Genomic DNA, 144,179 nt, shown 5'->3' on the forward strand with positions numbered 1-144,179 from the left:
ATTCGTGGTAGCAACCTACGAAACCTAGCGACGTGCAGTTCCTTGTTCCAAGCTTCCCATCGTGAACCTTTATTCGTCGCCTAAGTCTGCCGATTATATCAAGTCGTACTATCTCTTATGTTGTTCGTAAGTATTGATTTTACAGACAGATTATTAGGCCTGCGTAAGTTTGCTGTCTCGCCAGAAGGCCATCGTGCCAGGTCTGTTTCTAACACCAAACACCTAGGCTAGTGCGTTAATAGCCGCACATACTCGCTTTGGTGGAGAAAACAAAACATTTGGCACTATGATTTTACACCATAGAAGCTATTTCACAATCTTAATTCAGTACGTGCTACTAATAGAGGAATATTTGAATTTTCCAAATGTCAGTAAGCAGAAACGCGTTTCGCCAAATTTCTGTCTTGGTTTATTTTCCATCGAAAAAAGCCAATGAAAACAACAAATAGTTACTCCATTAATTCTACTTACTGAATAAAGATTATAGAAACATTTCGGAAGGTTACAAAGCAAGACCATGCTGAAGGTGTTTGGGTTCCATTCCCGGAGCTATCTAAGAAATTTTTGAATTGTAATCTTTCTCGACTTCCAGCATAAAAGTATCATCGTGTTAAGGTGAAACTGTCTAGAATCCAAATAATGTTCACTTCGCATTTTCAGAGGAGCCGCAGTTTTGTGGTGTTCTTCTGTCTCTGCTCAACATGGAATAGACTGTGAACAAACTGTAATGACAAATAAAAACTATTTTGTCCGAGAGAGCGGGAAAAGAGCATACTAATCAACAGATGGGAAGGGTGGGAGGGGGGTGTTGTAGGGAGACATGTTTTTGTTTTAGGAATTTATATATCAGGGAGATGCGATCTAAGTTAAGCTTACGCAGCACATCTATAATGTCTTACTTTTCTGGGTTCCCTTGGTCCCGGAGGGATGCACATAAATTGGACCTAGCAATTTCGTGATCAGAACAGTCCCAGACAACATGATTGATGTATTGGTAATCTTCACCGCAGCCGCATCGATTGCTGTCTGCGAGCCCTATTCGATAGGAATGCGCGTTTATCGTGAAATGGTTGGGCATTAGCCGACACATCACCTTAATAAAGTCGTGACTAAGGTCCAACCCCCTGAATCAGGGGTGCCTCGACACCTGTGGGAGTATTGAATGTAACCATCTACCCATATCTCCTTTATCCCATTTGACGAGCAATTGATGAAAGTTCGTTAAGGGCGTATCGCCTTCAATAGCGCCTACCTTGGCTAGTGAGTCCGCTTTGTCAGTACCCGGAATCGAACAATGTGAAGGGACCCATTCCAAGGTGATAGTGTAAAAGCGATTCGATAGATCACTCAATGTGGATTGTATTTCGCTCAGGAAATGCAGTAAGTACTGTACCGGCTTCAATGAACGAATAGCCTCAAATAAGCTTGGGCTATCCGTAAAAATGAAGTATTGGTTTAATGTGGTAGAGTCGACTGTAACGTTCATTCATAAATTATGAGTAACACGGCTACATAGTCTCATCTAATTGAAACAAGTTTTATTTATCGTCCGACGTTTCGACACGGGATTAGTGTCTTCTTCAGGGAAAGAAAAATTTGTTCTTTCTTTGTCAAATGTTTTGTCTAACTATAACTGTCTGGTTTAGCTGGTGTCGGTACATAGTTTCGGAATCACTTTCCATTTCACTTGTGAAGTAGAAATAGTTAAGTCAAATGGAGACCTCCTAACCTCTTGAAAGGAGACTTCCTAACTTCTTAAAAGCAGGCTTCTGAGCATCTGGCATGGACCCTTTTTAGCATCTTTAAAGGAAGCTTGCAAGCCACTTGAAAGAATTCGAAACCTCTTAAAAGGAGGCTTCTGAGCATCTAGAAAGAACCCTTTTTAGCATCTTGAAAGGAGGCTTCCAAGCTTCTTTGGAGAATTCCCGAGCCTTTTGAAGGAAGGCTTCCGAGCCTCTTGAAGGCTTACGAGTTGCTTCGGGAGGAGCCTCTTGAATGGAGGCTTCCAAGCTTCTTGCAACGAAGCTACTGGGCTTTTCGAATAAACAGGCCTTCATGTCTCTCAAATGGAGGCTTTTGAACCTTTAAATTCTAGATATTAGCCTTGAAGCATGTTATTAAACATTCTGTCTCGATCAGGTAAAATTTGTACATTTGACGTGATGTCCTTCCCAAGCAACACCTCTTGTTTCTCAGTGAGTAACAACAACTGTGGTGTGACTTACTGGTCTGACTTAAGCACAACGCGTCGTATTTGGAACTCCTTTGTGACACAAAAAGCGCAAGAGGTGGAGCCTATTTGCAACATATTGCGGCTACAATGAAAATAAAAACACAAAAACCAACCGGGAATCGAACCATGGACCTTGAGATTTGCAACCTTCTACTATAACCATCACACCAACAATTCTATTTGGAAATTCTGCTACAAGTGCACTACATAAACAACAAAGTCAGTTGTAACTTCATTGTACCTTATACGGAACATGCAGGGGACTGTCAAAAATAAAATACTGCTCAGCTGAGCTCAAAGTATTTTGCAACATATCAGAAACATTGTCGTAACAGCAATGAACCGAAGTGTTATTAATTCTGCAACTTATCTGTTTTGTTTCTGATATGACACACATCGAATTTTAAACCACCCAAGAAGTCAGATGGGTAGAATATTGCGACGCCACTTAAACGGAAATGAAACATTGTGATTTTCTGAAACTGGGAAGTGGCTTTAATGTGACTCGATGTATTGCTAGTGTCTTCAATGAAATTTATTAGGAAGAAACACCTATTTGAAAGATATTGCGCGTGCTGCTTGGGTTTTGATCTTTCGTTCCACAGCCCATCATACATTGACTGCTTGGGATGGACAGAATCCAAAAGTCTTTGATTTACTTATACAAAGTTTGAAAATTGAAAAAAATATCAAGACTTTACAATGATATGGAAATGCTAATATCATCTTCCAAACTTAGACGCACATGTTCATGATAGAATTAGAGGCGAAAGTATAGAATTGATAGTTCCGTTAGGATACGGCAGGCATGAAGAATGTTTTTATAGAAGTCGAATTGAAAGCGAGCGTAAACGTAGCAAAAGCTTCTACTCCCTACCGCTTTGAGTAGCCAATAAATTAACTTTGATAAAGTCACGTGGTGGGCCCTCCTTAGCCGTACGGTAAGACGCGCGGCTACAAAGCAAGACCATGCTGAGGGTGGCTGGGTTCGATTCCCGGTGCCGGTCTAGGCAATTTTCGGATTGGAAATTATCTCGACATCCCTGGGCATAAAAGTATCATCGTGTTAGCCTCATGATATACGAATGCGAAAATGGTAACCTGGCTTAGAAACCTCGCAGTTAATAACTGTGGAAGTGCTTAATGAACACTAAACTGCGAGGCGGCTCTGTCCCAGTGTGGGGATGTAATGCCAATAAGAAGAAGAAGAAAGTCACGCGGTGATCAAAAACGATCCTTAGTGGCAAAAGTTTGTTTTATCAGCGATTTGTTGCGGGATCATATAGATTCTTCATCTTTGCTCAGTGTGTTGAACATAAACGCTCGTTGTGCTCGTTGTCTCGGTGAGGTACGTGCCGTTTGTTTGATAAATATTATAATTGTTACAAATATGATCCCTACGTTATTTATGTTCGATTTTTATTTAATATAGTTTACAAGTCATTGGATGTAATTTTACTAGTAAGGTGGCATGTAATCAAGTCATCGCTAAAGCTGTGCGGAATAGTTATTAAATAATAATCTTTTTGTAATATTCATGATCAGCCTGTATAAAAAATGAAATTCAGGTAAAAATACGGTATTCAAATAATGTTCTTCTTTTTTAAATATTTTGCATGATGTGACATTTTTTTTCATTGAAAGTAAGAGAAGGGGTATTATATTTTCAAGAGACCACGTGGAAATGTCGCGAGCTACTTGCTCTTCGTTGCATGACAAGTGCAACGAAATAGTCTGAAATTCAAATAATTTCAATAAGGCCATTACAAATATTGAATTTTAATTTATGTCCTACTGATCTCCGAAAGGTCAAGGGGAGGGGGATGATAAAAGTAAATATTAAAATGAAAAAAAAAACTCCTCGGATATGTTAAAGAATGTTTAGAAAATCCACAAAATTATCCGATTTTTTTCTTGTTGCCCCTTCAAAATATTATTTTTGAGCAAAAAAAAATCCGAAGAGAGGGGAGGCGGTGCTAATCGTTTTTAAATATTTGTATCGGTGATGTTAAAAGAAATTAAAATTTACTTTGATCGCCTTTCGTATGTAATTGATGAAGCATTCGTATGTAATTAATATGTATGTGACATGTCACAAAGTATTGTTTCCTTATTATCTGTCAAAGTTTCTTAGTATATGTTATTTCACCCAAATGTGTGATGTTAAGTTTTGAAAAAATAGTAGAGAACTTAAATATCATTTTTTCACATTTTCAATACTAAAATCTTTTGGCACTCTGGCTTTATTCCTTTATTTATTTGGTAGGCACTATGTGTTTCTTAACCGCTACTGTGCCGAAATCTACTGTATTATCCTGCTGTACAGAATCCTCACAGAATCTATTTTTAGATTTCCATTACTCATTATTGTTGTTGTTAGCATTCCGCCTCATCGTGAGTCCATTGTGTCCGTTTGTCCATGTCCTGCACCCAATGATCGTTGCATTGTTCGGTTGCCATTTATCCGGGTAACGTTGGAGGAATGCCTCCTAAAAGAACAAGTTGTCAGTCATCATCAGGCAGCCGTGACGGCAAGGCGCGTACCCTAACGCCACCGTATGGGCTACGGATTCGGCAACTGACGAGGGTTTGGTGGAGGGGCTGGGAATCGAACCCATGACCATCCGCTTGTAAGGCGAACGTGTAGCCTACTACGCCACGGGACCACCCCCCCCCCCACCAATAAATGTGATTGTATGTATTAATTTAGCATATAGACAAAATAACAAATTTTTTTTTATATCTTTATTTCGGTGATTTTCTATACAGGGATGCAGTTCTTCGCTTGTCTATAGTGAATCCAAGGCCAGAAAAACGCTTGGAGAAAAGGAGGGGCTTGAAACCTAGGGACCTTCCAAATGCAAGGTTTATTGAAGACAGAATATACAAAACTAGCACATCGGATCAACTAGGTCCGAGCTCCAAAAAATACAAAAGAAAACATAACTAGCACATCAAAATCAAAATGTTAGGAGATATACTTGCTCGAATAAACACAAGACGCTAGATGAGATGAACAGCGTAGTCATCGTTCCGAAAATCAGTCCTCTTCTTCCAAATAAAATCCAGTAGGCTAGACTGGAGGTGCAAACATAGGATCTATCAGTAGATCCTGTACCCAGCTTGCGTATAATTCCGTATAAGAACCTTCCAAAATATGTGTAGAAGTTGGGCGGGCGAAAAGGCTAGATTCTATATACAGGTCGGACTTGATTATCCGACCGATTTTTTCACTCCGGATAATCGAATCCTCTGGATAATCAAATCACCGGACAAAAATAATCAAATCTTGTGTTTTATTTTATTTGCAGTGGTGTAGTATGAAATTATTTAGGAGAAACCCTGAATAATCTACCTAACGGTATTGGTGACCTTCTGGTGTATTATGGAAAAATAGTGTTTTTGCCATAATTTTTGAGTTCGTACTCTATAGTGTGATCCAATTTTCAATATGAAATGATAAGACAGGACTCGCATTTTAAAGCAACTTGTTGGTTGAGAATACAATCAAAAAAATGACTATTAACGCGCTTTTTGCACAAAAAATAGTAAAAATAGTCTGGTCATTATTTCTGAGCCCAATGTTCGATCTAGTCAATATATTACGATTGTTACGTTACGAAATTAATGGAATATATCTTAAAAGGGGATATTCTGCAAGATCAATTTCTTTAGCAAACCTTCAATTGTAAGGACATCGGTGCTGATGACGGATTTCGACTTGTTTTACACGTGGTCCTCAATGGCAACTGTATCAGAACGAAGCATTTTATCACAACATCGGTGAGGGGAATATTTCTCTGCTCTTTTTTCATATTTGTATCAGGTGACGAACATTTTTTTCATGTCTTGTTATGATCGAAAAAGCCTTATGCTTCTCGTCTATCGTCGTTAATTATCAATTGAGAGTGAAAATCCGCAACCCAATCATCTGTCGAATGGGCGACTGCTTTATCAGTTTTAGAACCACAATGGATTAAACCGTCTAAGACGAATTAAGTACTGTCCATTTAATTCCACCAGTTAATTTTCGTTATCTTTGCAGATACGTATTTCGACCACAACTGTGTGGTAGTCTTCAGTGTCTTGTACTTGACTCGACTTTTTCCTCACAATGGATTGATATAGATGGAAAATGTGAAGATTTTGTCTCAAATGCAACAGCCTCGTTGACAAACGGTCAAGGAATTGCATGGAAGAAAAGAGAGGAAACGGACTACCATGGGAAAGTTCTTGAAGCGAGAAGTTTGAAGACATGTTCTAGAAAAAATAGATTCGTGGAATTTAGATTAAATATATAGAACACCCCTACTTTAGTTCCTCCCATTCCAGCTACGTTCATGTTTCTTCAAATAATCATATTTTGTATGAATATACATAACAGTAAAATATTCATTTGAAATCATGAATTTGATATACAAGCCTAAATTTGAATTTCAAAATGCAAAATAACCCCTTTTCTAACCCCTCCCACACCCTAGATACATCCCATGTTTTTAAAATAATCGTATTGTATATTATAATTGAAATTTAAAAAAATAAAATTAAAAAAACCGAAGAAAAAATACTCCGGATAATCAAGTCTAAAATTCCGGATAATCAAACCCTGGATAATCGAGTCTCCGGAAAATCGAGTCCGACCTGTTTATATTGTATGATACCTTACAATTTGTTTGCTTTTCTCACATTACCTATAAAGGATCTTACATTTTTTGTATAAGGTTTTATAAATTTCAAATATGCTGATTTCTAATTTAAACTTATAATAAAATCTAACTTCTGCCATTGGGTGTGATTTTACTTCATTATTTTCGAAATAAGAATCTTATTCCTTATTATTATTATTTATTACTTTATTAATGTGATTTTTGACATGAAGTTCATCACTAAGTTAAAAAAAAACGTTAAATTGATTGCGTCTTAGTTTTACAACTTCGTGTACGTATACAGTTCATGTATTCAAACATGTGTATGGAAATATTCCACGATGTCACCGTTTATCAATCTAAAGTCATTAACTTGCCGTATTCCACGGCAACAATAAATCAATCGAAAGTTTTTCATCGACTTTACCGTTTGATTCCATCCTGTTTCGATCAAATTAAGTTGCACAAATCCACCCCAGCAGATCACCGCCAAGATCTGGATTCCGCCTCCGTTTCAACGACGTTGATAGTCGACCTGCACGCAACGACAAATGCGAGCGGGTGTTGTCACCAACAGCGACTATACCATTCACGGCAGCAGCATCAGCAGCAATAGAGTTGAACACGCGAGACTCCGCCCCCGGGGCCGGCCGGTGCCGTGCGTTCATTGGCTCGATCGTTTCCCCCTTCTATCGTTTGTATCCGTTCGTTCCGTATGAAGCGCGCGCGCGCGAGCTCGCCCGTGCCTTTTGCCTACCAGAGTCTACCTGTTGTTGCGATCGCGTCGTCGAGGGGGTTTTCTTTCGTTGAGGCTCGGTTGAGCAATACCCGCATGCCGTCTTCACCGTCTCCGCTTCGCACTGTGTTCTTCTGTGGTGACGAGCGAGGGCTACGCAGACCAGCGCAAGTGTGGTGGATTTCGGTCGCCTTGGACGGGGTGGCTTTTTCTCGTGTATGCAATGGGAGAAGAAACTCGAGAACCAATACCAGCGAGCGGGAAGGTGTCTTGGCTTTTGATTCTTCGTGTGCTCGCAAAGGGGCATTTTTTCTTCTGCTGGTGTGCCGAGGCGCTCGGCGGTGATTTTCGGTTTCAGTTACTGAATGTGCGCGCTCTCGATCACATGGTGTGTGGTGCGTTGTGGAACGGGATAAGGCTATTGTTTTGGACTCCTCTCAACCGGTTCAGCGCTGGTGTGTGCCTTATGCAGAGGTCGTAAGAAGACCCCGTCGAGTGGTTTATGTGCAGCAGCAGCAGTGACCAGCTGGTGCAGCGATAACGAGGTAACCACGCGCCTTCCTTACGCCTCGGAGTAGTGCTGGTGGTACGACGCGTAAGGCGCTCTGTTTCGTGGTGGTGGTAGTGGTCGAGGGTGCTTGCTGGTGACGATACCCCGGTGGGTTCTGGCGGGCCCTTCTGGTTTAGGCAATCAGTGATCCGGCAGCGTGCGGGGTTAACAGTTCCGAAACCCCGGTCCAGCGAAACAGTTTCCGCTTTTCTCAGTCTGAATTGTACTGCGAACGCATCGTGTTGTCGTGACGGTTGGATTGCGCATGCGCAATTGATAAGGGCGTGATATGTTCATTTTGGTTGCAAAATAAACACAAACAAATTCGTGCTCCTCAGTGATAAAAAATAAACGAAAAGTAGCATAGCTCAATGCAACGAGAAGAGATAATTGAACGCGTGCGTTTTGTGATAGCTCAGACCAAAGCTAATCGTTGGTAAACATAGTGAATGAATTGCAAATTAACGAGTGTCTTCAAATTGAAAGCAGAACAACCAGAACACATAATACAGCAACAATCTGAAAGGGCAGCATAACAAGTCGCCCGGGAGTGCTTATCAGATCAGTGTTAATTGTTGGCCACACGACCGATCACCTCGTCGGCGAGCAACGATTTCTTCCACCGTTTGGGGCGTGATATGGTTTCCTCCTGAAAATTGATAGTGAAAACAACTTGCCTTAGTTCGCTTTTTCACGGCTTTTTGGATGAACTGGATTCTTACCGTAGTGGAGCAGCATCATCCGTGGATGATCAATCGTTAGACCAATATCGATAATGTGGTGATAATACGGTTATAACGAGGAACACAAACACAACAGTGCGGCAGAGTGTGTGCAGTTGACTTTTTCCGGAGAAAAAAAATAGGGAGGCACGGTCCCATTTTCTGAAGTGCGAATGGTCGAGTTGGGTGCCGTGACGCCCGGGTGTACAATTGAGCCGTGATAACGAGATCGTTGAAAATCGATCCGGTGTTAATCGAATTTACTCTTTGGAAAAGTGTTAATCGCACGCCAAGTGTGCCAGCAGCTGGATGCCCAAGTGAGAATTGGAGTGATTTAGATAAAGAGACGCGAACCAATTGAGAATACACCTCTGGTGTTTACTTCGGACGTGACAGAGATACAGTTTGGACCGCGATAAGGAGATACAATCAAGGTAAGTCCAATGAATTGTGATCATAAATCAATTATTCAAATTTTTTAATTGACTGAATAGGAACATTCATCATACCAGATATTTTCGATAAATAAACTAACTCGGTATTAAGAAAATTCATCGAAATGCTTTTCGTGGCCACGAAATGTGCAATCAAATAAAAATCATTCAGAGCCGTCGGAATTATTCATATGAATATTACGCATCATAATTGTGTACGATTTGGAACAGAGTGATAATGAATAAGTGTAGAACTGATCAAACAAATGTATCAAAATTCATGTTGTTGAAGATAGAAAAGTTTTGAATATGCTAATTTTAACAAATTTTGATATACAATTTATAAACATCACACAAGATTTAAAAAATGAAGCGCCAAGGAAAATCATCAAAATTCCTTACCTTTTTTAGAATAAGTCTAACAAAGGTTTGATTGAATAAATCCGGATTAAATCGCTCTTTTGAAACGATTTTCGTGAAACAGCTAAACATGTTGATTTTCGCGTTAAACTGATTGAATCGATCGACATTTTTTTCAGTCGAACATACTTTGATGGTGTACCTTGGGGGATTGAAATTCGTCCAGCACCGAAACCCGTTCACCTCACGACTGATAACAAATTAAATGAGATTAAATGTTTAATTAAAAAATTAATTGTCTTATCATTTTCTTATCTTCTCTATATAATAAAAATGAGTTGAGATTTCCTTCCTGACGATTTAACCCGCGGACGGGTTGGCCGATTTTCAAGATTTTTTCCCTAATCGATTCGTTTTGAGATTCGCAAGGTTTGTATACACAAAAAGTTGGTGAATTTAACGGGGAAATGTAAAAAAATCATTAGAACACAATTTTGGGTAGGCTGTTGAGAAAACAAAAGCAAAAAAAATGATCTAGAGTGCGGTGCTGCAAATAGTTCAGTATGTGACATTTGCAACACCCGGGCAAAGCTGGGTTTCTTTCTCTAGTGTTCGATAAAAAAAATCGACCATTGGAATGAAAAGTAGGCCTTGAAACTAAAATGCCAAAATTTCAAAACAAATCGCTACCCACATTTCGGGTGTCATTTTTTACATTTTGATAATTATTCGTCAAGAAGTGTTTAATTTAGAAGTTTGATTTAAGTTTTACAGTGAAACAGGTTCAATCAACGGAATTTCAGCTACACAGACATCTAATTAAGGTATTTTTTATCCTACTTATAAAGCTATTTGAGCCAATAAATATGGACTAATTGATATATTGAGTTCTTGAATATCTGTACAGATAACGTTTCCCTGATACAAAAACCGTCCATAGTGGACGGATTTTGATTCAAGGGATGTTTATTTATTTCCATTATTTAATAAACTGTTTATATTTAATGTACAGTAACGTTTAATCTATTACAAGTGGCATCCCTTATGTACCCAATTGATTCTTGAACACGTTAGCTACTTTCTAATTGAATTTCCCAAAGGCTAATATAAATATCGAAGGGCTTGGGCACTTAAGCTTCGGTGGATTTCGGAGGATTTCGGTGCCCCACGGCAACTAAGAACGATTTTTATCGACAGAGCTTTGTGACTCTTTTTATTGATTGAAATGAAAATAAATTCATAAAAATGGACAATTAACCTATGAAAATATTTATTATCTCCATTATTCAATAGTTTTCGAATAGCCAATTTTGGTCTTTTTATTTCTGATGCTGTAGATAATCCAGCCAAATCAATTTGTATGAAATGGATATTTTGTGACCCTGGTGTGAGTCAACAACTGTCTAAATATTCTAAAAAATATTTTTTGTGGGCTTCGTAGTCTTGCGATTAACGGCGTCAATCATCTTTGCTGCGAAATTGGGGTCCAATTCCTACACATTTAGTTAAACTTTTGTGTATTTATGCTGCATTCTTTTTATTTGTTTCAGCTTTTTCTAGTGATTTTTAGTCTTTCTATTATTGTCAGGGTGGTTTTCTTTAACTAATTATGCTCAAATGTGGCCTAAGGAAAAAAATCTTATAAAATATTTTTACGTTTGAAACATATTAAAAATTTGTTTGTTATTTGACTTCAACTAATGTTTTATGTCGCAAAAAAGCGAAACACATAAAACCCAAAGCACAAAAACTGCATTTTATGTGCTAAAAAAGCAAATAAAATGTACGAAGAAAATTGTCATAAATAAATAAAATTTACTTCAAAATAATTTGTAGTTCACTTTTCCTTAAGTTTTCATGCTAAAACAGCCCATATTGTACCAACGGAGTTTGGAGAAAAGTCAGCTCACATTCTTGAGATATTAATTTCTGCAGAACTCTTATCTGAATAGAATCTAATGATCTGAAAAGAATCCAATGAAATTTTTTATTCAATTCCTTATTCCTTTTTGCCTTTCTTTCGATAGAAGGCTCGGAGACCTATGGTGTTGTATACCAATCGACTCAGCTCGACGAATTGAGGTGATGTCTGTTTGTGTGTATGTATGTATGTGTGTATGTGTACAAAATTTTGTAGACACACTTTTTGGAACTTGACATTGGCTGAATATCTCGCAACAAGTTCCATTCGACTGAAAATCCTGTCCCATTGTTTGCTATTGAAAATTGGCCAGATTGGACTATGGGATCAGAAGTTATGGCCAAAATACTATTTCCTATGCGTAAAACACGCCAAAAACACTCACTCATATTTTTTAGTATTATTTTTGCACGAGAAAGGCACCAACACCACTAGGTGGATTAATCACGATTTTTTTAAAATAAATTGCACAAATTGTATTTTGCTGCATTCAGTTTTCTCAAACAATTTTTGGGCTGCAATCTTGTGGATTTTTTTTCCCATATTCAATTTTCGTCGACACTTCGTTGCAGAAATTCGGCAGCTAATTTCCTGAAAATCAGCCAACAAACGACTTTGTTTTTCTACTCAGAGCTGTTTTTTTTTCCATTAGTAATGAAATAAGGATTGTGTTACTTAAGTGGTATCTAATCTATCTCAAATCAGACACATTAATCGAAACCCCATACCCATCTCGATTCGAAACCCGTCAACTTATCACCTTCGACCATCTTTCGCAATGGCCCCGATCTCACCCGGGTAACGCGCATCTTAACACCATCATCGTAAAACCACCACCGTGTGTGAGTTTTTGAGCAAATCGCTGTGAGTTGTGACACCCGACATCGTCGTCGATTGACGCGCCGCGGAATCGGTTAATTAATTTACCTCGGTTAAGCAAAAGAAGATCTCACCTGTGCGTGCAGCGTTAGGCCGCCATCATTGGTCATTGGTCATTGGTCTGAAAAAAAAAACGCGCGCCCAGCATCGGATCGGCTTATGTTAATTAGCACCCCACCGAGCTCGCGCGCACCACTTCGATTGATCGCCCCAACAGTGGACCACCACTGCCGAACCGTCCGAACAACGAAAAACAAAAAAACACACAAAACCTCGCGGTGTAATACGGAAAACCCCACCCCACGATTGCTGGCACGATTCCACCCAAACACTCGTGAGAATTTACGACCCCGATCAATTAACATTTATTAACTTTTATAGATTCGAAACGGTGATGGACGCAACAAAAACCGTTCGAAAGTGGAAAACATTTAAACCTCACTCAAAAATCGCGCACCGAATGGTTCACACTTGACGAATCACCGACACCGTCGTTTAAGAGCGAAAAGCTTCAAAGTTGAAAGATTTTTCGGGATTAACAACGGCGGCGGACTCGTCTTCGAGTGCATCGCGCCGGAACAAATCGAATCAACAACAAACGACTTGTACATGAGCAGAACAACCAACAAAAAAACTCGGCGACGAACCCAACCAAACATGACTCCTACATCGACTACTACAAGCTACTCGGCAGTTACAATTAAATTGCAAATCAACGACTCGAATCAGGATGGATGGGAAGGATGCCAAATTTGAAGATTTTTTAAAAATATTTTTCAGAATGCATGGTTTCCTTGGGTGCAAGTGCAAGTTCGCTTACACTGTGCTTTACGAGCGAGGTGTCCTCGCTTGTGTAACAAACTTGAGTGCTTAATAAGCGATGAAATTAAACAAAAAAATATGTTTCTAGGTTCCCATCGCACTATTCGATCAGCATTGTAAGGTGATAATCACACTTGAATCGACTACAAGTCAAGTCAAATATTAATTGAGAAGTAGCTGTCACTAATTTCCATTGCATTAGTTAGTCAATGGTTTTAAATAATTCAATCAAAAAATCCAAGACAAATGATTGGAGGATTACGGATTATTTAAACACCTAGAATTCTGATTAGCAACATTTAAAAATTATTATTTTCAAGAATTCTTAAAACTTAAAAAGCAAGACACTTGCTGCGTCACGTCTTCCCTTGCAACCCTGGGCGGGAACCGCGCACACAAAGCAATGCTAATCGTCTTGATGGTGGTCATTAAATGTGCACAAAATTACACTTTATAAAACATCCACCGATCGCCCACCATGAGGATCAACCTGCTCCGGAATAAAAAAAACACAACCAACGTGTTTTATAAATCGCATTTTAATTATTCCCAATAGACCGTATTAAATCACGAAAATTGCCACAAGACTGCCAGCGTCGCTGGCCGGTAGCAACGAGCTGTTTTTGGCGCGCGGCAGCATGACAATTGCTGCAACCGCAACCACCAAGTGGTTGACTGACTGGGCGACTGCAAGCAGAACAATAAGTTCGCTTGTGTTCTGCGAATCTGAATAGGTTCGCGATTCTTTAGACCTTTTTTTTCTCGCTTTCTGTGCGAACTCGCGCGCACACGCGAAATGCCTTTTTTTCCACCGTGCTTGCAGTGCACTTGCACGGGGTAAACCGCGCGTCGGCCGTCATTCTTCGGCAAGATACACGTGAATAACAATGAGCCATTTTTGTGGTGGTTCGGCTGCAGCAGCTGTATGGGCGACTTCGCCGTTCACGAAGGTGACCGTGGGTCAGCGACCAAATGGTTCTTAGCGTCGAAGGTAGCAAGTGCAAGTGGGATCCGGTAGGAAGCGACAAAAAAAAGTGTTGCAACCCCACCGGTAATTGTGGGCAATTTCTGCGGTTGATACACGGCTTCGGTAAGCTGATCTGGGACATGTGTCACGTCACGTTTGATACTGCCTGGTCATTGTTTGCTGAAATTAAGTGAGTCAAGAAGGTGGAACCACGTTGCAGTTTAGATGCGATCTCGGTGTCCTGAATTGGAGCTAATTGAATGGTCTGCTTATTAGCGTCCTACATCATGGGTTACTTTGTTCGATACGAAGTTTTTGGAAGGATTTTAGCTACGTTCGAGCTCAACTGCTCGATTTGTTGATGGCTCATTTCTCCTAGGGCTCGAATTCAATATAAATAGCTTTTTTAATTGTTTGGAAGTCAGAATCATTCCTCTTTGGAATGACCAACCTTTCTTCTCAAGAGCAAGAGGTGAATCAGTCAAGTCCTGAAAACCTCTATAATAAAGAATAAGAAAAACCTTTCCTAATAGTAAACTGAGCTTCACCAGTCTTAAACAAGTTTAATTCGCCTATGTCACAGCATTCCAACTCCAAAAACGTGCTAACACCGAGTGATTTTACTGAACTCGCAATCCAAATCCTCGTGATTACAATTGTTTTACCAAACGAAACTAATCCATCACCATTAATCACCAAAAAAAAGACATCCACCAGTTCAAGACACTTAAACCTGCTGCGCGAAGTCAACCGTAACGTAGCATTCATTACCACCAGAATGCACTTCGCCGAACAAACGATGACTTATGGGCGTTGGTGGATGGACCCGCTGGCGCTGCCGCTGAGAGGGCAATGCACCCTGCTGCTGCTGCGGTCGTCCGTCACCACCCGATGCAATAACAATAATAATAATCGACCAAGGAACCGTGAACAATCCCAATTACCCACCCCCACGACGACGCCACACCGTGCCCGGCCGTGGCACTGTCGCATCTGTTGGTGTTGCACCTCGCGAATTTCGTTCGTTCCATTCTGGAGACGTTTTTTTTCTGCTTCGTTCCTTAGCAAATTTTCATTGTTACAATCTCGCGCGACCATGATCATCCGGGCGCTTCGGACACAGACGACTCCGTGATATGATGGACGATCCGATTGGGGTCTGTACCCCGGTAGCTAATTATATTTTTTTTTTCTCCGATGCTTTAAGAGCGAATGCTGATGGCGTTGCAGCTAATGTGGTGCATTTTTGACGGGCGCGCGCACGCGCAACCGATCGCTGCTCATCAACCAGTTAGCCGGATGCAGAGGATTATAAATCATCGGACGTGGACAGGCGTAACGTTCGGGGAAGTTCTTTGTTCGAGCTGATCTCGATTTGTTTTTCCATGCGAATTAGAAATTATGATCCTTGCCGGTTCTCACGACCGTAACCGCTTTAATCTGATTTTAATTATCGTGGCACTTGTTGAACTTTTGTTCCAAGCCCGCGGAACGCCCTTCGCGCTCAATCGGCTACAAAGTTGCATCCTTTCCCCACCGTTGAATGGTCTTTGATTTACATCATCAATCAAACGCGGACTCCGGCCGCGCAGCAGCCAATACCAAATGCCAACGGTTAGGGGGCTGCCCGCCTTTCCGCGCAAGATAAACACCACATTTAAGGCATCACACTTCTCGATCTTGTTCGTCGTCCGTCTCCCGGGACGACACAAATGAATTGGGGCACCGCACATTTTGCGCCCCGACGAGATTATGTTGCGCAGATCGGGGTGCATCGATCGCTAACCGCTTGGCTTGGAGCTGGGGACGACAAGGGCGTGGACCGACGACGAGCTGACGACGGTACGGGCGTAAAAGCGAACGCGAGGGCGTTAAATAGGTTCATTTCCCACGGTTTGTTAATCGACAACACAGCACAAGCCAGTACGGTACCAAGAGCCAGCGGTGCAACAGGCTCCAACGATGATGACGACCGGGGGGAAATCGGCAAGCGAAAAAGTAGAACTAGTTACGTTACGACACGGGTGACTCGTGAGTTTCGAATTCCGAGCGGCGGCGGCAAGGCAGTTGGCTAAGTGAAAGATGATTGCAGGGATGAAGCTTCTGGGCTGATTTGAAATCACAGAAAGGCAAAGCTATGCGAATTTCAACTATTTGTAAAAATTACTTACAATTTGAAGAGTTTCCACAAATTCCAAAAGGTGTGGACTCTAAACGGATTTCTAAAATAACAACAGTTTTAAAATTTCGAAAATTTGAATATGTGATTTGTTGAACTTGTTGAAAAACAACCAAAATGCAAACAAACTCAACAAAGATTAGAAGAAGTAAATTGCGACCATATTTTAAAATTTGGAGTAGCCAGTTTTCTTAATTTCAATTCGTAATTAGTTGGAATATTTTAAAGGTTATTGAGGTTCCGAAAAATTTCGAAAAGAGTGGAGCTGACGCAAAGCAGTTTCTAAAATTTTATTTTTATTGCGTGGTTTGTTGGAATCATTTAAAAAAAACTCAACATTCTGAAGAAACCCTAAAATGTTTACTCGGAAAGGGGTCATTCAAAAATGATGTCACAAGTTTTAGGGGGGGAGGGGGTCTAAGATTTTGTGACAGTACATGTACTAGGCATACAAAAAAGCGTGACAGAGGGGGGGGAGGGGGTCTAGAAATCCAAAAAAGTAGTGGACTTCATATTTGAATCGCCCCAAACGGAATTAAAAATGATTTTAAAGGGTTTCTAAAACCATGGACCAGATTCTAAAACTTCAAAGTTCAAATAATTTTTTCCTGTCTTTGAAACTGTCTATCCGTAATTTTGTTATAAATACTTTAAAATATTTCAAAACTATAAAGAAATTCACAAATTTCACAAAACTTGTATTTCGATCAACGTTCGTGTTGATATGATAATTTTAATTCTGACTCGTTATTTGTTGGAGTTCTTGAAAAAAAAACACACACAATTGGAAATTCTATACATTTTACAAAGAAAGAAACGGGTTTCTGAAACCAAAGGACAGGAACACCGTCATTCGACCAGAGGTCGTACAGATTGAACATTTAACACCTAAGAAGGATGAGACAACGGACAGAGAGAATTTTTCGATTATAAAAAGTTACCTCCTTACCGGGGTGGGAATCGAACCCACACTCCATAGCACATGCGTCTAGACGATTGACGTCGTTAATCGCACGACCGCGAAGCTCACAAAGAAGAAATTTCTAAAACATCAAAATATTCAGAAAAGTTAAAAAAATAACGAATTGCTTGAGGATTTTTTGTCAGTCTCTGGAAATTTCGAACCGTCTTTTTTTTAATATTCAAAATAAATCGCAAAATCAAAAATAATATCAACAAATTTCACACAGCATAAATTTCTAACGCATCTTTAAAATCAAAAAAAGACCTATTTTCGATCCGCTTCGATTTAATTCGGAATGCTTGCAAAAAAATCTCACATTTTACAAAGAAAGAATTCCGCTTGAGTTTCTAATATCGAGAAGCTCAGTTTCTGAAGCTTCCCGTTTCAAGTCAATCACAAAGCAAAAATTTCATAAATAATCTCAAAATTCAAAATTATCGAGTCAGGTTGAAAGTAGATTTCGGAAAAAAAAATTCCATTTGTTTAATCGGGATTTTTCAATTATTCAATTTTTAAGCAACAGTTTCCGAACGGCTTACTGAAACCGCGAGGTAGTTTCTGATATGAATTTCAACGCGTGATTTGTTAAATTTCTTTAAAATTATAAAATTTGACAAAAATATCTACAAATTGCGAAATTTTTTTTTTAAGTTTTGTTTTCTTAAATTATTGAAATTCATGCAAAAAAAATGGCATCCCTGCCATTCACCAAAATATTAGAAGATTTTTTCTTCTCATGTTCAGATTTTTTTTAATTTCTTGTTTTATTCGCGATATGCTGTATATTATCAAATAATTTGTGAGAAATTTATTCAAATTTCGAAAGGATGATTAGAACATTATTTTGAGCTTTTAGTGGACTGTCTTCACTTGCCATGCAACAGGCTCGTTTAATTCTACGACTTTTTCGTACATTTAACAGATTCGTATTTCGACCTCAGCAGTAAGGCCGTCTCCAGTGTCTCGTACTTGACTCGAATCAAGTTCAAAAGGATGATTTTTCACTTAGAAAGTTATGTCATTCCTCAAGTTTATTCTTGGTAAAAAAATTTCAAGAAAAATGCAAGTAAAAATTAGCTTAATTAATCAATCATCAAAAAAAATACAAGAATATTTACAAAATGTAGAGAACTTTCGTTTGGAAAAACGTCATTCGGCTGAGAGCCGTTTTGCCGAATAACACGTTAGGTCAAAAGTCATCTAGCCGAATTGATCGTTTTGAAGAAACGGTTCTTACTTCAAAAACAGTTCGGTCGAAAATATCATTTAGCCGAAACCAACATTTGGTAGAAATGGTCGTTTGGCCCAAAAGGTCATTTGACCGAAAAAGTCGTTCAGCCGACTAGATGATTTTGCCAAAATGGTATTTTGACAGAAAGGGCAATTTGGTTGAAAATGTGATTGAGCTGAACGAGTCATACGGTCGAAAAAGTTGTTTGGGCGAATAGGTCATTTGGCCGAAACTGACGCTCGTCCAAATCTATTGTTTGGCTGAACAGGTCAAACACACTTAAAAGTCCAAATTGTACGATTGCCGAGAATTCAAAAGCCGGGATCCTGGCAACGATTCCAACGAATCTCGGTAAAAATTTCGGTAAAATATTAGAAATAAGAAATAACCGGAACATTATCCGAGATCTCGGCAAAATAATTCTAAGTTTGTACGGCCGAGAATGTCGTTTATCCGAACAGGTCAAATGGCCGAAAATATCGTTTTACCGAAAGGGTCGATTGACAGAATGGGCCATTAGGCTGAAAATGTCATATGGCCGAAAATGTCATTTGGCCAATTGGACCATACAACCTTGAATGTCATTAGCTCATCGGGTGAATAGCCAAAAATGTCCTTTGGCCGAACAATCGTGGATGCAAAATTTGTGAAGTGATAAATGAGATTTGAAAAGTGAGATCTACAAAATGAGAAATAAGAAGTGAGACGTTTATCTTCTCACTTCTATCTCTCATCTTTTAAAACTTCTCAATGGGAATCGTCTCGATTCTCACTCCCCATCTCGTCATTTCTCACTTTTCACCACGAAGATTGCGAAATGCGATGTGAGAGGTGAGAAATGGGAAGTGAGAAATAAGGAGTGAGCAGTGAGACGTTTTACTTTTCACTTTGGTTAGTGAGAAGTGAGAAATGAGGAATGCGAAGTGAGAATCGGAACGTCTATTTTCTCACTTTTCACCTCTCACTTCGTACTCCTCACTTTCCGCAGAAAGAAGTGAGAAATGAGGGGCGGGAAGTATGACGTCTCATTTTTTATTTCTCACTTCTCACTTCCTAATCATTAATCTATTCACATTCACTGTTGGATGACCAAATGGCTCTTTCTGCCAAATGACCCGTTTGGCTAAATGGCCCATTCTGCAAAAAAAAAAGATGTTTCGGCTAAGTGGCATTTTAAACCAAATAACTTATTTGGCCGAACGACGTTTTTGGTCATATGACCTGTTCAACAAACGACATTTTTGGTCACGTTCGACCAAATGACCCATTCTGTCAAACTGCTATTTCGACCAAATGGCATTTCCGGCCAAATGACCTATCAGGACGAAATACGAATATCCTTGTGGGCCGAACGACATTTACGGCCGCATAGCAACATTCGACATAATGACATTTTCGGCCAAATGACCTTCTGCTAAGATGGATTTTGGCCTAATGGTTTGTTCGGCCAAAACCCATAATCGGCCGAACATTTTTCGGCCTAGTCGCTCCCGACCAAATAGCTCCCGATCGACTGAATTTCGGCCAAACGGCTTTTCCCCACGAAGAATTTAATTCCATTTTCTAGACTTTTGTTTTCAATTGGTTGAATTTTAGAAAATCACAGAATTGAAAAAAAAATGCTCAAAAAGCTGTGTTTAAGTTTTTAAGAATTTCAATTTAACTACGTGATTTATTAGAAATAATATAAAATGATGGAATTCTAAATAGATGTATCCAAATGTGGAAAACGCTTCTGTTTCAATTTTCGAACTATTTAATGTTGGTAAAAAAAGTGTTCCTAAAAAATAAACAAATTGCAGAACTAATCCAGTTTCAGCTTCTGAGGTTTTATTTTTATTTTGTATTTTGTTAATGTTCATGAAAGCGATACACACTTAAAATAAATCGCAGATTTCTGTGAAATTTCACCGAAATCTCAACAGCAGAAGTGTTCGGTAAAAATTTTACAGATTTTTTGGTAGTTTTGACAGTTGATTGTTCAATAGGAACCACAAAATACCACAGAAAATCGGTGAAATAATTACCGAACAAATCTGCTGTTGAGATTTCGGTGAATTGAAGCAAAAATCACCGAAATCTGTGAAATGATTTAAGTGTGTACAAATGCACAGACTTTATTGTTTATTAAACTTCTAATTTGAATTCGGAGTTGTTAATGTTTGTAGGAAAAATCAAAAGAAATGTTGTTCCAGTTTTCTAATACTTTGACTCCAAGTCGAGATTTGTTGGAGGTTGTTAACAAAATCACAACATTTCAAGAATATTTATGACAATTTAAGAACGAGTTTTGTTTCAGTTTTTGCAATTTTAAGCCGGGATTTGTAAGATTTCTTGGAAAATCATGAAATTTAAGAAAAAATCAACAAATTGCGAAGCGTTCAGATTTTATTTAACATGTTTCCCAAATTGCGGGGCTGCATTCTTCATGATTTGTTAGATTTATTACGAAATATCTCAAAATTCGAAAAATTATGAAAAAAATTTAGTTTCAGTTTCCAATAATTTGAATTGCATTTCCGGAATCCCCTAGTTAGCAGTCGTTGAAACTTTTAGTTCCAATCCGTGTTTTGCTATAGGTTATGAAAAATAATGAAACGCATTTTGTTTCAATTTCTGAAGTTGAAATTTCTAAACCTGAAAAAGAAACTCAAAAGGTTTGTGACTCTTTGAGTTTCTTTTTCAGGTTTATAAAATCGCGAAACAGTTTCTAACATTTCAAATTTTAAGTCGTTGTTAACTTTCTAGCCTACTTGAGTGGGTTATAAAAAGAGAGAGCTGTAAGTGACATTTTGGTCTAATTTGAGTTTAATATAGAGAGAAAAATGCAATAGTTTTGGAGCTTCGCGGTAATATGTTTCGTTCGAATGATTTTCATAGTTAACGTAAAAAATCGCAGAGAAATGGAGCAAAAAAATAAATATTCAAAACTTTGCAACCCGTTTTCTCAAAAAGATTTTATTCTGAAATAAAAAAAGACACACATTGCAATTTTGTTTAGGTTGCGAAAAGCAACATTTCGAATCGAATTTTGTTTCAGTTTCTTGATTTATTATTTGATATTATTTTGATTTATCATTTGATATTATTATTAGAAAAAATATAAATTGGAAAACCACTAATAGCAAAAAGGATTTTTCTTTACTTATTTTTATCAATTATTTTCGAGATTGGTTGTAATTCATGGCAATATTTCAAAGAGATTTACGAACAATAAAAAAGAATGTTCAAACACATGGAAAACTAGTATTTTCAAAAATTCATAAACTTAAAAAAAAAAAGCTGTTTTAAAAGCTCTTCCCTGCATAATGCCAAAGTTTTATACAGTTTCTACATGGTTTTTATGCAGAACTGTATTAAAATATGCCATCCGCCCCGAACCAGTACCGAGAGAAACCGATTTCAACCCTTCGGCCGATTGTCGTAAAACGGTGCGAGCAATGAGCATCGCGATTCGATTTAATTAAGAACTGAAGAGCGTGTGCTACTAATGAGTGCTCCCATGCGAAACGCATTCCTTCTACATAGAAGTGTGTGTCTTCTTCTTCTTCTTATTGGCATTACATCCCCACACTGGGACAGAGCCGCCTCGCAGCTTAGTGTTCATTAAGCACTTCCACAGTTATTAACTGAGAGGTTTCTAAGCCAGGTTACCATTTTACATTCGTATATCATGAGGCTAACACGATGATACTTTTATGCCCAGGGAAGTCGAGACAATTTCCAATCCGAAAATTGCCTAGACCGGCACCGGGAATCGAACCCAGCCACCCTCAGCATGGTATTGCTTTGTAGCCGCGCGTCTTACCGCGCGGCTAAGGAGGGTCCCATGTGAAGTGTGTGTGTCGCTCCTTTTTTTCATGCTCATTTTCCAACCAGCGAAGATCGAACCCATCCCCCTCGCACGAACGAAATTGGTAAAATGCAATCGAACAAAAGCCTCCCGTTCCGCGAGCAAACGACTCCCCGGCTGCGATACGTTACGCTCTCTTTTATTCATTGATTGGCCGTATCGGATTGCGTTGCGTGCCGTTAATTGTTTTCAATTAATATTCTTGTTTATGTTGCAAACTAGTCACATGTTAATCGGTCTCTTAGTCACCCCTTCTTGTCTTCTTGTCTCGTACTCCTCCATCATGACTCCACAGAACCATGGCCAGACGACAGTGCGCGAATGGTCGGTGATTGATGGGGTCCGTCTGTGTCTTCGGGTAGGAATTTTTCACGCTGAGCCCCCCAGCCGTCGGAATCTGAGCGACCGGCCCCAAATTCCTGAGTCGGTGCGTATCACATTTCAACATTTTCGTAAAATTAATCAAATTTTTCTCAACGGTCAGCAGCTGTGGACGACGCGTCCGTGCGACTCCCACGCCACTCTCTCGCTTGCTCGCATTTCTCCTCTCCTCACGTCCACGCACACGGCGGCGGTACTCAATCCGATCAATAATTGTGTGAAAATACGAGCACCTCGCTACCGCTTCGGCCCCGGTTGTGTGGGAAGGGCGAACGGCAACGCTGGAAAGCAAATGAGGATCAACATCATTAATCAAAGCATTTGTTTTTATTGCGGGCAAAATCAAATGATTCCGCGCCGATACGCACTCTCGGGCAGGCTCTTTCCCGCGGCCACAGTACGGAAAAGCTTTGAGTGCCTTTCTACTCGACTACCGATCGGCCACCGACCAGCCAGCCGAGCCAGCCGTCTCTCGACTCTTGATTTGATTTCAATTGAAACAAATCACAACGCCGCCGATGCGGATTTCAGACTCAAGGGCCTTCTCACATGTTTCGCCGCCTTCCGAAACAAAAATAACAATAATTCGCGATGGGAGGGAAATTTGAACCCGTTGGGTCGAGACCAATTCTGGCACACATCTGGACCATTACTTCGAGCAATTTTCTGTCGATCGGTGGCATTGATGTTGCAGCATCTTCAAGTCTCATTTAGGCTCTCGGTGCGTCAGGTTACACATAACTTAATACTTCACAACATTCCTCAGTTTTTCACGATTCGAATTTTATTGCTATCTTAAAAGCTCTCCCCGGCTCAAGCGTTTGCCACCTCTTCAACTCCACTAACACGCGCACTCCACCGTGAGAGATCGAGAGACCCCTTCAGCCGCGAATAACAACACCTTCAAAACGAAAACAAAGACGTGTTAATTGAATAACTAACATCGACATCTTCAGGTCGTCGGAAAAACAGGACCCTCGAAGCCAAGGATCCATATGCAAGTCGCATCTCGACCAGAAGAGAAAAAAAAATCCGAATTGGGGGCTCCCCCTCGCGCAAATCCACACACATGAAAGAGCGCCGCCGCGTTGGAGGCCGACGAAAACACACGCGCTTATATTTGGAGCAATAAAAGCAATAAAAATATACAAGCCCGAGATCTCGGGTCGGTCCTTTGTCGGCATCGCTCATTTCTCCCAAATGAGCAGCAGCGAGGGCGCAATCGACACACAAAACTAAAATCCTCCGATGATGCTTGGGATCATCATTTTCACCTCACTATATTTATTTGTTAGAGAGCTTGGCACAACGTTTTGGATAGTCATAAAAATCGATTCAGATCGGTTCCCGGCGATCGGTCCGGTCGGTGTGCGGTGGCGGAAGCATCGGTTTGTAATGAAAATATTATTTAAAAGCAGTTGCGATACGAATCAGGGATCCCTCGCGGCTCCAAACGCCGTTGAATTTGGTTGCGCCGATGAATAATCAAATCTCAGATCGAGAAAAATGTCCGTGAGTGTGTGTGTTCGGGCTATCAACGCGAGACCAGCAATAGAATTGGATTATTAGCACCTTTTATGCTCGACTAATCTTGATACACTAATTACGGGCGGCACTGCCATCAGGCGCGCAGAGATTGCGCCCACAAAAAGCGGACCGTTTCGGATTTCGGATGGATGAGCAGAGTAGAGCATAGAATGCCGCGCGCCGAATGGCTACGTCGCACACAATCCGATCGCCGCTCACTCCGGGGTTCGGCTTCGAGTGTGCTGTTTGATTCGGGTATAGGTGAGATCGATCTTATCCGAAGGGGCAGACAGGTTGTGGCCGGGCCATAAAGGCCACAAATTATAGGAAAAATTGGATGGTCATGCCGGTATGGGAGTTGGATTTGTTTGATGGATAAAGATTAATTTGTTAAAAATTAGATTTGATTTGCCTATTTGATCGAAACGAATCAAAGGTGACTGGCAGGGGGCTTGTTGTCGACTGTAATATTTCTGTATAATAACAAACTAATGCTATTTGCTGTATCATCTCTTCCATGTATAAAAATCCTTCTATCAGAGTGTCAAATTTTCAATAATGTTTTCTAAATACAGTATACCACATTTTTCGGTGAGATTTTTCCCAGCTCTCTTGAGAATGATGTGAGTCGTGCAAGTCACATGATATTCGAATGCAATCATGATAACATAGCCTAAAATAATGCAGTTAATAATTGAGGAAGTGTCGAATGAATAATGATTTGCAACTCGACATTGTCCATTTGGAGGATGCAATTCCAACTTAAACGAAGAAGAATCTTCCTGACCTACGTGGAAATCAGATTCCCACACAAAACCTGTTCAATGATTCTCCCACGGAAATAAATCTAGTCCAAAATTTCATTGAATTTAATGATAATTACAGCCCATTGACCAATCGTTTCCTTATCTTCGCTCGAAAAAGTGAGAAGCAGAAAACAAAATTCCTCAATATCTATAACACTTTTTTCCATCCGAACCTGATCCGGGAGGAACTTTCTCAAGCCACACTCCTGGTCCGAATGACTGCCAGTCTGACAGGAAGTTCAAAAAAGAAGCGCACAACGCTGGGAAAACACCATTACATTAGTAGAGCGAAGGTAAACGGAGTTAAGCTCTCCTCCAGGTGATCACGCGTCATCGCACTGGATCCGTTCTCGTAGTCTAATTCGGTTGGGAACTCCTAGGCCGTAGCTGGCGCCGCCGTCTGTCTACCGCTCTTTTGCTACCGTAAACTAATTGTTCTACTCATATTTTTACACCATCAATGAACACGATGAGAAACAGACACCGGGGATTCGAGCGGTGCGGGCCCAACCGGCAATGTGTGACTAAATTCAGGGTTTTGGATCCCAGCAGTGGTAGCAGAATCCAGCGCAACATCCCGTCATCATTGGTCCGTGGCCGCTCGTAAGCAGACCTCCGATCGGAGGAAACGAAACGGTAGCGAAACGAAGAAAGCATAATAGACAAATTGATGATCCAAAATTATAAATTATTATTAAATTATTAGAGTTTTGTGTGTCTGCCCTCGGGCGCTCGCCGGGGAGCAGCGCGCTGGCTGGTCCGCCTTTGGGAGTGCGAAAATATTGGCCGCTCTCTAATGTTTCCGCGATTTGGCTCCAATTCGACGTGGCCTGCAGCTTCCTGTACTTAGCTGCACAGGAAGCCCAGCCGCGAAAGCCGTTTGTTTCTCTAATTCGGCCAACCTTCACCGAGGCTGATGGATGATGGACCCAACCCCAGTCTCTTAAATATCTCAAATTACGGTCCCTTGCGAACGGTTCGCAGGCAGCACCCGCGCTGCAATCTTGCGTCACGCCAGAGCTATTTTCCTACTCTCACACATCCTCGCGATATTCAAATGTAGCAAGATTATAAAAATTTAATTAGTCAAGCTTAACGTGACCAAGCTGCGACGTGTGAAGGTCCCGGTTCGATTTTGCTGCTCATCACGCTCGTTCGATCGCCCGTTCGAACCGATCGGGCCTGGTAGCGCATCTTCCCAGTCAGTGTCAGCCAGTGTATTTATTGCTATAGTTTGTGAATTAATTTATGGGGTTTCCAGTAGTGGCAAATATGGCGGAATGGTGCTGGCACTGAAGGCTTTGACGGATGGAGCTGATGCAGTTGCGGTATGGAGACACACGTACGAGAGTACGGCCCGTTGTGATGTACCTCGATCGACACGGTTTAGTGGGTTAATAGCAATTGTAGATAGTGTCTGATAATTATCGAGGCACATTTAGTAGGCAAGTACCTTTTCGGAAAGGGATGTTGTACACGGCGGGAGGAGCTAGGCCGAGTAGAACATTAGCGGTGCCTCGCCTTGGAGTCTGTGTGTTTGTCAGTCAACGAGAGATCGAGGACGGTATCGACGATGCAATCTTGTCAGTCACAGGGGTCACGTCGATGGTTGGGCCTGTTTACTGCTCGACGGCGACGATGAAGGAGCGGGCCGTGACCGAATCCGCGTGCAGTGCACAGATTGATGTCATTTTTCAAGGAAGCTTGTCGCTGAACTTTGACTTTATCGGATTGGAATGTGAGATCTGAAGAACATTAATTTGTTTTAAATAATTGATCTGTCACAAATTTTCTCATTTGAACAGCAATCAATTTTTTACATCCTTTTCGCCCAAACAATTCGATAATCTTAAACTCTTTATCAGCCTCTCTCTTGCAATCCGTCCGAATCTACCTGCCCTCACCTCAAACTACATTTCCCTACTACTGTTGGACGTGTGAAAAATGTGCAACAAGCGTGTTAACACAAGTACCTGCCCGGAGATCATTACAACCTCCCTTGCCATCGTTGCCACCTCCCGGGTTCCGTCTCAACCGCTTTCGAACAACTTCCACTAACGAGATTCAATTAGTTTACTGGATCACACATATATTGCATCGGATTGCATTGCTCGCGCTGGTCTGACTCAACAACAGCGACCGAGCGAGCGAGCCTGGTCCGAAAACAGGTGTCGCAACGATTGATCGCAAGCTCCGCACGGTTCTCACGCCACCTAGCCGCTGATTGAGTCATTTAAGCAGCATTGCTCCAGACAGACGACGACGACGGCTGTGGCTAGGATTGTTCTAATTAATTAAATCACTCTGTTTGCCCATGCCGCTCGCGATTAGCAGCTCTCGTTTTGCATTTCCGGAGCCACTCATCTGGTAGTTCCTGGGAACTAGCGGTGAGATGACGATGATGACGAATTTGCATCACAGCATCAGCGCTTATCTCGAGCAATCACCGCACGAACTCGGAATTCACACTGTTGACAGAGTTCGAGCAATCGATTCGATTCGTTCGAACTACTGAGATCATCATCACCTTTCGGAAATGGTTCATTAGCGAGGCATTCACACACTCGGGAAGAGTGGTTATCGGCGATGATTAATAAGATCCAGCCAGGTTCACGACACCCGATGGAAAAGCGGAGTCCCCAACCGAACTCCCAAAACCGGTGATAAATGATACAGATTTTGATCAATTTATCGCTTCTTTCAGAGACTCGGCGTTGCATCGCGAGACTCCAATTCTATTTTTAACAAAGAAGTACTGATCGAGATCCAGAGCGTGAAATGCTTCATCAATTGCCCCCCCGCAAGACCAATCATGCTGCCATCAACCCAATCAGATCGGTAATAATCGTCCAAAATTAATTCATCGTCATCATCACACTACAACACCCGGTGGGTTTCGAACCGGACTCGTAATGAATTGTATGACCGCGATGGTTGAGGTGGAAGGGTAGGCGATATTCGGTTTTGGTGGTTTCCTAAAAGCAGCAGAACCCAGTTTCGAATTTTCAAAATTGTTTCGAAAGTTTAAAAAGTACATTTGTTCAATATTTCAACAATTTATTAACGCATTTTTTCTCAAGAGGCTTCACTGCAAGTGACGGATGGGCGAATATTGCCGGACTGCAGAAAAATAATTGAAAACAAGTGCCATCTTTCTAATCTGAACCCAACCTAATTCCAATAAAAACTCAAAATCAAATTCAAAATTATTGTATTTGAATTTAATTGAAGATTAACTTGGATAGGATTGGAATTTTGAATCTGGATTTGATTTGAATTGGATTAGATTTGGAATGGATTTGAATTGGATTTTGATTGGATTTCGATTGAATTTGGATTTGGACTAGATTCGGATTGGATTTGGAAAGGGTTTTTGATTGGATTTGAATTAAGATTTGGATTGCTTTTGGATTGGATTTGGGTTGGATTTGGGTTGGATTTGGATTGGATTTGAATTAGATTTGAATTGGATTTGGATTGAATTTGGATAAGGTTTGTATTGGATTTGGATTGGATTTGGATTGGTTCAGTTGGTTGGTTGGATTTGGAAGAGATTTTGATTGATTCGATTGGTTTGGATTGGATTTGGATAGGGATTTAGATTGGATTTGAAATAGTTTGGATTGCTTTTGGATTGGATTTGGGTTTGATATGGATTTGGATTAGTTCGGATTAGATTTTGTTTGGATTTGAGTTGAATTTGGATTGGATTTGGAAATTGAATTTGGGAATGGATTCGATTAGATTTGGGTTGGATTTGAGTTAAATTTGGATTGGTTTGGATTCGATTTGCCAGATTTAGATCTCCAGATTGGGATCGGATTTAGATTGGATTTTTATTGAATTTGGATGATTTGGATTGGTTTGGTTTGGTTGAATTGGTTTGAGTTGCAATTTGGTTTGGGTTGGATTTGGAATTGGATTCGATTGGATCTGATTGGTTGGATGGGATTTTGAGTTGGTTTTGATTAGATTTGAATTGGTTTGGGTTTGATATGATTGGATTGAATCTGGAATGGATTCGAATTAGATTTGATCGATTGGTTTGGTTAAATTTGGATTTGGTTGGATTTGATTTGGATTGGTTGGATTGGATTTGGATTGGTTGGATTTGGTTTGATTTGGATTGGTTTGGTTTGGTTTGGTTGGTTTGGATTGGTTTGGTTGGTTTGGATTGGATTTGGATTGGTTTGGATTGGTTTGGTTGGATTTGGATTGGTTTGGATTTAGTCCTGGATTTGGATTGCAGATCGAAAAGGTCCAAGCTTAATCCAGGTTCGTTTGAATCAAATCAAATGCAATCGAAATGGAATCAGGTGGAGTTCGGTCAGTCCCGATCTCATCCGGCGATCCAATCCAAATCTCAGGTCAGAGTGGGTCAAGGTGAACCGGTCCAGTCAACTTGATCTGTTCCAAAGGTCCCGATCCGAGTCCAGATCGTCTCGGAATTCAATCCAAGATCTGGAACTCCGGTTGATCCTGAATCAGTCAGTCAAGTCAGGTCCGATCGATCAAATCCAGTCAGATCAAATCAGGTCAATCAAACCATCCAATCCAAATCAATCAAACCCAATCCAAATCAATCAATCCAATCCAACCAGATCCAATCCAATCCAATCCAAACCAATCCAAATCAGGTCAATCCAAATCAAATCAACCAATCCAAATCCAACCAAATCCAATCCAAATCAATCCAGATCCAATCCAAATCCAAACCAGTCTGATCAATCCAACCAACCAATCAAAACCAATCAAACCAATCACCTTATCGATCCAGTCCAAACCAACCAGTCCAACCAATCCAGTCAATCCAGTCCAAGTCAACCATCAACCAATCCAACCAACCCAAACCAATCCAAACCAGTCAAAATCCAATCCAAACCAATCCAAACCAGTCCCGATCAATCCAATCCAAACCAATCCAAATCCAATCCAAACCAACCAAACCAGTCCAATCCAAATCCAACCAAACCAATCCAAACCAATCCAAATCCAATCCAATCCAATCCCAAATGATCAAATCAATCCAAACCAATCCAAATCCAATCCAAATCCAATCCAAATCCAGTCGATCCAGTCAAATCGAATCCAAATCCAGTCCAAATCAATCCAAATCCAATCCAATCAGTCAATCAATCGATCCAGTCAATTCAAATCAATCCAATTCAGTCGATCCAATCCAAATCCAATCCAAAGATCAGTCCAATCAATCAAATCCAATCCAAATCAATCCAGATCAGTCCAGATCAATCAAATCCAATCCAAATCAATCCAAATCAATCAAATCAATCCAAGTCAATCAAATCCAAGATCAATCCAAATCCAATCCAAATCAACCAAATCTCAAGTCAATCCAAATCCAATCCAAACCAATCCAACCAATCCAAACCAATCCAAACCAATCCAAATCCAATCCCAATCCAAACCAATCCAATCCCAATCCAATCCAACCAAACCAATCCAAATCCAATCCAAACCAATCCAAATCAATCAAATCCAATCCAAAGTCAAACCAAACCAGTCCAAATCCAATCAATCCAATCCAAATCCAGTCAACCAATCCATTCCAAACCAAATCAATCCAAATCCAAACCAGTTCAAATCAATCCAAATCCAATCCAAATCCAATCCAAATCAGTCAACCAAATCCAATCCAACCAATCCAAATCCAATCCAAATCAATCAATCCATCAATCCAAATCCAGTCCAAATCCAATCCAAACCAATCCATATACAATCCCAACCAATCCAAACCAATCCAAACCAATCCAAATTCAACCAAATCTAATCAATTCATTATCAATCCATTCCAATCCAATCAACCAGATCCAATCCAGATCCAATCAAATCCAATCCAAATCCAACCAAATCAATCCAAATCAATCCAAATCCAGTCAATCCAAACCAAATCAATCCAATCAATCAAATCCAATCCAAATCAATCCAAATCCAATCCAAATCCAACCCAAATCAAATCCAATTCAAATCAAAACCAAATCAAATCCAATCCAAATTCAATCTAAATCTAAATCCAAATCCAATCCAAATCAAAATCCAATCCAAATCCAATCCAAATCCAATCCAAATCCAATCCAAATCCAATCCAAATCCAATCCAATCCAAATCCAATCAAAATCCAATCAAAATCCAATCCAAATCCAATCCAAATCCAATCCAAATCTCATCCAAATCCAATCCAAATCCAATCCATTCCAAATCCAAATCCAATTAAAATCCAATCCAAATCCAATCCAAATCCAAACTAAATCCAATCCAAATCCAAAGCCATTCCAAATCCAATCCAAATCAAATCCAAATTTTTTTTTGTTAAATATCTTGGCTGTGCATATGCACAGCATATGTTTCGAAATGGACAAATTGATATGAAATTTGCGAAAAAGAATCCACGTGTCTTGGAGGGACTCGAACCCTCAACCTCCTACTCTCTAGATAGGCGTGTTAAGGCGTTTGCGGAAAAGCCATCAGAATCCGAGTACCAACCTCCACCGCGGTTAGCTCTCTTTTTTGCAAATTGAATATCTTTCGGATGCTTGATTTGTCCAATCTCCACATGTGCTTTACTGTTGTATATCCACAGGAGGTTGGTACTCGGATTCTGATGGCTTTTCCGCAAACGTGACCTTTAAGTGGTCTTGTTGTGTAGGGGTTATCACGCCTATCTAGAGAGTAGGAGGTTGAGGGTTCGAGTCCCTCCAAGACACGTGGATTCTTTTTCGCAAATTTCATATCAATTTGTCCATTTCGAAACATATGCTGTGCATATGCACAGCCAAGATATTTAACAAAAAAATGGTTTTCGTACGGCCGAGTTGCCGAATAATATGCAATTAATTCAAATCCAAATCCAATCCAAATCCAATCCAAATCCAATTCAAATCCAATCCAAATCCAATCCAAATCCAATCCAAATCCATTCTAAATCCAATTCAAATCCAATCCAAATCCAATCCAAATCCAATCCAAATCCAATCCAAATCCAATCCAATCCAAATCCAAATCCAATCCAAATCCATTCCAAATCCAATCCAAATCCAATCCAAATCTAATCCAAATCCAATCTAAATCCAATCCAAATCCAATCCATTCCAAATCCAAATCCAATGCAAATCCAATCCAAATCCAATCCATATCCAATCCAAATCCAATCCAAATCCAATCCAAATCCAATCCAAATTCAATCCAAATCTAATCAAAATCTTATCAAAATCCAATCCAATCCAATCCAATTCCAATCCAGATCCAATCTAGATCCAATCCAAATCCAATCCAAATCCAATCCAATCCAAATCCAATCCAAATCCAATCCAATCCAAATCCAATCCAGATCCAATCCAAATCCAATCAATTCAAATCAATCCAAACCAATCCAAATTCAATCCAAACCAATGCAAATCCAATCCAAATAATCCAATCCAAATCCAAACCAAATCCAATCCAATCCAATCCAAATCCAATCCAAACCAACCAAACCAATCCATATCCCATCCAAATCCAATCCAAACCAATCCAAATCAATCCAAAGTCAACCAAACCAACTAAACCAATCCAAATCCAATCAAATCCAATCCAAACCAATCCAAATCCAATCCAAACCAATCAATCCAATCCAATCCAACCAATCAATCCAAATCCAATCCAAATCCAATCTAAATCCAATCCAAATCTCATCCAAATCCAATCCAAATCCAATCCATTCCAAATCCAAATCCAATCCAAATCCAAACCAAATCCAATCCAAATCCAAAGCCATTCCAAATCCAATCTAAATCCAATCCGAATCCAATTCAAATCCATTTAAATTCCAATAAAAATCCAATCCAATTCCGATCCAAATTCAATCCAAATCTATTCTAGAGTACAAAGTCCCATCCACATCCGATTCATATCCAATACAAATCCTGTTTAAATCAAATATAAATCCAATCTTAACTCAATTTAAATCTTATCTTATTTCAATCCACATCCAAGCTCCAAATCTTGTTCAATTTCTTCCTAAATTTTATCCAAATTTAATGCAATAAAAATTTCACTAAATTGAAAGTTTGTTCAATCCAAATTCAATTCAAAACCAATCAAATTCAATTTCAATTCGTTCAAAATCAAAAATAAAATCCAACACAGCAAATAATTTTGAAAATTCAACGACGTGTAAAACTGCAGGTTACCCCATCAATCGAATTAACATTCGATATTCAATTAAATTTGATTGAATTTTACAAGCAAGCATCGTTTAAATTTATTTCGATTTAAACGAATAGTGAGATCGATTGAATGTTACGTTTATTTGCATGCTCCAAATATGTGCATGAAAATACACTTAAAATCACAACATATTTTTATCTGTGAATATATTAAAAATTCAATTCAAATCCAGTACAAATCCAATACAAATCTCACCCAATCGAGTCCAAATCCAAATCTTATACAAAGTCTAGAACAATTACCAAATCTTTGCCTTGGAGTCCTACCCGCTCTGGAATAAATAGAAAAAATCACGGCGTTCTACTCGCTGCAATAAAACTATTCCGGATAGAGCATCGGATAACACAAACAGGGTTTGCTCGTTTGCGTATTTGATAGCATTTTTTTTACAGTTTGACAATTTTCCGTTCTGAATCCCAGAGGTTAGCTTGGGTTAGCGAAAGACACTCAAATCTCGCCGCAAGTTCTAAACAAACAAAAATCTAATATCGCATACCCGCATCGCAATGGTCATCGATCTGGTTTCATTTGCTTTGTGGGCTCGAAGTACTCGGCTTCCCTCGCTCGATGGGCGACGGTGGTTAGACGGATCGATGATGGTGAAATCATGAACCATGGTGAGAGCAATGAAATCGTAAATTGGATGATGCTACGCGTACCAAGGCAAGGGTGTAAGGCTTGGGAAAATCCGTGTTCGGAAATCAGAAGTTGACCGTGCGCGTGGGCTTTTTTTTGGAAATCGAAACGAAATTAAACAAAAATTATGACCTAATTGCGGCCTCGAAGTCGACGAGGAACCAGTTCCCATCGGATCACCGACAGCTCGAAGACTCATTCGTGCGCGTGTGGAATGTGTGAAGATCTAGTTTCGCACCCTTTTCATGCGCGTTGCTGCTGGGAGGGCGGTTTATGACCTCCCGCGAGTTATTTATGAAGTGAACCGGCGATTGAGCTACAAACCCGGTCGGGATGTGAGGGCCTTTGTGGAAAGTCATTGCGGCGTTATAATTCGATATAAATACGATATTAATTGCCGGGGCGCTTTCTTTGGGGCGGTACGCGCGATGATTGTGTCATTTCTTGACGCTTTTTGTCTGAGCCGCCGAAGGCAAACGACGGGGTAACGGCTTTCTTCTTAATCGAGCTTTGTGTGCCGATGCACCGGCTCAAATCGGACGGATGACTCAGCCATGTCTGGCAATTGTGGTCTTGGTGTTGGAATGTCAGATTATAATGCCCCCCAAAAATGTAAGTTTAGAATTTATCTAATCAATCATACGCCTCTAAAGAAAATCGTAGCGAATGACCTTTCCGATAGCAGCCTTGTTTATTAATCTGGAAGTCTTTTCCAACAAGTTCCATCAACATCGCCGAAGCTTCCTCATTGCGCATTCCGTTCGAGCTGATTTTCGTCATAACAACTAGCCGACTGCTGTGCCCGCAGCAGAACCCTCGCCAATCAAACCTCCAGCTTTGTACAATGAACTTATTGCGATCGACTGGCCTCGCCGCCCCGCAGTACCCATCAGAGCAGCAGAAAAATCCTCCGATCGGCGAGTGCGCGATCGCGATTCGACTTCAAGCCTTTTGTTATTTATTTTATCGGGGATCGATCCATTTCACAATCCTCCTCGCAGAAGACCGACATCGGCTGATCAACCGCCTCCTCGTAGAACACAACGTGAACAAATGCAAAAGGGTAACAATTCGCCCTGCCTTCCACAACCCGTTCATGACGCTCTTCAAACGGCGCTGCGGCGGCGGCAGGCTCGATGTGGCAGTAATTTATTGGTTATTATATTCGTTTCAATATATTCACAATGCGTAGCGAGTCTTCTGCTCCGGGACTGCCGCCGACTACCGATGTTTAGAGCTTCTAGATCACCTGGATTATGGTGTGCCACCCCGGTGGCCGGTCCCACAGTTCTTGGTGGCAGTTGTCATTTGTCCTGACTGATCGGAATTGGTGAGCAACTCGCTTCTCCGTCGTCATCGTCTGCAGTCAGTGGCGGCGACATCCATCGGCCGAGATCTATGCGGTAGCCGCTGAGATCGCGGAGGACAAACCGCTCTTCAAGTTGTCAGTTCGGCTGGAGAGTTCTGCCCATCGTAAATATCGCCGCTGTCTAGCGGAGGAACATTATGGTGACTGGTCAACGTTAACGTGGGTACCGCACACCACGATGTGCTCCAAATTTGGATGATTGAAAACAAAGAAGATGGGATTGATTGTTCCACTTCATCTTTTTGCTTTTGGAATAATAACACAAGTCGTCTCGGTCGAAACAATTCATCATTCCAATAACAAAATCCAGATATTAGTGGAATTTAGGTTGAATGCAGCTAAAATGTTTAAATAATATAATTTCTACGTTGGTTATCGAAAATTTCGATAATAGCAATATTGCTTTTCGTCCAACCTTTCCTAATTACCTTCTTCATTTCTTTTTTTCTAGGTAAGTCTCTACAAACCCATACGAATGATGGCAGGTCAAGTTTCGTCAAGAATTGGTATTTCTCACCTGAACCAAATACCACAAATTCGATAAAGCTGTAGCATCTATCTACAATCAAAGTGATCTCAATCTCCGAGCACCGACCAGCGCACCCTCTTCTGAACCAACCTGAAAAATCGTTTCCATCTCAAGAGGTATCAAAAGGTAATTTAAACTATTTCAGGATCGATTTTGGTCGATCACCGTGCCATCCATCGTTCATTCGACGAAACGAGGGGGCCGCGCGATATGATCGATCGGCTTTTGAAACGTCTTTGTCGTCGTCGTCGTCGTCGCTGAACGACGGAGATCATGCTGACGCTGATGATGATGGAAGAGAAACGATCCATCGAAAGATGCCAGAGGCCAATGTGTTGTTGTTTCTCCCCCAGCCCTCACCCAACGCTCTCGAGACTAACATTTATCGAACGCCCTCGCACATTTCAAATTATTTTATAGTTCATATCCATCCGCATGCAGTGCATCGATCGAAAGGGGGTACACCGAGCGCTGCTAACCGAGATGATAGCAGGTTTTCAAATCTGCTCCGCCTCCCCTGCGCATCTAACGTCGTCGTCCTCGTCGGGGTCTTCGGGCGAGATCATTCCTGTTTAAACGACCAAGTGAAGATGACAGTGAGGACGAGGTTGCGAGGACGACTTGCACACGAGACAGGGTGGAGAAGTTGAGCCTTTGGATATATATTTTTTTTCGTCGGATGATCCAGTTCCCACGACTCAATCGAACGAACGCCGGCCAGGAGTGGAGATATGCGGCAGCTGGGTATCCAGCCGGTTGCGCCGGGTGATCAGCGGCGGTCGCGTTTATTTTGCGATCAGCCGGTCGATAGTGGAGCGGGCGCGAGCGCGGGTGGCGTGCCGTGCGCGATCGTTTTGCTCCACTATCGTCCGAGTCAGTCGGAACGGCGCGGTGCGATGCACAGTGGTTTGGAAGCAGGCTAATCGTTTACTAAATTTTGTTCGTATTGCATCGAATGTAACACCCCGGTGAACAACCAAGAAGTGACGCACTAGCGAATCCTGCGAATGGGCAAGTAAATCAGCTTCCGTACTCTTCAATCCTTGCCTTTGAGCAATTAAAACTCTTCTACGCCTGATTCACAATTTGGGAAAAAAATGAAATCAGAAACGTAGAAAATAATTGATTAAACCAAATGAGTGACGCTTGGACCGCTGTTTTACAAACTTCGAAGATTTAACTCGTATTTGTTCGATCACCAACCACTGCGCCGCATTGCTTCGGTTGGAGAAACATTCCTCACGTAGAAAATAGTCACTGCAGTGCCGGGTGGCGCGCGCCTTTCGTGAGCCATTTACATTTCACCCCGGCGTGGCATGAGCGAGGCATCGGGGGAGTATGACTCGGTGTTTTTCGAGACCGAGCTCCGGGGCGTGCAACATCTCAGCATTCGATTTTAATGTTAAAACTTCATGTACATCTCGATGTACCTGCCCGGTACGGGTGCTACTTTACCGGAGCGAGCCTGGCTGGCTGGTAAGCCTGCTGCAGCATATGTGACGGGGGTGTTGCCTCGACCGTGGTCGACGACGACGAGGACGAGGACGTGATCTTCGCGACTCATGGGAAGAAGAAGCATTGACGGCGACAACGACCCGGCACTTCCTTACTTTGCCGTAGCTGCCCGCCGCCACCACGCTGACAGGTCGGCCAATCGGGAATGATGTTAGGAAGCTGGAATCATTTTGTATGGAACAGCTCGACCCGTCGTCGATGAATTGGATCGTAAAAATGGGTGCCTATCGGAATAAGCAATGAGAGCGATTGTTGGAGCAAACCGTCAGTGATCCGGAAGAGTGTGGGGAGCGATTCAACAAAGTTGGAAAGGTACATTCAGTAAGGGAGATTTGCTTGTAACGAAGGAGAAGCTTGTACACTGATCGTAATTGCTTAAGCAATCAAACTGGATTAATTGGATCTTTAAGGCAGTACCGTACTCCAAACATTACCGCATTTCTGTCGTGTTCACTTTCAAATGTTATCCACAACAGTAAAAATGGCATACATTCGCTTCCAAAATGAATCTTTTAAGCTGCCTCTCTTCATTATTTCTTATCAGGTTGTACAGTTAGAAAATGAATTTCTTCCAAAATTAAACCGATTCAAACCGATTTGAACCGATTTGAACCGATTGAACCGATTTGAATAGATTGAACTGATTGAACTGTCAAAATGGATGGAGCGTCGCCTGAAGCTGCGTAGAGTCCTACGAATTTTGGTTTACGAAGATCGCTTTGGCCAATCAGCTTGATTCAAAAGTACGGATCGGTTACGAAATAAAAAGTCCGTAACAAATATTCCACTCGCATTTGAAATCCAAACAAGGCCCCAACGCTCCGCTTGAATTTCAAATTGGATCTCCCGATCGTCTTGTGAGGTATTTCTGTTGTGCCTTCTTATCTTCAAAATAATAAAAAAGGGTGTATCATATTCACATCATAATCGCAACCCCACTCCCTCCTTCTCTTTCTCTTTCGCTCCGTTGATCTCTATCGTGTCGTGGTCGATCACTCGCCTCGAGCTGCCTTACACTCGCGAGCTGCCCCAGCTGGGAGGCCCACGAAACAAAAACCATGTAATAAAATTAAATGCTCAATAAAATTTTAATTAATTTTGTATTCCCTTTTCGCCGCTCGGTTCCCCCAGACTTTCGGTCCTTCACTTCACTCCAATTCACCATTGGATCGATCTCGTTCGCCAGCTTCGGCTGGTGTGGTGTGGTGTTGATGTTCGCTCTCTCGTTGTCCTCCTCCTTCTCGCACAATTCGCTTCTGCGATGTTGCGATGGGGGTATTGTTGGGGGGAAATGAGGATCTGCAAGAGGTAAATGCGGAACCAAAATCGAAAAGAAAATTATGACTTCACCCTCCCCCTACCCAGATCCGATGGAAAAGTCCGCTTGAGGAAGATGGCGCACGAGGGCGTGGGTGAAGACGAGGCTCTCATTCACTCATGCATTTTCGTTACTTACCTACAATGTTTTGATTATGTGATGAAAACGTTATTAGAGATATTGCGATCCCTAATTCGATTCCATTATACTCAAACATCTAAACCAAAAATAGAATATGAACTACTATGGGACGTTACATACTTTGCTTCTCTATGGGACTGTAATTCAAGAGTCCTCTCTCTACACCTCACAGTCCCCTTTCTTGCTCCTTTTTTTTCGAGTGTTTAAGCCCGGTGCCGTCAAATTGCGCACGAGGTCGCAACGAAAAATCGCAGCTACTCGTCTAAAACCTAAGCAAAGGTAACGTCGTTGTCGTCACCCATCGGTGATGGGACTTACTGGGAGCGAACCCACCGACCGAGGGGAGCAGCATTTTTCCATAAATTATTCTCATTCCAGCACGTTTATCATTATATTTTTAAACGATGTACTAAAAATGAATACATGCAGTTTCGGTTAAGGCGCGAGTAGCACCGGCAGAAATGTCGAAACAGTTTGCTCAGTTTGTTCGATTTGTGCCGCGACTAGGGCGACCAGCTACCAAACATTATCCGTTGATTAGAAAAATTGAACAAATCCATTCCAAGGACTACACATTTGCCGCTCTTGGATCAAAACTAACACCAGTTTCTTATAACTGTAGCAAAAAAAAGACACTGACGCGACCGAGTGAAGAATTGCGGAAATGGCAACGTGATAAACAAAAATAATACTGGCAACACTTGCAATTCTGGAGTCCTTCAAGTGCATGCAAAATCCGACAAGGATTGGAACTGCTTTTGACAGGCTCGATTGCAATCAAAATGGCTTCTCCACTTATCTCCTATTTTGCATTAATGCAAATTGGCGTGATAATTTTCACAAAACTCCTCAAGAAAAAATGTCACAAGACATCTGTACACATTTTTTATATGCTGGTTTGTGAAAGATGATTTTATTTTAAAACAAAATAAATATTGTAGACTGTATAAAAAATCCTCAAGACGGTCTATAGTCTCGCCTATGAGTGTTGAAAATAATTTTCGAATAACCCTGCTCACAAAGCAAGATTACTGTCGCCAGACATTGAAATTATGTGTGACAGTAGTTGTCTAATTGGTCTTTTTGAAGAGCTTTTCCGGGACATTTTTAATTTCTCCAATAACATTTTTTTTCAAGTTCAATTTGATTTTAAATCGGCATTTAGAACGAAGCCTTAAACCTCGATACTGTTTGCATGGTGGCAATGATTCCAGTCAGTGAATGTTCAATCAAATCTACCCCAGTTTGGTCACCCCACCCGCCCATGATACACATCGGGTAGGTCCTCGCCAATCTGCTCCAACCGAGAACCGAACTGTATCGAAATGGAAAACAAATTCAGATCACACAATCGACTGCCATACAGCCCACCACAACTTGGTACGGCAAGGAAGCCGGGAGGGAGCACCTCGTACGTAGCACGTTGTCGACTGGCGATGGTGATGATTTGTTTTGTTTTGTTTCGATTCACAATTCGATTTTGTCCAACAGACTCTGATGGACGACGGCAACGTGATCGAATCGGTTCGAATACCTACTGTGCCCTACACTGCCACTGTGAGGACTGACGACGGATGGACGGACGACTGACAGCACGTAGATTTATGAAACATTAAAGTCATTGTCAGCCGAGCAGTCGCGGGAGTCGTATTCAGAGCGGCACGTACCTTAGAACCGGTGTGTACAGGATGGGACTGTTGGCGGTATCAATCGCGAATACAGGCTGCCTACGAAGGAGATGCACCCTCTACGGATTGGTTCATGTAAACGAATTTGGTGCAGAATGTGACACTCGTAGTGGAACGATTCAGATATAAGAACTAAATATCAACTAACCGTAATAATTTTATTGGGATTTGAGCTCCGAGTTTCAAATACGAGTTCCTAACTTCTGCGCCGGAACGTTCATCGAAGGTCTAAAGAAACTCATAGGACTTGTTTTGACTTTTCAGGAAGGCGGAAAACAAAGACATTCTGTATCAAAAACATAAAACGTTTCCTCGAGAAATATTTTGGAATTTAAACAAGAAATTCTTTGAGATTTTCATGAAAAATCATTCGAAAGATTAAGATTTTTTAAGAATTGAGTTTGGATTGAATTTAAATTGGACTTGCATTGGACTTCGAATGGATTCGGATTGGACTTCGAATGGATTCGGAATGAACTATATTCGGATTGGATTGGGATTGGATTTGGATTGGATTTGGATTGGATTTGGATTGGATTTGGATTGGATTTGGATTGGATTTGGAGTGGATTGTGATTTGGATTGATTTGATTGATTTGATTGATTTGGATTGATTTGGATTGGATTTGGATTGATTTGGATTGACTGGATTGATTTGACTTGGGATTGATTTGGATTGATTTGACTGGATTTGGATTGGATTTGGATTGATTTGGATTGGATTTGATTGATTTTGATTGATTTTGATTGATTTTGATTGATTTGGATGGATTTGATTTGGATTGATTGACTGGATTGGATTTGATTGGATTTGATTGATTTGGATTGGATTTGATTGATTTTGATTGGATTTTGATTGGATTTGATTGATTCGATTGGATTGGATTGATTGACTGATTTGGATTGATTTGATTGGATTTGGATTGATTTGGATTGGATTTGGATTGATTTGGATTGGATTTGACTGATTTGGATTTGATTTGGATTGATTTGGATTGACTGACTGATTTGGATTGGATCTGACTGGATTGACTGGATTTGGATTGATTTGGATTGATTTGGATTGGATTTGATTGATTTGGATTGAATTTGATTGATTTGGATTGGATTGGATTGATTTGAACTGATTTGGATTAGATTTGGATTGAATTTGGATTGGATTTGGATTGAATTTGGATTGGATGGGTTTTGGATTGGATTTGGATTGGATTTGGATTGGATTTGGATTTGGATTGGATTTGGATTGGATTTGGATTGGATTTAGATTGGATTTAGATTGGATTTGGATTTGGATTGGATTTGATTTTGGATTGGATTTGGATTGGATTTGGATTGGATTTGGATTGGATTTGGATTGGATTTGGATTGGATTTGGATTGGATTTGGATTGGATTTGGATTGGATTTGGATTGGATTTGGAATGGATTTGGATTGGATTTGGATTGAATTTGGATTAGATTTGGATTGGATTTGGAATGGATTTGACTTGGATTTGGATGGGATTTGGATTGGATTTGAGTTGGATTTGGATTGGATTTGAGTTGGATTTAGATTGGATTTGAGTTGGATTTAGATTGGATTTGGATTGGTTTTGGATTGGATTTGGATTGGATTTGGATTGGATTTGGATTGGATTTGGACTTGGATTAGATGTGAATTGGATTTGGATAGGATTTGGATAGGATTTGGGTTTGATTTGGATTGGATTTGGATTGGACTTGGATTTGATTTGGATTGGATTTGGTTTGAATTTGGATTGGATTTGGATTGATTTGATTGATTTGGATTAGATTTGGATTGATTTGGATTGATTTGGATTGATTTGGATTGATTTGATTGATTTGGATTGGATTTGGACTTGGATTAGATGTGAATTGGATTGGATGTGGATTGGATTTGGATTGGATTTTGATTGGAATTGGATTGGATTTGGATTGTATTTGGAGTGGATTTGAATTAGATTTGGATTGGATTTGGATTGGATTTGAAATTGGTTTGGATTTGGATTAAATTTAAGTTGGATTTGGATTGAATCGGGATTGGATTTGTATGGGATTTGGATTGTATTTGAAATGGATTTGATTTGGATTTTATTTGGATTGGATTTGGATTATGTTTGAATGGGATTTGATTGGAGGTGGATTGGATTGGATTTGGATTGTAATTGATTTGGATTGGATTTTGATTTGATTTGTTTTAGATTTGGAATTGATTTGAATTAGTTTTGGTTTAGAATAGGATTGAATATGGTAGGTATTTGAATTTAATTTGGATTAGATTCGGATCGGATATGAATATGTTCTTCAGTACTTACACGGGAGCTGTTTTAGGATTTTTCATGTCCGTCTTGTTTTCAGGGGAGAAGTACCGGCATCAGCCATAAAAGTTCTCTATAGACATACAGTGTTCAAGTGTAGGGGCGGTAATGTTGTAACCTGCAGTCCTCACTGAACGTAGTTATTAAGATCGGAATAGAGCTGCTTCGGAAAGCCTTTCAAAGACGATCAACTTTCTCCTCCTCGTGCGTTGTGTAACGACTGCTTTTTGGTTTGATTTTGCGTAGGGCTACGATACAATTTTTGTTCTACATTCGCCTGAATTTTGTCCGACATCAGGTCGAAGGTTAAATAAGTCCTGAACTGCGACAATAAACTTAATATTATTATCATTATTAGCTTCTTTTTTTTAGATTTTCAACCTTTGGCTGGTTCATCTCGGGATAAACTAAATCAAATTTTTGATGGAAAAGATCAAATTGCCAACTTTACACAATTTTTGCCAATTTGATAATTGTCTTCTTTACAATAGCGGACTTGGCCAAAAAAAAAGTCTGACGATCTTGATCCCAGTGGATTCCACAACCGTAACCGAACCAAAGTCATTTCAATTTGTTGCCATTTAAACGGACAAATCTTTTCAAACAACCCCGTCATATTGCCCATTTCCAAAACAGATTTGACACATCAATTTGGACAGAAACAGAACCATTACGTGCCGCTAACTTTCCCACGCCAAATCTTCTCCGATCTCGCTGCGCTACGACGACACGTCAGGGGGGGTAGGTCGTTGACCACGCAACACCAGCTGGGCTCCTACCGTTACAGATCGCACGGACCATACCGGGACCTCCAAGCATTGAACAACCATCAATCTGCTGAACTACCTTCGGGGACTGCGCCGCCACTGATGTGCGACATCCATCTCTCGTTCGTCAAAAAAAACATCACAAAAATCACACATTTTCTCCGATTCTCCCAAAAGCGTCATCATCACGCGTCCGAAAACAAAGACCGTGGTCCGAAAAAAAAAACGAGCAAATTACATTTTAACCACCGGCTTCTTCCCGATTGTTGTTCGGTGATCGCCTCGGCCGACGCTGTTTTCGCTTTGTTTGCCCCAGCTTGTTGTTTGAGTAGGCGGACAGGCTGCGTCCACCCGCGTCGCCTCTTCCCGCGCGATGCGTCGGGGACAGTGACAGACATGCAGCAGTGCCTCGTCGTCGTCGTCGTCGTCGTTCGGAAACACACGAATACGATAATTACAACCAGAAACCTATTAAAGCCGTTGGCTCTAGCGGCGCGGCAACGCAGCCACACAGACATGCATCGGATTCGATCGCTTCATGGGAAGATGATTGTCGTCGGGACGGCAGTTGGGCGATCGTGCCAACGACGATAAACATTTTGACACCGTAATTTCACTCGACTGCCTTTTCGAGATCAAATCACACTGCGATCCGATCGACGATGCGTTGCGTTCACGCTAAAAATGAACTACTCAAAATTGAGTCGAATCCGACTCATTTTCATTAAAAACGGGACAACTCAAAATTTGAGTAAAAGATACTACTTCAATAAAATGATGATTTCGCGAAAGTTAAGCTTGGCCTTCCATCAATTTTTAATACGACAGATGCGAATCAAGTTTATCTATCTATCTAAGTGCATTTTACGACAAACAGACTCCTAGTTTAAGTGCAATCATCATTTTATTGAAGTAGTATCTTTTACTCAAATTTTGAGTTGTCCCGTTTTTAATGAAAATGAGTCGGATTCGACTCAATTTTGAGTAGTTCATTTTTAGCGTGTTGGTTGCTGTTAGGTCGGGTCCCGTCGCCTTTGTCAATGTGGTGACTAATTTCATAATTTGATCTTCTTCATAACGCTTGAGCGAGTTTCGCGTTGTTTATTTTCGTGAGGAATATAGCCGTCGGCGGTGCGATTTTACGACGAACCTACGCAACCTGGACGAAGGGTCCCACAACAATCACCGCACCTGATAAATGGTGCCATATTAAAACCAAATCCGCGGCGGCAGCAGCCATTGGGATTAGCCCGCGAAACGAAGCACAACGAGCTGGAGTCACGTGGCGGGGCGGGTGTTTTGCATCTTTCTTCCGCAGGGTGAAGCGCAACATAATGACAAGCACATAAATAAGATAAATTAATATATTCTCGAGTTCTCGAGCGCGCGAGTCTGAAAAGAGGAATACGCTCGAGAGGGCGGCGATGCCAAGTGCAGTGCGCAGTTACATGCACATAAATGGAACCCTTCGCGAGTGGTGTTATGCTGCTTGCCCTTCGCTCTGGATGCTTCGACTGCTCGACGACCACCGTCTCCCGTCAAACCATGGGGGTAGGGAGACCAAAGGGTGCCCAGTGTGGGCTGACAGTACTTATCCACTCAAAATCGTAATTGAGTTATCATCGCTCGCGCTTGAGGTTCCTCCAACTTCCCCCCATGCAGACGGAAAGGCTCGCGCATATTGAGGCACAGTTGTAGGCAGATAAGTCGCTCGCGAGCAATTAGCCTCCGAGGAACGAAAGTGAACGATGGGGGCGACGACGACAACAAACGACGTGTTTTGTAGCAGCTTGTCTCGTTAAGTAGGAGGAGTGGTCGCCTTTCGGTGAAAACAACACTGACTGAGATGGTAATCATGGTACAGATTTTCTCGAGAGGAGCGCAATCAGCTCACTTCCAGCGAAAAAAAAACGACTTCAACACACGCGCAAGCACTGAACCTCAATCGAACCGCGAGGCCGCGTTGAACTGTGAAAAGCCTCGATAGCAGTCAAGGTTGCGCGAACGGTGAAGAACCCTGGCAGTAGTCAGCGTGCAACAACAGATGCTGAACGCCGTAACTTCCCTCTTCAGCGGGGTTTCGGGCGTCTGGCACAAGTGGCCTCCGAAAACTTCTACGAGAGGCGTGATTTTTTGTATTTCGATTCTTCGTCGACTTCCCAGTCGAGTCAAGTGCGCTGTTTCCAGTTCTAACCGATTAATATTGCCTCTGATTCTGATTGCAGGTTGAGTCTCATATGATGCGTTTTTTCGTCTATGAGGTCCGAAATCGAAATTAAGGAAATGCCGAATTTATGTTCAGTTGTTTTTCGAAGAGATACTAATTTACATTTGGTTTGACTTCTTCGTAATAACTAGCAGATACGCAACATGATGTACGATCTTTGCAATCGTACGCAGATCGATCGATATGCGCAAAATATATCTCTTTTGGCATATGCGGCAATCAAACAAGAAAATTATGTTAGTCTTGCTGTCGTTGCGTGTTGCTCGTTTACAGTTGAAGCAAAATTGATGTCATTTCAATTACGTGCGTTGATCGCCGCGGGAGCACGACGGGTTGGGAAGATGAAGCCGTCTATCGAGGTCTTGTTCACTATATCGCTTGATACTGAATCGCCAATGTAGTGGCAACCGTGGCCCAGAGTTGCATAACGCGCGCGCGCACGCAACAAATCGAAATATAAATTTAATAAGTAATATGCATCGCCATTGGAACAAATTGGATCGCGGTCAAGTGGTCAGATTGGCAAAGGTCGGGCACGCTCATTGCTGCCACGTCGCAATACAATGGTCAATGCCGAGGGACAATCAAAGGCAAGGTAGCGCGCAAATCGACAAGCCGCAAGTAATTGTCCCGAAAAAAAATGATTTCAGATTGCAAATTTGATGCACTACGGGCTACGACAGCTCGTCAAAATCGTCGGGAACCTTTATGGGCAATAACCGACAGAGCACAGTTGATTCGCAATTCAACTCACTGTTCGGGTCCTCTTCATCGCATTAAAATTCTCTGATACGAATTACTACGCGTCGTCGCCGCTCCAACTTGATACTATTTTGGAGCACACGACGATCGCGGTACAAACCGGCAAGTAGTCGTCGATCGTTAACATAAATTATAGACCTCGCCGGTAGTGTGTGCGAAAAGTTTGCTCTGTAAGGCAGGGGAAGAGAAAGACGCCCACCAAGACGGGGCGAGGAACGGGAACTGAAAACGACGAAATCAAAACAGAGTGGAAGACTGCTTCCAACCACCGGCGAAGCCCTGGCAAAAAATCCCTATCTTTATTATGACCATCCACCGTTGGTAGATTTTAAGGGTTTGAGCTTCTGACCTCAACGTCAATCATTTCTCCAATGAATGGATGTTCAAAAAGTTGCAGCAGAAGCAGTTGAACCCTTCATAAGTCCCCCTTGTACCGCCACTGCTGCTCGCTTTTGCTCGCGATCCGTGCGATATAAAAAAACAGAATTACGGTAATAAGTTCAAGGCCAGCGACGTGAATCGGTTAGCTCGTAACGATTTTCGGCTTGCTGATCACACTTGCATTCGTCCCTTGGTCCAACACACCGCTTCCGTCGTCGTCGTCGCGTTGTCGGTCGTCTTCCGTCCATTGTCCAGCCGCGCTGCCGCCTGTTGCATTGATCTTGAAAACGCTGAATGCGCTCGCGTCGGACGGTGCTGATCGGATGTGAGGACAGGGCTGGCCCGGCTCCGGCTCATCATAAAGTAGGAAGTGTTACGACGGACGACGGCGGTACGGTGCCAGGCTGTTCGGTAATCAGTGTGAGTTATGGCAAAGGTCATGACGAATCGTGGCCGGGAGTTGGATGGGTTCGTCGAGTTCGAAGTCGTAAATTCTGATTTATGGATGCGAGCAAGAACTAATTCGTGGAGTGACTACAAATTGATCACAAAATGATCGAAAGATTCTTTGTCAGCAAACACCGAACAAAAGCACACTTACTCACTGTCTAGGAATCCCCATCCCGTGGAGCAAAAAGAAATAGTATTAATAAATCTCTAATGCCATAAACTCTGCCATCCTGATGCCGTTGATCACCGTTCTTTGTTTCAACCGTAAAAAGAGCGCAAATGTGAATCACTGCACTCGCAGTGCCCCTTTCCTTGCACTCACACACAGTGTCTTTTGATTAATAACATCGTCAAAACCGCATCAAATACCGGCGTCATCAGTCGTCAGCAGCAGAACAACCGGAGCACGGCCCATCCAGTCGGGAAAAATATATCAAACCGACCGTTGAAAAATAGAAAAGCCGCATCAACGCGGGATCGCGCGTCCACGCTAAAATGTAGCCACTTTGTCGTTCTGAAAGGAAAAATCAATCCTTCTTCGTCAGAGGAGTGCGCGCAGCAACCTTTAAGACAATTGCACCGGAGTAACTATGAAATATCTCTCAATTACTGGTCCGACGCCACTTGGGGCTGGCGCAGTTGCCCCGCATGGTCCGGTCATTTATCTTCTCGCGGGATCATCGCGCGTCACACACACAGTGACTGGCACTGGCTAGGTGGGGTCAGAAACAAACGCGGCGTTGAGCTTCGGTTACTGGTCGAACAAACTGCTCTTTGCTCTGAATCTGATTGATCTGTTCCAAGACATCTAGTCCACGAGGCGGATTGGCATTTGCGTACGGCTGAACCGGCAGTTCAATAGGGAATGAGATGAAAACTAATTACTTTTAAATTGAGTTGCATTAGCATGCAATTTTAAATGCAGAAATATGAGTACGGTAGTTGAATCTGCATGTAAATGAGTTTGGAAAGCCAAATATCTTTCTTGTCTGGTAGTAGAATACTTGTATTCAACCTTAATTGTTCTCAATTCAATATAAGGCATTGATACTAATGTTTAACATTTTCTTTATCTATTTTCAGGTAATCATCGAACATTAATTCTATTCGGGGGACTCAGATTATTCACTATTTCAAGACTAAAGAGAGTAAGTTTTTTTTTGACAATTATAATTGTATTTTTAATTCTAAAAACACATAAAAAATATTTAGAATTTTCAACAGAAATAGTTCGCAATTTCCAACGGAAATTCATTCGAATTTCCAACGGAAGTTCATTCAAATTTTCAACAGCAGTTCATCCCAACTTCCAAAGGAAATTCATTCGAATTTTTCAACGGAAATTCATTCGAATTTCCAACAGAAATTCATTCGAATTTCCAACGGAAATAAATTGGAATTTCGAACGGAAATTCATTCGAACTTGCAACAAAAATTCATTCGAATCTCCAATGAAAATTCATTCGAATTTCCAACATTAATTTATTCCAATTTCCAACGGAAATTCATTCGAATTTCCAACGGAAGTTCATTCAAATTTTCAACGGCAGTTTATCCCAACTTCCACCGAAATTCGTTCGAATTTTTCAACGGAAATTTATTCGAATTTCCAACAGAAATTCATTCGAATTTCAAACGGAAATAAATTCGAATTTCGAACGGAAATTCATTCGAATTTGCAACCGAAATTCATTCGAATCTCCAATGAAAATTCATTTCGATTTCCAACGGAAATTTATTCCATTTTCCGTCGGAAATTGATTCCGATTTCCATCGGAAATTCATTCTAATTTCCAATGAAAATTCATTTGAATTTCCAACCGAAATTAATCCGAATTAAAAACAGAAATTCATCCGATTTAAAAACAGAAATTCATCCGAATTTCCATCGGAAATTCATCCGAATTTCCATCGGAAATTCATCCGAATTTCCATCGGAAATTCATCCGAATTTCCATTGGAAATTCATCCGAATTTCCATCGTAAATTCATCCGAATTTCCATCGGAAATTCATCCGAATTTCCATCGGAAATTCATCCGAATTTCCATCGGAAATTCATCCGAATTTCCATCGGAAATTCATCCGAATTTCCATCGGAAATTCATCCGAATTTCCATCGGAAATTCATCCGAATTTCCATCGGAAATTCATCCGAATTTCCATCGGAAATTCATCCGAATTTCCATCGGAAATTCATCGGAAATTCATCCGAATTTCCATCGGAAATTCATCCGAATTTCCATCGGAAATTCATCCGAATTTCCATCGGAAATTCATCCGAATTTCCATCGGAAATTCATCCGAATTTCCATCGGAAATTCATCCGAATTTCCATCGGAAATTCATCCGAATTTCCATCGGTAATTCATCCGAATTTCCATCGGTAATGCATCCGAATTTCCCTCGGAAGTTCATTCGAATTTCCCTCGGAAGTTCATTCGAATTTCCACCGGAAATTCATCCGAACTTCAATCGGAGATTCATCCGAATTTTCATCGGAAATTCATCCGAATTTCCATCGGAAATTCATCCGAATTTCCATCGGAAATTCATCCGAATTTCCATCGGAAATTCATCCGAATTTCCATCGGAAATTCATCCGAATTTCCATCGGAAATTCATCCGAATTTCCATCGGAAATTCATCCGAATTTCCATCGGAAATTCATCCGAATTTCTATCGGAAATTCATCCGAATTTCTATCGGAAATTCATCCGAATTTCCATCGGAAATTCATCCGAATTTCCATCGGAAATTCATCCGAATTTCCATCGGAAATTCATCCGAATTTCCATCGGAAATTCATCCGAATTTCCATCGGAAATTCATCCGAATTTCCATCGGAAATTCATCCGAATTTCCATCGGAAATTCATCCGAATTTCCATCGGAAATTCATCCGAATTTCCATCGGAAATTCATCCGAATTTCCATCGGAAATTCATCCGAATTTCCATCGGAAATTCATCCGAATGTCCATCGGAAATTCATCCGAATTTCCATCGGAAATTCATCCGAATTTCCATCGGAAATTCATCCGAATTTCCATCGGAAATTCATCCGAATTTCCATCGGAAATTCATCCAAATTTCCATCGGAAATTCATCCGAATTTCCATCGGAAATTCATCCGAATTTCCATCGGAAATTCATCCGAATTTCCATCGGAAATTCATCCGAATTTCCATCGGAGATTCATCCGAATTTCCATCGGACATTCATCCGAATTCCCGTCGGAAATTCATCCGAATTTCCATCGGAAATTCATCCGAATTTCCATCGGAAATTCATCCGAATTTCCATCGGAAATTCATCCGAATTTCCATCGGAAATTCATCCGAATTTCCATCGGAAATTCATCCGAATTTCCATCGGAAATTCTTCCGAATTTCCATCGGAAATTCATCCGAATTTCCATCGGAAATTCATCCGAATTTCCATCGGAATTTCATCCGAATTTCCATCGGAAATTCATCCGAATTTCCATCGGAAATTCATCCGAATTTCCATCGGAAATTCATCCGAATTTCCATCGGAAATTCATCCGAATTTCCATCGGAAATTCATCCGAATTTCCATCGGAAATTCATCCGAATTTCCATCGGAAATTCATCCGAATTTCCATCGGAAATTCATCCGAATTTCCATCGGAAATTCATCCGAATTTCCATCGGTAATTCATCCGAATTTCCATCGGTAATTCATCCGAATTTCCATCGGTAATTCATCCGAATTTCCATCGGAAATTCATCCGAATTTCCATCGGAAATTCATCCGAATTTCCATCGGAAATTCATCCGAATTTCCATCGGAAATTCATCCGAATTTCCATCGGAAATTCATCCGAATTTCCATCGGAAATGCATCCGAATTTCCATCGGAAATTCATCCGAATTTCCAACGGAAATTCATCCAAATTTCCATTGGAAATTCATCCAAATTTCCATCGGAAATTCATCCGAATTTCCATCGGAAATTCATCCGAATTTCCATCGGAAATTCATCCGAATTTCCATCGGAAATTCATCCGAATTTCCATCGGAAATTCATCCGAATTTCCATCGGAAATTCATCCGAATTTCCATCGGAAATTCATCCAAATTTCCATCGGAAATTCATCCGAATTTCCATCGGAAATTCATCCGAATTTCCATCGGAAATTCATCCGAATTTCCATCGGAAATTCATCCGAATTTTCATCGGAAATTCATCCGAATTTTCATCGGAAATTCTTCCGAAATTCCATCGGAAATTCATGCGAATTTCCATCGGAAATTCATGCGAATTTCCATCGGAAATTCATCCGAATTTCCATCGGAAATTCATTCGAATTTTCATCGGAAATTCATTCGAATTTCCATCGGAAATTCATCCGAATTTCCTTTGAAAATTAATCTGAATTTCCATTAAAAAATCATCCGAATTTCCATCGGAAATTCATCCGAATTTCCATCGGAAATTCATCCGAATTTCCATCGGAAATTCATCCGAATTTCCATCGGAAATTCATCCGAATTTCCATCGGAAATTCATCCGAATTTCCATCGGAAATTCATCCGAATTTCCATCGGAAATTCATCCCAATTTCCATCGGAAATTCATACGAATTTCCATCGGAAATTCATCCGAATTTCCATCGGAAATTCATCCGAATTTTGATCAAATATTCATACGAATTTCGATCGAAAATTCATTCGAATTTTCATCGGAAATTCATCCAAATTTTCATCGGAAATTTATCCGAATTTTCATCGGAAATTCTTCCGAATTTCCATCCAATTCATTTGAATTTCCAAAGGAAATTCATCCCAACTTCCAATGGAAATTCATTCAAACTTCCAACGAAAATTCGTCCCAACTTCCAATGGAAATTCATCCGAATTTCCAATGGAAATTCATTAAAATTTCCAACAGAAATTCATTTGAATTTCTAACGGAAATTCATTTGAATTTCTAACGGTAATTCATTTGAATTTCTAACGGAAATTTATTTGAATTTCTAACGGAAATTCATTTGAATTTATAACGGAAATTCATTTGTATTTCCAAAGGAAATTCATTTGTATTTCCGATGGAAATTCAGTTCAATTCCCAACGGAAATTCATTCAAATTTCCAACGGAAATTCATTCAAATTTCCAACGGAAATTCATTTGATTTTTCATCGGAAATTTCTCGCTTAACTTTTCAAAAGGACCTAAGTAACATTTTTATCATGAATTAATTTGAATATCGCAATCAATAGCTTTCATGTTGTTCTATTGATTGCGCTATTCAAATTAATTCATGAAAAAAATGTTACTTAGGTCCTTTTGAAAAGTTAAGCGAGATTTATCCGAATTTTCATCGGAAATTCATCCGATATTTCATAGGAACTTCATTCGAATTTTCATCGGAAATTTATCCAAATTTTCATCGGAAATTCATCCGAATTTCCATCGGAAATTCATCCGAATTTCCAACGGGAGTTCATCCGACTTTCCAATGAGAATTCACTCAAATTTCCAACGGAGATTCATCTGAATGTCCAATGGTAATTCTTCCGAACTTCCAATGGAAATTTATTCCATTTTCCAATGAAAATTCTTATCTATTTCAAATGAAAATTCATCCCTATTTCCAATGGAAAGTCATCCTAATTTCCAAAAAAAATCATTAGAATTTAGCCGCAAATACCAGATTTAGGCCAATCAATTCACTTTACCATAAACGACTTGATCTGTAAAAACATGTCTCAAAAAAAAACAATAAAAACAAACTCACACGACCCGCATTGCTCCTGACCTAGCCAAACAGTCTACTTTGATCGCAATCTCATGCCGGTACCTCAAGTGACTGCGCGATGACGACGACCACCCGCACTGATGCATTTCCTTTCCACTGCCGTCTTCCGTCCAATGCCGTTGACACTGACGCGGGGCAGCGTTGTGCGGCGCAAAAACACCAACCCGCGGCAGCAGCGATCTAAACTGTATCAAGGTTGCCGGCAGCAGCTGAGCTGAGGCTACGAAATCATTATGCGCTGGCTCCCGCGCAAACGAGCAAAGAAAACCCGCCAACAATACCAGCGCGGTGACGCGACGCAGCACGGGCCAAACAATGGTCACCAGCAGCAGCAGCAGCCAGCGAGCAACCAAACGACGACCGTCTTGGCTTATGGTAGCCACAGCGTCGTCGTCATCGTCGTCGGGATTTGTGTGTGAGCACAAGCGACAAAATGCGAGCACCAAGTTAGTTGCCGCGCGCGGTCCGCAGCACACAACATTGTTTCCATACTAATTGACAAATTGATGCCATTCTGCTGCACCGGCGCGCGCTGCTTTCATTCCGCGCCGGTTGTTCTTCATCATGTCGAATTATTAGCAGTCAATATTTTAATCATCCAACATCAACCACGGTGGCAGTGCACTAATTGTCGTCCAGTTGTGATTGAATTGAATTCGATTGTCGGCGACTGCGATGAAAGATTCGATGCGCCATTGAACTACTTTTGAACACAGAAGTAGCAGAGGTTAGAAAACGGGTGACAGTTGTGGAGTTGCGCTAACGTCGGTAGTCGAGGAATGCTTTTCATATTGGATCGATCCGACAACGAGAGACAATGGACCAAGGAGTTTGTCAGCTCGGAATGCGTCGAAATCATTAATCTTCCGACGGCGGTGTCAGCGTTCGTCGCTTATCCAAGCGCTGAAGTCTTCGTGATGGAATTACATTTCTGATGCATGTTTTGAAAGGTTCGGATGCAGATATTGTGTCATAATCCATAAGCCGGTGGGGCTGACATCACCTCTGGACTAGGTCGGTGCATTGTCCACTGGGGCAGTCAATGTCGTGACGAGTTTCCACTTAACAAGCACCCGGAACTGGCGGCCGTTTGCCCCACTTCTGGCACGATCGCGAATTGAAGAGACGGTGGCGATCATCATCATCTCGCCCGCGAGAATGAGGTGTTGAGTTGGAAATAGAACTTTCCGTCGGGTGGTGGTGATTAATCCCTTCACCGATTCCCACAGCGATGACGCAACGGTGAGTTGGGAGCTCTATAGTCCGGTGTCAAGGCAGTGACTGTTTCGGGGAGTAAATCAATCTAATGAGACATCAAATGATCCGCGCCGGGCGGCTCATCTTCGTGTCTTTCGTTTACGACCCGAGCGAGTTCTTCGGAAACAAATTAATTTTTAATGCCATTCCGGCCGGCAGATCCCAATCGCCAGAACTAGACCGCTTTTGTTTCGTAAAGAGCGGCCCCGGTATCGGGTTCATAAAATTCTAATAAAAGCCTCTTCGCTTGGTTTTTTTTACGATCAGCTGTTGGATGGAAGCGCGCGTGAAGAAGATTCCGGTAATCTGGTTGCATGGTTTCGAACCGGGCGTTGAAATGCGGTGGCAACTTGAAGCGTTTTGTTTTAATTAATTCAAAGCTGCAGCTCTCAATATTGTGACTACACTTTCCAATAAGTCTGCCCGGTCGGATCGGCGGGAATCCGAACGAGATATAAATTTATTAGCCGAGCTAAGGTGGCATGATGGGGAGCAGCCGTTACAAGGCTATAAAACTTTGAGCGGCAAATCTTCGAACTGGTGACGCTCCAGTCACTGCAAATCCCGTAACAGCAGCACGCCAGTAAAGCACCACTTGGTCCGCCGTCGTCGTCGTCGTCGTAGACTGGATCTAGTCTCCGGACCGAATCGACGACAAGGCGTACACACATTTTCCTTGTCACTTGATTCGGCTTATCTGAGAGTTTATATCTCCTCCCGAGCCGGGTGGTGGGGGCGGGGGTCAGGGCAACCGTTGAAGCCATTTGAAAGGCAGCTAAATGTGTTCAATTGAACTGCTCTTCATGGTCTTAAAGTGCTTCGTCCTAACCCGCACGGCATTCCTTCCTCTTGGGAGCGGTCAGTTGGCTCCTCATTAGTGCGTGAAATCCGTTCCCGTTGGGCAGGGTCGTGTGATGGCATGCGCAGGGGCTAGTTTTGCGGGTGATAAAATCATAGTTAATTGGTTAGGCTCTCGATGATGACGACGGCCAAAGGGCGCCTCCTGAGGGAGTTGGATGCTGTGTCGCACCGGTCGGTGCCAACCGAAGTGACTCCAACCGACGCGCCCGTTGACAGGCTGTGATTTGTGCGAATGGTGCCTTTCAAATTGATGGTTAGATTAGTCGAGCTTGCAGCGCGCAGGGAGTTAGCGATTAAAATGCTTTTACATGAGTGCTGATGAGTTCTGGAAGTCCGTGTTGGTCTCTATTTAAATCTTGTAAACACATTTGATAAAGATAGCTAATAAATTAATACTTTATACGACTTTGGGTTTGCTCAGTTAATGACTAAATATAAATAATTGAGGCTGTAGTAATTCTATGATTCTTATATTCTGGAATCAAGTACAAATCTAGATCCCATGATAGTTTACCATTTTACGGTTTACTTCAAAGAACTGAAACAAATCTTCAGATGTTCAACAATTGCTTTTTGATACCTTGAATTATGGAGCTTCTTTAATCCAATTGATCAACTTTTTTTTAGAAAACGATGAATAAAGAAGAAGCACAAGACCTTCCAATAATCGTGGAAAATTAAACGATCGCAGCGCATACTTCAATGTCATGTCAAGAGGAAATGAAGCAAGTAGCAAATAGAGCAACTAGATCGACCGTCGCGACAGTCAGCTGTGGTAAATAGAGCATGCTTAAAGTGCAACCCAATGTGCGTTCCGTCTGCGAGCAATTGTTGCGTGATCAAGCTTGCGAATAATTGCAACTCGATTGAATCGGTTGCAATCCTCTGTCGGTGTTGTTGTTGTTGCGAAGATGTCCAAAGAACGGCGACTCTATCTTGAGAAACGATCTGGATTCGATTGCGCGAAAAGTTCTCCCCATCGAAGTTGAGGTCCGAATCGACTAAGTAAAATATAAATGGCGGTCGATTATCACCCTGCGGTGCACGCAGATCAGCAGCCTGACTCATTTTTTCGCAACCTTAGTTTGTTGCCGGAGCCGTGGTCGTTGCTGTAAATGTCTCAATGGTTGGTACCTTCGAGTGGGTGGCGCAAAACGCGCGTGACACAAACAGAAACACTGGAAATTAGTGCAATTCGTCATGCCTGATTTGCATCGAAAGTAAGACCAACGACGACTCGAGGGCTGCGGCAACGCGGCAGCTCGCGAGTGGGTCTCAAAGGGTGCGTGCTGCAGCAGCAGCAGCAGTAGCAGGTGTGTCACTGCGCTAGAAAAGCGATGCAAATGTTCAACGCGCTCGCTCGCGCGCACCCGGTTTGGTTTCTAAGGTTCGCTGCAAGCGAGGCGCCACCTCATCACCAGATTCGTGCCGCTTCGCTGGGAACCGGAGTGACTTCGATTGATGATCGAATGTTGCCGTTTTTGTCTTCTTTGCAAAACGGTCGAGACTTCGATTGCTGCCGGCTGCTGTCGAAGCACTTCAGAGGCACCTCCACCCGGAGCGGGAAGACCCCATTGATGGTGGCGGCTACGCTCGCGCTAATCTGTGTAGACATTAGGGCATTAATTATGCAATTAACCTGCTATTGTTGAATGTAAATCAAAGCGACAAAACGAAAGTGAAACGAACACGAACAGCTCGGCTGGGGCACTCCTCCAAGGAGGAGCGAGATGTGACCCGGTAGCAGCCCGATTGTCGAGCAGAAGAATGTGCTGCTTAATTAAATAATTGCGCCAATTTGAGCACGATCGTCACGCTTCGGCACTCTCACATGGGGAGTACCTGTAGGGCTGATCTAATTTAGCATCGATTGTCTAGCGGGGTGGCAGCCATCCGGCCCTATTCGAGCGGCATTCGCCGTTCGTGGAGGTCTAATAAATCGTTCGCTGCTCACCACACTCGCCGTCAATAAACTCCATAAAATATTGATCCAAACCGAACTCGTCACTTGAATGGGAAAGTTAATCTAGTTCCGAGCACACAATAGCGGAACGACCGAAGCGCGGACTGATTTACTGGAAGAGCATTAGACTGGCCCAGGAAACAAAAAGTTGTCTAATTCCACGGGGCACCCCCCAGAATTGTGTCTTTGGGTGAGAAAATCAATCTCTGAAAATTTCAGCTCAATCGCTTGATGCATAAGCTGGCGCATTTGATTTGAAATTTGTATGGAGATTTCAGCCAAAATGTATAGGAAAATACACCTCCGTCACTCATTCGATCTGGAAATTGGTTCTGATTGCTCGATTGACCTCAGAATTGCAAAAACGGCAGTTGGTATGCTACAGAACAATTTCACAGAACATTGTATGATGATTAAATAAACTTTTATATGGGTTTCGGCTGATGCGATTCGATAAAAAAAAACCCAAAAATACACAAATCAGCTCCTAATAATTCAGCCGAAAATTATATAAAAGTTCATTTAATCATCATGCAATGTTCTGTAAAATTGTTCTGTAGCATACCAACTGCCGTTTTTGCAATTCTGAGGTCAATCGAGCAATCAGAACCAATTTCCAGATCGAATGAGTGACGGAGGTGTATTTTCCTATACATTTTGGCTGAAATCCCCATACAAATTTCAAATCAAATGCGCCAGCTTATGCATCAAGCGATTGAGCTGAAATTTTCAGAGATTGATTTTCTCACCCAAAGACACAATTCTGGGGGGTGCCCCGTGGAATTCGACAACATTTTTTTCTCCCCATAGTAATCTGGGCCAGTCTAAAGAGCATTCATCATTCGGCTCCAACGGAGGCTGTCGGTCGTGGTCGTCGTCGTCGTTGTCGTCCCCGCTGTCTCTGGTGCTGGTCGAGCTGGGACACTTAAATGCCTTCATCTTCTCAAATCCAGATTGAAGATATCCACCGTGGCAGGGCCATGCTGGAGCCCCATACAATTCCGCTGGTATTGTTCACCGTGGTGGCTACTGACTGACAAGACGACCCCGACCCTTCGCGAAAGCTCTCGGCAGGGTTGCCAATTGATTGACTTTTGATATTGCAATCGATCCACTGTAAAAACGTTCAATCTGGTCGTGATTTTTAAATTTGAATCTCTTAAATATTTGTGGAATTTGTAGTAGGGAGTTTCAAATAATTTTCAAAAATGCGACCCCAAAAGATTTATTTCGCGTGGACTCGATAGCCGGTGCAGATTTCATAACACGGCGAATTACATTTAAGTAATAAAATAAGACGAGAACAAGAGGAAAAATCAAATAAGCTATTTATAAAAACTCATCTTACACCCCTTTTTCCGGAACAGGACTGACGCAAATAAATCTTTTTACATCATTTAAGTTCGATCTCGAAGGTAATTGCGCACTCGTCGTCGTCGTCATCATCGTCATCGCTTTTTTTGTCCCGTTTCGGCTAACCGCACGCTTAGCGCTTTGTTCCGATTCGGAGTTCAATATTTCTCGGTCTCTCGGGTTTGAAGTGGAAGACCCTCCGATCGCCGGTGCTAATCACGGCATATCACGTGCTAAAGGCTATTGATTAGAGAGCGAGTGCCACTCGAATGGAAGCAATTAACTCCCCTGAAAGCTTCCTTCTCCATCGGCTGGGCGCATTCTGCCACGACTTCGCTAACCTCAACGACACTCGAATGCCATTAGGAGGATGCATCTGGGCGACCCCATACAGCGCTCGGAGCGGGCAAACCATATTTACCCTTCCATTCTTTCAATAACCGTTCTAATCTAAATAAATTCAAGAGTAATGGATTTCAAACAAAGAGCAAAGTGCATTAAGACAAACATTAGAATACGACACCGCTGCACTCTCGATTTGTTTGCTCGTTCGTGGCCTAGAAGCTGACAGAGTAGGCACTAATGCACACATCCCTCGGACCATGCCGCTCGATGGGAGCTTTGAAGCTGACCCACCGCCGACCGTCGCCACCTTAGAACAAAACCTTACAAATGTGTTAACGCGGCGAACATTTCCTGGCTCCCCAGATCCGATGCGATCGATAGTGCCACCAGGCGATGGGGGGTGCGATCGTGATGTCCACCCGAGAAGGTGCTAATTAATCAATCGTTTTGTAACGCCCTCCGAAGGTTCGCGTTCCGCAAATCCAAACAATTAGAATACGGTAGCCCGGTAGCAGCTACCCGTTACGAAGATCATTACCTTAAGGAAGCGACCCTATCCGGAGCACCCGCTGAAGCGTTCGATTGGTCGCGTTCGCGAACCATCCAGCCGACAATATGGCGCAAATTGATTAATCGATTAAAGGCAGATTATGCAGCACTTTAATTAATTACCATCATCGGGTCGGTGCTAATGAAAGTTTAATTCTCCTTCCGCTGCGATGCTGCTGCTGCTGCTGCTGCTTATGATGATGATGATGATGATGCGACGACGGTGATGCACCGTCGAGCCGCGCACTGCACAGTAGCTCCGAGCTATTGGGCTCGGAACGAGCGGAGATCCTCCGCTGGCGGCCATAATTTATAATCTGCTCGACTTAGAGTCAAGCTACGACGACGAATCGGAAGGAGAGAAGGAAGCGGAGCATCGTTTAACCTTTTGCGGTGCTCGAGCGCGCGGAGAAGGTACTTCACATAATTATGATCTTTTTATGCGCCCTGGTCCTGGCGATGTTGGCTGCCGATCGGTTGGCTCGGTTCTCACGTCGTCGAGCGCGAGCGGGTGGATCGAGAGCCACAGCATAGGCAAGTGCATGTAAATCATTATTTAGATTAAAATAAATAAACATAAATAAAGCGACGGAGGATTTTTTTTCGTGTGCTTCGGAGGGCAACCAACGATAATGGTTATAAAATGGTTTAGAGTGCGCTTCCAGCCAGCTTGGTAAGGGATCAGACGGGGGCACTTCGGGGGCCCTTTATGGGTGCACGATGTAGAGGCTGGCGGACGGTCGAAAGAAAGTAAAACAAACACGAACAGGTTATTCGTGAGTTACCTGGTTTAATTTTGCTGCTGCTGTTTCTGGTACCGTGTTTGGGCGGACAGATGGGTGGCTTCGGGTGCGGGTGGACGTTGCACTTGATGGCGAGGGAAGCCTTGTTGATGGTGCAATGATCCGTCAAAGTGCGCTTGAATTGGTAAGAAGTTTCTTCATGTGGAAGCATTTTTGGAATTTTCTCAAGCATCGTGATCACATTTGATGGTGAACACAACGAAATCGATTTGAAATATTTTATCTAAGCATTGTAACAATCTTTTGCAACTCAGATAAAAATTGCCCAGAAACATTTTTGCTCAGCTGAATAATTCTGAAAAAGTTTTAGAAGTGCTTCAGAATCTTTCTTTCGATCTTCGATTTTTAAAGCTATTCAACTGCGGAAGATTCCAATTGAATTTCCATCTTGAGGATCTTTATTGAAATACCACAGCAAACCTTCAATTTGGCCTCATATTTCCAATCATTACGGATGTACCCTCAATTAAACACAGTACGTCACCGATTCGATTGTTGCATCCCGGTGCATCAAGCCCGGGCCGTCACCAGTCCATTAGATCACCCAATATAATGCAGGCGCACCATTGCACTATTGCAAAACATTCAGCCGACGGTGGGTCCTTCCCCCCAATCAACCCCCAGCTGAGTCCTCGCCACACCGCATGAAGACACCGAGGAGGAGCGTCGTCGTGGCGTAGCAAATCAATTTATTGATACTTGTTTCTTCGCCCATCAACACACGCCTTGATTCCGGACCCATGTACGGTACGGCACAGCACCTCGGGACGAGAACTCGTCTTATTAATTATCGTCACCAGAGAGGACGCACTCGCTGCGCGGCGGTGGTTCGAGGCGGGCCTCATCTAGTTAGTTGCAACCAACCGCACAGATCAACAAAGTTGTGGTGGAATCTAGTTTTATTAGCAGAATTTCTGAGAATAAATACGACCATGTAATTAAGGAGCCTGCTCGCGCGCAAGCTGCTCCGGTAAACGATATTGCACAAAGCGTTACACCCACTTGGCGTGGATGAACGGGCAGAGGTCACTCGGCTGACCATAAAGTAGTCGTCGGTCGCATCCCAGCAGCAACTAATCGCTTTGCATGTTGACATTTTAATGAGTACCATTTAGGCGTAGTCCTCTTCGTGTGAGCCGTGTCTTTCTCGCAATCGATTTCACCATCGCACAGATCCGGTCACCTGCACGCCTTCGATCTCAGCGCGATTCACGAACATTTGCGGTAGGTACTTACAATGGAATAATCCCATTGTCATCCGACGACAACCAGCGTGGCCGTCCGGCCACGACGCCAGGCCGCGAAAAGTTTCATGACTTTCAGACAAAAAGATCCAACCCCGCTAATGAAACATCTTTTATTGCACTTTTGGCACATTATCATAATGCATTTAAATTTTATTCCAACCGGCTGCTGCTGCTGCTGATCCTGCCATTGCAGGTAGTAGTGACTGACTGCGCGCTGCTATTTATCATACGCGAAACACCTTTCGCTCACCCCCCGTCCCAGAACAGTTCGGGGAAGGAAGAACCCAGATTCAGGTTGGCAACGGTTGACTGCAGCGTGATAAACGATTTATGGGAAAAGTCATAAACCGTGCTAAATAATTCATTTTCGTGTGCGCATGAGAGACGATCCACCCCGCAATCGTCCACGACGTCGCACCGTCCAGCAGCAGCAGCAGCAAAGGGGGATTTATTCCGCGAATTTGGCTCACCGCCGTGATTCTAATGTTCCACGGTTGGACGACTAGGCATATAATATTCGGCGGTTGCAGCGAAATAAGTTCGAGTGCAGTGCAGTGATAGTGCATCCAGGGTCGGACGACAGCCAAGTTCAATATTCTCGGACGCGGTTGATGGATGTGCCCCCGGGACGAACGGACGGGCGGACGCTAAAGTGTTGTTAAAACGCATTTTAATTGCCATTTTTATTGGTTTTATCAGATAGGGAAGGTGACTGCCGACAGGTGGCGGCGGCAGTCGCTGCCTAATGTGAATCGAAGAGGTGTTTGTTTTCGGATAATTTGCGGGTTGGATTTTTTCGGGTATTGCTGCGCACCGGATTTGCATACAAAACAGATTAATGAGGCGCTGGTTGGTTGGCTGCTCGCCGGAGGAATGTTCTGTTTGCGTCAGCCGAAAGTACAATCTAATCCGGAAGTCTGATTCGCTGGCGGACAAGTGTTGAGTATCCTGCATGGTTAATTAAGGAATTTGCGAGTTAAATTATGGTTGCATTCCTAAATTGGATTAAATTTTTGTTAGTTGCGTTGGCCATTTGTGACCATTTTTTTTTCAAATCTGTTCCGATCATAAAAAATCCGCTGCTTGTAAGTGTCGTTTTGTGTGCAAAAGTACACAAGCGCCATCATGTTATCAAGATAAGATTTTAAGATGCAATGTCGATGGTGAAGGCGTTGATTTCGGTTTGATTGCTTGCTTAAATACACATGTTTTGAGGGTAACTTTGTTTGAGCCTGAATGTCTGTTCTCTGTGGTTCAGTGCAGATCAAACTAGATCATTTAGATGGGGCACGGTTTGGTGGTCGTGTTTAAGAGATTTTAAAATCCACACTGGATTTTAAAACCCTACCCGCACCGCACCGTCTTCAAATCTTCGAAGAACAACGTCATATCGTGTCTTATTTATGCTTTTTCAAGAATAAAGATGGAAATTCTTATACCCGAACGATCACTTCATCTTGCAACAACGCTTTTGCTGACAAAACATTGGCAATTAGTCTATATTCTATTTGTTTTGTTTTTGTTTCTGAACCACAAATTAATGTAATTTTGAGTTCATTTCACTTAATACCGCCATTTTGTGGAAGAGGCCAAAGTGCGTATTCACGTAAAGGTGGGTACTTTACCTTTACTTCTATCTTGTATTTTAACCCATCAAAATTGAGTTGACCATACGCGAACACGAGACTACCCAAATTTCACTTCTTTCGTGGAACGGATTATGCCCTTTGTGATCAAAAGGTCGTTTGGTCGAAGGCCATTTGACCAAATAACGTGTTAGGCCGCAAACCATGTAGCCAAATTCCATTTAGCCGAAACAGTTACTCGGTAGAAAATTTCATTTGGCCGAAATGGTCGTTTGGTAGAAGAGCCATTTGACCGAAAATGCCGTTTGGACCAGATGGTCAATTAGTTGAAAAAGCTGAAGATTTCATTTTTGTCAAAGGACCCACACGGTCGAAAATGTCGTTTGTTCGAACTGGTTTTATGGCAAAAAATGGCATGTAAAAAGTGTGAAGCGATTAATGAAAATTAAAAGTGAGAAGCACCAAAAAAGAGAAGTGGGGAATTAAGAGGGAGAAGTGAGAAGTAAGACGTTCCAATTCTCATTTCTTACATCACATCGCTCAATTCTTACTTCTCACATGCTACTTCTCAGTTCTAATTTTTGCTACATATTATTATCCCACTGTTAGGAGCAAGAAATAAGAAATACGCAACAAGTGAAAAGCTAAAAACAGAGCAATGTGACTTCTTGTTTATCACTTTTCACTAGTTGCTTATCACTTCTCACTTCCCATTTATTTCTCCTTACTGTGTGAAGTGCGACAGGAGTGAGGAGTGAGGGAAATTAGAGGAGTTAGAAGCAAGGCATCTCACTTCTCACTCCTCATTTCTCATTTTTCATTCCTAATTTCACAATTCAAATTTCTCACTTTTCCCAGTAAAAGTGAGAAGTGAGTTGTCTCACTTCTCACTTCTCAATTCTCACTCCTCATTTCTCACTCCTCATGTTGCTTTTCCCACTTTTCACAGTGAGTAGTGATACGTTTTACTTCTCATTTCTTATTTCTCAAGACTCACGCCCATTTCCCCTTTCACATTTCTTGCTTCTCTCTACTCAATTATCATAAATCAATTCGCACTTTTCGCTTCTGCCAAATGATATTTTAGGCCATGACCCGTTCAGAATACGAGTGTTCAAAATACGTATGATCCATTTGACTTTATAACATTTTTGGCCTTGGCCACAATTGCAGTGCGTGTAGTGATTCACTCGCGATGAATTTGATTTCACTGTCCGTGATATGATCACGGCGAAATTCTTCGAGGGAAAAAACAGTCCATAAATCACTGGCAAGCAAATGCGCAAATAGCCACTGGTATAGAACTACGACGACGGGGATATTCTTTCACCTTTGAACGGGATTGTTCGGATTGACCGACCGACGGAATAAATAGCAAAAGCGTGCGTTTGGTTCGAGTGCTGTATTCAACTAACTGCTGTGACGATTATACAGGGTGTGTGCATATAATTATAAATATAATTTATGAAGTAGTTCAAGCCTAGTTCAAACTAAGTAAAGAGTGTTCTAAACATCCCGGCCGCAGTTGAAGCCGTCCGCTTCAACCATTTTCTGCAATCGTCGGAACTCGGCCAGCCACGATCTAGCAACCACGCTGTCGGCCTTGTTGTCATCTTCGGTGGATTCTGCAGGCAGGACAGCGATCTCAGTGACCGCACGCTTGTATTGTCCAGAGACAGTCTTGACAATGACTACCCGAACTCTTCCATCCTTGCCTGCTATAGTGTCGACAATCCTCCCCAATGGCCATTGGAGCGGGGGTACATTCGCTTGCTTGACAAGCACTAGCTGACCAGCGCGGACATCAGACTGTGGCTGTTTCCACTTTGCTCGCTACTGAAGTTGACTGACTGAGTCAGCAATGCCAAAGGTCTTGAACCGAATTTTGCATCTCCTGTAGACGAGACAAACGATTCGGATTGATGTCGATCAGGTCGGGCTCCGGGATGGCAACGAGGGGTTCGCCAACCAGAAAGTGGCCAGGAGTTAAAGCGGAACAATCGTCTGGAGAATCTGTAAGCGGAGAAAGAGGACGGGAATTGAGTACCGATTCGATCTGGGCAACGACGGTTTGGAGCTGGTCCACGGAGAATGAGCGGTTGCCCATGATGCGCCGAAAGTGGTACTTAAAGGATTTTATTCCGGCTTCCCAGATACCACCAAAGTGTGGCGAACGAGCCGGGATAAAGCGAAATTGGATTCCACTTTCCAAGCAGAAGTTTTCCCAGTCCGTGGACCGAAATTGACGACGAAACTCGTCTCGCATTGTGCGAAGTTCTCGGTCTGCTCCGACGAAAGCAGTCGCGTTGTCGCAATGTAGTTCGAGCCAACGACCGCGACGAGCCACGAAACGTTTGACGGCGTTTATGCAGGCAACGGAGGACAAATCTGCGACGACTTCAAGGTGCACAGCTTTAACCACGAGGCACACGAATAGTCCGACGTCACCTGTTCAGCAAAATGACATTTTCGGGCGTATGACCCTGTCGGCCAAATTGAGCTTTTTGCGAAACCACTATTTCAACCAAACGGTAATTGCGGCCACAGAACATATTCGACTGAACGATTGTTTCAGCCAAACGACATGTCCGGTCAAAATAAGTTTTCGGTCTTGTTTTTAAATATTTGTGTCGTCCTTATCTACTTTTGAAAACAAAGATTCAAACGTCAATTTGACGAGTCTGATAGCACTCCCACCCCCCGCAAACCAACGCCATCAATGCATAGGTCAAGACCAAGATAAATACACTACTAGGTGCTCCAACCTGCTAAGTTTATGGGAGAGAAGAAGGCGGGGGTGAGAAATTCATTATTAGTGCAAAACAACAACAAACCGGCTGGCTCTCCCATACTAAAATCCAAGATGGCTGAATCGTGAATTTGGAAGATTGGAACACCTAGTGGTGTATTCATCTTGGTTAAGACTTCCGCTACCTGTTGATAACATTGGTTAGCTGTCAGATTCGTCATATCGACGTTTAAATATTTGTTCACAAAAGCAGATAAGCAGTTTTGAAAATTTGGTATACAAAATGGTTTTCGGTCGAATGTCTTTTGGCCAAACGGCCCCTATTTAGGAACTTCGATTATAATGTTTGTTTTGGCTCGAATCTTTAGTCAGAGTAAACTATTGCAAAGATGCCAGATCCGTTCATATAGCCTCTATTTATCTATACTTGAATCCTAAAGTCCACTTTCGTTCGGTTTTATTTGTCTGTACGACCATTGTCGTTTGCTCTAGTTGGAGCGCCTCTTAAAAAAACAGTCAAATATTAATTTCTGTCTTTTGCCGATTTTGGCATTTGATTTTTTGTTTATTCCCACTTTTAACATCTCTCATATCGATTATTTTATAATTTTTAATTCTCTTTCCTTATATCTTATTTTTTGTTCCTCATCATTCCCAATTTTTTACTTGCCATTTATATTTTCCCATTACCCACTCTTCTCTTCCTAATTCTCTATCCTCACTTCTCTTTAAACTCTTTTAATTTCTTATTTCTTTTTGCTTACCGCATCTCACATGCCACTGCTAAACTCTCCATCTTCATTGCTGACTGCTAACTCTTACTTCTCATTTCTCATATTTTACTTGTCATCCGGGAACATAATGCTCCCTCATTCTCACGAGCAGAGGATGCTCGCTCACGCAGATTTTCGCCGAGAAAGCATTTTGCGGGAAAGGAAAATAGGTCTGAAGAGAGATAACTATTTCTCCCTCACTGTCAGTGCCACGAAAAGTTGATTTGCTCGTTTTTCCACTTCTTTCATCCTTCTCGTGCCTTCACCAATGCAAACAAGAGTAGCTTTCATAGAACAAACAACCTATCCCAAAATAAGCAGTCGATGTGGTGGTGTGGCTAGAGTGAGCGCAACCCAGTGCCATTTTTGTTAGTGTTCTGGGTTCGAATTCCGTTGCGGTCATATTTTTTTTATAAATGCAAACTGAAATTTTTCGCGAAAAATGAGTGAGTCGTAAGAATGAGGGAACGAATTTCATCAAGTAAACACGATTTTTGTTCATCTTTCAGGTTTATTCTAGAGAAAAAAAGTAGAGAGTGAAAGATGTTTCTCCCCACAAACTTAGAAAAAAGATTCTCCTTCGGCTCGGAAATCGCTTGTTTTCGTCTCACTGAAACGAAAAGTACGAGCCCTGCTTGTCAGTTCTCAGTTCTACAAGTTACAACTTCACAACTGCCGCTTATCACTTTTACCTTCTCATACATATGTCAACTCTTTTATTTCTATTATGTAAGGAAATTATTTAGAGAATGTTTGTGGAATATCTTCATTTGTCATGAATAAGACGAATACTATCCCATTTAATTCTTCCATTTTTTTTAAATTTTTTCATTTTTTTTTTCTTTTTTCTTTTTCTTTTCTTTTTTTTCATTTTTTTCTCACTTCCCATTTCATATTTCCTATTCCTTACTTCTCATCTCTCAGTACTCTCTTCTCACTGATAAATTCTTATAACTTTTTACTTCTCATTTCTCACTCATTAGTTCTTAGTTTTACTTATCCAAAGTCGTTTATATCGTCTAACTTCTCATTTTCCACTTCATCATTTTTTCTCACTCGGGGGTGACAGTCGGTCTGCGGAGTGAGAATGGGTGAGAATTTTACCTTCCAATTCTCACTTCTTATTTTGCTTTTCTCACTTTTCACAATGAGACGTGATATGTCTTACTACATATTTCTCATTTCTCACTATCCACTGTTCATTTGTCCCACTTCTCATTTTCCACTTCATCATTTTTTCTCACTCGGGGGTGACAGTCGGTCTGCGGAGTGAGAATGGGTGAGAATTTTACCTTCCAATTCTCACTTCTTATTTTGCTTTTCTCACTTTTCACAATGAGACGTGATATGTCTTACTACATATTTCTCATTTCTCACTATCCACTGTTCATTTGTCCCTTCAAATTTCTTGTTTCTCACTACTCAATAATCATAAATCAATTCACAATATTCACTTCAGACAAATGACACTTTTGGGCATGATCTGTTCAGCAAACGACATTGACGGTCGTATGACCCATTTGACTTAATAACATTTTCAGCCAAATGACCTGTTCGGCCAAACGGCATTTCGGCCAAATGACAATTTCTGAGGAATCTCTATTTCGACCAAACGGTATCTGCGGCCACAGAACCTATTCGGCGAAACGACTTTTTCAGCCAAACGACATTTTCGGCCAAACTGAGTATTCGGTCTTATGACCAGTGCGGCCGAACGACTTCTACGGCCGTATGTCCATTTCGGTCAAATGGCATTTTTTGGCCAAATGTTTCAGTAAGTGAAAGCTTAAATTTTATCACAAAGAGGAGAAACACAATTTTAAAGATCTACCAAACGAGCGCATTCAAAACCGATTCCTCCTGTTTCGCATAATCGTTTCATTTATAGGATTAAAGACCCTTCGAAAGCATTCGGCAGTTATCCCAACAATATTTTGATTCGGCCATTAACATCCTCTAATGGAATTACAGAGCTTCTGTATCCCAAATTTTGTTATAACTTTTATGAACTTCCCTAACAGCAGCTTTTCCTGAAATCCACAACTAAACATCTGAGAAGTGCAGAATGTAATTCGGGATTGATTCCAAACTTTTTTTTTCCTGAAAAGAGTAGAACTAAGCAAGGCTTCTATTTAAAGTTCCTTCCGAAGTTTCATTGGAATTCCTCCAATTTTTGTTTCAGGAGTTCATTTTCATCCCGTGAAGTAAGTTGTTTTGAATCTTGAGACAATAATTAACTGTGGGATTTGCGGTAATCATCATATTATTAATTCGGGAAAGGGTTGTTTGGCCGAAACCCATTCGGCCAAAAGCCATTTGGCCGAATGCCACTAAACCGTAAGTTGTTTGGCCAAATATACTATTTGGCCGAACAGACCATTTGGTCGAATGGGCCATTTAGCTGAAAGGGTCATTTGGCCGAAAGGATCATGTGGCCGAAAGGGTTATTTGGCCGAAAGGGTCATTTGGCCGATAGGGTCGTTTGGTCGAAAGGGTCATTTGGCCGAAAGGGTCATTTGGCCGAAGGGTCATTTGGCCGAAAGGGTCGTTTGGTCTAAAGGGACGTTTGGTCGAAAGGGTCGTTTGACCGAAAGGGTCCCCTAATAATTCATCTCACCCTTTTCAAATACTTGCTCGACAGTAAAATTTTTGTTCGTTGGAATGGAAAGTAGGCGTTGAAATTGAAACAACAAAAAAACAAAACAAATCGTTGGCCAGCTAACGCGGAGTTTCAGTGCTACTTGTTTGCGTGTTGGCTGTAATTGTACCAAAAGTGATTGCATTTAATATGCAAATCGCAATGAATATTCTTAAGGTGTATTCAATTATTTGAAATGGTAGTCTAGTCAATCGATCTGATTTAATTTCAATATTTAGTCAAATATTAGCTGTACGGATGTCGATTCTCTGATTCTTAAATTAACCCCTGAATTTGCTTCAAAAGTATTTAAAAGAGGTTTTATTTCTCTCAAGCATCAGCGATGAGCACTTCCATATTTCAAATCAATATTTATTTTTACTAAACTCCGTTCTTTTTTTGTGACGACCGTAAGAACGTGGCCGATAATAATATTAATTTTAAATGCACTTCAACGTGCCTAAGTGTTTTTGTGGCTCAAAACTACAATAGACAACGAAATCTAACAAATTGCATAAATTCAACCAAAAACCTCAAAATTAATTGATCACACTTAATTCGAATATTAACGTCCCGTAATAGCGCACAATATCCATCAAGAAGATTCCGTTTCCCAGCCCAATCGATCCAAAGCTCAGTTTTTGTTCACTTTTATAGCCAACCGTTCCCAATTGGCCCGAACTAAAAAGGTCATCCAATGAAAACGCCGTCTGCAGCCGATCATCGCCTCCAATGAGCGCCATTATTCTTTATGGAGATTATCGCATCATCGCGCGCGCTTGCATCTTCCAATCAACCAGTAGTAGTAGTAGGACTTCCACATTTATCATCCATTTAGATGACCGACCTGCTGCAGCAGACTAATAATTGCCCGTTTTTATTGGGCAATAATTTCGCATATTCACCTAATAAAATCGGTCGAAATTTGCAACAAGGTCGGCTTGTGCAGATGGACGGCGGTCGTCTGTCGGTCACTTCTCCGCGCGGCGCGGCGGCGTATCGAATGGGATCAGTCACCTCCCGTTCGCCCGCTACAAAGCTTTGATTTATTTCCTCGTCTGCAATGGGAACTCAACATCCAACTCATCCTCAACAAGATCATAAGAAAATGGCAGCATGTGAGTGTGTGTGTATTTATGGGAATATGTACTTCAAAATGCAAAGTAACATCCGCGGCAATTACGGCCACGCGAGAATAAGCGAGCAAAACTTCTCACTCCAATCATATGCAGCTTCAGCTGTGTGAGGTGGAATGCAAAGCAATGGAGCATCTCCAGCCGAACGAGGATCGCGCGAATGCCCGCCTCAGGAACCAACCGAATGAGATCTAATCGCTCACTCCAGTTCCTATTTCGTGAGAAACTATCGTAATAAAATCGTGTTTATTTCTTCATTACCCCGGCCATTATGGTTGTTGTTGCTGTTGCTGTTAAGAGTGTTGCTGTGTGTGAATCGCCGTGAGGCTGAGACTACGGATCGGGAACCGACTCGCCACGCAAACCGCAGCACAGAATGATCTGATCGTGGCACGTCCAGAGAATAGTGCCCGGTCGCACAACCGTAATAGTCCGTAATAGTTTAATTTTCCATATCGCTCGTAGCTCGTCGTCGTCTTACGTCGAGATGGGGGGTGACGAGACGGGCGGCGTATCCGCAAATGAATTGTGCACTCATCTCGTTATTTTTGTCTCGCGGGTTTGATCTCGCGCGCAATTGTTGTCAACGGGAGACGAGACAGCTGGTGGCATGCAGCGCCAGTGCGAGCGAGATCGAGCTCCACCGTCAACCTACCGGATGTGATAAGTGCATCTTCTTTCAGTTCGTACGGCACTGAACCAGGTTGCATCCAGATCTAGAAACGACCGACGGACGACAACAACGACGACGACTACGACGTGCTGCACCGATCTAGTCGATCTTGATACGCTAAGCGATTGTTATGAAATGGTCGCTCGGAACGATCTACGCGTGTCCTTCACCGGTTCGTACTCGCCCCTCGTCGAATCTCATCGGGAAACAATGGCGAATGTCAACGTTTCACCTTTTAATGAGGCTGCAGCTGCTTCCGCACATCCGCACCTACCCCAGGGCCGGGGGTCGATGTTTCGCACTTGTACTGACAGCTGTTACTGACACTTTGGCCACCCTCTTTCCAACATCAGGCCAAGATTGACAGAATCGCAACCGTCGATAAGATGGCTATCAATTTTCTTTCACATGCCAACTTGCCCAGTGCCATCACAGTCAGTCAGTGTGGCTGAAACGCGCGGTCATGTCCCATCGCGATCCATTCTGACAAAGCGCCCTAATATCTCACGCTCCCAAAAAGTGGCAATCAATGCTCGCCAAATGTTCCAGGTGATGGGCGATCACGATGCCGATGATGATCAATCCGCAAGTCAGTCGAGCTACGCATCTGTTTCCGCTGTCGCTCTTGTTGCCTGCCCGGGGAAGGGGGCTAAGCAAACACGGCTCGTTCGGGTGATGATGACTCATCAAGTCCAATTCAGGCGCGAGAAATCAGATTAAACGGCCAACAGCACATCAAATTCCCGCTTGACAAATTGTCGGTGTAATCTTTTATTCGGTGAAATCCGATTTGGATCATCAGCACCACCAGCAGCGGGCAATAAGCAGCACCATCATTCGACGACGACGATGGGTTGTGGGTCCCAAAGGAACCGGACAATCATTTTCCCATCCATATTTTTCGGTTGGGATTTTAAGCGACGACGAGCTGCGTAGGAAATGCTCAGCATCATCGCCGTGTGCAAACCGTGGCAAATTGGATGAGGGTTGGCTGGTTGTGGGACAACCAGCTTAGAAGGTGAATTGACTAGTCATCGTGCGTGCGCTCGTTTATGATTGATCTGGTTCAGGGATCGGCCCAGCAGCAGTGGTACCAACCGGTTGATAATTGGCAGATTACAGGGCTGGCTGTTTAGGGGGAGAACACTATTGGAAATCAATGAAGCTTGAAATATTAATCATTTGTCTGTTGTGTGAAAAAGAATATTTTATGATTGACAGTACCGAACGTTCCACAATAGAGGATGTATTTATGTGAGGTTGATTCCACTGATGTAGCAACACATATGTTTATGCCAAATTTGCCAAGGAGCATTTCATTTTTTTTGTAAAATTTTATGATGAAAAATCCAAAAAATTTACGTGGAAGCCAAAGTCATGCTTCCGAAGAATTCCTAGCAAAATTTTAGGTCTATCGATGATTCTGTCTTATTGTTGCACAAAATTTATCAATTACCAAATGCTAGTTGGGCAAATTCAATCTCGCAAACATTTGTAGCGAGTTTATTAAAATGTAAACACCCTTCTTTGCCTTCTATCTTCCACTTCAATTCTACTCATTACTTCATACATCTGTTCCAGCTCTCAAAGACGATCATCTGCATTTCGTTGCATCTGACCACCATCGTTCGCTGTCAAGAGCCGTTTTCATCTTCGTCTTCATATCGGTGAAATCCAACGCGAATCTGTACAACAGCATCCGTTTGCGGTGGTTAGGTCAGCGTCAGAGTTGAAAGTAATAAAAATGCAAGTATTGAACACCTTCCACCACCCTTCCCCACCAACGCACATTCCCAAATCGGAAACTTCAACGCGACATCGATGCTGCCGAAGACGGCCATAAAAATCACTGGGTGACGCGCACGCTTCAATGGTACTTGCCACGCACACCCCCGTAGGCTGCCCTCCGTCACGTAGTGGTTGGCAACGGCGCATGCAGCCTTCTCTCGGTAGCCGGGCAGCAGCAGCAACATGTGCCAATGGATTAAAAAACGTTAAATTGAATTACAAATAATGGCTCTGCACAACATCGTCGTCGTCGTCGTCAACTGTTTATACACATAAATATAGTTAATCGGCGTCGCCCCATCTCTCACGTATCACGATAAGCGCACGTGATGCGTTCGCCAGCGGCGCCCGCCAACCGCGCAGCATCCTCCATCATCATGCGCCACGAGATTTGACAGCTGACAGTCGGGACCAGTGGTGCCAGATGGAAACAAAAGGCGTCATTTTTGGGGGCATTTGGTTTTTTGAAAATATTTTCATGATATTTCTCCGTTTACCATTCCGTTCACTGGCTGTGAATAACAAATTCTTGGAAAGAAATATTCATTTTGTAAATTCTGCGCCACATTCAATTGAATCTAGCTGGCATCGATGCTGTGGGACCCCCTGCAGGGAAGATGCGCAAACCCCCCGAATCGCTCGTCAGCAGCAAATTGGGACAGAGAAAGTGATCATTATCACAGACACACCGATGCAGCAGACGAGCCCACCATATCGGGACTCCGATGACCGACCGACCGATCCAAACCAGTCAGTGTCGCATAGCAGCCATCTTGCGCCACTATGCGCCGCTGAGGGATGATGGCGGCGATCCACCGGGCGGTTGTCATTCGAGCGAACGCGAACAATATTGAATATTATTACCAGCCTTAAATTATCGGTAATAAATTACCGACCGTTTTGTATGTTTGTATGCTGACGCTGCTGGATTGAACCGCCATCGGCCATCTTCTCCAATCGATCGCTACACACTTTGCGACATCTCGCTAAACATGTCGCAGTCCGTCCCCCTGCCCATCGCATCCAAAGCCGACAGGGGGGACGTATGCAGATGAGTGTCCGGGTTGCGAGCGGCGAGCTCTCGCGCCTCGCTAATGAATGGTCATTTTTAACGACAACAGTCAGCGAACAGAGTGCCATCGCGCCACTACCGAAGCGTGGCGAAACGTTTAGCAAACTAAAACAAACTTGCGCGTCCACTCTAACTAAATTAGAAAAACAGCCCCAAGGCAGTTGCGGAGGTACGAGAAGCGATCCGAGCGGGGTGACAGTTCATTTGGAGACATCCATCAATACGCACACCCGTTCGGACTACGGACACGTGTGCCACCGAAGGGTGCACGGGGTTTCGCGGAGTCGCAGCCTCCGATTTATGTCTGTTGGTTTCGGCGGTGTCAGAAGTGGCATATATTTCACTTCGGACGGTGTTGGTCCAAGGATTTCTTGTTTAACGGCTTGCGGCGCGATTTCGTTCGGGGTGGATCCCGAGGGCTCTAAATCATGCCACTTTGGACGCGTTAGTTGCGCCGAGCGTACCTGGCTCGGGAACGTGGGAAAGGTGCCCACATAAAGCACCAATGAATGCTGGCTGAGCTGGGGCTGGACTGTTACATTGTTTGTAGTGCGGGTGGGCTTTCGGCTGCATCGAAGAGGGAGGCGTGTGCAGCGAATTTTACTGAAACCATTCGATTCTAATGAGTTTTTGCCTTTCCGTTCTCGTTTCAGATGAACCAGCAGTGCAAAGTGTGCGGAGAACCGGCGGCTGGTTTCCACTTTGGGGCGTTCACCTGCGAAGGATGCAAGGTAAGATATTGATTAGAATATGTTTTCAAAGTTCACGCAGGTTTAATTATCAAAATATTAATAAGTCTGCTTTGTCAACTCAGTCATTGTGTTGACGCTATGTGAGATGTCAATAAATATGATAAATTGTTTATTCCTCTGAAAAGGAATAAAAAGGAATAAGGAATTTGATCAAAATTCATATGGATTGTAGAAATTGTCATAGGACCAAACAGGTTATTCGACGGCAGCAAATGTCAATCGCTGGACGGGTCATTTGACGGAAAATGTCATTTGATCGAACAATAGTAAATGCGAGCAGTGTGAAGAGGTCAATGATGATTGAGTAAGATGACGACGTAAGATGAGAGATGTTTCTCCTTTTCTTCTCATTTCGTACTAGTTGCTTCTAAATGAGAAGTGAGACACCTTACTTTTCCATTGCTCCATCTCACGTATCACTTATCATTTTGCACCCCTCGCAGTTTGAAGTGAAAATGAGTTCTAAGAAGCAAAAAAAAAAAAAAATTAGGAAATGAGCAACGAGATGTGCAAAATAAGACATACTACTTCTTATTACTTAGTTCTAAAGGTATGAGAAACAAATAAGAAGTGAGAAATGGAACGTCTCACTCTTCAATCCTCACATATTATTTTTTCGCTTCTCACTTCTAAATTCTCACAAAGAGAAATGAGATATGAGAAGTGAGACGACTCACTCCTCACTTCTCACTTTTAATTTCTCACTTCCTGCAACTCACTGTAAAAAGTAAGATGTGCTGTGTGAGAAGCGAGAAATCAAGAGTGAGAAATAAAAAGTGAAACTTTTCAATTCTCATTCCTCTTTTCTCATACCATTTCTCACTACTCCTTTCTCATTTTTCACTTCTCAATTATCATAAGAATGATCAAACAATTCTCATACGAAACGTTCAACAAACGTCCATGTTCAAATCCTTCCAAAACCAAATTCTTTCAAATTTAAATCCAAAAATCCAATCCAAATCCACTCCACATCCAATCCAAATTCAATCAAAATCCAATCCACAAACCAACCAAACCAACCAAATCCAAACCAACCAATCCAAATTAAACCAACCATCCAAACCATTCCAACCAATCCAAATACAAACCAAACCAACCAACCAATCCAAACCAATCCAAACCAATCCCAACTAATCCAAACTTAATCCAAATCTGATCCAAACCAATCCAAACCAATCCAAACCAATCCAAACCAACCAAACCAATCCAAACCAATCCAAACCAATCCAAACCAACCAAACCAATCCAAACCAATCCAAACCAATCCAAATCCAATCCAAACCAACCAAACCAATCCAAACCAACCAAACCAATCCAAACCAATCCAAACCAATCCAAACCAACCAAACCAACCAAACCAATCCAAACCAATCCAAACCAACCAAACCAATCCAAACCAATCCAAACCAACCAAACCAACCAAACCAACCAACCAACCAAACCAATCCAAACCAATCCAAACCAATCCAAACCAATCCAAACCAATCCAAACCAATCCAAACCAACCAAACCAACCAATCCAAACCAAACCCAAACCAAAACCAAACCAAATCCAATCCAAACCAATCCAAACCAATCCAAACCAATCCAAACCAACCAAACCAATCCAAACCAATCCAAACCAATCCAAACCAATCCAAACCAATCCAAACCAATCCAAATCCAATCCAAACCAATCCAAACCAATCCAAACCAACCAAACCAATCCAAACCAATCCAAACCAATCCAAACCAACCAAACCAATCCAAACCAATCCAAACCAATCCAAACCAATCCAAACCAATCCAAACCAATCCAAACCAATCCAAACCAACCAAACCAACCAAACCAATCCAAACCAACCCAAACCAACCAAACCAACCAAACCAATCCAAACCAACCAAACCAATCCAAAATCCAAACCAATCCAAACCAATCCAAACCAATCCAAACCAATCCAAACCAATCCAAACCAATCCAAACCAATCCAAACCAATCCAAACCAATCCAACCAATCCAATCCAACCAACCAATCCAAACCAATCCAAACCAATCCAAACCAATCCAAACCAATCAACCAATCCATCCAAACCAATCCAACCAATCCAAATCCAATCCAAACCAATCCAAACCAACCAAACCAACCAAACCAATCCAAACCAATCCAAACCAATCCAAACCAATCCAACCAATCCAAACCAATCCAAACCAACCAAACCAACCAAACCAATCCAACCAATCCAAACCAATCCAAACCAATCCAAACCAACCAAACCAATCCAAACCAATCCAACCAATCCAAATCCAACCAAATCCAAACCAAACCAACCAAACCAACCAAACCAAACTAATCCAAACCAAATCCAAACCAAACCAATCCAAACCAATCCCAAACCAATCCAAACCAATCCAAACCAATCCAAACCAATCCAAACCAATCCAAACCAACCAAACCAACCAAACCAATCCAAACCAACCAACCAATCCAAACCAATCCAAACCAAATCCAAACCAATCCAAACCAACCAAACCAATCCAAACCAATCCAAACCAATCCAAACCAATCCAAACCAATCCAACCAATCCAACCAACCAAACCAATCCAAACCAATCCAAACCAACCAAACCAATCCAAACCAAACCAAACCAATCCAACCAACCAAACCAACCAAACCAATCCAAACCAATCCAAACCAATCCAACCAATCCAACCAAACCAACCAAACCAATCCAAACCAATCCAAATCCAATCCAAACCAATCCAAACCAATCCAATCCAAACCAATCCCAAGTCCAACCAACCCAAACCAACCAAACCAATCCAAACCAACCAAACCAATCCAAACCAATCCAAACCAATCCAAACCAATCCAAACCAATCCAAACCAATCCAAACCAACCAAACCAACCAAACCAACCAAACCAATCCAAACCAATCCAAACCCAACCCAATCCAAACCAACCAACCAACCAAACCAGTCCAACCAATCCAACCAATCCAACCAATCCGTCCAACCAATCCAACCAACCAATCCAAATCCAATCCAAACCAACCAAACCAACCAACCAATCCAAACCAATCCAAACCAACCAAACCAATCCAATCCAACCAATCCAAATCCAATCCAAACCAATCCAAACCAATCCAAACCAATCCAAACCAACCAAACCAATCCAACCAACCAAACCAACCGAACCAACCAAACCAATCCAAATCCAATCCAAACCAATCCAAACCAATCCAAAAATCCAAACCAACCAAATCCAATCCAAACCAATCCAAACCAACCAAACCAATCCAAACCAACCAATCCAAACCAATCCAAACCAACCAAACCAATCCAAACCAACCAAACCAATCCAAACCAACCAAACCAATCCAAACCAATCCAAACCAACCCAGTCCAATCCAACCAAACCAATCCAAACCAATCCAAACCAATCCAAACCAATCCAAACCAATCCAAACCAACCAACCAATCCAAACCAACCAAACCAATCCAACCAATCCAAACCAATCCAAACCAATCCAAACCATCCAAACCAATCCAAACCAATCCAAACCAACCAAACCAACCAAACCGTCCAACCAACCAACCAATCCAAACCAACCAAACCAATCCAAACCAACCAAACCAATCCAAACCAACCAAACCAATCCAAACCAATCCAAACCAACCAAACCAATCCAAACCAATCCAACCAACCAAACCAATCCAACCAACCAAGTCCAAATCCAACCAAACCAAACCAACCAAACCAATCCAAACCAACCAAACCAATCCAAACCAATCCAATCCAATCCAACCAACCAAACCAATCCCAAACCAACCAAACCAATCCAAACCAACCAAACCAATCCAAACCAACCAAACCAATCCAAACCAATCCAAATCCAACCAAACCAATCCAAACCAATCCAAACCAATCCAAACCAATCCAAACCAATCCAAACCAATCCAAACCAACCAAACCAACCAAACCAATCCAAACCAACCAAACCAACCAAACCAATCCAAACCAACCAAACCAATCCAAACCAACCAAACCAATCCAAACCAACTCCAAACCAATCCAAACCAATCCAAACCAACCAAACCAATCCAAACCAATCCAAACCAATCCAACCAATCCAAACCAATCCAAACCAATCCAAACCAATCCAAACCAATCCAAACCAATCCAAACCAATCCAAACCAATCCAAACCAATCTGAATCCAACCAAACCAATCCAAACCAATCCAAACCAATCCAAACCAATCCAAACCAACCAAACCAACCAACCAACCAACCAATCCAAACCAATCCAACCAACCAAACCAATCCAAACCAATCCAACCAACCAACCAATCAGTTCAAACCAACCAAACCAATCCAAAACCAATCCAAATTCAATCCAACCAATCCAACCCATCCAACCAACCCAGTCCATTCCAATCCAACCCAACCATTCCAATCCAACCAATCCAAACCAATCCAAACCAATCCAACCAACCAACCAATCCAAACCAATCCAAATCCAATCCAAACCAACCAAACCAACACAAACCAATCCAACCAATCCAAACCAATTCAACCTATCAAAGTTCAAACCAATCCAAACCAAACCAATCCCAATCCAACCAAATCGAATCCAAACCAACCAAACCAATTCAAACCAATCCAAACCAATCCAACCAATCCAAATTCCAACCAATCCAAATCCAATCCAACCAACCCATCCAATCCAAACCAAACCAATCCAAAGCCCATCCAAATCCAACCCAACCAATCCAATTCAAATCCATCCAAGTTCAAATGCAACCAAACCAATCCAATCCAACCAATCCAAATTCAATCCAAACCAATCCAAACCAATTCGAATCCAAACCAAAAGTTCAAATCCAATGCAAATCTTATCCAAACCCAATCCAAATCCAATCCAAAAACAAATCCAGTCCAGTTCCAAATCCAATTCAGATTCAAAATCAATTCAAATCCAATTCAAATCCAATTCAAACACAAGCCAAATCCAATCCGAATCCAAATACAGTTTTAAATCCACTCCACTCCAAATTCAATCCAATCTGCATTTATGTAAAATCCAATTCTTCACATCACCAGCGCTTTTGAATTCTCCCTATATATGGATGGGATTTTTTATAAGTTTCTTCTTGTTTGGAAAATCGGCAATTGAAATTCGATTAATATTTCAAAAGTGGATGCTTTTGAATAAATATTATGGAGCTCCATTCTTCAACTGTAAGGATGTTCTTCGGTGAGTCACGAACGATCATCAATTTCGTTCAGCACTCGTTGACTCCCTTTACAAATCCGAAAACTAAACTCATTACCCAACCCACGACGAATTGCGACCCTCACAGAGCAGATCCTGATCCAGACAACAAGCGCACACAACACTTTCCATCTCATTATTTATTATAATGATGGGAACCGGCTGACGGCAACACCTTTGCTCCATTTGTGGCAAAACATCGTCACAGGGAGCGCCCGCCGCCAATTCATTGAAGGGCCTTCTCTCGATCCTCGCCGGAATGAATCATCGTCATCACATATGTCGTTCTTGCTGCCGCCGCCGCCGGTATTCTGTCGCGCGAAGCGTCCCACACACGTGAGTGAGACCTACAAACGAGCCCCAGATTGCGCAAACCCCCCCTTCGACAACGAACACGATCACACAATCGAAATGATGAGTTCATTTAAATCGCTAATTAACATATAAATCGCGCGCTGTACTGCACTTTTGGTGCAGTGCTGCTGTTGCACTTTGGTTTTTTTTTGTCACCATCGCCAGCTCGGCCCAAGATCGATCGACCGGCGCTGGCAGCAGCAGCAGCGCCCAAACAAACCCAGACACCGAGACCGCGACGACGAGTTCCCATAAATCAAAGTTCTAATTAACATTTGTCTTGTTCCGTGGGGCACGGACGGAGTGACATCCTGAAACAAGTCGAACAATCTCCAACGATGACGACGAATTAAAGATCAAATTCATAGAGGAGCTCGAATTGGTGCGGGCTGCCCTGCTGAAAATGCTAGACGACAGCCTGGCAGGACAGGCCCACCACCACACCGCAGTGCATCGCGTCGACGGACACTGTTTCCATAACTCATAACAAATCACAAAAGGAGATCACGACCGACGTTCATGGGGAGACTCGATGGGCTTGAAAGTGCAGACAAACCGTCGACGCGTCGACCTTTTTTAATTCGATTGAATCTGGTTCAGGCGCAAGAGAACGCACAGCAAAGTGGTGGCGCTTTGGGGGTCTCGGTCGGCCGAGAACAATTGCGCCGGCGGATTTGCACAAAATATCAAGTTCGACCCGGATGAGCCGGGAAGAGAGCGTACCGCGAAGAATGCCAAGCTGAAGGTCGTTCTGTTCCGTAGTGGTGGCCTAGACACGATCACTGGCAAGGAACTTAAAAGGTGATCTCGATTCTTCGATTGAATTGTTCCGGAGATTCGGTATCGAGTTGATCTCGATGTGATGTTTTTTTTTCTAAAGAATCTTCCGTTCAGCTCGCCGTGCTCGCACCGGATAGAATAAAATTTGCGCTCCGGTAACATTTCCCATAGCCTTCGGCGCGACCCGGATTTGATCGGATGGTGCAAAACAATAAACGGCACCTTAAAAATTGAAAGGCTCCACTCGCCGGAGCGTTGCAACGGGACACAGCTGCGAGGGATCGCGTGTCACTTTTCATAATTAAATTAAAATGACAATCCAAATTGAATAATGCAAAAAGGAAGATGCACGATCCGCCCTCTTCCTCGATCAGCTGTCGGTCTGAGGGGTGGGTTGGTTGCTTGGTTGGTACATGTGACAGATTGGTCATGCTCGGCTGCTGCGGTAGCATCAGCCAGGTCCTTGGCTGTGTTGCACCAATCCGTCTGTCATCGTCGTCTCTCGTTTCCAAAGGAAGCTGTGTTTGCTGCCCCCTTCCAAACAATATAATTTACTACGCGACAGGAGAAGCATTAGACACACGACACGGTGGACCATGTGCTCGACAGGGAGCCGCTGGAGGTCGCGGAATTTATGTACAGTGTCGGGCTGTTTTTGACAACTTTGTGCGAGTACAATAGTTTTGCTGATTTTTTCAGTTGTGTTTGAGATTTTAGCAAACAGATTAACGTATGAAATAATCAGAATTTTTAGTTCTGTTCCGTGTGTTCCGTATAAAAACGGGAGAGCACTGTACTCATACGAGACGTGGTTGGCTTGTGCTGCTTGCCCTACTGAAGTTCATGCCACACACAATGCGGAGCGACGACGACGTTGCATAAGAACTACCGACTGCGCCGCTCGCCACTGTTTTGTCCACGAGCTCTGTCAGTTGTCAGCGTATCATAAACGAAGACGACGGAAAATGCCGCTGACTGCCGTGGCGTGCCCGCTCAACTGCCACCACACATATGACGAAAAAGAAAAATGACAACCTTATTACCATTATACTTATTAGAAGTTGTGCGGTTTTGTCACCGCCGCCGCCGCCGCTGCTGCTGGTGGGCTCCAACAATGCAGTTGACATCGCAGTCCCTTAGTCGAGACCTGATAGTTGTCGCCGGCAATGCAAGCACCGTAATTGCACCAAAGTACCCATATTGCCACTGTTTGTTGCGGGCAGATCCGATTCGGTTCTAGATGGGAGGGAAAATCGGTGAAATTAATGCGACCATATCACGGCATGCGACGACCTGATAGCAACCGCGCGCGCGCGTGTGTTTGTCACTAAACTGCTTATTTTCCGCTAGGCTCGCTTGGGAAACGATCAGAATCTAAGAGCCGGGGAGCTCGAGTTTCCTAAGTGACATTGCGCCAAACTGTGTCCATGTTTTTGTGCAGTTTCATTGTTCGCCTTAGATTGCTCAATTGTTGCAGCGCCCGGTGGATCGCAATGGGGTGAAGATGCGCGTGCACGTTTATCGCGCGCGGTGACGACGCACAGGGCGGCAATTTGGAGAATCAAGGTCCACCCCAACCCCTTCCGAGGGCGGATGGAGAGGGCGTGTTAGCACGGGAAGCGGATGGTAATGATGAAATATCGGAGCTACGATGGGTAGTTAGGGTTGCGATTAAATGACCGCTGTTTACCAGTGTTCTGGAACTTTCGAAATTGAACTTAGTTGCTTGAGCATTAGTCTCAGAATTGATGATCAGGGTTGATTGGTGGAATGCAATTTACGTTTATTCGAGATCAAGAATACAATCTTGAAATGTAGCCCGCATTCGAGAAAATGATTCTTACATTGAGATTCTAAGTAGATTTTAGGATTCGATGCGTTTGAAAATTACTATACGGTGGCATCACTATCCAATGTTAACTAAATAACAGCAGCAATTAACTAGCTGTTATTGCTTTCCTGTGACTTTTGTGGACACGTAGAGGTTAAAAGGGTTCACAAACGGCAAGAAAAACCTTATCCTATCTAGCTGTAAGGACATGGCCGGCAACGTTTAAGATTTTGATAACTTCTGCCTTCCACAATCCTTAAAAAAGCTTAATTACCAAACATTGAAACTAAAAAATTTCCCAATTCATTCTAATTGCTCAAAGCAATTCCCTCAAATTGAGTCCCAATACTTCGTTTCGTTTTGCATTTCGTCTATTCGACATTCTATTCAATGAAGCAATCCAACTGGAATATTGCTCCGCATCGTCCCACGCGGCATGCCATCCAGAGTGCAATTACAAATTTGTCAGAATGATTTATACATTCAGCAAACTGCATCCATTTCTCGTTGTTATATTTTTTGATTTCGTTGAAAAGCGCGGAAATAGGGGACCTGTGCGTGTGTGTGCGCGTTGCGTCCGTCTCACGTCGCCATCGCCGGCTGGGGAGTGATCGTAAAGGATCGTAATTTATTATAATTTTTTTGCACTCGTTACACTTCCTCCGACTGACGACTTGCGACGACCACACCGATGCACCAAGTGGTTCGGGTACGTTCTTTTTGAGTGACGATCGAGACCTTACCGCCGCAGGTACTTTCAACAGCCTGCGTGCTTCCAGATGTGGGTGGGATCAGAACAGGACGATTGTGAAATATTCTAAATGGGGCCAACACTGATGAACGTGCGTAAGGAGCGAAACGATTTTCTAGCACATTTTTTTTGTATTAGATTTTTTGTAAATTTTCTTGACTTTCTTTTTGAAACTTTTTGAATGTTGCCTTGCCTGAACACAGTTGAATCCCGCCTACGTTTTTGTTTCAGTGTATATGCGCTACAGCTGTCAAACACTTCTGATTTATATTTAGGTAAGTGCTTGTAAAATACGCTACATGCTAACAAAAAAGGAGATTGTCACTGCCGCCGATGGTCGGAACATTTTTTGCTGTCTGGGATTCGCTGGGAGCAATACGTCATTTTGAAATCCTTATGTTTGGAAAATTGTTGTACTTATACCTTCGTTTACAATAAGTGAAATTGTCCAAGCTCCGAGTAGCAAATCGTCCGATTCCTGACTAGCTTATTATCCCAATTATCCGCGTTTCGAAAAGCAAACTTACTGAGTTTCGAGAAGCATACTGACGCATTTTGAGTGGCTGATTGTTTGAGTTTCGAAAAGCAAATTGATTAAGTTTCGAGAAACAAATTGTCTGAGTTCCGAGTAGCTAATTGTCTGATATTCGAGAAGCAAACTTTCCGCGTTCCGAGATGCAAACTGACTGAGTTTTTAGACACAAATTGAGTTTTGATAAGATTGAGACGCAAACTGAATTTTGATGAGCAAATTGTCTGAGTTGCGGAAAGCAAATTATGCGAGATTTGAGAAACAAACTGACTGAGTTTCGAGAAGCAAGTTGTCCGAGTCTTGAGAAGCAAATTTTCACGCTCCGAGAAACAAGTTGACTTGACAGAGTTTCGAGAAGCAAATTGTCTTAGTTTAGATACGCAAATTGTCTGAGTTTCGAGACGCAAACTATCCGCGGTCCAAAAAGCAATCTGACAAAGTTTTGAGACGCAAATTATCCGCGTTCTGAAAAGCAAACTGACTGAGTCTGGAGACGCGAAATATCCACCTTCCGAGAAGCAAACTGACTGAGTTTCGAGAAGCAAATTATCCACGTTCCGTGAAGCAAACGGACTGAGATACGTGAAGCAAGTTGTCCGAGTCTTGAGAAGCAAATTTTCACGTTCCGAAAAGCAAATTGTCTTAGTTTCGAAACGCAAATTATAAACGTCCCAAAAACAAGCTGACAAATTGTCGACTTTCCGAAAAGCAAACTGACTGAGTTTCGAGAAGCAAATCGTCTGAGTTTCTAGACGCGAATTATTCACCTTCCGAAAAGCAAACTGACTGAGTTTCGAGAGTAAATTGTTCGCGGTTCAAGCAAATTGTTTGAGTTTCAAGACCACCTTCTATTTTCCGAAAAGCAAACTGGCAGAGTTCAAAAAGCAAATTGTCTGAGCTTCGAGACGCAAATTATCCACGTTCCGAAAGCGTACTGATTGCATTTCGAGAACCAAATTATCCGCGTTCCGAAAAGCAAATTGTCTGAGTTTTGAGTCGCAAATTATTCGCGGTCCGAAAAGCAAACGAACTAAGTTTCGAGAAGCTAATTGTCTGAGTTTCGAAAAGCAAACGAACTAAGTTTCGAGAAGCAAATTGTCTGAGTTTCGAGACAAAGTAAACAGACTGAGTTTCGAGAAGTTTTGAGGCGGAAATTATCCGCGGTCTGAAAAACAAACTGACTGAGTTTCGAGGCGGACATTATCCGCGGTCCGAGAAGCAAGCTGACTGAGTTTCGAGAAGCAAATTGTCTGAGTTTCGAGACGCGAATTATCCACCTTCCGAAAAGCAAACTGACTGAGTATCAAGAAGCGAATCATCCGCGTTCCGAAAAGCAAATTGTTTGGGTTGCGAGACGAAAATTATACGCGGTCTGAAAAGCAAACTGATTGAGTTTCGAGAAGCAAATTGTCTGAGTTTCGAGTCGCAAATTATCCGCGGTCCGAAAAGCAAACGAACAAAGTTTCGAGAAGCGAATTGTCTGAGTTTCGAGACGCGAATTATCCACCTTCCGAAAAGTAAACTGACTGAGTTTCAAGAAGCAGATTATCCGCGGTCCGAAAAGCAAACGAACAAAGTTTCGAGAAGCGATTTGTCTGAGTTTCGAGACGCGAATTATCCACCTTCCGAAAAGCAAACTGACTGAGTTTCAAGAGGCAAATTATCCGAGGTCTGAAAAGCAAACTGACTGAGTTTCGAGAAGCAAATTGTTTGAGCTTCGAGACGCAAATTATCCGCGGTTCGAAAAGCAAACGAACTAAGTTTCGAGAAGCAAATTGTCTGAGTTTCGAGACAAAGTAAACTGACTGAGTTTCGAGAAGCTAATTGTCTGAGTTTCTAGACGCGAGTTATCCACCTTCCGAAAAGCAAACTGACTGTTTTTCGAGAAGTAAATTGTTTGCGGTTCAAAAATCAAACTGACTGAGTTTCGTCAAGCAAATTGTTTGAGTTTCAAGACCTTCCGAAAAGAAAACTGACTGAGTTCGCGAAACAAATTACTCACCTTCCTAAAAGTAAACTGGCAGAGTTCAAAAAGCAAATTGTCTGAGCTTCAAGACGCAAATTATCCACGTTCCGAAATCGAACTGACTTCATTTTGAGAACCAAATTATCTGCGTTCCGAAAAGCAAATTGTCTGAGTTTCGAGTCGCAAATTATCCGCGTTCCGAAAAGCAAATTGTCTGAGTTTCGAGTAGCAAGTTATCCGCGGTCCGAAAAGCAAGCTGACTGAGTTTCGAGAAGCAAATTGTCTGAGTTTCGAGACGCGAATGACTGACTGAGTTTCAAGAAGCAAATTATCCGCGTTCCGAAAAGCAAATTGTCTGGGTTGCGAGACGAAAATTATCCGCGGTCCGAAAAGCAAACCAACTCAGTTTCGAGGCGGAAATTATCCACGGTCCGAAAAGCAAGCTAACTGAGTTTCGAGAAGCAAATTGTCTGAGTTTTGAGACGCGTATAATCCACCTTCCGAAAAGCAAACTGACTGAGTTTCGAAAAGCGCTTTCTTTTCCGGTTCCTATTCCGATTTCTATTTCAATTAATATTCTTATTCCGATTTCTATTCAAACTTTCTATTCAAACTTTAATTCCTATTCCTGTTCATAATACAATTCTTATTTCGATTCCGATTCCTATTCTGATGCCGATTCCTATTCCAATTCCTATTTCGATTCCAATTCCGATTCCTTTTTTGATCAATTTTTTCCGATTTCTTTTCCATTTTTTTTATTCCTATTACGATTCCTATTCCAATTAATATTCCGATTCCTATTCCTATTATGATTCATATTCTGATTCCAATTTTGATTCCTATTTATATCTCAATTCCTATTCCTGTGTCGATTCCTTTTCGGATTCTTAATTCGATTCCTAATTCGACTAAAGTACCGATTCCTATTGCGGTTTTTATTACAATTCCGATTTCTTTTCTGATTCCTACTCCTAATCCAATTCCTAATCCGATTCCAATTTCCAATCCTATTCCGATTTCTATTTCAATTCATATTCCTATTTCGATTCTATTCCAATTTTGATTCATATTCCGATTCCTGTTCCGATTCCTATTTCACATTTGATTACTATTCATATTCCAATTTTTATTTCATTTCCTATTTCTATCCCTATGCCGATTCTTACTCCGATGCCGATTCCTATTCCGATTCTTATTCCAATTCCTAATTGGATTCCAATTCCGATTTCCAATCCGTTTCCCAATCCAATTTCTATTACGATTCCAATTCTGATTCCTATTTCCGATTTTTTTTTGATTCCGATCCTATTTCTATTGCAATTTTTTCGTTTCCTATTTCGATTCCGTTTCCTATTCCAATTGTGATTCCATTTTCGATTCCTATTTCGATTCTCATTCCGATCTTCATTCCATATCCTATTTCGATTCCTATCGATTCCAAATCCGAGTCCCATTCCGATTTCTGTTCTGATTACAATTCCGATTCCTTTTCCTAAATTTATTCCGATTCCAATTTCAATTCATATTCCGATTTCTTTTCCATTCTCTTTTAACGATTCCTTCTCTTAATTCCTTCGATTCCTATCCGGATTCCTATTTAGATTCTTATTCTGATTGTTATTCCGATTCCTAATAGGATTCCTTTTCCGATTCCTATTTATCCGAATCCTATTTATCTGAGTTGCGAGACGAAAATTGTCCGCGGTCCGAAAAGCAAATTATCTGAGTTTCGAGAAGCAAAATATTCGCGGTCCGAAAAATAAACTGACTGCAAATCGAGAAGCAAATTGTCTGAGTTTTGAGACGCAAACCTTCCGAGTTTTTTGAAATATTTTCTCCGCATTACGGTAAGGAACCGAATTCCGGGAATCAAATTGTCCGATTCCAAGAAGTATTTTTTCCGCATTACGCTAAGAAACCCTTCGCGTTCCGAGAAGAAAATAATCCGCGTTCTCAAATTGTATAAGTTCTGAGTAGCAAATTATCCTTTTCGGAATTAGGGGAAATGTTCCGATCTCCATCTCACTGTACATATATCCATCTCATCGCTAAACAAAGAAATACGGCACCAAATTCGTCGCTTCTTGTTGTCAACATGCGTGCTCACTGCTGAAAAAAATCACAAAAATGATAAACAAACCAAATTCCTTTCCATTGCTTTGTTTTTGATGGGATTGAAATAGGAGCTATGAGATGAAGTGGCAAACCGTTCCCCTATTTGGTCCACATTACAATAAGTTATTCTTCGCACTCGGATAAGAAATTCTCTGACAAGCAAATTTTTCAAGTTCCGAGAAGGACTTTCTCCTGGATTCAATAAGAAAGTCTTCGCGTCCCGTGAAAAAAATTTAGTTTCCTAGATGATGTTCTTCCTGTTTCGAGATCTTAGGTTTCGAGAAGCAAATTATTCAAATTCCTAGAATTTGTTTTATTTCTTTGAAGCAATTTATCCGTGTTCCGTGGAAGAATGCTTCGCCAATTTGTTTGCGTAACTTGAAGCAAATTGTTCGAGATCAGAAAAGCAAACTTTTGAGCATCATCAAGCAAATTAAAAAGCGGTATTTTGCTTGTCCTGAGAACGAAACTTCCGAAGAACGTTTAAAAAATTGTCCGAATACGTTGCCAGACGCCAATCGACCTATCACAACAAAAAATCTCATCTCGTTTTAGAGGCTCAGCAGATCCTTTGACTTATTCCATGTAAACTTTTCTGGAGAACTCATATTTTTTGGCGTCTTTTTAGAAAATCGAAAACAAAAAATTAAAAAGGTGGTGCAGTGTGAACTGGCCTAATGTTGGTCCAAAATCAGGCGAATGTTAGCCCAGAATGAATTCCAGCATTTTTTCGGTCTTTTGTTTCAACATTTTATAAATAATTAGAGTAGTCAAAAAACACGGGTTCGAGGACGAATTATTAAAGTTTTGATAATGCAATACCTCCAGCTAGACTCATTTATGTTTTGATTTCGGCTTTTTTATTCTCAACAATCTCGCTGGTTTATCCCGCTGAATAATTTAAAATCTTTTCGTTTTTTGTTGAATTCTTTATTATCAAAATTTTCAAACCGAAGGTACCTCATCTTGTTCTTCATTTATAATTTAATCTACTGAATGTTAAAAAAAATCGAATGTTTTCACCCCTGATCGCACTCAATGCGGAAACCAAAATCAGTAACGCCATCTGTTGTTTACAGTTGACCTTTCCCGTCAAAAATTGTGTCTCGTTTCATTATCTCAGTCGATTATGAGTAATCTAGTAATCTAGTCAAGTATGAATAATCTACCGTCACGTATGGGAAATCGTGAGAAAAACTTTGCTCCAAAGTCCTAGTGACCAAAAGTCAAGACAAAATTTTCAAAACGACTTATCTGCTTTTGTAAACAAAGATTCAAATGACGATTTGACGAATCTGATAGCACTCCCACGCAAACCAACACCATCAATAGGTAGGTGAAGGATTCCGCTTGATGGTGATGTAGTGGGCTCCCACTATTTGTCAAAGTATAGATAAACACGAGAAAAACAGTTGTTTTGATCAATCTCATAAAATGCCTTATACTGGGGAAGAGATATGTTTGGATATATGATCACTCGGCTGAAAGCCATTTGGTGGAAATTATCATTTAGCTGGAAGGTACATACGGCCGAAAAGGACATACGGTCGTAAATTTTGTTTGGCCGAAATGATAATTTGACCGGAAAGTCGTTTGGCCGAAATGTACATTTGGCAGAAAAGGCCGCTTAGCTGAAAATGTCGTTTAGCTGAACAGATCATTTGACCGGAAAGTCGTTCGGCCGACAATGCCGTTTAGCCAAAATGGTCGTTTGGCCGAAAATGTCAATTGGCTGAACGGATACGGCCCAACAGGTCAACATTAGTGAATGTGAAAAGTTTAAAGTAATTAATGTTAAATGACAAATGAGGAATAGGATGTGCGAAGTAAGACTTCTCACTTCTCACTTTTCTCTGTAAAAAGTGAGAAGCGCGTGAAAAGTGAAGTGCGATGTTAGAAATGAGAAGTGAGAATGAAGAAGTGAAAAGTGAAACGTCTCACTACCCACTTCTTCTTGTTACTTCTTAGTTCTCATTCTCACTTCTCAATGTGAGAAATGAGAAAGGAGAAGTATACAATGAGATGTGAGACCTCTGCACAATTGAGGAATGAGAAACTAAAAGAAACAAGTGAGAAATGAGAATTGGAAAGATGTGAAAGATGTGAGATGTGAGGCATTGCGTGAGACACCATGAGAAGGGAGAATGAGCATTAAGGAATGGAATATGAGAAGTAAGAAGTGATGCATTCCGCTTCTCACTTTTCATTTGTTACCGCTTGCGCGAATTATGCTATCTTATCTGTCACTTCTCCCTTCTCATTCCTCAATTATTTTTAGTGAGAAATATTCTCACTTCGCATTACGCACATTTCCCTTTTTTACAGTAAGATGTGAGGAATAAGGAGTAAGAATGAAAGATCAGACATCTCAATTCCCACTCCTTATTCCTCACTTCTCATTTCCCAATTTTCGTTTTTCCAAACGACATTTTCGACCGTATGGCCAAAATACATTTCCAGACAAATGACTTTCGACCTAATGGATTATTCTACCAAATTTGGCCAAGTTATTTTCGGCCGAATGACGTTCGACCAAACGGAACTTCCCCACTGTACTGAACTGATGCTGCTTTCAATTGTCTGAAAAATATAACTTGATAAAATGTATCACACTCACCCAAAGTATTTCACATTGAGAAATAATTTCATAACGTTTTTGTTGAATTACATTTTGTCTTGAATAATTTAATCCGACCATTGATTCCATGACTGATTCCATAACAGAGGGTACCTATCGGATTGAGTATTTCCAATCCAATGATCTCGTTTTGTTCGCAAAGAGATCCACGATGGACCGGACGACGACGGTGACTTGGGGGTCTAAAGGGGGGGGGGGGGGGATGCTCATTTTTGTGCAACAATGGGCGATCGACTGGCACTTGCGGCACTGCTCTTCGCGTTCGATATCTTCCGAAACTCTTCTGCGCCGTCGTCTGCGTAATTACAGATTTGTGTAATTTAGCTTCTGTCTGGCTGGCGCGGCGGGCGGGTACGATCGAGAAGAAAAAGAAGAGCACCGCCGAACTATTGGACCACGCTCGAGTGATTGATTGATTCGGTATTTAGTGCGCGCTGTGTTCGTCTCCATTCAGCAGCTGGGTCTTTTGTGCCGCTCGATGGCTTGGGGGCCCTCTTCGGGATGGATTTCTTCAGAATGTCTATGAAAGCGAAATCGAACTTGTATGGGCCCAGTGGAAAGAGGGCTTCATCAACCGTCGATCGGTTGTTGGGTGCAAATGAGCAGCACCATGATCGGCAATTAATTATGAAAGCTGCGCTGCTCGTATTTTTCCGACGGGGGCTTCCGAATGGTAGGAACGCGCGGAACGCAGCAGCTCGAGTGGTGATAAATTAGAGACACTTTATAAACTGTAAGATTTCGCTCCTTTTGCCGTGTTTGATCGGCACTTCATGGGGCATGCTGGAGTGCATGGTGCGCTTCTTCAGACCGAGTTTGAGCGAATGATGGCTTCTGGTGCGGATAATTAATAGCGTGCACTGCTCAAGTGGGTTGATTGGAAATGGTGCTTTGAACGGTATGGTTCAAGCCCAAGGGAGTCCCTGCTGGGGATGCTTGGGCGTCTGACAAATGATTCAATTGCGCTAATCGGGTTGGGTGCGGAACTATTCTTTATTGCAGCTCAACGTCATTCGCTAATCCGGAAGAGTAATTTTGCATTTTCTTTCTCTCTTTTTTTGCAGTCCTTCTTCGGCCGATCGTACAATAATCTTTCATCGATATCCGAGTGCAAGAACAACGGAGAATGCATCATCAACAAGAAGAACCGCACGGCATGCAAGGCTTGTCGGTTACGCAAGTGCTTGATGGTAGGGATGTCAAAGAGTGGCTCCCGGTACGGACGTCGCTCCAATTGGTTCAAAATCCACTGCCTGTTGCAAGAGCAGCAGCAAGCCGCTCAACAGCAGGCAGCTAATCATAAGGCCGGAGCTCCCCCAGTTCACGGGATGTTTGGACCACCTGGTGCCTACCCCCATGGAATGTACTCGAGGCCGCCCTGCACCAAGGAGGAATTAATGCTTCTCGGGTTAGAAGAATACAGCAAACATCCGTCGGCATCGCCATCGGTCAGCTCCCCGGACAGCCACAACTCCGACAGCTCTAACGAAATCAACGATCGGCGGAACGCTTTACTCCGACAAGGCAAACTCCACGATTCGCCCACAATCAACAAGGAGCTCTTCCTACCGCTGCCTTTCGGAGGACTTCCGCTGATGCCTCCACCGGGCTTCCTACCACCATCGCATCTGATGTTCCCTGGCTTCCACCCAGCCTTATATCCCCACCATCAAGGTCTGCTTAAACCAGCCGACTCACCGATTCTCAGCAGCTCACCGCTTGCCAACAACAACAGCCGTTTCACACCAAATCACAACACCAGCAGCGTGAACACCAACTCCACACCCGTGGAAACCAAATCGCCCGACTCTTTCTCGAAGCGCTTCTACCTGGACGCCGTATTGGAGTCCCAGCGGTGTCCGAGCAACGAAACGTTGGCAGCGCCAAAGAGGAACCCGAACCGGAAGAAGTCGTCCCAGCCACTATGACTCCTCCGCGATCACCGGCCGCTGTGCCCGCAAGTTCCCAACAAGACAATCCCATCGATCTGAGCATGAAAACCGGCAGCAGTTGTTCTTCGGAGGATCACAGAACTTCCGTCTCCGGCGCCGACAGCGACGACGAACAGCTCGTGGTCGACACCAACGATCGCAACTCACCGCTCGCCAAATACACGAACAACAACTCCCTCCCGAACAACCACCACAATAACCACGTCAACAACAGTCACCACCACATCCACAATCATCACCATCATCAGGTGCGGCATCAAAGTTCCTCCTCGGTCGGCCATGGGAGCGCGAGCGATTCCGACATGGAAGATCGAGAAACCGAGTACGATCGGGAGGTTAAACGGATGAAACTGCAAGGAACCACCCCGCTGGATCTGACCACAAAAGTTTGAACATGCGGTCCTGATGTTCCCTGCAAAGCCCACCAAAACCATGTGAGCCGAGATACGCTCACCGCTGTACAGACTCCTCCCAGATGGAACGTGTTTTAAACTGTTGTACATAATAGTGGATAGCTGTAGTGTTAGATAGTTGTTAATACAAAGGAAGAGAGTGCCTCATGACAATCGATGAAATAGGGCCAGTTGCGAACAAAATCGAATAACATGTGCCAGTAGCGTTTTACCCTTTCGAGTTTAAAAATTATATATTTTGTTTATATGATGTAAAATAAAAGAAATAACTATTCTGTGATATTCTGATGGCGCGTGACAGCGCCCGGTTAGGATCTAGGAGTATCTCAATCAGTAAGGACAATGTGGTCAGTAAGAAACCGAATCGGTTCCAACTTCCGGCGACGATCGGGTGGATTCGAAATAAACCAAATTTATCGTTTGTAACGATATCAGTTAAGGACAATTAAAATGATCGACAGAAAGTGGTGGATGGGAATTGCGTAAAATATTGAAAGAGTGTTCAATTTAGGATATTATTTGAGTCGTTAGTTCTCAAAACTCTATTAGACAAGGGTTAATCAAACTCAATCAATATTTTACTTAGCATCTTATGCCAAAAACTATCACTGTTGTAACTATAGATACAATACCCGTGTTATAAACTCAAATATTTATTCAGCTTCCTCTCAAGTAATATGAATCACTCCTCGAGACAGACTCCAACCATCTCCTCTTGCTCTTGCCATGACCTCAACCATCGTAGGCCCACCAGGTCTGCATTTCTCAAGACGTGTTCAAACACTTCAGAGGCTGATCTGAATCACTCCCTGCCACACACCGTAACTCCAACAAACAACGTCAGCTCCACAAATGCGCCACGTCCAAGTGCAGTCATTTATGTCATCTCGATGGGTCCTCTATCCGTGTTGGCATCGACTATTGTACGCCTAGAGTGCATCGGGATAGCGCCCTCACCTCCAGTTCTGCTACTGGAATTCCCCCGTCGCCCTAACCATCAAAATCCACTTCCCATCCCGACGAGTCATCACTCTTTCATGTTTCCTAATCGACCAACGGCTGCAACAAATTGTAACCGTCACCTAAAGGTGTGAATCCACCACAAAACGGCTGAGAAACGCATAAAAATCTTGATATATATTACAAGCGTAAATCCAGAAATCGCTCGAAGGCATCCATTTCAATAAATCTGCATAGGAGCTGGACCGTCATTGCGGTTCACAGGGATTGCACGCTCAAAACCTTTCAAACTTTCCTTCGTTCAAACATTTTCCAGTGCTCCGCAGTTTTTGTACAATTTAAAACATTTCTTTTCTATTGCCACTTGAAACGATTTTACTGAAAGGAATTGAAATTCTCCTGCTTTCAATCTCAATTCTTGTCTCAGTCAACCTTAGCGTGCCGCTCGGTGTTGGACCCGGGAGCGTCTTTCTCTCTTCTCATCATAAACCTACTCGCTTTTTTCCCGCGCTACAGCAGCACTCTGATTCCAAGTCAGATCCAGTTCATCTCCATAAGACACTTCAACCCCTCTGTCCCCCCATATCCTTTTTTTCCACCAGTGCTCGGTGAGAAAAGTTTCTCCGGGCTTCGAACGACTTCGACTTGGACGGATCACAAATCATTCCTGCCCGCCGTTGCTTGCGCGCGGACTCCCAACCACCCATTCCTTAATAGTCCAATTTCTCATCATGTGATGAAAATAAAATTAAGGCTTGTAAACTTTCGGAGCAAAACATTCACATACAGACCTCTGAGGTAACGCAACACTTCTCCTCTACGGTCGCGCGGTGGCGGCGTCCAGCAGCCCCAACGGTGTGGCGCTCGCTATCGGATGCTGACCGGCCGAGGCCAACTACTGCAAACAAATGACACAAGCACAAGAAGATAGACGAGAAAAAAGCTGTAAAATTAAGGTTAGTTAGTCCAATGTGTAGTTTAATTTCGTTTTTAAGTGGAACCCATAAAACACAGTGAAATAGACAAACACGGGCAGAACGCGCACACACAAACTCGCAATGATGCGTCCTTACCCCGCCGACCGGTCTCGCATTCACTAGGATAGAAATGATAAAACCACCACCGGACGGCAGAGGAGACGGTCCAGCCTCCGACGTCCGCGACGAATTCACACACAATCGCGTGAGAATTTGATGCCTGTGGACCGTTGTAGAAAAGTGATCTGATTTGGTGTGCAAAAAAATATGCAAATTCTTTGAGACAATTCCTATAATGGAAATTACTTGACATATCAAAAATGGCAATCAATTTGTCGGGATTTTTTTTAGCGAAAAGCAATGGTTTTAGTTTAGTTGTAGGTAAATCAAATTGTTGACTAATGTAAAAAGTTTTAGATAGTAAGATATGGAAAGTTTTTTTTTCTGAAAAGTATTTACCATATATGCAAAAAGTGGAACTCCTTTAAAAGACAAGAATAAATATCCTGCTGAAGGAACTTATTTAATTCGAAACGTAGATACTCTACTCATGTGCTAAAATAATCCGAAAATGCCATCTTAATTTCCTTTTATCGCGAAAACATCCCCAACAAGTAGAACACTTAATTCTGCAAAAATCACTTTCCAGGTTTTGTGATTTTTTTTGTTGGGAAAATGGATTGATTGGACCTGGAATTGAATGGGATGAATTAAATTGGATATGGACCGGTTTTCGATTGAATATGGATTAGATTTGGATTGACTTGGTTTGGATTTGAACTTTTATCTGGACTGAATTCTGGAAATGGATTTGGATTGACTTTGATTAGACTTGACTTGAATTTAGATTGAATTGGATTGGACTGATTGTATTTGACTGGATTTAAATTGATTTTAATTGATTTTGATTGGATTTGACTGGATCGATTGGACCTGGATTGACCTGATTGGACTGGATTTGATTGGATCTGGACTGACCTGGACTGACCTGATTGGATTGGACTGACCTGATTGACTGGATTGACCGACTTGACTGGATTGACCTGGATTGGATTGGATTTGACTGACTGGACCGACCTGACCGACCTGGACCGATCTGGACTGGACTGAACTGACTCTGACCTGGACTGGACTGACCTGACCGACCTGACCTGGACTGATCTGGACTGGACTTGACTGGACTGGATCTGACCGACCTGGACTGGATCTGACTGGACTGACCTTGACTGACTGACCGATTGACTGACCTGGACTGGATCGACTGGATCTGACTTGGACTGGACTTGACCTGGACTGGACCTGACTGACCTTGACTGACCGACCTGGACTGGACTTGACTGACCTGACTGGATCTTGGACTGACTGACCTGACCGACTGGATCTTGACCGACCTGACTTTGACTCTGGACTGATCTGGACTGGATCTTCAACTGACTGGACTGACCACTGGACTGACCTGACTGGACCTGACTTGACCTGACTGATCTGGACTGGATCTGGACTCGATCTGGACTGACCTGACTGGATCTGACCGGATCTGACCTGGACCGACTGGACTGGATCTGACCGACTGGACTTGACTGACTTGACTGGATCTGGACTGGATCTGACTGACCTGGACTGACCTGACCGATCTGACTGACTCTGACTGGATCTGGACCGGACCTGGACTGACCTGGACTGACTGATCTGGACTGGACTGGACTGGATCCTGGACTGACTTGGACTGGACTTGACCTGACTGATCTGGACTGGACTGGACAGACTTGACCTGACCTGGACTGACCTGACTGACTTGGATCGACTGGACTGGACTCTGACTGAACTGGACGACTGACTGACCTGGACTGACCTTGGACTGACCTGACCGACCTGGACTGACCTGGACTGACTGGACTGGATCTGACTGGATCTGACTCGACCTGACCTGACTGGACTGGACTGACCTGACCGACTGGATCTGACCTGGATCTGACTGACCTGGACTTGACTGGATCGACCTGGACTTTGGACCGGGATCTGACCGGACTGACCTGACTGGACCTTGACCTGGACCTGACCTGGACTGACTGGATCTGACTGGATCTGGACCTGACCTGACTCGACTCTGGACTGACCTTGACTGATCTGGACTGGGATCTGGACCGACCTGACCGATCCTGGACTGACTCCGACTGGATCTGGACTCGATCTGGACTGGACCTGGACTGATCTGACTCGATCTGGATCTGACCTGGATCTGGACTGACCTGACTGACCTGGACCGGATCGACCGATCTGGACTGACCTGGACCGACTGACTTGGATCTGACTGATCGACTGAATCAGATCTGACCGGACCTGGACTGACTCTGACCGACTGACCGATCAGACCTGACTGGATCGACTGGACCTGACTGGGACCGACTGACCTGACTGGACTGACTGACTCGATCGACTGACTGGACCTGATCAGACTGAACCTGGGACTGGACCTGACCTGGACCTGACTGACTGATCTGACCTGGACCGACTCTAGACTGGATCTGGACTGATCTGGACTGGATCTGGACTGACTGGACTGATCAACCTTGACTGACCTTGACTGGACTTGGTACTGACCTGACTGGATCTTGACTGACCTGGACTGACCTGGACCGGACTCTGGATCAGATCTGACTGGACTGACCGACCTGACTGACTTTGACCTGATTTGACTGGATCTTGGACTGGACCTGGATCGATTTGGACCGGACCTTGACCGATCCTGACTGGATCTGGACTGACCTGACCGGAATCTTGACTGGACTGATTGACTTGGATTGACTGATCTGGACTGACCTGGACTGACCTGACTGGACTGACGGACTGATCTGGACTGACCTGACCTGGATTTGAACCTGACTGATCGACTGACCTGGACTGGATCTGGACTGACCTGACTGATCTGGACTGGATCCTGAACTGGACTGACTGGACTGACTGGACCTGACTGGATCTGGACTGATCTGGACTGACCTGACTCGAACCTGGACTGGATCTGACCGACTGGATCTGACTGGACCTGACTGGATCTTGGACTGACCTGGACTGATCTGGACTGACCTGGACTGGACTGGATCTGGACTGACCTTGGACTGGATCTGGACTGACCTGGACTGATCTGGACTGGATCTGGACTGGACCTGGACTGACCTGGACTGGATCTGGACTGACCTGGACTGGACTGACTGGATCTGACTGACCTGACTGGATCTGGACTGGATCTGGACCGAACTGGACTGGACTGACTGGACTGACTGACCGATCTGACTGGATCTGACTGACCTGACTGATCTGGACTGGATCTGACTGGACTGGATCGACTTGACTGGATCTGGACTGACCTGGACTGACCTGGACTGGATCTGACTGATCTGGACTGGATCTGGACTGATCTTGGACCGACTTGACTGGACTGACTGGACTGACCTGACCTGGACCGGACTCTGACCGATCTGGACTGACTGACTGGATCTGGACCTGACTGGACCTGGACTGACCTGACTGACCTGGACTGACCTGGACTGACCTGACTGGACTGGATCTGACTGGATCCTGACTGGACCTGGAAATTTGACCTTGACTGGATCTGGACTGGATCCTGGACTGATCTGGACTGGATCTGGACTGGATCTGACTTGGATTGAATTGACCTGGACTGGATCTGGACTGGACTGACCTGGACTGACTTTGACCGACCTGGACTGATCTGGACTGGATCTGACTGGATCTGGACTGATCTGACCGGACTGGACTGACCTGGACTGACTGGATCTGACTTGACTGGATCCTGACTGACCTGGACTGGATCTTGACTGGACCTGACTGACCTGACTGGATCTTGACTGGATCTGGACTGACCTGACTGACCTGGACTGACTGACCTGGACTGGATCTGACCGACCTGGATCTGACTGGATCTGGACTTGACCTGACTGATCTGGACTGACCTGGACTGGATCTGGACTGACTTTGGACTGGATCTGACCGGATCTGGACTTGATCTGACCTGGACTGACTGGACTGGATCTGACTGACCTGGACTGACCTGGACTGGATCTGGACTGACCTGACCGGACTGGACTGGATCTGGACTTGACTGACCTGACTGGATCTGGACTGACCTGACTGGATCTGGACTGGACCTGGACTGATCTGGATTGACTGACTGACCGACTGGATCTGGATCTGGACTGACCTGGACTGGATCTGGACTGGATCTGGACTGACCTGACTGACTTGACTGGATCTGGACTGGACCTGGACTGGATCTGGACTGACCTGGACTGACTGGACTGACCTGACTGGATCTGGACTGGATCTGGACCGGACCTGGACCGACCTGACTGACTGGACTGACTTGGACTGGATCTGGACTGATCTGGACTGGACCTGGACTGACCTGGATCTGGACTGACCTGGACTGACCTGGACTGGATCTGGACTGACTTGGACCTGGACTCGATCTGACTGACCTGACTGGATCTGGACTGGATCTGACTGACCTGGACTGGATCTGACTGGATCTGACTGATCTGGACTGACCTGACTGGATCTGGACTGGACCTGACTGACTGACCTGGACTGACCTGGACTGACCTGGATCTGACCTGGACTGGACTGACTGGATCTGACCTGACTGGATCTGACTGACCTGGACTGACCTGACTGACCTGGACTGGATCTGGACTGACCTGACTGACCTGGACTGGATCTGGACTGGACCTGGACTGACCTGGACTGACCTGGACCGACCTGGACTGACCTGACTGGATCTGGACTGATCTGACTGACCTGGACTGGATCTGGACTGGATCTGGACTGACCTGGACTGGATCTGGACTGGATCTGGACTGGACCTGGAATCGACTGGACTGATCTGGACTGACCTGGACTGACCTGACCGACCTGGACTGGACCTGACTGACCTGACTGGATCTTGACTGGATCTGGACTGACCGATCTGACTGATCTGGACCGACCTGACCGGATCTGGACTGACCTGACTCGACCTGACTCTGACTTGGATCGATCTGACTGGACTGACCTGATCTGACCTGACTGACCTGGACTGATCTGGACTGGATCTGACTGACCTGGACTGGATCTGGACTGGACCTGGACTGACCTGGACTGGATCTGACTGGATCTGACTGGATCTGGACTGACCTGGACTGACCTGACTGGATCTGGACTGGATCTGGACTGACCTGGACTGGATCTGGACTGATCTGGACTGGATCTGGACTGACCTGGACTGACTTGGACTGGATCTGGACTGATCTGGACTGGATCTGGACTGACCTGGACTGGATCTTGGACTGACCTGGACTGGACCTGGACTGACCTGACTGACCTGGACTGGATCTGGACTGGACCTGGACTGATCCTGACTGACCTGGACTGACCTGACTGGATCTGGACTGGATCTGGACTGACTCTGGACTGGATCTGACCGGACCTGGACTGACCTGGACTGACCTGGACCGGATCTGGACTGATCTGGACTGACTGGACTGGACTGACCTGGACTGACTGACCTGGATCTGGACTGGACTGGATCTGACCGACTGACTGACCTGACTGGATCTGGACTGACCTGACTGACCTGACCGACTGGATCTGGACTGACTTGACTGACTGGATCTGGACTGATCTGGACCGACTGACCTGGACTGGATCTGGACTGGATCTGGACTGACCTGGACTGGATCTTGACTGGACTGACTGGATCTGACCTGGACTGGATCTGGACTGGACCTGACTGGATCTGGACTGACCTGGACTGGACCTGACTGATCTGGACTGACTGACCTGACTGACTGACTGGATCTGACCGACTGGACCTGACTGACCGACCTGGACTGACTGGATCTGACTGGATCGACCGACTGGATCTGGACCTGACTGATCTTGGACCGACTGGACTGGACCTGGACCTTGATCTGGACTGACCTGACTGACCTGACCTGGACTGGACCTGACTGGATCTGACCACCGGATCTGACTGGATCTGGACTGGACCTGGACTGGATCTGGACTGGATCTGGACTGACTCTGACTGACCTGGACTGGATCTGGACTGACCTGGACTGACGACCTGGACTGACTGGACTGACCTGGACCGATCTTGACTGACTGACCTGGACTGACCTGACTGACCTGGACTGGATCTGGACTGACCTGACTGACCTGGACTGACTTGGACTGGACGGACTGGACCTGGATCAAGACCTGGACTGACTTGACTGACCTGGACTGATCTTGACCGGACCTGACTGATCTGGACTGACCTGGACTGACCTGGACTGGATCTGGACCGATCTGGACTGGATCTGGACCGGGACCTGGACTGACCTGACCGACTGGATCTGGACTCCGACCTGACCTGACCTGGACCGACTGACTGATCTGGGACTGGACCTTGGACTGACCTGGACTGGACCTGGACTGACTCTGGACTGACCTGGATCGAATCCTGACTGACCTGGACTGGACCTGGACCTGGACTTGGATCTGGATCGATCTGGACTGGATCTGGACTGGATCTGGACTGGACCTGGACTGACCTTGACTGGATCTGACTGGATCTGGACTGGATCTGGACTGACTGACTGGACCTGGACTGGATCTTCAAGACTGACTGGACTGACCGACTGGACTGGATCTGGACTGGATCTGACCGACCTGACTGACCTGGACTGACCTGGACCTGGACCTGGACTGATCTTGGACTGGATCGACTGACCTGGACTGATCTGACTGGACTCCTGGACTGGGATCTGGACCGACTGGACCGACCTGACTGACTGACTGACCTGACTGGACTGACTGATCTGGACTGGATCTTGACTGGACCTTTGGACTGACTCTGGACTGACCTGGACTGACCTGGACTGACCTGGACTGGACCTGGACTGGACTTGGACTGGACCTGGACTGACCTGACTGGACCTGGACTGATCTGGACTGGACCTTGACTGACCTGGACTGACCTGACCGACCTTGGACTGACCTTGGACTGAACCTGACTGACTTGACCGACCTGGGACTGACCTGGACTGACCTGACTGGACTGACTGACCTTGACTGGATCTGGACTGGACTGACTGGACTGACCTGGACTGACCTGACTGACCTGGACCGACCTGGACTGGATCTGGACTGGACTTGACTGGATCTGGACTGACTCTGACCTGACTCTGGACTGACCTGACTGACTGACCGACCTGGACTGACCTGGACTGACCTGACTGGACTGGACCTGGACTGGACCTGGACTGATCTGGACTGGACCTGGACTGGATCTGGACTGGACTGGACTGACCTTGACTGGATCTGGACTGGATCTGGACTGGACCTGGACTGACCTGACTGGATCTGGACTGACTGGATCTGGACTGACCTGGACTGGATCTGGACTGGATCTGGACTGACCTGGACTGGACCTGGACTGGATCTGACTGATCTGGACTGACCTGGACTGACTCTGGACTGATCTGGACTGACCTGGACTGGATCTGGACTGACATCTGGACTGGATCTGACTGACCTGGACTGGATCTGACTGACCTGACCTGGATCTGGACTGACCTGGACCGACCTGGACTGGATCTGACTGGACCTGGACTGACCTGGACTGGATCTGGACTGGACCTGACTGGATCTGGACTGACTGGACCTGGACTGATGACTCGACTGACTCTGGACCGATCTGGACTGACCTGGACTGGACCTGACTCGATCTGGACCGACCTGGACTGACCTGGACTGGATCTGACTGGACCGACCTGGACTGACCTGACTGACCTGGACTGGATCTGGACTGACCTGACCTGATCTGGACTGATCTGACTGGATCTGGACTGGATCTGACTGACCTGGACTGGATCTGACTGACCTGGACTGGACCTGGACTGGATCTGGACTGGACCTGGACTGACCTGGACTGGATCTGGACTGATCTGGACTGACCTGGACTGACCTGACTGGACTGACCGATCTGGACTGACCTGACTGACCTGGACTGACTGGACCGATCTGGATCTGACTGGACTTGACTGACCTGACTGGAGACGATCTGATCTGGACTGACCTGACTGGATTGACTGACTGACTGACTGGACTCGATCTGGACTGACCTGATCTGGATCTGGACTGGACCTGACCGACTGACCGACCTGACCGACCGACCTGGATCTGACTGACTGGACTGACTGGACCTTGACTGACTGGACTGGACCTGACTGGATCTTGATCTGGACCTGACTGACCTGGACCTGACCTGGACTGACCTGGACTGACCTGATCTGACCTTGGACCGGATCTGACTGACCTGGACTGGATCTGGACTGACCTGACTGACCGACCTGGATCTGGACTCTGACTGACCTTGACTGGACCTGGATGGACTGACTGGATCTGACTGGATCTGGACTGGATCTGGACCGACCTGGACTGACTGGACTGGACCTGGACCGATCTGACCGATCTGGACTGACCTGACTGGACCTGACTGACCTGACCGACCTGGACTGACCTGACTGACCTGGACTGGATCTGGACTGACTGGACCTGACCGACTGGATCAGACTGGATCCTGACCGACCTGACTGGATCTGGACCCTAATTGACCTGGACTGACTGGACTGGATCTGGACTGACCTTGACTGACCTGGACTGGATCTGACTGACCTGGACTGGACCTGACTGGATCAACTGATCGGACTGACCTTGACTGGACTCCTGACTGATCTGGACTGACCTGAACTGACCTGGACTGGACCTGACTGACCTCCAGACTAGACCTGACTGGAACCTGGACCGGACCTGGACTGAACCTGACTGATCTGGACTGACCTGGACTGGACCTGGACTGGACCTGGACTGGATCTGACTGGATCTGGACTGGATCTGGACTGACCTGGACTGGATCTGGACTGGACCTGACTGACCTGGACTGACCTGACTGGACCTGACTGGACCCCTCTGACTGGACCTGGACTGACTTTGACTGGATCTTGACCTGACCTTGGACTGACCTGACTGACCTGGACCGACCTCTGACCTGACTTGACTGACCTGGGATCCTGGACCTGGATCTGGACTGGACTCTGACTGACTGACTGGATCTTGACTGACTTGACTGATCTGGACTGACCTGGACTGGATCTTGACCGAATCTGACTGGAACTCTTGACCTGGACCTGATCTGGACTGATCTGGACCCGGGATCTGACCGACTGGATCGAACTTGACCTGATCCTGGACCGACTGGACCGATCTGACTGGATCTGGACTGACTGACCTGGACTGACTCTGGACTGCGACCTGGACTGACTGACCTGACTGGATCTGGATCGACTGGACTGACTGGATCTGGACTGGATCTGACTGACCTGACTGGATCTGGACTGATCTGGACTGGATCTGACTGGACCTGACTGACCTGATCTGGACCTGGACTGACTGGATCTGGACTGGATCTGACTGACCTGACTGGATCCTGGACTGACCTGGACTGGATCTGGACTGGACTGGACTGACCTGGATCGACCTGGACTGACCTGGACTGACCTGACTGACTTGACTGGACTGACTGGATCTGACTGACTTGACTGGATCTGACCGACTGGACTGGATCTGACTGGATCTGGACCGACCTGACTGGACCTGGACTGGATCTGGACTGGATCTGGACTGGACCTGGACTGGATCTGGACTGACTGGACTGACCTGGACTGACCTGACTGGACTGACCTGGACTGGACCTGGACTGACTGGACTGACTGACTGGACTTGGATCTGGACTGACCTGGACTGACTCTGGACTGGACCTGGACTGGATCTGGACTGGATCTGGACTGACCTGGACTGACCTGACTGACCTGGACTGACCTGGACTGACCTGGACCGACCTGACTGGATCTGGACTGACTGGACTGACCTGGACTGACTGACCGGATCTGACTGGACTGGATCTGGACTGATCTGGACTGATCTTGGACTGATCTGGACTGGATCTTGACTGATTCTGACTGACCTGACTGACCTGGACTGGACCTGACTGGATCGGACTGATCTGGACTGACCTGGACTGACCTGGAACGGACCTGGACTCGCACTTGGACTGGACCTGGACTGACCTGACCGGATCTGGACTGGATCTGGACTGGACCTGGACTGGATCTGACTGACTGACTGGACTGACCTGACTGACTTGACTGACGATCCTGGACTGACCTGACCGACTGATCTGACTGATTGGACTGGATCTGACTGGATCTGGACTGACCTGGACTGACCTGACTGGATCTGACTGACCTGACTGGATCTGGACTGACCTGGACCGGACTGGACCGACTGACCTGACTGACCTGGACTGGATCTGACTGACCTGGACTGGATCTGGACTGGATCTGGACTGGATCTGGACTGACCTGACTGGACCTGGACTGGATCTGACTGACCTGGACTGACTGGACTGACCTGACTCGACCTGACTGGACTGACTGACCGATCTGGACTGACCTGGACTGACCTGACTGGACTGGATCTGGACTGGATCTGGACTGACCTGGACTGGATCTGGACTGACCTGGACTGACCGACCTGGACTGACCTGACTGGACTCTGACTGACCTGACTCTGGACCCTGGACTGACCTGGACTGACCTGACTGGATCTGGACTGGATCTGGACTGGATCTGGACTGGACCTGGACTGACCTGACTGATCTGGACTGACCTGGACTGACCTGGACTGGACCTGGACTGACCTTGGACTGGATCTGGACTGACTCTAACTTGGACCTGGACTGGATCTGACTGGATCTGGACCAGACCTGGACTGACTTGACTGGACCTGGACTGGATCTGACTGACCTGGACTGATCTGGACTGACCTGGACTGGATCTGGACTGACTCTGACTGGACCTGGACTGGATCTTGACTGGACCTTGACTGACCTTGCACTGGACCTCTGACTGACTCTGGACTGGACCTGACTGACTGGACTGACCTGGACTGGATCTGGACTGACTGGACCGACCTGACTGATCTGGACTGATCTGACTGGACCTGACTGGAACCCTGACTGACCTGGACTGGACTTGACCGACTTGGACTGGATCTGGACCGACTCTGACTGACCTGGACTGAACCTGGACTCTGGACTCCTGGACTGACCTGGACTGACCTGGACTGGATCTGGACTGACTTGACTGATCTGACTGACTGGAACTGACCTGGATCCTGGACCGACTGGACTGACTGGACCTGACTGGATCTGACCTGGACTGACCTGACTCGACCTGGACTGATCTGGACTGACCTTGGACTGACCTGGACTGGACTGGATCTGATCTGGACTGACTGACTTGACCTGACTGGACTGACTGGATCTGACCTGACTGGACCTGGACTGATCTTTAGACTGGATCTGACTGGATCTTGGACTGAACCTGGACTGACCTGACTGGATCTGGACTGACCTGGACTCGACCTGACTGACCTGACTAGACCTGGACTGACCTGACCGACCTGGACTGACCTGACTGGACTGACTGACTGGACTGGACTGACCTGGACTGGATCTGGACTGGACTGACCTGATCTGACTGGACTGATCTGACTGACCTGGACTGACCCTAACTGATCGGACCTGAAACCTGGACTGACCTCCAGACTGAATCTGGATCTGACTTGGACTGACTGACTGACCTGGACTGGATCTGGACTGGATCTGGACTGGAATCTGACTGATCTGACCGAACCTGACTGACCTTGGACTGACCTGGACTGGACCTGACTGGATCTTGACTGACTGGACCTGGATCTGGACTGACCTGACTGACCTGACTGGATCTGGACTGATCTGGACCGATCTGGACTGGATCTGGACTGACCTGACTGGATCTGGACTGACTCTGGATCGATCTGGACCGACCACCTGGACTGATCCTGGACTCGACTCGGACTCGACTGATCTGGACTGGACTGGCCTGACTTTTGACTGACTGGATCTGGACTCGACTGATCTGGACCTGGACCTGGACTGGATCTGGACTGACCTGACCGACTACCTGGACCGGACCTGGACTGACCTGGACTTGGACCTGACTGACCTGACTGGACTTGGACTGGATCCTGACCTGGGACCTGACCGACTGGACTCTGACCTGGATGACCTGGACTGGATCTGGACTGGACCTGACTGATCTGACTGGATCTGGACTGACTTGGACTGGACCTGGACTGGATCTGACTGACCTGACTGGACTGGACTGATCTGACTGGATCTGGACTGGATCTGACTGACCTGGACTGGATCTGGACTGGATCTGGACCGACCTGGATCGACCTGGACTGGATCTGGACTGGATCTGGACTGACCTGGACTGACCTGGACCGACTGACCTGGACTGGATCCTGACTGGACCTGGACTGGACCTGGACTGGATCTGGACTGACCTGACTGGATCTGGACTGATCTGGACTGGATCTGGACTGGACCTGGACTGACCTGGACTGCACCTGACCGGATCTGGACCGACCTGGACTGACCTGGACTGGACCTGACCTGACCTGGACTGATCGGACCTGGACTGACCTGACTGGATCTGGACTGGATCTTGACTGACTGACTGATCTGGACTCTGACCGGACTGACTGATCGACTCCAACTGACTTGGATCTGGACTGACTGACCTGACCGGATCTGGACTGGACCTGGACTGGATCTGGACTGACCTGGACTGATCTGACCTGACTGACTTGGACCTTTGGACCTGACTGGACTGACCTGACTGGACCTGGACTCTGACTGACCTGGACTGGATCTGGACTGACCTGACCGACCTGGACTGACCTGGACTGACCTGACTGATCTGGACTGACCTGACCTGGACTGACCTGGACTGGATCTGGACTGACCTGGACTGATCTGGACTGACTGACCTGGACTGGACCTGGACTGGACTGACTGACGGACTGACCTGGACTGACCTGACTGGACCTGGACCGACTGGACCTGGACTGGACTTGACTGACCTGACTGGACTTGGACTGACCTGGACTGGATCTGGGACTGACCTGACTGGATCGACTGGATCTGGACTGACCTTGACTGACCTGGATCTGGACTGACCTGACTGGACTGGACTGGACTGGACCGACCTGACTGACCTGACTGGATCTGGACTGACCTGGACTGACCTGGACCTGACTGATCTGACCTGGACTGGACCGACTGACTGGACTGACCTGGACTTGACCTGGACTGACCTGGATCTGGACTGACCGACCTGGACTCGATCTGACTGACCTGACTGATCTGGACTGGATCTGGACTGACCGATCTGGACTGACCTGACTGGACTGGACTGGACTGGACTGACCTGGACTGGATCTGACTGACTGGACTGACTGGACCTGGATCTGGACTGACTTGACTGACCTGGACTGACCTGGACTGACCTGACTGACTGGATCTGGACTGGACTGACCTGGACTGACCTGGACTGACCTGGACTGACCTGACTGACTGACCTGGACTGGATCTGGACTGACCTGGACTGACCTGACTGGACCTGACCTGATCTGGACTGACCTGACTGATCTGGACTGACTGGGACTGACCTGGACTGGATCTGGACTGACCTGGACTGGATCTGGACTGGACCGGATCTGGACTGACTCTGGACTGGATCTTGGACTGGACTTGACTGGATCTGGACTGGACCTGACCGACCTGACTGACCTGGATCTGGACTGACCTGACTGGATCTGACTGACCTGGATCTGGACTGGATCAATTGGACTGGACTGACCTGGACTGGATCTTGGACTGGATCTGGACCGACCTGGACTGGACTGGACCGATCTGGACCTGACTGACCTGGACTGGATCTGACTGACTGGACTGGATCTGGACTGACCTGGACTGACCTGATCTGACCTGAACGATCTGACTGGATCTGACTGACCGGATCTGGACTGACTTGGACTGGATCTGGACTGGATCTGGACTGACCTGACCTTGGACTGACCGATCTGGACTGGATCTGGACTGACCTGACTGACCTGGACCTGACTGGATCTGGACTGACCTGGACTGGACCTGGACTGACCTGGATCTGATCTGACTGACTGACTGGATCTGGACTGACCTGACTGATCTGGACTGATCCTGACTGGATCTGGACTGGATCTGACTCGATCTGGACTGACCTGGACTGGATCTGGACTGGATCTGGACTGACTGACTGACTGGATCTGACTGACCTGACCTGGACTGACTGGACTGACCTGGACTGACTGGACTGACTTGGACTGACCTGGACTGATCTGGACTGACCTGGACTGACCTGACTGATCGACTGGACTGGATCTGGACTGACCTGGACTGGACCTGGACTTGACCTGGACTGGACTGGACTGACTGGATCTGGACTGATCTGGACTGACCTGGACTGATCTGACTGACTGGACTGACTGGACTGACCTGACTGGATCCTGGACTGGACTGACTGGACCTGACTGGATCTGGACTGACTGGACTTGACTGACTGGACTGACCTGGACTGGATCTGACTGACTGACTGACCTGACTGACCGACTCTGACTGGATCTGGACTGACCTGACTGGACCTGACCGACTGGACCTGACTGACCTGGACTGACCTGACCTGGACTGAACCTGGACTGGATCTGGACTGACCGACTGACTGGATCTGACCGACCTGGACTGGATCTGGACTGACCGATCTGGACCTGGACTGACCTGGACCGACCTGACCGGGATCTGGACTGACCTGACCTGGACTGACCTGGACTGACTGGACTGACTGACTGACTGACTGACCTGACTGATCTGACCTGACCTGGACTGGATCTGACTGACCTGGACTGACCTGACTGACCTGGACTTGACTGGATCGATCTGGACTGATCTGACTGATCTGGACTGACCTGGACTGACCTGGACTGACCTGGACTGGATCTGGACTGGACTGACTTGGACTGGACTTGATCTGACCTGGACTTGGACTGGATTGGACTGGATTGATTTGGATTGATTTGGATTGGATTTGGATTGATTTGGATTGATTTGGATTGATTTGATTGACCTGGATTGGATTTGATTGATTTGGATTGATTTGATTGATTTGGATTGATTTGGATTGATTTGGATTGAATTTGGATTGATTTGGATTGGATTTGGATTGGATTTGATTGATTTGATTGATTTGGATTGGATTTGGATTGGATTTGGATTGGATTTGGATTGGATTTGGATTGGATTTGGATTGGATTTGGATTGGATTTGGATTGGATTTGGATTGGATTTGGAATGAATTTGGATTGGATTTGGATTGGTTTTGATTTTGCTTTGGATTAGATTTGGATTAAGAAGGTATTGGATTATGATAATATTAAGATTTAATTTGTATTGGAATCCGATTCAGATTTGGATTTGATTTAGATTTGGATGCATTTATCGTTTTATTTGAATTTATTCTTGATTGATGTTTGATTGGATTGGTGCCGGATATTAATTACATTTCCGGTATGTGTGATTTTTATTTTCGATTGTTTGTTCTTTCTGTAATTCGAATCCATTGTAGCTTGATCGTTCCGATTTTATTTCTGCAAATTTTTAAATAGTTTGATTTAAATTGATGGGATATTATGCCTTAGTTTTTTGTACTTTAAATTATCGAGCGGTGAGAGAAAATTATTAAGAATATTGTTCTTAAAGGTGACTCAACAGTTATGCTGTAATATTTTATCAGGCAATTTAAAATAAACCAACTACAAATAAATCTGCATATAAATTAAATTCGAATTGGTTTTGTAGTTTTTTGGGAAAGGTCTCAAGAAATGCCACAAAGATTCGTTATAAACATTTTTCTAATGTGATAAGAAATATGTAAAATTACTTGAGGTCATTTATGGGTTATCCCATTGGAACTTCTCCAGTCAGTTTCCAACGACATCACGGATCATGAGACCGTTTAAGACTTCAAATGCCAATTTAAAAATAGCATGCGTTCATCCAAATCCAGCAACGATAAAAGCGTGCCTGCGTCATCATCAAAGTGCCTGCCGAAATGGCAACGACATGACCGGGTATTTACCTTTCACACGTTCCCGTTGCCGTGCGGATTTGGACCTAACCTGCCGATTTTTCAAATTCACACGCGTTAGGTTAGCCCGGCCAGCAAATGTCGGCGCATCGATCGAGCCGGATTTATGACGGCCAGTGCAAAGGAAATATAATGCAATCCCTCGGCTCGAAAGGAAGAGATACCCCACGGTACCTGCCTGGTCCACAGCGCTTCGGTTCGACCTAATGGTGCTGTAAACCAGAGATAGGCTAATGCTACATTAATGATAATAATATTTCATTATGATTAATCAATCCATTAAAGTAGAACAAACCTGATGGGGCTCTCGCTCGCCTCATCCGTCTTTAGCTGGGTCGATCAGGGTCCAGTCTGTCGGTGCTCTATGGGTGCTTGCTGAGAAATGCCTCCAAGAATGGCAAGTCGGCAAAAGCGTGATGTTGGTGTGTGGATTTATTTGCGCTAATTTGGTGGGAAATAGAGATATTAGACGTTTTGTGGCTGGTTGAGGGTGCCTCGGGACGTCACTCAGAAGATTTGATAAAAGGTCGTGCAAACCTTGCCGGGGAACCGTTAGATTGTGATGCCAGCCGCGGACATATACATCAGCGCAAGTGTAGAAATATTTTGATAGAGCTGCGCAATTGATCGTGGTCAAAGGGCACCCATCGGAATGTCCTATCTCAGGGGCTGCTTCTTCTACACACACGGCCGAGGTATCTCCAATCAACCTGTCGCAGTCAACCAGTAATCTACAATCGGATGAAAAGTGTAATAAAAGTATTTTAATTGAAAATTAATTGCATCTTCCACCTTCATCGTGCATTGCGAATGCGCTCTTCTATCAGATGGGGTCCGCGTACGCGCTATACATATGATTTAATTGCCATAAAGGAGCTGTCAGACGGAGATCCTACGGGGGTAGATAAGCGATATGGTCGACCCCGAAGAGATGGATGCGAGGTATTGCGGTGTTGCTGCTCTGCAAAATGGGAAGATCCCCGCAAAGCCGTTAGGGAACGATCAAAGTGATGGCCGTCATCATAGCCGGATCATGGCGTAGTTTATTGCGATATAGCAACTGTCACAAGGTTGAATTTTGACCCGATATCTCCGAGTTTATTCAAGCGTTGGAATTGTTGACGTGGTTACGTGGTCACAATTATTTCATTAGCGCAGATGCAGAAATCAATATTCAAAGATGTCGTCAGTTGAAACTTATTTTGTATTGATATTACAGCTACAGAGTATGCTTTAAGGTGCTTTCGCACTTGTGTAGTACATATTTTATATTGTGTTGAATCGCTCAACAAACGCTGAAAACAATAACGGAAATTTGTACCTCTCTTATCTCTTATCTCCAAAGGTCTGACGAACGTAACTTGTAATCAACATTCCCAAGGCGTATTTTAAGGCCTATTAACAACCATTTTCTGAAGATTTTTTTCCACAGTTGTTGCCGGATACGTATTCAGAAAATACATTCCAGGCAAAGTACAACTTACATTTGTACCACCGCAGCCGATGATTTTCGTACGCCGCCGGAAGTACAATTCTTATTTTCGATAGAGTAAAACCGAAATCATTGAAAGGTGATCTACCCACAACTGTGTGGGGCTAATTTCTAACTGAACGTGCGTTAAAGATGATAACAAAACGTATTTAAAAGCCCATTTTGGCCAATAAATTTTTTTCTATACATATCGGCGGAACTTCCAAAGGAATTCCCGGAGGAACTTCCGGAGGAATTCCCGGAGGAACTTCCGGAGGAATTCCCGGAGGAACTTCCGGAGGAATTCCCGGAGGAACTTCCGGAGGAATTCCCGGAGGAACTTCCGGAGGAATTCCCGGAGGAACTTCCGGAGGAATTCCCGGAGGAACTTCCGGAGGAATTCTGGAGGAACTTCCGGAGGAATTCTGGAGGAACTTCCGGAGGAATTCGGAGGAACTTCCGGAGGAATTCCGGAGGAACTTCCGGAGGAATTCGGAGGAACTTCCGGAGGAATTCTGGAGGAACTTCCGGAGGAATTCCGGAGGAACTTCCGGAGGAATTCCTGGAGGAACTTCCGGAGGAATTCCCGGAGGAACTTCCGGAGGAATTCGGAGGAACTTCGGAGGAATTCTGGAGGAACTTCCGGAGGAATTCCCGGAGGAACTTATGAGGAATTCCTGGAGGAATTTCGGAGGAATTCCTGGAGGAGCTTCCGGAGGAATTCCTGGAGGAACTTCCGGAGGAACTTCTGGAGGAACTTCCGGAGGAATTCCCGGAGGAACTTCCGGAGGAATTCCCGGAGGAACTTCCGGAGGAATTCCCGGAGGAACTTCCGGAGGAATTCCCGGAGGAACTTCCGGAGGAATTCCCGGAGAAACTTCCGGAGGAATTCCCGGAGGAACTTCCGGAGGAATTCCCGGAGGAACTTCCGGAGGAATTCCCGGAGGAACTTTGGTATTTATTAGCAATCCTATTGGAGGTCCGAAATGATAAAGCATTGAAGCTGCCATTGCCGGCCACGACCATCTTTTTCGTTACTAGGGAAGAGGAGGAAATGATCATATGACATTTACTTAACGAGAGGCCAGCGACTCACCGACGCCCTCTTTAAAGTCAAGGAGGTGGATGGTTGGAAGGGAATATAGTTTAGGAGTATCATCATAAGCAAATGATATAATACATTTGAACATACGTTGGGATTGACGGAAAAAAATTTGTGTCACTCCGTTTTTCTGGGTGTTTCGACCAGAGAATGCATGATTTTATGACAATCTTTCATGAAATCCATGCACAGATTGTATTAAGCTGAGGGCCATGCACAGATTGCATTAAGTCAATATAGCAAGCCATTGCATTAGGTCTCTGGTCACGAGAAAAAAGTGCTAGGTATGTGCTTTGTGTCTACAAAGAATCTATTTTTAAACTCCCGTCGAGAAACGATGCTTTATACATACTTTGCCAATCTTATTTTGCTTACAAAAAATATTTGGCTGGAGATGAGAATTGAACCTAAGCCATCCACCAAGCCTAGCGCATTACGACTGACGCGCTAACCATCTGGTCTATACACCACATGGGAGAAGCAGTGATAGAAGACTATGATAATCCTTGTTCTGTGCTATGTGACAATTATTGTCATATAACCATAAGTAGAAGGGTAATAGAGATGGTAAAGGGTGATGATTGGCACTATGCTCGTCTCAGACAAGTTGTCTGCGTCCTTGTCCGCCATCAAGTTGGACGGAGTCGGGAAGATTGTGTGAGTTGAAGCTATACTGATGTACACGATGCATATATTTGTTGGTGAAGGAGCTAACGAGAGTTGTTTAGATGTATTGATCGAAACCAAATAAACCGATTTAATGCAATGAGTTGGCGTAACAAATATAACATTCTCTGAGCGGTTTGCATGCTATATTTGATACAAAACGCTCAATGCAAAGAATGTCACAAGTTTTGTTTCGCGTGTAGCTTCACCTGGAATGGGACAAGGTATTAAACTTGCCATGGCTAAGAGGCCTTGGTTTAAGCGCCAATGCTCGCTCTCTGTAACGAGAAAGAAAATATAATAAACTGGAACCCCCTCCCTCATTAAAACTTGTTATAGTGTCATTTTAAAAAATCCAATTAAAGTACATGCTACACATTCACAATACCCTATTGAAATGTTAAAAGCAGGCATATCATCTGAGCACAGGATATCATCTTTGATTGTGCAAAGATATTATCCCTAATCAAAGAGCACTCTGGAAAGATATTATCATTTGAGCATTTGATGATGATCCTGATAGCCAGCACGGTTCGGGGTTTGTTCACGTTGCGAGGGCGTTGCTACAACAAAAGTGAAAAAAAATTTCTCCATGGCGAACATTGCATTTTGTTTACTGAGCAGATAGATAACATAGATCGATATCCCAGCATATCATCAGTATCTTTGCTCCAAAGATCGAATGATGGGATAAATTGCAATGCCTGATTAAAAGGCATACTTTGCTCAAACCCATAAGACCATAAAGAAACATGCTCGACGTAGATTTCATTTCAGAAAGAAACTTTTAACACAACTTAACAACATTCGCGAAGCATAAGTAGAATCATATCGCAAATCAGACTTTTCGTCGTTTGTAATTAAGGGAACACGGTTTCAGCATCATCAGAGCTCAAAATGCAAGCGGGGCGCAACGCTTAATACTTCCGACATGTAACACAAAAAAAAACATAATTTTGAAAACGTAATTTTAATTTACAGGAACCGTAACCTTATAAATAGGTAGAAAACGAAAGGTAGGGTAGAACATTATTGGTTTGGTCTTACCGTAGTCTATCTGAGACCCGATGAAAACTGTTGCCTGCCATCATTCAAAAACGGTTTACTCTGTAGTAATTTTCTTGACGGAACAGGAAGTGCAGACAGGCGGGTCCATCTGAATTTTTGGTTAGCAGTCCACTTCACTTCATGGCGCTCACCTCCAGACGCGTGTGTTTTTTTTTCTAGTTTAAACATGATTGATTAAGTTTTTGGATTAATGCAAGTCCTCAGAAAACGAAAAAAAAATTGACTGCGGTCATTTTCGCGTCTTACTCGTAGCTCGGCACACTTCGATCATTCCAAAGGCATCTAGGGGTGGGCAGCAGGGACTATGTCCAAGGGCTTGACGACCCCTCCCCAGCCGTCTGTGAGTCAGGGGTTCTGCCTAGGAGGTGGTGGGGTTAACAGGGGCGCTGTTAATTCCTCCCAAAACCACATATCCGCAAGCAAACCTTATCAAGCGACCGTGTGCCGCTTAAAGCATACAAGCCCCTAACCCTGAATCCCAAGGTGTCAGGCGACCCGTGCCGAAGGGATGAATGGCCTGGGGGTGAAACAATTAGCCAGGTCGTTAACGGAGCCTGTGGAGGTTCCACAGAGTGAGGGCTGCTTCGGCGGCAAGCGGGTGGCAGTGGGTGGTACCCACACACCCCCAAGTGGTGCACATGTGGTGCAAGCGAATGGGAGTTGGGGTATTACTCGTAATACCCCACAGAATGAGGGACCGAGTGTATGGGTGAGCACACAAGTAAGTCTCTGCATGGTACGCATGGTCGGTAGTGTTAGAATGACTGAAGTCTGGTGAGGCCTGGCAGGAGTGTCGGGGGCAGATACCTCTGCGGCACCTCAGAAGTAGGGGACACGAAAGTCTCGCTGCGTCTGGCAGGAGTGTCGGGGGTTGATGCTTCTGCGGCACCTCAGAAATCGGAGACATGTAAGGTAGTGGTGTGACCCCGTCCCAGGATGGGGAGACCACCACATTGGCTGAGGACTACCTGGGCTTCGAAACGTCAATGGGTGGGTGCTATCGGCATAGTACCTTATGGAGTCCTATTGACAATATCAAAGCCCGGGTAGGTGAGTGTTAGGCACGCTTGACGTGCCGGGTGTTCCACGCCCAAACGATGCACAGGAGGTGCACAGAGTGGATAAAATGGGAGATGGGGTATTACAACCCCACTGAGTGAGTGACTGAATGTCAAAGAGAGTGGTGCACAAGTGGTGCAAGGATTGGGACTGAATGTATGAGCGAGCACACAAGTTAGACTCTGCATGGTACGTATGGTCAGAGTGGCTGCTTAGGCAGTAGTGTGATCCGGCTGTCAGGGACGGAATGAGTGAAGTCTCGCTAGGCCTGGCAGGAGTGTCGGGGGCAGATACCTCTGCGGCACCTCAGAAGTAGGGGACACGAAAGTCTCGCTATGACTGGCAGGAGTGTCGGGGGTTGATGCCTCTGCGGCACCTCAGAAATAGGAGACATGAAAGGGTCTGCCTCGTAGCTGAGGTAGGAGCGGCATAGGAGCCACCAACCTAGGGTCGCCTCCGGCTTGGTAGACAAGTGGTTCCACCCTGTTGCAGGATGGGGTGAACACCACACTGAGTGAGGACTGCCTATCCAGTGATATGGCTGCATGGTACCCCTGCAGGGTACCTGTTGTATGCTTGCAGTCATTCAAGCGGCATATGCAGGTGAGTGTTGGGGCACATGTGGTGCCAGTGTGTCTTGTGCAAATGTGTTGCATGGGAAGTGTCGAAGAGTTGAGGCGCATACGTGCAATTGTGTACGTCATGGAGGGGGCACAATGCCCAATAGTCATCCCCCGAAGTATTGCTTAATTGCGGGCCGGGGGGAATTACTGGAGAGGAAGGAGTTTTTTTAGTGGGTCGGGAGTGGTGATCCCATCCCTACACTACCTGGGTTCGCCTCCCCAGGTGTCTGTTTGCAGATTTCCATTACCTTCGTTAAAAAAAAAAAAAAAAAAAAAAAGGCATCTAGGGATGTTCAAAAAGTTTATGTGGCAGTGCCTTATGGAATAGTAATAAACTATGCTTAATTATATTAAGTCACCCAATTTTACAATTTTTCGATTGGCAGTGTCTTGACTCACGGCATTCCAGAGGAAAACTGAGCACCTCTAGGAACAAAAAACGTAAGTATTATGAAACGACATCAGATGGGTAAAAGATCAATAAAAGAATTTTGAGATATAGATTTTAAGCTTCCTTTAAATCTGAGCTCGGTATTCAGCGTGTTAAAGAAATTATGTCTATTTTGTTCTAGTTCCATCTGAGCGGCCTCAACGATGCCCGGCGATTAGTAGGCTGCCGGCGGAGGTGCCTGGCTGCTCCTGACTTAGCGGCTAAAGAAATTACCCAATGTAGGCCAAAAAAAGTTGTCTTTATAGATTTGAGCGATTCCAAGCAACAGCATCAAAATTTAAGAAAATTTTTAATTCATGATTTTCTATTGAGTTGAAACTTTGCACAGTTTTTCAATTTCATCTAAATCGTCATTTTTCGATATCAAATCTTCATATTGAGTCACGACTAACTTTTCAAAAGGGTGTATGTGAAAATGGTTCAAAAATATTTAAAAAGCTGCACAGCAAAAACGGAATGTTCGATTGTTATGATTTTTTCAGCAAAGTTAGACAACTAAATGGTGATTCTTAAGAAAATGTGCACAGTAAAAAAAAAATTTTTTGCCTTTAAAAATATCATTTTTGTCACAAAAACTCAAATATCTCAAAACCCTATATTTTTTCGAACGTAATTTTTTTAGGGAAAACGGTCCATTATATTAGCTATCTACCATGAAAATTTGGTGATGGTAAACTAATAAACAAAAAAGTTATGACATTTCAAACATTTCACAATTTTCACATATAGTAAACAAAAAAAAATTTCCGTGTATTTTTTTTTTCAAGGATCGCAGTTTGATGCTGATTTTATTGTTAAGGGCCTTGCGTGAGTTAAACAAGTTGTTTGTATGATATTCCATATTTATGTATTCATCGATATTATGTATATTATATGTATAAATATTATATGTATAAATAAAAAAAATGAATTAATATTATCCTAAGTATTAAATTAAATGTGGCAGTTACACAATGTTGTTATAGAAACTCTAAGAGTTTTGGGTTTGAATTTTGGTATGGGTTATGATATCATGAAAACAGTTTATTAATACTTATTTTTTATTTATTTTTATTCAAATTTTTTAAAATATCGAACACTTTTGAATTATTATCAGCACAGTTTGAGTATAGTTTTGCTCTAATTTTATTTTCCGACAATGGAATGAAACAGTGAAATTTTTGGGTTCCTTGGATCGTTTTCGCGTTATTAAATTGCTCGCTGAGCTCTGAAGCCTTTATTTCGTACTCTTCAGTAGTAGTAAAACAAAATGATAATTTGGTTAAATCTTTTTCTTTTCTACGTTTTGCCCAATCAAAAAGTTCTTTCGCAGTTTTAATTGGATGCTCACGTTCTTTGGCTAAACTTGCTCGTGTGGCCATGCGCTTTATTGTTCCTCCAATAGCATCACAAGGACCTTTGCCATGTGAGGTAGCAAAAAAATGCCATTCTGCATCAATTCCGTACATTGATTTAAATTGACATAGGCTCGAAAAATTCTTACGATTTTTGTACTGCGACGCTGCTCCATCAGACATGAAATATATCTTTTGACTTCTTTATGCTTATCAACGCGTAAAAAGTTAATCATTTTTTCAATGAACAAGTTTACGGATACTGAATCGTGTCTTAAATCTTCGGAAATTATAATAAAACTTAAGTGTTCAATTTGCGTACTTCCATTAAAATAAATAACGAATGGATGAATTGTAGCTTGTTGTACGTTCCAGTGATGGGACTGCACTTCATCTTGCAATACAAAGCTGTAATTTTCAGAAAAATCACAAATGACTAAAAATTCACCATTTTGTAATGAATTTTTCGTATTTTTTAAAAAGCTGGATTGTTCTGTTTTAATGAAATCGTGAGGGATTAAACTTTCTAATTTCAAGCAAAAATATGACACAGACTCATCTACAGGTTTTACAATAGTTTCTATGTCACACCTATCCGTGGTCACCCATTGCTCAAATGATAACTGATCAATATATTTTTCTTCAAACTCAGCGAATAAAGTATTTTCCAATGATGAAGAATCTGGACAATCCGAACAAGATCGTAGATAGCAATTTGATGTTGTATTTTCACACAAAAGACTACCAGTTAACATTTTAATATCCTTTGTTAAATTGATTCTTTTCAAACTATGCAAAATAAGATTAATATTCTCATGGGTTGTGCACACACACACATTATGTGTTCCTGAATTGGAAAGAAGCTTACATTGCCTTGGCCGAAGGCTTGCAAATGAGGAAAAACCTATTTTAATATTATCGTGAATTTCCTTGAAGCGTGTGTACGCTTCTTTCAAAGTCGTCATCATTAATCGTTTTTGGATTGCTTGACGCTTTCCATCTTTTTTACTGATACATAATCTTTTGACCAGGCATAGCTCGACTTACTTCATCATCTTCAAAATATTGAACTACTATTTCTTTTGTCTCATCTGTTAATGCAGTACTAGACCTAGTATTTTGGTTGAAAGACAGTTATTCTTCAATTGTTTTGCCTCTTTACTGTATTTCTATTGGTTTTGAACTCATCAATGGCATCCTGAATAGACCACGAACTTGGCAGCATCGACAAAATCAATAATTTTTCTTTCCTTGTCGTGGCTGCATTCGAGAACCTTTCCTTCATATTTATAATTACCTCATCGTAGTCTGTATTTTCCACATCATCAGGTCCTAATTTGAAGAGGTTTCTTCGTACAGCTTCGTTTGTTTCACGGTATTTTTGCTCCGGGTAATAAACGTAGTCCATCTTACTCCATTTAATCGGAGTCACTTTTATCCCAGCTATGCCCTCGTTAAAGCGTTCGATGTTGACCTTTTGGATACACTCATCTTCCGATTGATTTGTTGAAACAGATTTCGCTGATGGTACGGTGGCAAGGCTCTCAGCACTTAATACTTCTGGTAATTCCTCAGTTGTTGTCGATACATCTGGCAATTCCTCAGTTGCTGTCGTTTTCGAACTTCCTGCGCTCTGCTCAACCGATGATATACAGATTGCTCTTTTGTCAACGTTTAGACGGCAGGACGTGCAAATGCGTAAATTTGTATTCAATGTGGACATTGGAGCATAACCAGTCGCTTTCAGTTTATCTATGGTGCTTTCGGTGAGATTTCGTAACTCTTTTGAACACTTTTTTCCATCAAACGGCCTACAACAGTTGAGAAAGCGGCTACTCATGTTGTTCGTAATATTTCAATAAACAAAATCACTTTTAAGTTTTTACTGACTAGTTTGGTGTCATTTGCTTGACTGATTACTATAAGATCTTTAACAACCTTAGTAGTAAGTATTTTTTTGCTTTTTCGTGAGCATTGTCATGGTATGTACCTATCATGCATTTGTTGTTGTTGAAGATACCCGTTTCCTCCCGATCATAAAGTCTATTCTCTAAGAGGTATATTTTTTGCAGGTAAACTACATATAGACGTACACGTGTATATAAATCTTTGATTTTGCAGCTTTTGTCTTAAAAATAACATTTCTGATATGTTTCTATCGACGTTATTATCAACAGGTTTCAACACTATTAAAAGAATTTTTCGCCAGTCACGTGCAATGAAAATTATGACACTATCAATACTTTTGATCACAACACTGGATCGTGTCTAAGTTTCTTATAGATGCTATGAATAATTAAATCAAAATATCATGAAAACAACTTGTTTAAATCACGTCCCTTAACAATAAAATCTGCATCAAACTGCAATTCTCGAAATAACTTACACAGAAAAAAATTTTTTTTTACTAATTGTGAAAATTGTGAAATGTTTGAAATGTCATAACTTTTTTGTTTATTAGTTTACCATCACCAAATTTTTCGTTCGAAAAAAGATAGGGTTTTGAGATATTTGAGTTTTTGTGACAAAAATGATATTTTTAAAGGCAAAAAAAAATTTTTTTTACTGTGCACATTTTCTTAAGAATCACCATTTAGTTGTCTAACTTTGCTGAAAAAATCATAACAATCGAACATTCCGTTTTTGCTGTGCAGCTTTTTAAATATTTTTGAACCATTTTCACATACACCCTTTTGAAAAGTTAGTCGTGACTCAATATGAAGATTTGATATCGAAAAATGACGATTTAGATGAAATTGAAAAACTGTGCAGAGTTTCAAATATTTTCGAAATGGTCGCTCAGGATCGACTGACATGCCCCCGTGGAATGCCTCATTTGCATCTCTAGGCTGGCTCATCTCTAAAGGCAAGAAATAAGTTTTGTGGCCGGAAAGCGGTAGAATAAACATATTAATTCCATTTATAGTTACGTTTAAAGTACGTAAGAATTCTTAATGTATCTAGCACACAATAATTTGAAACTAAACTTGAATAAATCTAAAAGAATATGACGTTACACATCAAGTGATATAGTTTCTGTGATCGCATATCAGTCCCATCTTTGATGGATTTCCTATTCATAGGGGACAAATATGCTTTTGTAGGTAGTTTTTTTTTTCCTTAACAATGGAGGGGGAATCTGCTCAACAGACATCCTGGGTTGACCAGGAAGTGCGGGGTTAGGGATCACCGAGGGAGGCAGGACTACATTCCCGACCCGCTAAACCGTTTCCATTGCCGCCAAGCCCATAGTCCCTTCGGTACAACCAGAAAGTAATGCTTCAAAGGGGGGCCAGTGCACAACGCACCCTCGAGGTTAGCTGCGTGTCCTTGCAGCACCGAACATCGTAACTCGCTTTTTTAGAAGAACACCATGGTATCGTGCCAGCGCATCGCCGGCTTTCCAGGTGGCCTTACCACGCCCTATGTCCTCGGAAGGTGGGCAGGGTCGACTTCGCGCCTGCTTCCCTCTGCACGACTGGTATCAAGAATGGTGATGCCGCGTGCACCCCAAATTGACCTTTCTGCGATAGGGCCTATTCGCCAGCAGACAGAGGGACTTGCCGACGCGGTGCCAACGCCTGCCCCAGCATTGACGAGGACCCCTTTCCGTCCTCGGGCTCGGAACCCGCCCGGTTGACCAACGCCGCGAAAGCGACGATACCATGTTGTTCTTCGCGCGGCCACTTGTTCGGTAAAAGGATCGAGTTCGACCACAGAGCATGACCACCGGTATGACCCATGAAGCCGACTCCGATCCCTTGACCACCTCTTATTTGCGCCTGAACTAGCCATCCTTGAGTCCACGCGCCACCTTCTATGTAGCTCCGAGACGATTTGGGCGATAGCCGATAAAACGGCGTTCCAGCCAACTTCATCTTTACACATCCTCCGAACTAGGTTGTCCGGGGTAGTGTCCAGACCACATGTGGCAAGCATGTGGTCACGCATTGCGCGAAAACGTGAGCACACGAACAACACGTGTTCCGCTGTTTCCTCTAAACCTGCGCACACCAAACACTCGGGCGAGGCCGAGCAAGCCAGCTGCGTTACCTGCATTTTGATTTTGCAGCACGCTTAAACGCCGGGCACATCGAACCCCCCATGGGGTGCTTGCTGTTCACAGCTTTGCTGGAACAAATCAAACAATTGGGAGGGTTCATGCAGCATTGTGCCTTATGTCCCTCTAATCCGCAGCGTCGGCAGAGATTGCTTCTGTCAGGGCCTTTGCAGTCCCATTGCTTGTGCCCCGGTTCCAGGCACTTGAAGCAAACTTCGGGTTGCTCGTATATGCGCACAGGGCATACCGACCATCCCACTTTGACGCTCCCTAACTTGACTACCTTGGAGGCGTCCGCTGCAGATAGCCGAACCAATGCTACCTGCGTCCCTGCCGGACCTTTCCGTAGCCGAACGGCTGCGGTGGGCGTCTCCACTTCACACTGTCGCCGCAGTGCCGTGACGAGCTCTTCGACTTCGGTGATCTCGTCCAGGTATTTAACCCTTAGATTCACCTCCGTCGTGAGTGCCCTCACCTTGACCGTCTCGCCTAGGACTTCCTCCGCCAACTTCTTGTAGGCGGCGCCCTTTTGCGAGACGCCCCGCTTCAGCTCGAGGATCATCTCGCCCATCCGGGTACGTCTTATTCGACGTACGTCGTCACCGAGTTCACCGAGCTTGATGTCACTCCTCATCGCCTTCAAGACGTCCGAGTACTTAGCCTCGTCCGGCGTGATGACTAGGGCATCGCCCCTGGAGTGATTGGCGCCTACCCTAGACTTCTTACTACCCTCATTCGCCTGGGCCTTCTTTTCGGCCCTTGACGTCTTCGGTTTCCTCTTGTTCTTGACCAGGGTCCAGGAGGCGTCATCCCCCTCTATTTCCCTGGTCTGGTGCGGCTGAGAACTTTCAGCCTGCCGTAACCCCTTTCAACCGTCTTTCCTGAGTGGACGGACCTTTCCAGGTCCTTCCTCCCCCGGTTTTGGAGGTACCTGACCGGGGTTCAGCTTCCCAGCCCCACTACCCTTGTTCGGGGTAGTAACCCTCCGCGTTATGGAGCGGCCCCCAGGGAGCTCATCCCCTGGAGACTGTCTCCTGTTTTGTGTCTGCTCCGTTGGAACAGTCACCCCGACGTACCCGCAAATACTTGAGCCTCAGTCTGGGTAGACTTTGGTACCACCGTCTTCGCTGGCACGCCTTCGGTCGATTCGACCTTGCCCGAGTCCGCGAATCCTTGGGCCTCAGTCTGGGTAGCCCTCGACTCCACTGATTTCACGGGTTTACACTTGGCCGTCCCGTCCGTCTTGACTTTCGAAGTTTCTGCAAGCTCCTCTTGAGGTTCTAGCTGATATTATGCTTCGATGACACAAAGTCGATGATGGCGTCCAGCTGTTCCGTCGCCACCTCGAAGGCCGAAAGCCCATCGCGTTTGCGGTTCATCGCCTCCACAAGCCATGGGCCGTCAATAACCCCTACCGGCGTTTTTCTAGCCGAGAGGAAGGTTGAGTGACCCACGCTGGCGCTGCGCACTGAGCTGCCGACTATTGCCTCTGGCCTCCTAGGCGGAGACCTGAACAACCCACCTCTTGCGAAGGGGTTGTCGCCTACACTACTACCACTAATTGAAGAATTGCCTTGGTTTTCCATTTTGGTCCCACGAGTTGCTCGGGAAAAGAGGTCCACCACGCCAGAGCCCAGCATGACGCGGTAAGGGACAATTACTGTGGAGGGTGCCCAGGTACCCCACAGGCTCCGTTAAAGACCTAGCTTATTATTTCACCCCCCTGGCCATGCATCCCCTCGGCACGGGTGGCTTGACGCCTTGGGATTAGGGGTTAGGGACGATGGTCCCGGTCAAACTCGCAGTGGCCATGAGGAGGGGTCGTCAAGCCCTTGGACAAAGTCCCTGCTGCCCCCGCTTTTGTAGGTAGTATAGCGCATAGTCTGAATACCTTATTATTCTCCACCATTTCTTTACATCATTTACTAATCATTATGTATTTAGTCTTTGAGCAGTCTTTTGTTCAATGAAAGATAAAAAGTCAACTTCACCGTGTGATCCGAACATGATCTTATACACGACAAAGGTAATAAAGATCGACCAATTTTGATTACGGAATTCCCTGAAAAACATGATTGGTAAAAAAAACAAAATCTATCATTTGTTTCAATGCTCACTCGACACACATGATCCAATGAGATACCCCAACGCGGATCCCACAATCCACGACACTGCCTCCCAATGCATCACACTTGTCGTCAGCTAGAAACCACCTTTCTAATTTGATTCCATCACTGGCTGGGCGAAGAGCTGCTCTGCTTCTGCTCTTGCTCTAAGGAGCGAACTCGTGAGAAAGTACAGTTTACGACCTTTGCTGCCAGAGCTGGAGGCATTCGGCACCGCACCGTGGCTCTGATGCGGAGGACGACGAATGAAGCCTATGGCGGTGACCTATGCCACCCAGGGTGGTGCCTGTCTGCCGAATCGCCATTAACTCCTCTATCCAATTTTAACGTTTATAGAGCGAAAAAACAGAGCAAAATAAAATTAACAATTTAACGATGACGACGTGGCTGTCGGTTCGGTTGCCCGGGATGCGATGCGATATTTCTACTTTCGAACGATGGAGTTGCTCCGGTGGCGGCCAACACAAGTTCGTTCCCACCTCGAGACGTATCTAGTTTATATCGCCGGACAGTGGCCGACAGTTGGATTAACAATTTCCTTCGCTTTATTTGTTAGAATACCCAAAGATTATTCTAATGGAAAGTTCAAAATTATTCAGAAGCTGTAGAGACATAGCCCTCTATCAACTTTATTTGAAAATATAGAATTTGTCCTGACATAGCCCACTGTGCGACTCGTTTTCAACGCGCCTTCTTTAAAATGATATGCGTTGGGTTCTTAAATGATTTAATTAATGTCGAAATCTTGCGTTAAGTGATGAGAGTATGTTTTATCTTTGGGTGTTGATCTTGCTTGCTCCATGCTAAACAACATACAGGCAACGAACTAGATCGACGCAGTTACTCCAATGAAGTTGAAATCCGTGGACGCTTTGAGGGTCTTTTCTTTGTCGTCGAGCAGCCCCCACGATCTTCGGAGCGATCCAGAATAATGATGGATGTCGCACTTGATACGTCACAACTAAGCACCTCTGGGTCTATAATAGCTCGGCGTGATTCTTGTTTACAGTCAGTTAAAGACGAATAATGCTTCGGGGGTGATCCGGTGACAATAACCGGAGCGTTAACAAAACACTTTCTGCGCCGTTCTTCTGTTTCTATTTTATGAGCGTGGTGACTGAATGGTTTAGATTAGTTCAGTCTGTCTACTCTCTACTTAGCATAGAGAGAAAAAAATTGTGCCACTAGCGATTATAAACTCGAGCTTCAAACACTGCTGGTTGCTGCTGCTTTTGATGCGGATGCTGGGAAGAGTGACAAATTAGGACAACAGTTTTGGTATGTTGACACGCTATAAAAAGTCGGCGTTAATTTGAATAATGATTCCTATTTATAGCTACGAAGTTTTTTGAAAGCCAAGATTTGCGAAACGAAGAATTCAAAGAATTAGCAATGCATTGCACAATATTTCATTGCACCAAGTAGGAACAAAAAGCTGTTATGTTATGCTGAAAACCGCGAGAAGATTAGAGTTTATTACGCAAAGTTATTAGCATTTTACTGGAGTGTTGTAGGGGTGAATTTATTTCTTTTCAAAGGTAAAAGAAACGAAATTTGCTCAAACCCCACTTCAGAGAAATGATAATAACTTAGCCGGGCAAACTCTAATCTTCTCGCGGTTTTCAGCATAACATTCTGTATTTAATTCTACAAGATCTGAATGAGTACCATAGTTCTTCATCATAAGTTGTGTAGTCCAGCTGCAATTTACTGTTTTTGGATGTTTCTGCATACATTTTACCATATAAACTTCCAACGAGTTTAGCACCGCCCAAACGTTGGCCGATTTGGCTAAAATTTTGTCCGGAGCATCAGGGCATCAAATAGAATCGAATAAAAGGGCGGCCCATCAAAAAAATTGAAAAAAGTTTTTCCCATACTAATTTGAGCCACCCTAATATATATAAATATATAGATTTTGTTATATTTCCATAGTAAAAATAATAACATCAATAAAAATGGTTATTCTTTTTGAGCTCTGTTTTAATTCCCAAATATAACTTTAACTAAACTAAAGCTATCGAATTCAAATTTTGAAAATTACCCTGTATGATAGAAATCGTTGTGCTTTTTAATGAAACTTCTAACAAAAAATTAATGCTCAAAGTTCAGTTCGAATTTAATTCGGGAATTACACTGAGGAAAATAGACGTATGATTTTCAATCAAACGGCTTATGAAAATTTGCCCCAAGGAATCGTTATGAATTTTAATATGTTGCCTTATGAATGATGATTTTCATTTCAAGTGCGGCAGGGGTTCGAACCATGGACGTCGGGGTTGGGAGGCCGGTATGTAGATCACACGCCCATTGTCGCTTGGATACTCGGGCAGGGAACTGCGTATATGAAGCACTGTTGGGGGAATAATCAGTCGAAGATTCATAAGGCGCCAGTTATGAATTTCGATAGTCTAGTTCGCTGAGTGTAACACCAAGCCTCGATGTCCAAAAATGAAGAAATACAGCACACACAGATTTTATTTTTGTTTAACCTTCTTCGGATATTAGAAAAAACTTACGAATAAGATGTTGGGGTCATATTGACCCAGAAATGTAAATGCTTATAAAACAGTCAAATTATAACCGAATTACAAAGTTTATATACCGTTCGAAAGATAAACTCATCAATTTTGTGACTATGTGGTGATATGCTGGTTCTGGAGACAATGGCCACCGGGAAACGACTTCCACGGGGACCTTGTCGGTCATATAAGGGGAGCATAAAAATCGCTCCATATATGCCATTCGATCGCTAATTCTTCATATATTCTCTTAAAACGGTAATGTACGGTCCATGAGAGGGCTTCCGACGAAAGTGGCCACTCCTGGTACATGCAAGGTGCCCCCGGGAACCCGCAGGAGGGGACATTTCCGTTTTAGCACCAAAATATACCGTGCGGCGGCTCTGTCGTCATGATTTTCCACAAAATAGATGATAATGCGCTTGAAATCGATAAAAGACCACATTGGCCACTCCTGGTACATGCAAGGTGCCCCCGGGGAATCCGCAGGAGGGGACATTTTCGTTTTAGCACCAAAATATGCCGTGCGGCGGCTCTTTCGTCATGATTTTCCACCAAACAGATGGTTATGCTCTTGAAATCGATAAGTGACCACATTGGCCACTCCTGGTACATGCAAGGTTCCCCCAGTTAACCCGCAGGAAAGGACATTTCCGTTTTAGCACCAAAATATACCGTGCGGCTGTTCTGTCGTCATGATTTTCCACAAAATAGATGATAATGCGCTCGAAATCGATAAGTGACCACATTGGCCACTCTTGGAGCCTATGAGGTGCCCCCGGGGAACCCGTAAAAGGGGACATTTCCGTTTTAACACCAAAATATGTCGTGCGACAGTTCTTCCTTCATGATTTTCCACAAAATAGATGATTATGTGCTCGAAATCGATAATTGACCACATTGGCCACTCTTGGAACCTCTGAGGTGCCCTTGGGGAACCCGTAGAAAGGAATATTTCCGTTTAAACTCCAATATATGCCATGCGGTGGCTCATTCGTCATGATTTTCCACAAAATAGATGATTATGCGCTCGAAATCGATAATTGACCACATTGGCTACTCTTGGAGCCTATGAGGTGCCCTCGGGGAACCCGTAAAAGGGGACATTTCCGTTTTAACAATAAAATATGCCGTGTGGCGGCTCTTTTATCATGATTTTCCACCAAACAGATGGTCATGCGCTTGAAATCGATAAATGATCACATTGGCCACTCCTTGTATATGCAAGGTACCCCCGGGGAACCCGTAGGAGAGGACATTTCCGTTCTGGCACCAAAATGTGCGGTGCTGCGGCTCTTTCGTCATGATTTTCCACAAAATAGATGATTATGCGCTCGAAATCGATAAGTGACCATATTGGCCACTCTTGGAGCCTATGAGGTGCCCCCGGGGAATCCGTAAAAGGGGACATTTCCGTTTTAACACCAAAATATGCCGTGCAGCAGCTTTTTTTAACTTTTTTATCGTGATTTTTTATTTTACAGATAAGTACCGTCCGGCAGCTCTTTCGTCATGATTTTCCACAAAATAGATGATTATGCGCTTGAAATCGATAATTGACCACATTGGCCGTTCTTGGAGTCTACCAGGGGCCCTCAGGGAACCCGTAGAATGGGATATTTCCGTTTTAACACCGAAATATGCCGAGCGGCGACTCTTTCGGTGTGTTTTCCCACCAAAGAGATGGTTATTCTTCCGAAATCAATAAGTGATTACATTGTCCACCCTTGGGAAACCCGTAGAAAGGGACATTTCCTTTTAGCACCGAAATATGTCGTGCGGCGGTTCTTTCGTCATGATTTTCCACAAAATAGATTATTATGCGCTTGAAATCGATAAGTGACCACATTGGCCACTCTTGGAACCAATGAGATGCCCACGGGGAACCCGTAGATGGTGACATTTCCGTTTTTATACCGAAACGAATAAGTGACCACATTTTCCATTTTGGAACCTATGAAGTACCGCCGTGGAGCTCATAGGATAGGACATTTCCGTGCTTACTCTTACTCTTACTTAGGGCCGATGCCCACGTAGCGTGTTTTCAAGCTGCGTGCACGCCGCGTCCACGCAAAGTACCCGGCATCAAATGTAGTCGTGCACACGTTTACGTGTGCATTACTCCATTTGATGCTGGGTACCTTGTGTGAACGCAGCGTGCAAGCAGCGTGAAAAAACTTTACGTGGACATCGGCCCTTAAAGACATGCCGTGCAGCGGCTCTTTCACTATAATTTTCCATCAAATAGTTGGTTATGCTCTTGAAATCTAATATCAACCCGGGGGAACCCCAGGCCCAGTTTCGGTAATTGTGGAGTGCCGTGAAGAATTCATTGAAAGTGTCTGTGCACACAAAATCTCACTCACTTTTTAGGAACTTTTCCTTTCCTTTCCGAATTTCTCGCAGTAAATAGCATTCGACGAAAATCCTGCCCTATTGTTTCCTATCGAAAATTGGCCAGATCAGACTATGGGCTCCGAAGTTATGGCCAAAATACTAATTTGAGCAGCTGCATGGGAAAATCACTTTTCTGGCACTTAAGCTCATCCGATTGGCTTGCAATAAGTTGCGTTCAGCAGAAAATTTTAGAATGCAAATAAACAAATATGAAAAATAAGAGCTATCTACCTATTAGTGTTATATTAGACTTTTCTTATATATTTCTCAACCCTTTTGAACGAACTATAAAGGCACTAGGTAGATTAATCTTGCTTTTTTTCTATCAAATAGGTCATTCATTCTGAACTTAATATCTACAACCTACAAGGTACCCGCAGGAGTCTCACAGAAGGAGAGATTTTTTTTATATCGAAATGTTGCGTTTTCATATCATTGTCCACGGCGATCGGTGAAAACCTCAAACTTCTATGAGTCGATATTGAAGGGACCATAGACTAATGGTAATATCGAGATGCGGAATAGAAAATCCTTGGAGAGCTGTTCGAAGGAATCATCACAGTAGCCCAGAAACTATTTTTTAATTTGACTCAGTACTCAATTTCAAATGAAGAACAATTTCAAGCGCATAACCAACTTTTTGAAGACTTGTGGCCAGGGTAGACAATGATAGACGAAAATAGAGCTGCCGCAAGCGCACAGAACATTTGATATAACCATGAAAATGTCCTCTCCTACGGGTTCGCAGGGCATCTCAAAGGGTAGACAATATCACTAATCAACTCCAAGCACATGACCATCTGTTTGGTAGAAAATAACAAAGAAAGAGCCACCGCACGGCATATTTTGGTGTTAAAATGGTGTTAAAATGCACCTCATAGGTTCTAAGGGTGGACAATATGTCAATAATCGATTTCGAGGGCATCTATTTGGAGGAAAATCACGACGAAAGATCCGCCGCATGACATATGTTGGTGTAAAAATGGAAATGTCATTTATCTACGTGTTCTCCGAGGGAGCCTCATAGGTTTCAAATGTAGCCACTTATCGATTTCGAGCGCACGTCCATCTGTTTGATGGGAAAACACCAAAAAAAAACCACCGCACGGCTTATATTGGTGTAAAAATGGAAATGTCCCCTTCTACGAGTTCCCTGGGGGCCCCTCATAGGTTCCAGGCGTTGCCAATGTGGTCACTTATCGATTTCAAGCGCATTATCATCTATTTTGAGGAAAATCATGACGAAAGAGCCGCCGCACGGCATATTTTGGTGCTAAAACGGAAATGTCCCCTCCTGCGGGTTCCCCGGGGGCACCTTGCATGTACCAGGAGTGGCCAATGTGGTCTTTTATCGATTTCAAGCGCATTATCATCTATTTTGTGGAAAATCATGACGACAGAGCCGCTGAACGGTATATTTTGGTGCTAAAACGGTAATATCCACTCCTGCGGGTTCCCCGGGGGCACCTTGCATGTACCAGGAGTGGCCAATGTGGTCTTTTATCGATTTCAAGCGCATTTTCATCTATTTTGTGGAAAATCATGACGAAAAAGACGCCGCACGGCATATTTTCGTGCTAAAACGGAAATGTCCTCTCAAACGGGTTCCCCGGGGGCACCTTGCATGTACCAGGAGTGGCCAATGTGGTTATTTATCGATTTCAAGCGCATAACCATCTGTTTGGTGGAAAATCATGACAAAAGAGCCGCCGCACGGTATATTTTGGTGCAAAAACGGAAATGTCCCCTCCTGCGGGTTCCCTGGGGGCACCTTGCATGTACCAGGAGTGGCCACTTTCGTCGGAAGCCCTCTCATGGACCATACATTACCGTTTTAAGAGAATATATGAAGAATTAGCGATCGAATGGCATATATGGAGCGATTTTTATGCTCCCCTTATATGACCGACAAGGTCCCCGTGGAAGTCGTTTCCCGGTGGCCATTGTCTCCAGAACCAGCATATCACCACATAGTCACAAAATTGATGAGTTTATCTTTCGAACGGTATATAAACTTTGTAATTCGGTTATAATTTGACTGTTTTATAAGCATTTACATTTCTGGGTCAATATGACCCTAACATCTTATTCGTAACTTTTTTTGTGGGGTCGTTCTTGTTGCACCTTAAAATACTTTTTTCATGTCAGATGCTTCATTTCCACAAAATATTAAAAGTCAAGAAATTTCAGAACGATCGGATTATCAGGTAAAAAGTTATTCTACTTTGAAATTTCGTTTTGGGTCATATTGACCCCAACATCTTACTAAGGTTAATTGTTATTGGAAGTAATCTATTCAAATATAATCAATGTAAAAAATCAACATTCCTGATACACATACACACTCAAATCAACGTTCCTCATACACTTACACACTATTGTCGTTAACAAATTATTTTGGCTTAAAAACTATTTTAATCAATATTAGAATCGTTATTTAAGTTCAAACTTGGTTGCGAAGAACATTTAATGCTTATTATGCATATTATTACATTAGTTAATCGATTCTATATGTGCATTAGTCGAGTGGTGGAAATAAGAAGATAAATGCAATGCAGGGTTGTACATTCGAACATTTTTAAACGTCCTTCAAATAACGTTTAAGCTTATTAATGCATTCGTATTGTTCTTGAACAGGTATTTAATAGATGTGTGAAGACAGATACTGATTTATTAGTTCTAATCTGTAAAATGAGTAAGGAATAATGAAATGTATATTTTCCACCAAAACCGATTATACGTTGAGAAATTATTCTACGAAAATATTGATTGTGGGGGGAGAAAATAGTAAAAGTATGTGCTGTCGTCTGCTTGGTCGTGGCTGCTGATGCGGTCTTGTTTTTTTTTGACTGTATGGTAGGATGAATGGTACGGTAAAATTAAATGTCAACCATTCTCCACCCTGCCAACAAAAGCTTGCATAATCTTTTCTTTTTTTCTGGTTGATTTGATTAATTCGACAAACCGCAATAATTATTTGATTAAATAAATCTGGCAACGATGAAATGATGATTCTTTTCTTGTATATGCATAAAGTTGTTTGCCTGTCGACTAGCATATTCGATGTATTGTTTTGATATTTCTAAGTTGCTTTGTCGAGATTTTGAACGTACTATTTCACCTAATGCGGTAGTGAATTTGGGTGTTCAGAATTTTGCAACATTCACAATACGGCCGTCAAATTTGTCAGTGAAGCAGTTTTCGTTGGTTTTTCGACATGAAGTGAAGAAATTGGTGTTCAACATCAAAGACAAAAGTGAAAGTTAGGTAGTGAATTATGTTTAGTTGTGATAAAATCAAGAAAACGGCGAGAAAAGAACAAGTGAAAAACTGAGTGCATGTTCAAAATAAGTGTATGGGTGTGTTTCGATCGTTCGGAGTTGGTGTGTGTACAATTAGTATACGAAAATTTGTCTAGGAAAAAAGCAGTTTTAAGCGCTTTTCAGTCAATTAATTAATAATTAATTAGCTAGGTGAGTGAAAAATGTTGAAATCGCGGCGGAACAGGCACAGTGGAATGTCCTCACAGACCGGAGAATACAAAACCGGGACTTGCGCTACGGCGGAAGAAAAGAAAAAACGTCAACAAACGATGTTTATTGGGAAACGGTTCGATGCGGAATAATACATTAATATCAGTACACAGTACAGATAGCAACACAACGTCTCCTCTAACTCACTGACAGGGATGTCAGTTTGTATACACATTGGCGGCGGGTGAAAATATCGCCCCCACCAACACTCCTCCTCGATGTTTGAACCCATCAGTCACAGCATCCGTGGTAGTTATCATAACAATCCCAAAAATCCTCACGTTCCGGTGGTTCCTCCTCCTGGATCTTATCGTCCTTGAATAGCGTCACTTCCGTCATCAACTCCTCCTGGCTTCGATATCGATGATTTTTGTTACGAACTTCTGGCACCATATGATTTTTCGGATGACGAATCATCTCGTTCCGAACAAACTTGCCAATCGATGGACACTTAGCTTCAATTTTCAGTGCACTTGGAATCTTCAACTCGAACAAATTCTCACGTAATTCACTAACGGCTACTACCTTCTTTCTCTGGTCGACAATGTTGCAATTGGATGCTCCGAACTCCACCTTAAATCCTTTTGCCAGTAGTTTACGAACAGATACCATACCGCTGTATAGGCTCGGAATGTACAGCACCTCCTTGATCCAAATGGTTTTCACATTTCCATCCCCATCAATACACTCGACTGTTCCTTCACCAATACCTGCAGACTTCGCAATAGATCCATCAGCTAGCAACACTTCACCCTTCATAGTCTCATCCAACGCTGTAAAGAACTGCTTGTCATTCGTCATATGACATGAACAGCCACTGTCAATGAGCCATCGCCCAAAACGCCGACGCTCCCTGACTGTAAAGCACACCGGTCTTTCCCTTTCGCTCGCTTGCTTCGCTTCACTGGCAACTCCGTCGTCCTCACTTTGCTTCTTCTGTAATAGACGACAATTCCGTCGAAAATGTCCTGGCTTCCGACAATAATAACAAACCTTCTCGTCTTGTCGCTTTGTAACTGACTTCAAAGCACTTTCACCACTGCCGAAACAGGAACTCGTTGAACGATCCGTTTTTCTTTCCCGTCTTCTCTGCCACTCATCTAGTAGCTTTTGTTTCACTATCTCCATAGTCAGATCTTCGTCCTTCCGACTTTCTAGCGCAGTCACCAAACCATCGTAAGAGTCGGGAAGACTTCGAAGAACCATTGCTATCTTCAATGACGGCTCTAACTGCAGACCTGCACACTGTAGGCGATCAAAAAGTTCCTCCAACTCGAAAAGATGTTTCTCCATTTCTCCATCAGTACGTTCTTCTTCCAAATTGAGATTACAGATGCGTTTTAGAAGGGATACACGTGACGTCACACTAGCCTTCTCGTGATACGCCTTCAACATGTTCCACGCCTCCTGCGCTGTTTCTGCGTCTCTCACCAAGTTCATCTGGCTGTCCTCTATAAACAACACTATCGTTGCCAGCGCCTTCTGGCTTGCCTTCCTCCACGATGTTGTGACCGGATCCGGCTTCGGATCCACTACCGCAAACCAGTAGTCGTCCCGTATCAGCAGCATCTGCATCCGCACTTTCCAAGTGGAATAATTTGCATTGTTGAGTAGGGGAAACGAATATTTCTCAGTCATTTCACTTGACGCTCGAAAATACTTGCACTGATTATTTCACTTTGTGTTCGTTTTGTACCGCTTTCCCTCTAGTACCGGGAACAATAAAAGCGATCAAAGTCTTTTCACTGCTTTTCGGCTTTCAGTCAGCCAACTCTTCCGCTCTCACGATTACTGTACCTACTGCACAGCCAAATCCACGATCCGAACGGGCATCAAAAGCAATCAACCACACCAACCAAACCTCGCGCCAACAAACGAAGCACAAACTTTATACTTCTTGTTTCGTTTTTCGCGGGTACGAATTTTCACTTTTCTTCAGCACAATTCGGGACCATAACCTGTTGAAATCGCGGCGGAACAGGCACAGTGGAATGTCCTCACAGACCGGAGAATACAAAACCGGGACTTGCGCTACGGCGGAAGAAAAGAAAAACGTCAACAAACGATGTTTATTGGGAAACGGTTCGATGCGGAATAATACATTAATATCAGTACACAGTACAGATAGCAACACAACGTCTCCTCTAACTCACTGACAGGGATGTCAGTTTGTATACACATTGGCGGCGGGTGAAAATATCGCCCCCACCAACAAAAAATTCATATAAAAATACCATGCATATACGTTGACAGAGGTAAGTTGGTGAATAGCAGTGAAATATTGAATTTTGGCTAAAATTGCATTAGTATTAGTGCGAATGAGAACAAAATCATCTTCATCATCAAATTGATTACGGTTTATAGAGCTTTAACCTCAAATAGTGAAATCATAATTTTTCCATGACTTCGTCCGGTAACCTATAATAAAATACGGAAATATGTTTGATTGTTCTTCAAAGTAAACCAATGTCCTATAAGAAAGCCATGAAGAAGGAAATAGTTGAAGGTGGTTGAAGAGTTACTATCCAAAAACTGGACTATTACTAGATTGTACTAACCTTGAGTAAAATGGTTTATTTCTAATATTTACTCTTGACTGTTTCTTTTAATCCACAAAAAAAAATATTATTTTCATGTTTCGAACTTTCATTCCATATCGTGCCTTCGGTGTAACAGTCTACAATTTATTTGAAAAGTTCAAATTTGCATTCAAAAAAGGCAATAAAAATGTGTTTATAGTGTGTCAAGTGCAATAAATACATTACCCACGAATACTCAATAATGTTTAATACCCGGAAACAACCTGGACTGAATTGAGAATCGAGCTCGTTATCTCTAGATTGGCGAAACTGTCCTTTGGCTCTAGAAGATAATATACAAAAACAAGTTATTCGGATTCAAAAATTATTCTAGTATAATTAATTATTTGACGATGCTTTATGCATACTATACTATACTCGAACCGTGGACCTCTTGATCTGCAGGTCCTGACACTACCACATAGCCCACTCTAGATCCATACCAGTGGATCGAGCATACTGAATGACATTGCTCATAAATCATGGTCAACTTTGTTTTAGCATCTTGCTTGACTACCCTATTCAAATGTTGAGTATTTCATGAAAACTGCATTATTACATCCCGAAGATTATTTTTCAGAATAAAGTGATGTATGGACGAAACTTCCGCAACACTCGAAGGAAATAAGCGGGATAATTGAATTGGGCACATATTGAATATTTATTCTACCTCCAGAAGCAGCTAAAATTATTTTTCTGGTTTTTAGGCATTTTTTTCAGCAAAATCTACTAAAAAGTCATAGAATAAGCCCTCTAAACATCCTAGTATCAATGACAAAGTGGTAGATAATAGTCTAAAGAAGCTATTCACGACTAATGCTTCTAATATGTGGAGTTAAATTTATGCATTCAGACGACATTTCTATGAAAAAGTCTAAAAAATCACAAATCTCGTTTGATGCATTTCTTAATCTCCATGGATTTGGCTGAAAATTGGTCAGGAGACTCCATTTAAGATACTCATTGAAATAGAGGGGTGGCATTTTAAATCTGAAATACTTTTGAAAATGGTGAACAGATCCAATGTATAGCCCATTATCAACATTACAATTACTGCTGAAAATCGAATATACTCTCTTTAATCATTAACCGACAACAAATGGTAAAAAGGGCGATTTTCGTTCATCTTGAAATTCGGTTTTGAACTGCTTAGGGAATATCTATCGAAGGTTTAAAAGAATATAAGGAATAAGGAGTGATTCACTTACAAGTTGATATCCGAATTCGTGTCTGTAGTGCTGAAGTTCGTTGGAAAGCTTGGACCTGTTATCTGCTTTCCCGAGGAAAGATTTTCTCAACGGAAACGAAATTGTCCATTTATCAAGGGTGGTTGACCACGGCTTACTATTTTGTTGCAGCCAAGCAACTGCTTCGATAGCTGATTTGTTGTCGATGATCGGCGGGACTATTTCTTTGCCATTTTGGTTTAAATGCTCCTCTTCCTTCCACTTCCGCTTTGCTGTTTTCTGTTTCAAATTCACGAAACGATTATAAAGTTTGCCGTCTGGATTTTTTTTTCAATCCGCCTCGTCCGATAAAATAAAAAGGATAATTTTTTAAGTTTATATTACTTATATTAAAATTACCTTATGTTCACTTTTGAACAGTGCCTTTATAGAATCAACATATTCTCCTATCACACGCTCTGTTGTCTCCGCTCCTTTTTGGCAGTGGTAGTCGACAATAATAGCCACCAGCTCTTTTTGGCTGTCCTTTGACAAAGGTCCCAATACTCCTCTTTCCAATAGGTAGATGTTTACCGGTCACAGTAGATCCGAGTAAACGCGACAGTGTTTTGGGAGAGAAATACTTTAAGCAGGACAAGCAATCGTCCGGAAGCTACGTTTTTGAGTGACACGTTAAGCACGGCCGGTGAGGCAACGTTAGAGGATGATGTGCCGGAAACAGGACTATCGGTAGACATTGATTTTTTATGTGTATCGGCCGTCGTTATATTTGCTAAATTTGACACTAATAAACCGGCAGTGTCGATACCAACAGATTTCGGGTCGTCTAGATTACGATTGTACTGGTTACACAAACTATCTCGAACTTCGGGAAATTCTTCCACTTTCCGAATTAACTTTTGCGATTGTTTCTGGTCTTGGTCACCGGAAACAACTGGGACATTCGGAACGAGTGGCGATGATTCGATTTGCGCCTCGAGAGAGGGTTGAACGATATATCGTGCACCGGGATGAACGAGTGATACTTGCACACCGGATAAGATCTGCGTACCTTGTGGAAGATCGTATTTAATCGGATACTGTGCAGCGCGACCATCAGAATCTTGCACTGCGGATTGAACCTCCGGTTTAACAGGATATATTGCACTGAGACAAACAGAATCTTGCGCAACGGGTGGAGTGGCATGTTGTTCATCGGATGTGGCTGGATGTTGTTCATCAGGTGAAACCGTATCTTGCCCATCTGGTAAAACTGGATCTTCCGAATCTAGCCAAGATTCTTCAACATCTACCCCCGCAAATTCTATAATATCAAAGTCCTGTAGAAAGAAACATGGTTGAAATCTCACGAATAATGTATAATAATGTATTACTTACGTTTTCCTGTCGCCAACAAATAATTCGGCGAAATATTTTCTCAATGTTCCAGATTTGTCCAGATGAGCATTGAGTTTCTGACGTTTCTGCTAACTGGTATGCATCAGTGTGAATAAATCATAATTCTGACCTGAAAATCGATAAGATAACATTCACTTCCAAATAAAAGGAGTCTTAATAAAAAATTACCTTTCAAAATTGAAAACAAGTCTTCCGATAAGTTCAGTTCACTCAGCACAACAAATTCGAAACTTTTTTCTGTCGCCATTTTGAATTGTTTGAACGGATTTGCTTCTGGCTGGTATACACCCGATTCTTTTTTTACACGGGGGATGCGTTCCGTGTAAAAAAAGTTTTCAGTTCAAAATTTAAAAATCCGTGTAAAAAAAGTTTTATGATTTCTCGACGAAGCATGCAAAATGGAACAACTTTGCAAAAATTTTGTATGGAATTTTTTTTACACGGCCGTGTAAAAAAAATCCGTTTGAAAACAGAATCGGGTGTATATAAGTGACATGCACAGACCTAATCCATTTTATGTGTGATATGTTCTGGATTTTAACCATAAGTCCTGACACATATTTTGCAACAACAATATTAGTAGCAATGATTAGAAGATCTTATGTGGCGTATATCCACTATTTTAAATCTCATAAAGGAAACATAAATTTTATGTTCTATAATTTCTTACTACTCTAAGTGCCGTTACATATATTTAAAAATATTGGATTTTTCGTAGTGTAGGGTAGTCCCTGACGGGACCGGCAAGTAATTCGGCCTAATTTACGGACCGGGTGGTGGTGCTTCTCATGGAAACGTTAGCCTTTGATGAAGGGGGAGGGGTCCAATAACGTAGCTTGACAGGTTGGAGATGACACGCTATTGAGGGCGGCAGTGGCAGGGCTTGGGTGGCTGTTAGCACGGCGAGAATCGCGATGGCGGCAGCAACTATGTATAGGCTTACAGGCTGACTGGGCGACGCACTGGATCAGCGGCAATCGCGATGGCGGTACATAATAGGTTGACAGGCTTGACAGTGGGGCAGGAATGCTGATGGCGACGGTAACTGGGGCGGTAGTCTTGCTTAGCGATGGTCAGGATTATTCACGATGGCGGCGATAACTTAACCGGCGAATGGAGCGACGACGCGACGGTAACTGGGGCAGCAGGCTTTTCGAGCACTGGGCAGGATTTCCGATGGCGGCAACGGCGGCGATAGCTGGACCAACAGATTTGCGGGGCGACGGTCAGAATCATCGGCAACCGTAAAGGCGACGATAGCTGGGCCGGCGGTAAAACGGTCGATGGCCTCGCTGGCAAGCAGCTGACGGAATGGACCAGGAAAGCGGTTACACAGTCTGCGTGTCGTATAGGCGGCCAGGATGATAAATGGAAGCCGAAATCTATTGCTGTCACTCGATTGGCCGGTTCCCGAAACTTGGACCGAACTGTCCTCGATGATTCACGCACTATTGTTCGCACGTTTCGAAACTCGCTTTAATTTTGTTCTCCTTCCACGAAAAGAAAAGACTGTTCGTCACGAGGCTTCACATTCAAAAAGCAATCTCCACTCCGAATCCCCTGTCCCCACCCTTTTTCTCTCCATTCTTGACATTCTTCGTGTCGTTTCCCGACTCACGTCCTATAATCTGTCACCCAGCTACCAACACGCGCCATCTGTTGGGGAGTTCGTCATCCCCATTCGTTGGTAGCACATGCCCGCGTAATAGGGTTCTAAAACCGTACCACCGTTCCATATACTATCCAAATAGTGAAAATCGCGATAACACTTTCCTCTACTGTTTTGGAACTTGCAAGGTTGCACTCATTCGAAGTCTTTTCAATATTAGAGTAATACTAAATCGAGAAACGAAAGTGCGAAACGTGTCAAAGTATTAGGTAATCCATATTTGATCGATAATTCGTGAAAAAAATATATTTATGGAGCTTAAATACAATTATCATTGCTATTGCAATTATTATATCAACAACTTTGATTTATTTAGTCGTAATTGAGAAGATTAAGTCATTTGTTGATGTGGACTCTTCTAATGAAATCATAAGTGGATTATTAATCAAGCCCAAGCCCGATGATTCCTGAATTGATGAATATTTCAAGGGAAAGTTTCAACTGCTATGAAAAGTTATAAATACTAACGGTTTTGAAAAAACAAGTGAAGAAATCTAAAAATAATTAAAAATCACCTAATGGAGACACTCCAGATGACCATTGCTTTGCCTTTCATGAAGTATCAAAAAAACATCAGGACAGATCACATAATTGCTCTATTCAGTATTATTACCGTTTGCATCTAAATGTGTCAACATTATTTTTTAACTTACCCCAAAAGAGGGCAAGTAAAAAATTCAAACATATTTTTTGATTGTCTAATTATTTTTTATTTTAAAAGTCTTTTTCAAAAATTTTGTTCGCATGCATATGAAAATTGAATGATTATTTGTTTTCCTCGTGAACATGAGCTATGCGATAACCTTTATCCACTTACCCCACTGTACCTTATCCCGAATATAATCCATCAGAACTGTTTTCTTGTTGGGAATTTCAATCACAATTTGTTAGATCTGTGTATTGTTATAATCTATCGGGATTACAAACGGAATCCTGTTGGACTTTCAAAGAGATTTTTTGAGCTATTCAACGGAATCTTCTCGGGCTTCCGAAACATCCCATTCGAAAACCCGAAAAAAAAACCTTTTTCGGATTTCGAGAAGTCCAAGAAAATCCGCTCGGAGCCAAAAATGATTTCATTAATTCTGTTCGGAAGCCTGAACATATTCTTTACGATTGTCCTAAAGTATTCCGTTCAGAAGACAAACAAAATGATCTTTTTCAGAAGTCCAATAGTATACCGTTTGGAAACCCAAATGATTCTTATTGGAAGTCCATACGTGTTATGTTTGAATAAAAAAATCCGCTTAATAGGCTCAAAAAGATTCCGTTTTAAAACCCAGAAGATTTTGTTCGTTAGGAAACCAAAAAAAATCTTTTCGGTATACCAAACAGATTCCGTTCAAAAGCCCAAGATGTTCCGCTCAAAAGGCCAAAAGAATTCCCTTTGGAAGTAAGAAAAGATTCCGTTGGAAAGCTCAAAATGATTACGCTTAAAAGTTTAAAAGTATTCCGTTTGAAAACTCAGAAGGCGCCGCTTGGAAGTCCAAAAGGGTTATTTAAGGGAATTTATAAAAGTTCCGTTCGGGGTCCAGAAGTATTGCGTTCGAAAGACCAAATTGCCACGCCAGGAAATTCAAAAAGATTCCGTTCATAATCCGAAAGGGATTCAAAATTCATTCAAAAGCCTGAAAGAGTTCTGTTCGGAGGTCTAGAAAGATTCCGTTCGGTATGCCAAATAATTCTGTTCGGAAACCCATGAAGTACGTTCGGAATTTTGGCCGTTTGGCGTCCGTTAATAATGAGAAGTGAGAAATTAAAAATGCGAGAAATGAGAAATAAGAGGCAAGAAAAAAGACAGAATCAGGAAGTTCTAAGTGAAGAAGTACAATTTAGTTTCCTTCTTCTTCCCTCCCCTCTTGTTTTTTTCTTTTGATTCCTTTCTATTTTCTTCTTTCTTCTCTCATCCTTCTTCCTTCATCCATCGTTTTTTCCTACTTCTTTCTTCAAAAAATGACGATTTTCTTTCACACAAAAATTGACGATTTTCAACCTTCCTTCTCCCTTCGTCACACTTTTTGTATTAAAACTTTAGAATTTTTGTATGAATCGTCACGCTGCTCGGAAACCCTTCTCCCCCATAAGAGCGTGGCGTACTTTGTGGATGGCCCCTTACTTCTGTCTTCTTCCTTTTTCCTTCCTCCTCCTCCCTTCTTCATTCTTCCATTCTACCATGAAGAATCTTCCTTCCTCCTTCTTCCTACTTCCTTCTTCCTACTTCCTTCTTCCTTCTTCCTTCTTCCTTCTTCCTTCTTCCTTCTAACTTTTTTCTTCTACATTCTCCCTTCTTCCTATTTCCTGCCTCCTTCTTCCTTTTTCCTCCTTCCTTCTTCCTTCTTCTGTCTTCCTTTTCCCTTTTCCTTCTTCCTACTTCCTTTTCCCTTCTTCCTTGTTCAATCTCTTTTTTTCTTCTTTCTTCTTCCTTTTTCTTTTCTACTTTCTCCTTGTTTCTTCTTTTTCTTCGTTCTGCCTTGTTCCTTCTTCGTTCTGCCTTGTTCCTTCTTCGTTCTTTATTCTTTACCTGTTTCTTTCTTGTTTTCCCCTTTCTTTTTTCTTCTTTCCCCTTCCTTTTTCTATTATCTGCAGCTTTCTTATATTTTCTCCTTTTCTTCCCTTCTTCTTCTTCATTCTACTTTCTTTCTTTTTTCTCCTCCCTTCTTTATTTTTTCTTTTTTTCTCAATACATTCTTTCTTCTTCTTTTGTTCTACTTTAAACTACTTACTTATTATTTTTTTCCTCTTTCTTTCTTCTATCTTCCATCTACTTTTTGTCCTTTTTTCATTACCTTCTTCATTCTCTGTTCTTCATTTTTCCAGCGTCCTTCTTCGTCTTTCCCCTTTCCTTCTTTCATATGATTCCTTCTTTCTTTCTTCCTTTTTCTTTCCTCCTTGTTCCTTCTTCATCCCAATCATCTTTTTTAAATTTCTTTCTTTTTTTACCTTCTCCCTTCTTTTTCCTTATTCCTTTTTATGTTCCTTCATCCTTCTTCCTTAATTTATCTTTCTTCTTACTTCGTTCTTTTTTTTGCTTTTTCCTTCTTCCTTTTCTTTCTTCTTAGTTTATAGTTAAACCTTTTTCCTCTTTTGTTCTTCCTCCTTCTCTCTCCCTTCTTCTTTTATTCTTTTCTTTTCTTACTTGTTCTGTTTACTGCTGTATTATTCCTTTTCATTTCCTCCTTCTACCTTCTTTTTCTTCTTTTTCCTTTTACTTTCTTAATTTTTCATCATTTTTCTTCTTACTTCTTCCTCACTATTTTCTCTATTCTTCTTATCCTACTTCTACATTTCTTCCGTCCGTCTTTCTTTCTTCTTTATTTGTCATTTATTCTTCTCTATTATTCTATTTCTCGCATTTCTTAAAACTTGCTTCTC

The 144,179-nt window shown here is 43.3% G+C and overlaps 2 protein-coding genes across 2 annotated transcripts in view; one reads left to right on the top strand and one right to left on the bottom strand.

Annotated features, from left to right (window-relative positions):
* The first annotated feature begins 7,934 nt into the window (after positions 1 to 7,934).
* LOC134203961 (knirps-related protein-like) lies at positions 7,935 to 93,436 on the top strand. The gene is given in 4 exon segments (XM_062678799.1): positions 7,935 to 9,321; positions 74,764 to 74,841; positions 92,156 to 92,963; positions 92,966 to 93,436. Coding segments are annotated over 3 exon segments (1,356 nt in total). The 5' UTR covers positions 7,935 to 9,321; the 3' UTR covers position 93,436.
* A 46,804-nt stretch (positions 93,437 to 140,240) lies between these two features.
* The window catches only part of LOC134203957 (uncharacterized), a 7,534-nt gene continuing 3,595 nt past the window's right edge, over positions 140,241 to 144,179 (bottom strand). Inside the window, exon 2 of the mRNA XM_062678795.1 lies at positions 140,241 to 140,441. Coding sequence (XP_062534779.1) covers positions 140,241 to 140,441 — 201 coding nt within the window. The remainder of the gene's footprint in view (positions 140,442 to 144,179) is intronic.

The sequence above is a fragment of the Armigeres subalbatus genome, unplaced genomic scaffold (assembly GCF_024139115.2).
Source record: "Armigeres subalbatus isolate Guangzhou_Male unplaced genomic scaffold, GZ_Asu_2 Contig30, whole genome shotgun sequence".
Lineage (NCBI taxonomy): Eukaryota > Metazoa > Arthropoda > Insecta > Diptera > Culicidae > Armigeres > Armigeres subalbatus.